Here is a 144,179-nt window from a genome sequence, read left to right as displayed (position 1 = left end):
CATCCTGACTGACATTATGTGTTCTTTCTGCTCCAGAGAGAGAACTGTATGAGGGAAGGAAAAAGATGGATGATTGCACATCTAATGCCGTAAAGGAGGGGAGGGTGTACTGAGATGGGGAAGAAAAAAATATAGATTAAGATTTTCTCCTCTTAAAAAAACAGATGTTTCTTCACCTGCGTGGTGTCTTCAAACATCTTTAATTTAGGTCAAAACACACAACTGGTAATTGATCTGATTGTGCGGGTGTGACTTTTGTGGATTGACTACTGCCTGGATATTTCTTTTCTAGGTTTAAAACATAGCTTAAAGGGATACTTCACCGATTTGAATGTGGCTTTGTATTGCTAGAATAGCAGTAGTATTTTTTTAGAAAATGTGCTTCCCTCCCTCAGTTTTTCACTGAGTTGTAAAAAAATCTGTTTTCCATTTTCAAAATGTGCCCTACTGTGATGCAAAACGCGTAATTTGACTCACAGTAGGGCACATTTGGATAAGGGAAAAACTGAGGGAGGGAAGCACATTTTCTAAAAAATACTACTGATATTCTAGCAATACAAAGCCACATTCAAATCGGTGAAGTATCCCTTTAATTCCATCATGTAGTAATAGTAGTTACAAAGCTAAGATGATTCAAACAGATTTCCTTAAATGTTATATTGGGATATCAAAAAGCTGGTTGATTGAGTGGTGGTGCAGTGTAAGCAGGTGTGTCTGAGTGCATGTGTGTGCAAAATGCATGCATTCACTACTACTTTTTTACTTCCTTATGGACTCTCGCAGAGGTGAATATGGGTATACAGTAAGCTCATGGGTAAATGCCTCAACGGGCTGGTTTCATTAAAGGGATCCTGATTTCCCTCAGTTTAATTATTCATCACAAATATCCACGAGTCCTCACTGTCTTAAGACTTCAGCTCAGACTCTGCGGAGGCAAGTGCTTCCCACTACCCTGAATATTTCAAATATTTGAATATGTTAAATTTACATGGAGTTAAGTTTGATTTGCTGGGGTGATTTGATCCATTTTAATGAACGTCTATAAATATCCCCCAGTAGAATATGTTTTGTGGTTGTGATCAGCATCATCAGGTTTTTTTGGAGAGTGTGCTCCTTCAGGCTGCAGGAGGCTTGTTGTGTACCCAATTTCTTTAGGTCTGTCTTTCTTTCTTTCTTTTTTGAATTGATTTTTTGAGCAGTGATTGGAACGGCAGTTCTTTTGACCATACTGAATCCCTAGAATCTGTTCATTAAAATGAGTTGTTCATTAAATAATTTCACCAAATCATTCAGTGCGTAGCAGGTACCCAGTGCCCTACTAAATCCATCATTCAGTTCATGCAGTTCATTCGTGCTGTATACACAGCGGCATTTTCAGCACAGTACGTGCACGTGTATCACAGTTCTTTGTGTGCAGTAGGTTCGCGAATCATGAGTGAGTGACGGCGCTAACGTGAATCAAGTCCTCGGCGACAGTTCTGTGTGCAGGCGAGTGAGCGACAGAGCGCTAATCACTCCCCTGTCCTGACTGATTCCCCTCTTTAACCTACGTCCCTCCTCGTCTACACACTGGCTGCGTTGTTCGTCGAAGATTCACCAGTTGAGTCACAGAACGATGTAGTTCCACTCCCGGCCGGCACGATCGCTGCTGAGCTCAACTGAAGTGAGAAAGGAACGACTGATTTCATGAAGTGAATCAATTCAGCTCGTTCGCTCAGAAGATCCGTTAGTTCGAACAACACAACACTATTTTCTAGAGCAGGCTAGCAAACTAAATATAGCAGCACAGAGGAATCAGCTGAAAGAAGAAGAAGAAACCCTTTGGTTGTTGTTTTCATTAATCTTGTCACTGCTGTTGTTGACAAATGCTGATGAAGCTGTGATGTGGATTAATAAATTAACCAACAACTTCTCAACACCTTGTGTCTCTGGACCACACAAACGGTGAGTCATCAGCAAACAAAGTGTCGCAGCATAGGGTTGCCTTGGACGACTGTCTGGTTTGTCCTTTTAATTGCTCATCCTCATCAGCTAAAGTCCCAGGGATGCGGCATCTGAAGCAGAGGTGTGGAATTGCATAGTGATTGATGGTTGCTTGTTGTAATTGTTGAATCCGTTATGGATTTGGTGTTTAATTGTGCTCCCAGTAGGTCAAGAGTGGAGTAGTTTGTGTGAGTGTCTATTGAATGCCTGGATAGGTGCTGTAGTGGCACTTATACGACGGTAGCTCAGTGGTAGAAGGAGTCGTCCTTCAACTCAAGGTTGTGGGTTTAATTCCTGGCTCGACTGTCTACATGCCAAAGTGTGTGGGCACTTAATCCCACGTTGCTCCTCACAGCTCTGCACATTGATGCGCTGTGTGGCCACCAAGACTAGAACAATGCTATATAAATACAAAACATTTACCATCATAGCTTATTTCTTCTTGATGTGTCTGGGAGGTAATTGTTTGTCTATAGTATTTTTGTTGTATTACCGGTCTTTGTGTTGAGAGTCTCTTCTCTCACTTAGTAGCTTCAATCCCTTTGTTGTAACTGTGGGGAGAGCCATATGGATTCATTGAAAGGGTTTAGTCACTTTGTGGTTGAGGAGGTCAGAGACCGTATAAAATCTCCTATGCAGTAGGATTAAAGAAAGTGCAAATGGCCAAGGGCCTAGTCAATGTTGGGAGGATGCCTGTGGGTGGGTCCTTGGTGTCTCATCATCCATAATCTGTCATGATAAACCAAATTGTAATCAACAAGGAGTCACTTCTAACATTTATTGTTGATGTGATTTATGGTGCCAGTGGAAATAAATCAGGATCAGATATCGTTTTGTGTTTGGGTCTGCTGTTTGAGTTTATAAAGGCAAACAGTGATTCAACAAGTCAGGAATCGAGACATCGCTCTGACTTGAGGGACAAGGTGGGGGAAGACGTGGAGGATACTGACTTAAATGATGCTTATTCTTTTTCCTTCATTGGAATGCAAGAAGTCTTGAGGCTAATGGACAAGAATGTACTGAATTCACCTCGACAGTCAGCTACTCAGCCATGTTTCTCACAGGACTCCACCCCTTTCTCTCCTCATGTCAGGTTACCATTCAGAGTTTATCATTACGTCACTGGCTCAATGCAATTCCCTGTAATGCTTTGTTACCCTTGACTAACAAAGCACAACCCACTCATAGACTGGTTCTCGGGATGTGTTTTGGAGTGGGGTCCAGAGTGTCTTTTGTCAGTATTTCCCCTGACTCTGAAGCCCAATCTTTGGACTTCCCTGACCTGTCCAAGGTCCCCAAGTAATATATCGATCTAAAATTGGTGTTCACTACCTCCACATAGACCCTGATGCCACATTTCTTTCGCTGTTTGTAGTCATTGCCTGCCTCCAAGACCAGAGCTATGGAGGTATACATTCAAAGCATGCATACATTCAAAGCGTGCATTGACTACACTGGCCTCATCATCAAAGTGAAAAATAGGTACCCCCTTCCTCTCATTTCGTCAGCTTTGGGATTATAACAGGGTGCCACGATCTTTACGGAGCTGGACTTGATTACCATTACAACAAATGACCTATAATACTCCTAGTGGACACTACGGGTACCTTGAAATGCGTTTTGGACTTTGTATCGCTCCCACTGATTTACAGACATTGGTGAATTTTGTGCTTAGAGACATGTTTAATCGTTTTATTTTAGTGTATCTTGATGATAATATTATTTAGAGAAAGAAGGAGCATGAAAGAGGCATTGACTCCACCAGAATCAGCTGTCCATCAAGGTGTTAAAGTGCAAGTTCCATCTGCCCACTGTCTCATTTCCTGGGGGTTATCTTCTCCCCGGGAGAGCTCAAGATGGATCCAGAAAAGATCAGTCCAGTTCTTAACTGGCCGGTCCCTACAGAACACAAGCAGCTGCAGGGATTTCTGGGATTTGAGCATTTCTACAGGAGGTTCATCAGAAGCTATAGCACTATCACTGCCCCTGTTTAATTTTTTTTTTACAATAAAAAGATGCACTCACTCACCCCTGAGATGTCTTGCACTTGGATCCTTCACTACAATTGTAAATGTACCTGTTTGCCCTCTATTGGGTTGTTCTTAATCTAAATGTTTTACCATGGCTTAACATCTCCGGGGTGGAATTGTCAGATCTTATTCTTAAAAACCAAACCCACCACCTTGCCACAAAAGCACAAACATAACTAGCAGGAGAAGTCAAAATGCTTGGAAGTGAAGCTAGTTTTAAGCACCCTGTGTGCTCCATCTTCACTGGGACACAGCGCCGCAACATCTGCGATGTTACTGCTGGTGGATCACTAATTTCCTCAGTGGCAAATTCTTAAGGACTTGCTGCAGAAGGACTGCTTTGTCAAGCAACAGCCTCATTTATATTTAAAAAAAGAAAAAGACATGCCTTAAAGGTGAAGTAAGTAGTTTATAGTGCCATCTAGAGGAGAGGCTGAAATTTACAACAAAGAACTGCTCCTCTGCTCACCCCCTCCCTTCCCTGAGCGCTACGGTATCCTTAGCCGGTCAAATGTCGTCCTCGTCGTCTTTCTCCGTGTCAGCAGATGAGGTTCGTGAGGCGAGGGATAGGGCGAGCTACCGCGGCCGTAGCAGACGAATCCGAGAGAGTGGAGGCGGGACTTCCGCTACAAGTAAAGCAACGCTTGATTTGTTCTCTCGCGTTTGTCTATACAGGCTCCGGTAGAAACATGGCGTCGTGGCAATGCAGTAGTGGCCCGCGACCATGTTATTTTACATGACTTCTTGAAACATTACGAAAATGAAACAAAGAATATTATACAGCGACTAGACAATGCAGGAGCACATAATATGTATACAAAAGTGGATTTTGGGTCATATAAAATCCACTTTTTTAGACTTAGGTGAGTTTAGAAATGCACCCAATTTGACTTTTCCTTTTATCCTGTCAGCCTTTAAATTCAGAACTGTGAGTCTTCTCAGACACACCTGCTCTATTTTCCCAACAGTAGTCGTAATCCTGTTAGTACGAGTTGATGCCGTTTCATCTGAAAATCTAGGAGATTTTACAGAACTGTCCTTGACACCTCTCCCTACCTCCCTGTCCTACTTTTATTATTAGGTATGTGTGTGTGTGTGTGTGTGGGTGTGGGTGTGCGTGGGCTTGACAGTTCATTTACCTCAAAGTTATAAATATCTTTGTGTGAAAGTTAAAGATGGTAACAGTAGTCACATCACTCACAGCATGCATGCAAACACTCACATGTTTGTGCTTCAATTCATTCCCTTTTCCCTTACCTCTTACATTAACCTTGACAAATAAGTGCTAACCCTAATCTTTACCCAAACCCTCAACTAAAACCAATTCTGACCCTGACCCTAAAAGCAGGGCTTAACCTCTCAAAAGCATGTAAGGACCAGCCAAAAATGTCCTTACTTTGCCAAAATATCCTCACTCCCTATGATTGATATGATTTTTGGTCCTCACAAAGCCACACACACATGCACACACACATGCGCACACCCCCCCCACACACACACACACCCCCCCCCACACACACACAGGTGGTCAGTGCAGAAATGATCTGCTTCTTTGCCCCTGAAGGCTCCACTGCAGAGCTGATTTAATTTGCATCCATCAAAGTGATTTTCTTTTCTGCTTCACCTTCACAACTCCTCCCCTCCCCCGCTCCGCCTGTCCTCCCTTTTCCCTTCTTTAACCTCCTTTCTGTCCTCTTATCTCACCGCTTCACTTTTTCCTCACCCTTCTCACATTGTCATGTGCTCCTTGCTCTTTGGCCCATCTCATTGTTCCTCATCTCTCTTTTCATTTCTCTGAATGTTTCCTTACAGATTGGATCCTGTATTTCCCCCTCCAGGTTCACAGCCAACTCATCTTGTAATGTTTCTCCATGAATGATCACTTTATGGCGGAGGGGAGACATGTGACATTGGCAACTCTACCCCTTTGGCAGGTCGATATAAGCTGTAAAGATGAAGGATGATGTGGTATGGAAGAAAAGAGGTGGGTGGCATTAAGAGTTTTGTGACCTGGAGCCTCTCACAGGCTTGACTCTGCTAAAAGAGCGTCTGTTGTAGCCTGATGATGGCTTTGTAAAAGATGATTATATGCATGCCAAATGGTTTAAAACGGGACACTTCAAAGGCAGATTTTACTTACATGCCAAAGCCCCTGCCTGCAGAGAAACAGTGAAGGGCAGAGCAGCAGAATTGTATATGTATTTACTAAGCAGAGTTTGCAGTTTATTCTCAGTCAGAACAGGTAGAATAAATATGGTTGTCTCTGCTTCAGTGGATTATTCAGTGTTTCACTGCTTTAAGGTAGAGCTTGAGAATTGCACACTGGTGTAAGACTGGTGAAGAGCACTGTAGCAGTGGCAATGTTGGCCCCTCTGCTCACAAATGAATTTACTAACACCTGGGGGAATAGAATAGCTGATTTTCTTTCTTTGAGGATAAGAATGTAAGGTTAGATTTGATTAATTTGGGTCATGGGTGGGGTGAAATATTAAAGGACTCATATTATACCCTATATTTCTCCAAGTTAACCTAGTTCCCTGGTGTCCTAATGAACATGTCTGTGACATGCTTTGGTCAAAATACCTTAAGGATGAAGCACCACAGCAGTTCAATCACCCTGCCAAAACAGCCCTGTTCAGAACGCTCTGTTTAGTAGTATCTCTTTAAAAAATAATAATTAAAAAAAAGTAAAACAAAACTTAAGGGACAGGAAATGCTCTTGCAGGCACATTGCCGTCATATATAACATGTATCCACTGGACAGATAAATCCTCTGAGGCTGTAAGTTTGTGTAGAACTCTGTGCTGCACTGTGGAGCCAAGAATAGAACTTTTCACAGACTTCTGGTTTTCAGATACCGTTGCCTTCACCAGCACTCTCGCGTGTTTTACGGACAAAGCGGAGCTCCGCGAGACAACAATTCTAAGAATCTAGCGCATTGTGACGTCCCAATGAGAGCGGAAGTCAACATCGTGTGTTTTATCTCCTGTACTTAGTCCCAAATATAAGGATTTCAATGATTAACAAGTTGATTTTGCATAATATGGGATCTTTAAATAAGTATTTATTAGTTTAGTTTAGAGCAGAGGTGTCAAACTGCTGGCCTGTGGGCCACATATGGCCCCCAATCGATTCCACGTGGCCCACCACCACCATCGAATAGAGACAGACTATAATACTAAATATATTTGTTATCAAAGTAATAAAACATTTGTTTCTAATTTTCACATTATTAAATGTATTACATTCAACATAAAATAACACACATATATGAGCTTGTTAGGTGTTTTAATTGCAGCTGTGCACATTATTTTGTTGATTTTAGTCTGTTTTTGCATCCTAAATATGTTATTATTGTGAACGATACGCTGTTCCATATAAAAACAAGCACTTTTACTTTGAAATTTAGTGAAATATCATCATGAATATGTTCATTTTAAGGTCAAATTGCCATTATTGCCCCCCCCCAGTTTTTTCCTCCAGTCCAGCCCCATCTTGACCAGACTAGACGCTCTTTGGGTTTGAGTTTGACACCCCTGGTTTAGAGTATTAGAAATTTAAAGAAAATGGTCAGAATACCTTAATGCTCCTATATTTTTTTGTTATTCTTATTTTTCTTTTAGTAATATTCAGAATAGACTCCCTCAAAACATTTGACCATCAGGCTGTTTTAAATGAAAGCAATTCAACAAGAAATTAATTCCTTGGACACAGAAAGGAAGAAAAAAAAAAATAGGGGACCAATTCACATGTTTGCTCAAGGTCAGTGGAGTGCACTCGTCTCCACTGTTATTCTCCAAGTCTGCTCTCTCTGGGCTTTCTGATTGGCTGGCTCTCTGCCAACATGTCACATGTGAATTATTGCTAACAAAGACAGATCACCTCAAACATCACACAGCGCACGTGTCTTTTCTCGTTACAGAATATACTGTATTGGTATTTCTGTAATTCTTCATTTGTCATTTGGACATTTTATGTGTTAAAATTACTTAATATTAATCTTTCTTTACATGTAAATTTTTCATTTTTGCTGTTGTGAGTAATCTGTGGTTAGGTGTTGGCACAAAAAGCACCTGGTTAGGTCCAGGGTTTTTGCTCATAGCATCACAACGGGATGTCCATAAAAACACAATTGTGTGAGATCAGCTACTGGAGCAATGTTCCTGCAAACTGTGCATTTAAATCAGAGCCTTTACTCTCGTTAAGCATTTTCAAATGGAGCTATTGTTAAATGCTAATGAAACATTTTCCCGATAAATAAGCGAAGTCACCTCACTAGCCACCATCGACTGTTCATATACACTCTCAGACGCCTAAATTGAACTTCACGCATGCTTGCACTAATACAAACCCCCACAGTTCGCATTGAGGTTTCCTCATTAAAAAGTAAATGAACTCGAGGTCAAGCATCGCAGAAGAACCATATGCTGTCACCACATGGCTGGACACGCTCTTTTTGGTAATGTCAGAGCAGGTGTTTCTAATCAGCTGTCGGATGCAAAACATCTGCTGGGAAATGATGAAGAATCTTCATCAGGCATCGACGATAATGATCGTCGTCACGAGTTGTAAGAAAGTCACTGATTCCAGGTTTTATGATGCAGTGTATTTTAAAAAATTTTATTCTGTCCTTAAAATAAAAATATTGCATGATACATGTTTGTAGTCAGTGTGAAACAAGTGAAACTTGTTGTTCACAGCTATGGGCTTTTACATCAAGGAGAAGGGAGGGCTTAAATGGGAACCTAGAGAGAGACTGATGTCGGTGTGCTCTTTGTTGAAATTACTTAAATGCCGGTGCCGGAATCATGGTAATTTAGACATCATCTACAACAGTTCACTGACTGTTTACACACACACACACACACACACACACACACACACACACACACACACACACACACACACACACACACACACACACACACACATTCTTGTACTTGCTGCATACTGAGGACCGGGTAAACGTGCTGACAGAGTGAGGACCAGCATTTCTACTTTATAAATCAACACAAAAAAACATTTCTGGACAGTAGGTGTCACCCCAAACCTATACACCCCTTGAGGTTCAGTAAAAAAAAAAAAAAAAAAAAAAAAAAAATTCAGACACACACAAACCACCACCACCATTCACACAAATTAACACCATCACCAAAAAAAGATTAACATCTTGTCAAATTAATTTCAACACTGAGAGCAATTTGTTCATAATATATCCGTCGTGCTGTCCAGAACAGATATTGTGATACAGTACATGTTATAATTTGGTTAGCAGAATTAATAATCAATAATTATTCTCACACTGAATGCTATAACCTTCAGGAGGGAGGGTTTATTGGATTAAAACATTAGTTTAATCCCCATTAAAGGGCTGTTTCACCCACTTTGTCAAATCAAGAGTAAACAGAAAGCAATTACGATGCTCCTGTGTTTGTGTAATTCACAATCTATGATCTATGAATTCCATTCAATTTGACACATTTATTTATTTGATTTTTACAGAGCTTTTACTGCATAAAACTTGTTATAATTGACAGAAACACAGTGAAGAGCAGTGTAGGGCGTTTATTTTCTTTGAAGGCAGTCACTTTGACTTCATCTTTTTTGTCAGTTTTATTATTATTATTTTTTTTTTCAATCCCAACTTCCTCTGTTGTTGTGGGAATGAGACATGTAGCTCAGATCCACTGTCGGATGATCAAATAAAACTTTTATGTTTGAAATTATGTTCTGGTGAATTAGCCCTTTGAAAATAAAACAATAAAACTACATATAAAATGGTCATGTATAACTTTTAAACATAAACTGTTACATTCAAACCATTGTCAAATGAGTGTTTTTCAGTTGCATTGTTTCAATCTAGTTTGATGGGATAGATACCACTCGCCCAAACCCGCCACATCACTGCCGCTCCCTCAGTCAGGTCTGTTGATAGTTCAAATGAAAGGCTTAGCAAACTAATCATGTTCAACAACAACTATAAAAGTTGCACACTGCAGCTTTAAGTTTGTATGTGTGTGACATGTAGTGTATAAATTGTCTGCTCTATTCTATTGCTCTTTTGATGGTTATTTTATTTGTACAAAACACAACTTAGGAACCTTCTCTTGTCCCATTACGGACATTTCCTGAACATTTCATCCAAATCCGTCCGTGACTTTTGTTGCTAACTAACAGACACACAAACAGCGGGGAAAACATAACCTCCTTAGCGGAGGTAATAATGTCATTCACATTCAAACAATTGCCAAATGAGTTCACACAATTCTGATTAGGTCGATCAGCTCCACATCACACTCTCTTTGCTTCTCAATATGGAGGTGTTTAGATCTCGTGTCACCCGCTGGCATTCCTGCGCTGCATATAGAAAGCAATTTGTTTGGTGTCAAGACGGATGAAGGCCACGGCAACTAGTGTCTTATAAAGTGAGATGGCTGAAAATCAAAGAAGTTCCCATGAAAAGTTACAGGTCGGTCAGCTGTTTGAAAGGATAAACACTTCTTTCCCCTGCCTGTCCTTGCACTGTAAGCACAAAACGCTTCCTCAGTCAGATCTGATACTATTGCTTTCAGATGAAGGACACTAATAATATCACAAGTGGATACAGATGTTACGTCATTTAAATTCTTGAAGACCAAACAAACAAAGATAAGGACATAGCAGTTATGCACCACAACTTTATGTTGGATATTTAAATCTTAATTTATACTGCGTAAAGTGATCTACGTCGGTTACGCAGAGCCCTCTGCGTAGACGGAGAGCCTGTCGGAGAGCCTCTGCGTCGTCTCCGACTGCACACAATATTTTTTGTGCAGTCGGAGTGTCCGTCACTCCGTCAAGGGACAATGGAGACGGCAAGAGCTGCGATTGGTCCTCAGGACAGGCCAAGCTAACGCTGCTTTGTGCCGGCCACAGTGCGCACCGAGCGTCCACAGAGGCGGAGCTGATCACCACCGACATCGTCGCTGCCAACCTTAAATTATATTCAAACTGTGTTCCGTGACACAGAAAAGTGAGAAACTGTTTCAACAACAACAGTCTTTCTCTCTAGGACGCCATTGCTCACTGTAGCCAAAAGCACAACAACCTTGCGTAGCGACCCCTACTCATCGGGCGGGGAATTGCAGTGCGTATCCGTCACCACGACGGAGAAGTATGAAGGCGTCTCTGTGGTTACGCAGTCGGATAACGTATTACGCAGTCGGAGAAGTATAATGTGGCCTTTAATGCCATTATGAGGCTGTGATTAGCCTAATTGTTGCCTTCCTGTTTGACGAGACATACTTTACAAGACAAAAGGCTGAGAAGCACAGCGTGTAAAAGGGAACAAAAATAACTTGTTTTAATAATCGTGCCATTATGATGTGACTCTGCCCAGCTTAGCAATGTGAGGAACTGAGGAGTCTTTAAAGCCTCAGATCAAAGGCTCACAATGTAATGACACCCAGTGGGAAAGGGATATTGCTCAGTACCAACTATCTTGTTCCTCTCTGACTCACTGCCTCATGACCTCCTCCTCACCTTTTTTTTTATAACGTGTTTTTCTGTCCTTCACTGTCCATTCATCATCACTTCATCTCTCAAAGCTTAAAATGAACTGTGATTTCTGTGATATTTCCGATATATCAGTGAATTTGTTTCATTTTCTTTATCACGTCTCTGCTCTCACCTTTGTATTCCCAAGATGTAAGCGGTGTGTATTTCCGGTGTAGAATTGGGTCAAATCCAAGACGCAAGACCTCAATCTTCAGCATCTTCTATCAGTCACTTACTCATTTGACATCTTTGCAATATATGCAGCACCACCACTGTCTCTGACTTCACCCACCACCCCCACCCCCACCACCACACACATACACACCCAACCCCCAACCCCATTTATCCCAGCACCCTCCATCTGTCCATCCATTTATCCAGCAATCCATCTTCTCCAATCCCTCGTGAAGCCGATTCCATTCACACCCTGAAAAAGAGAAATGCCTCTGTGAAGTGTGTGTGTTTAGGTGTGTGTAAAAGGTGTGAGATGGAAAAAAGTGAGTCAGACAGGAGTGTGGTGAAAAAGCCTGATCGAAACATTGTGCACCAAAATGTGTACTATTGACACAAAAATGACCACAGACTTAATATAACAATAGCCAACTCATATCTACTTCATTTTTTTTTACCACTGTGCAAAATGATCCAAGATATATCTTATATTGGTAATATCATCTGGTTTTGATAAAAAGACATAAACACCAAATCAATCCAAATAAATATTAGTATCACCTTTGAAAATGGTGTTGAAATGGGTTTCTGTGTACCCACTTAATAATGACATCATCTCCAGCAACAAACTACTACAGGTGTGTTTGTGTTTATGTTTATGTGTGTGTGTGTGTGTGTGTGTGTGTGTGTGTGTGTGTGTGTGTGTGTGTGTGTGTGTGTGTGTGTGTGTGTGTGTGTGTGTGTGGTTTGGCATCCCATCCACGTTCCCCAACACATACTCCCCTCTTCTCCATTAATTTGCTGTTGCTAAGATACCAGCCACACATCTTTCCTCCTCGACACACAACCAGTCTTTGTGTGTGTGTGTGTGTGTGTGTGTGTGTGTGTGTGTGTGTGTGTGTGTGTGTGTGTGTGTGTGTGTGTGTGTGTGTGTGTGTGTGTGTGTGTGCGTGTGCGTGTGTGCATGCGCGTGTGCGTGTTAAATCCTTGTTCCTGAATTCCCTGAGTGCATGCACACACTTCTGCGTACATCCCAACACCCATTCACCACAATAAAGGTCACAAATTGAGGATGAAGAAACGTGTTTCTGCAGCAGACTCATACCAGCCTCCTGATACTTTGAGACTAAGCAGCGTCAGACAAATAGTCAGACTGGCCTGGGAACAGCTCGCACATGTCAAACATTTGCATTCCACACCACTGTTGGCCATTGAAACAATTGTTTATGTGTTTGAGTGTCTCCAGTGCCTCAATAGAAATTTGTCCCATGGCGACTCTGCATTGATTCTACATTGTTATGGGATAGAGTTCTCAGCACATAACTGTTCTATTCTAAATCAAATGATAAAAGTGCAAATGGAGACGTACCAGTTGCCATACGAGTTAGATCATTTTTTAGTTGGAGGTGATCCAAGTCTGAAGAGTGTTTTTTTCTGTCAGGAAATTCTTGTTGTTATACTTCTCTTGCCCACAAGATGGTAATGTACAACCATGTCAAATAAGACTCATAATGGTTTCCTGCTGTGGTCGCTATTTGTAAAAACAATCCATCCATCTTCTGTCGCTGTGACAAACTCAAAGACAAAATGTCCAATTTACCTAATCCATTAATCTGCATGTCTTTGGACTGTGGGTGGAAACCGGAGAACCTGGAGAAAACCCACGCACAAACCCACCACGGGGAGAAAATGCAAACTCCATGCAGAAACCATGTGGCCTGTAAACACAATCCAATCCTCAAAGAAAATAGTGAAGAAGATACTCAAATAATCTGCCAGAAGTGATCAGAAGGGATTAACAACAGCCAAATAGACAATAGAAACAATGTCATTCAGTAGTACTGTTGTTAAGCCCTTCTGATAAACTTTTTGTGGACTATTTGAGTAGTATTTTACTCATCTTCGCTACTATTTTTTCCGAGATTGGATTGTGTTTACAAAATGTATGGAATTAGATTTGTGTCGATCTATCTATAAAGCAAGTTGTATCTGTGTTTTTGGATATGGATTGGGCATGGCCCGATGGTGTGCATCTTTGATTTTCACGTTTTTTGGAGTAATTTTAATTTTCGCTGATTTATCACGCCCCACCAGACAGGCAGCAGCTCATCAGCAGCAGCTGCGCTGTCAGGAGCGCGTAGGTGGGAGTGAAGAGGCTGTCCTCACGGTGGGTGAGACATTTTCACACGGTTAACGCAGAATATGTTGTTATACTAAAACAACGAAATCGGTGTCCATTCTACGGAGCCCGAGACATGAAATGGTCAAAAAAAATACAAATTTGTGGCCATGAAATAAGTACAACGTGCGCATGAAATACTATTTCGTGGCCATGAAGTAGTTATAATGTGCGCACAAACTAATATTAATATCATTCTTAGAGAGCTGGGTAAGCAAATGGAGCGCACCTTCTCTAGAAACACCAATAGCCTAAGAGATGTCTCTAAGGTGAGCGTCTTTTCTTATTCTGTTCTCATCAATATCTTGTTATACCAAATTTAGACAATTATTTAATTAGGCCTATGTTTCATACTTTGTTACAACGGGTAGCCTGGGTATCTGCTGTTTCCAAAGGTAAGGTAGCGAGGCTAATACGATTAGCATTAGCATAGCTAGCTGTTGTGACTGTCAGCCATGCTGGGATCTCTTTACAAGGCGTATTTGATTTGTGGTGTGGACATACTTTCTACGGGCACTGCACTATTATTTTCAAACAACACTTTTCACGAAGAAAGCAACACTTTTTCAGAAGCAAAAAAAATATTAGTTTAATCATTCAAAATATATTATTTTATTGTTTGAAAATACTGAAGTCCCCCAACACAAAAACAAAGTAGCCAAAGTAGAATTAATTAAACAATTCAATCTTGTCATACAGAGACAATTCAATCCATCACAATTGCAGGGCGTTTGCGTTTCTCATATATGGAACACCGGGGAGATTAAAATGTAATTAAACAAACATAATTGTTGTTCTCTCATTCACTAAGACACTTATTATTCTGAAATCAAAACAGTAATTAAAGGCTTATCCTTGATGTTGACCTTTAACCATATATGAAAAAAAGCTAAATATGCATGTGACAGGCATCACTACATATTTAACTGAAGGCATAGCAATGCACTTCCTTGTCAGCATGGACTCAAGGTCACCAGCTGCACAGACAACACTTAGAGCACCACACATGCCAACTATAAACTAATCTTTCTCACGCTCCTCAGAGCCATCTTGGACTTGCGACACCTTACGACAATTTTTGCCACAACATCCTCATAAGGGAACCCTTTTTGGCTCTAGCTAGAACCAAAAGGTTTTAAAGGGTTCTCTGGATCAAAATGGTTCTTACTGGAACCATTAGTGTTACCAAGAACCCTTGAAAAACCCTTTCTTCTCGAAAGGGTTTTTCAGAAGCAAATGGTTCCAGGTAGAACCTCAGCCCTTGCAGAAGGACCCTTTTGGAACCCTTATTTCTAAGAGTGTATATGCGTCAGTGATGGAACACGGGTGCAAAGAGAAGGTGGCCTTTTAAGGCACTATTTTGTGCAAAAACCTAAACGAAGGCATACCAAAATATAAAATGAATATGCAATTTAATTATTATAAAGAATAATATGAAGGGGTGAGAAAAATGTTGTGAGTTCTGTTTAGTTCTTCTGTTCAGTAATAAGAGTCCATGTTTGTGCTGTGTCCTAGTTTGAGGACACAGCACTAGCTCATTCTAGCTTCATTATTAGAGGTGGCGGCTAACTAGTTATTGTCTGAAGACAGCTGAGGTGTGTCATCTTCCTTACTCATTCGTAGCCTGATTTGTTTCTGTGTAGTAATTATAAATAACAAATGTAGCAAAGTGTATAGCACTTTTCACATAAAAATCACAAAGCGCTGTACAATAATAATTTAAAATACAACAATGAAAAAAATAAGAGATAAAATCAACCCTAAGTAAAAGCCCATCAAGAGTCCATACAACACAGGGACAAGGGGAGACTGCTGTATGGTGGCCGACAGGGGCAAACACACTGGTGCTGGATTAAACCTGTCAGTGTTCACTCCGCACTTTAGATGCACATACAATGGATCGACCGATATGTCGCAAAACTATTCAAAGTGAACATAATGATCCTTAGAATGCGCCAGCATGCTTTATCCCAGTTTGGAAACGGAGAGGACATTATTCAGGACCTGCACTATCCTGACATCTTCAACTTCCTGGTTAGCTTCCCTTCATCTTCTGACAGAGATTCACTGAACATTTACAAGAGAAGAATTCTATTTTTTTAAAGGGGAAACAATAATGTAATATTTTTCAGAATATAATCCTTCTGTAATGTAACGGAGAATACCGTTTAGTTGTGTGGGAACATAATTTTTTAGGAAACTGTGTGATCCAATGCCTTTGACATGTCAAAGGCATTGACAAATTTCAGGCCCCATAAACATTGCTGAACAAATGTTTATGCCCCATTAACATTGCTGCTGACTGACACACATACACGCACATGGTTAGGGTTAGGGTTAGGCTTCAAACACGAATGAAAGCTTCTGTTCTGAACACTTTGTTCTCCAAGTTCATGCCTCGTGGTGTCAGAATGTCAGTAATGATACGTCGTAGTTTTCATGCTTCATTGTGGTTTTGCCCAACCTACAGTACATTATGTATTGACATGTGGTTTTAACTCAAGGTGCTTCTGAGTCAAACACATATTTAGAGTGTGTTACTGGAGATGAATGTACTTTCAATGTCTAAACTCTGCTGTGTACAAACTATCTATCTGTAAAGCAAGTTGTATCTTTGTTTTTGGATATGGATTGGGCATGGCCCAATGGTGTGCATCTTTGATTTTCACGTTTTTTGGAGTAATTTTAATTTTCGCTGATTTATCACGCCCCACCAGACAGGCAGCAGCTCATCAGCAGCAGCTGCGCTGTCTGGAGCACGGAGGTGGGAGTGAAGAGGCTGTCCTCACGGTGGGTGAGACATGTTCACACGGTTAACGCAGAATATGTTGTTATACTGAAACAACGAATTTGGTGTCCATTCTACGGAGCCCCAGACATGACATGGTCAAAAAAAAATACAAATTTGTGGCCACGTAGAGAATATAATATGAGGACCCGAATGCAGACAGGACAGAGGCAGGGAAGTAAAATTATTATTTTATTAACTACCAGATGTTCACAAGCGACACAGGAAATGACCACACAAAGGTAAGCTAAAGTGAACGAATACAGCTGAGCCAGGATCCACAACAGCTCTCTCGTAGCAACACAGTCTGTCTTGTGTTCCAGGTGGAACGAACTCACTCAGGATGTAATGGAGGAGTAACGTATGTCCTAGAGAGTCTGTGGCGAAGCGGCTGCTTCGTGTGGAAATGGAGATGACGAGCAAGCTGGAGACACAACAGGAGGAAGCGATCCCGGAAGTATGGAATCCGCAGGAGAGTCGGTGTTGTTCTCAGCAGCAGGAGACGTGGAGACCTGAGAGGAAGGTTCAGGTAAGTACCAGGTTGGAGTCAAGGTTTCTACTAGCTAGGTAAGTATACGTCTTTACCAGCGGAGTGAAAACATGGATCTGACACCAGAGATGTGCGAAGCCCCGCCTTATAAGTCCGCTTGATCGCTGATCAGGAACAGCTGGGCAGGAGCTGCGCGGGTGGAGTCATCTCTGGTGTCATCTGAAGAACTGGTTCAACCACGTCCCCTGCTGAGAGAGAAAGCAAACACCAGGGAGCAGCAAAGGACAATACAAACTAAAACAGAAATGTGGAAAGTGGAATGGATCGTGACAGTGAGTGTCTTTTCTTATTCTGTTCTCATCAATATCTTGTTATACCAAATTTAGACAATTATTTAATTAGGCCTATGTTTCATACTTTGTTACAACGGGTAGCCTGGGTATCTGCTGTTTCCAAAGGTAAGGTAGCGAGGCTAATACGATTAGCATTAGCATAGCTAGCTGTTTTGTGACTGTCAGCCATGCTGGGATCTCTTTACAAGGCGTATTTGATTTGTGGTGTGGACATACTTCCTACGGGCACTGCACTATTATTTTCAAACAACACTTTTCACGAAGAAAGCAACACTTTTTCAGAAGCAAAAAAAATATTAGTTTAATCATTCAAAATGTATTATTTTATTGTTTGAAAATACTGAAGTCCCCCAACACAAAAACAAAGTAGCCAAAGTAGAATTAATTAACCCTTAAACGCGCCTTTAAAAAAGTTACGTTAACACACCTAGAGAACCAAATGGTGCGCATGAAAGCTATAAAAATAGTATACATACAATAGTATTTTTGCCTTTTTTTTCTTTTTTTAGGTTTTAGACCAACATCTCCTCTTTCCATCCATATCAAATATTAATATATATTTTTTATTTTTAACCCTTAAATTTCCAGGTTTATTCATGATGCCCCTTGATTTTATGATCTAAAAATCACAAAAAATTAATTATTTTCAATATACTTCATGGAAACTGGAATTTTTTTGTTTGGATTATTGCAGCCTGGTATATGTGAAAGATTAGCAGAAACATTTGTTTTTTTGCATTATAATTTTTTTGCAATGTCAGATGGCCTAAAATACTCACGTTAACACACCTAGCACACCAAATGGTGCTCATAAAGTGCACAGCTATAAAAATAGTATACATCTGTATTTTTTTTCATTTTAGATTTTAGACCAACATCTCTTCTTTGCATTCATATCAAATATTAATATATATTTTTTATTTTTAACCCTCAAATTGCCAGGTTTAGTCATGATGCACCTTATTTTAAGATCTAAAAAACACAAAAAATTAATTATTTTCAATAAAATTCATGCAAACTGGATTTTTTTTGTTTGGATTATTGCAGCCTGGTATATGTGAAAGATTAGCAGAAACATTTTTTTTTTTGCATTATTATTTTCTTTGTAATGTCAGATTGTCTCATAAAATCACGCTAACACACCCAGAGCACCAAATGGTGCTCATAAAGTACACAGCTATAACAAATGCATACATTTGTATTTTTTTTTTTATTTTTTTTTTTATTTTTTTTTAGGTTTTAGACCAACATCTGTTCTTTCTATACATATCAAATATTAATATATTTTTTATATTTTTTACCCTTAAATTGCCAGGTTTAGTCATGATGCACCTAATTTTATGAAAAAAAAGACAAAAAATTAAAATCTTTCTTTGGTATTATTGCAGCCAAGTATATGTGAAAGATTAGAAGAAAAAAAATTGCATTATTATTATTTTATAATGTTATATTTCATAAAATATTCAGTTAACACACCTATAGGACCAACGTGTGCTCATACAAATACAAGCTATACAAATTGTGTACATATGTATTTTTGTTTTTTTATTTTCTTATTTCTTAGACCAACATTAGACCTCATTATAGATAACAAATAAAAAAATGTTTTTGTTTTTTTTGTGCTGTAATGAAGAACTTCCATCCTTGGTATCCTCTGCTTTGCAGAGGTTATAATCAGAATGATCTGGGGCTTCTGGGCCTCTTTTTTTCCCGTTGCTGATCTCCGGCTCCCGGTGTTTGTTGCTGAGCAGGAGGACATTTTTGTCCTGCTTCGGAGTGTAGGACAGCAGGGTGTGAGTAAATGGAAAGATGGAGGAGCCTCGGGATCTGAGGGGGAAGCTCTGGTCAGTATTTACGCATTGTGCCAAAGATGGTGATCTTTGGTCGCAGCAGCTCCTCTACCAGCCCAAATGAGGAAAATAAATAATCAATAGTCACATTCACCCTCCCAGCCCCTCCGTCATGTCCAACACGACCCCCTCTGTCCTTGGTTTTGTTTCTGCAGCGCACCAGCTGACCAATAGATGCCAACAGAAGGAGTCCAAACTAAGCCCGCACGGTGGTGGTTATCGAGGTCCTTCCACTCGGGCACTGTCCTTCTCCCATGCAGTTTGATTCATTCCATGATAAGTTTTGTGATCTCCGTGGTGAAAAATAAATAAAAAGTGTCAATCAGCTCACTAACAATGGCCACGGCATAGCGGGGAGGTTCTGGAGTTAGTCCTGAGTCTGGAGGCTTGAACTGGAGCGTCAGGGTGTTTGTGGGTGCCCAGATCGCTCCGTTTTTGGATTTCCATAAAAGATCCGCTAGAGTCACCTCTTCCCCAAAGTCAGAAGAGTCAGTGGAGTTGGTGGGACACGGGAAAGCCCCCGGGAAGTACTCTTCATCGGCTGTGTCGGTGTCCAAAGCTGATGGAACGCATTGCGCTCCGTGCGCTCGTCTTCAATGACCATGTTTAGCGCCTCCGCGGTGCCGCTGTGATGCTTCATTGTGTGTGGTTTGACATGCAAAGTCCAGCTATGCTCCTTAGCTCTGCACAGACACCTCATCACCTGTATACCCGTGATCATTGCAGCGCGGCGCACAGGTGCACAGATCGGGGTTTGTTTTGGCTCTAATTTTTGCTGTACATTTCATGTGCTGGGAAATCGCCTGCGTTATGGATATTTCAAAAGCTGTGGGGACCCCACAATTTAGATGTCGGGGTGCTTTGGAGACTGTACTTTGTAGTGATGGAAATTCCGGCTCTTTTCAGAGAACCGGCTCTTTCGGCTCGGCTCACTAAAAAGAACCGGCTCTTTCGGCTCCCAATCGGCTCTTCAGGTTGTTTTATTGCTTTCATTAATTTATCAACAACAATATAAAATTATGCACAAAATTAATTACTAAGTAAAAAAAAACTTGCTTTTTATTCAAATATGTTTATTATATAAATATGCTTTTATTTATACACTCCACATAAAATGTAAAAAATAAATTATAAAATACAAAAACAACTATTTACAATTCAACTTTTAACTATTTAAATTTTCAACTTTTTCCTTTTAAAATGGTTTCCAAATGGTTCCTGGTGTCACTCATTTTCTTACTATGGTAGAGGTATCTACTATACCTTTTTTAATGTGTCGATGTTGTCTCTTCTTTCTCCCTCCTGCTCTGTTCGTGTGTTACTGCTGTGAGTGTAACTACCGCCCCTCCCCCCACTGCTCAGCGCAAACACAAGGCACACACGCATATTGACCAATCACGTGCGGTGCGAAGAGAAAAAAAGTGAGAGAGAGAGAGAGAGAGAGAGAGAGAGAGAGAGAGAGAGAGAGAGTGACAAAAAAAAACAAAAAAAACACGGCTCCCAAGAAAGAGCCGGCTCCCGTCGTTCACTTCAAAGAGCCGGCTCTAAGAGCCGTTTCATTCGCGACCGACCCATCACTAGTACTTTGAAGTTTTGGTGCTATGAAAGTTTGAATAAAAAAATTAACATGAAAGGAGGGCATGGAAAAGGTGCCACTTGAAAGCCACCTGCGCTTTTACGCATTGTGTCACACTGTAAATGCACTGTGCACGTTAAAGGCACGCGCACGCGCGCACATGTATGTGCACACGCGCACACTCACATGCCCACACACATGTACTCACACACCCACACAAAATTTCTGCCTCAGACCTTATGTGGAGAGAGGGGGGGCGGGGTTTAGTGGGAGTGCCCTCGATCAGTAAAAGCAGTTTCTTTCTTCATGTGCCAAAAAAAGAAAAATGACGTAATCTTGATGGAAATGTGTCAGAGCACACATTTAAAGCCTTTTGCTTCAAATGATGTGAAAAAATTAGATGATTCATGTTTTTTACAAAAATAGTGATTTGAACGGGTTTCAATGAGCACACTTTGGTGCAAAGGTGTGTTAACGTGAGTATTTTTGTCACAGTTGTTTAGAATGGACTAAAAAAAAAATTCACATTAACATTTTTTAAAGCACCCAAAAATACACAACCTAGCAAATTTTGAACAATATGCATGAAAAAATGAAAAAGATATGCTAAAAAGATAAAGTCAAAAACACAAAAAGGTGTCTAGGTGTGTTAAAGGGTTAAACAATTCACTCTCGTCCTACAGAGACAATTCAATCCATCACAATTGCAGGGCGTTTGCGTTTCTCATATATGGAACACCGGGGAGAAAATGCAATTAAACAAACATAATTGTTGTTCTCTCATTCACTAAGACACTTATTATTCTGAAATCAAAACAGTAATTAAAGGCTTATCCTTGATGTTGACCTTTAACCATATATGAAAGCCAATCTTTGTGGAAACAACTACGTATACGGTCCTCTGTGAGCAGCAGCTATCACTCTGTGTTCGTACCTTTCAATGCAAAATACAAAAAAAAGTGACAGGCATCACTACATATTTAACTGAAGGCATAGCAATGCACTTCCTTGTCAGCATGGACTCAAGGTCACCAGCTGCACAGACAACACTTAGAGCACCACACATGCCAACTATAAACTAATCTTTCTCACGCTCCTCAGAGCCATCTTGGACTTGCTTCCGAGCGGTTGTCTCCTGTTGACTCTCTCTTTGCAAAGAAATAAACCAGTGCTTCAGCAATCAACTTTTATTTCAATTTTATTTCTTCATCAGACACCTTACGACAATTTTTGCCACAACATCCTCATAAGGGAACCCTTTTTGGCTCTAGATAGAACCAAAAGGTTAAGGGTTCTCTGGATCAAAATGGTTCTTACTGGAACCATTAGTGTTACCAAGAACCCTTGAAAAACCCTTTCTTCTGGAAAGGGTTTTTCAGAAGCAAATGGTTCCAGGTAGAACCTCAGCCCTTGCAGAAGGACCCTTTTGGAACCCTTATTTCTAAGAGTGTATAATGCGTCAGTGATGGAACACAGGTGCAAAGAGAAGGTGGCCTTTTAAGGCACTATTTTGTGCAAAAACCTAAACGAAGGCATACCAAAATATAAATTGAATATGCAATTTAATTATTATAAAGAATAATATGAAGGGGTGAGAAAAATGTTGTGAGTTCTGTTTAGTTCTTTTGTTCAGTAATAAGAGTCCATGTTTGTGCTGTGTCCTAGTTTGAGGACACAGCACTAGCTCATTCTAGCTTTATTATTAGAGGTGGCAGCTAACTAGTTATTGTCTGAAGACAGCTGAGGTGTGTCATCTTCCTTACTCATTTGTAGCCTGATTTGTTTCTGTGTAGTAATTATAAATAACAAATGTAGCAGTGTGTATAGCACTTTTCACATAAAAATCACAAAGCGCTTTACAATAATAATTTAAAATACTACAACAATGAAAAAAATAAGAGATAAAATCAACCCTAAGTAAAAGCCTGTCAAGAGTCCATACAACACAGGGACAAGGGGAGACTGCTGTATGGTGGCCGACAGGGACAAACACACCGGTGCTGGATTAAACCTGTCAGTGTTCACTCCGCACTTTAGATGCACATACAATGATCGACCGATATGTCGCAAAACTATTCAAAGTGAACATAATGATCCTTAGAATGCCCCAGCATGCTTTATCCCAGTTTGGAACAGAGAGGACATTATTCAGGACCTGCACTATCCTGACATCTTCAACTTCCTGGTTAGCTTCCCTTCATCTACTGACAGAGATTCACTGAACATTTACAAGAATTCTATTTTTCTTTAGGGTAAACAATAATGTAATATTTTTTCAGAATATAATCCTTCTGTAATGTAACGGAGAATACAGTTTAGTTGTGTGGGAACATAATTTTTAGGAAACTGTGTGACAAATTTCAGGCCCCATAAACATTGCTGAACAAATGTTTATGCCCCATTAACATTGCTGCTGACTGACACACATACACGCACATGGTTAGGGTTAGGGTTAGGCTTCAAACACGAATGAAAGCTTCTGTTCTGAACACTTTGTTCTCCAAGTTCATGCCTCGTGGTGTCAGAATGTCAGTAATGATACGTCGTAGTTTTCATGCTTCATTGTGGTTTTGCCCAACCTACAGTACATTATGTATTGACATGTGGTTTTAACTCAAGGTGCTTCTGAGTCAAACACTTTTTAGAGTGTGTTACTGGAGATGAATGTACTTTCAATGTCTAAACTCTGCTGTGTACAAACTAATGCAGCAGTAAATCATCTCTGCCCTTAAATGCATGGAACACATTTTTGAATTAAAGGGTATCACCTTGTCACCTTTATACATTTATGGACAAACACATTGTCTATGGTCTGGTTTTCAGTTTTTGACAAAAATGTCACATTATTTAGTTCACTTCCATATCCATTCACAAATTCTTCTTTTGGCTTTTTTTTTAACTGACTGATGCCTGATTATGTAATATTTACTCCCATAACAATAGCTCCACCTCTATAAATAGGCTGTGTCATTAAGAAAAATACAGTATATTTAAGAAAAATGATAAAAAAGAAGATATGTTGTTGGTTTGACATTGCTTAACGGTTCATTTAAAAAAAAAAAAATGTTGCTTTAAAACACAATTGCATTGGAAATACTTCACTTTGCAGTCCAACACATTCATTTAATCTGTCTAATATTTATAGTAGAGATTTAGATTTTCCTTAAGTAAATTCCACACTAATGAGAACTAGAGAAGCTAAGCCAAAATATTCCAGTTTCCGCCAAAATCTGTTAATTACCTTATCTACAATCCAATGAAATCTGTCCTTTACATTTTGAATTATGCTAACAATCAGAAAAACATGTAGTCAAAAAATGTCATTCTTAGCAGAGGTAATAATATCACAAAAAGTATAATATTAAATAATAACTCTGGCAGGGAACATTTTGAGTTTTACACAAGGAACTGAATATGTCTCACACTGGATATATGCTATTTGATGGAATGTATTTCCTGGAAAATTTTTAATTGTATTTCAAATTATAATTTTTTTTCACAAACTCATGAGTTCCTCCTCATAGCCACACCTTGTAAGAGCAGCTTATATAATGAGGAGCTCAGCACCTGCTGCCACACTGCAGAAGACTCACGAAGCAACAGGTAAACTTCAAACTCTGTTCTCTGATTGAACGCTTCTTTGCACCTAATTTATTATTCAGTGACCAAAGACTGTTTATATTTCCCTGTGTTTTAAGATTTGAAGTTTACGACGATGACCACCATCATGGTTCCTGTTTTCTTCTCTCTTCTCTTCATGTTGACTGCCATCCCGCCAGTATGACTCTTTCACATTGGGAATATGGTTTTAAATATTGTCCTAAGAAAAGCGTTTGTGATCATTAACAAAAAGATGTGTTTTTGACTTTCAGGGTGCAACTAGAAGAATGAGAAATGAAAATCAGAACGGTTAGTTAAATCATCTCTAATAATCTAGTTTTACTGATATTAACATTGATATTGTTTATTGTTTTATTCACATATTATTCTGCTGTCCATTGTTTCTGATATGCTTTGTTTTCTGTTTACCTTCAGGTGAATCTGTGTATGAAGTCATCACAAAAGCCAATGAAAATGAACGTAAGACTGACGTTTCATATTGTCCAACTTCTATGGTTTAAAAAGAAAAATGTCTTGGTGATTGATAAAATAATATAATAATAAATAAATAATCAAATAATGATTTTAAATTGCATACATTTTCGCACGATGTTAAATTGTTTATTGTTTTAAATTGTTGATTTTTGAATGTATTGTGTTTTAACTTTAAATGATTTTAAATTGCATTAATTTCTGCTTGATTTTAAATTGTTTGATGTTTTAAATGGTTTTAATTTATATGATTGATTTTTTAATTGATTGTGTTTTAATTTCAAATGTATTTCCTGCCTGTAAAGCACTATGAATTGTCTTAAACTTGCCTTGGTACACATGAGGATGGCTGTTGAATTGTAAAATCAATCAACAGAACTTCAATAATTGAGGAAAACAAATTGGATAATTTCGATTTTCTGCTTTTCTTCCCAATATATAATTGTACATTTTAATCGTACATGCCACTGAATCTTGATATCTCATGCCACTCTTTGTCTCACATACTATTGAAAAATCAAATGTGTTACAGAATGTTAAGATAATTGATGATGAAATATAGGTTGGTTGGTAGCTCATTGGTTTTCAAAGACAAACAAAAACTGGTTTGAGTTTTCCAGGTATTATTTTTGAATAAGTGTCTGTGTTGTTATTTTTTAGTGTACCTGAGCCAAGGAGACATACAGGAGAAGGGACTCAGTAATGCAGACCCCTGCACAGCGACTGGATGTATGTGGCCTAAAGATCAGGATAACTTAGTCAATGTGCCCTACAAAATTGCCCGTCATTACAGTGAGTATTAAGTTAATCATCAAAAACATGCCTGTTTTGGGTGAATGTTTCTCAGCAGGGTGTCATTTGTCTCTGCAGCCCGTAACCAGAAAGTTCAAATCCAGGAGGTTTTGACTGGATTTGAGGCTACTACATGCATTCGCTTTGTCAAGCGCCACAAGCAAGATGACTACCTCCGCTTCTTCCGTGGATCTGGGTAGGAATCTATTTTGTTCTGACAAAAGTTCTGACAAAAAGTTGCACAATGTTTTCAGCTGCAGTGTGAATTGTGATTTTTGTGTGCAAAGTGCAAAATGTTTTACACTATAATATAAATATAACATTATATATACTGTACACCAGGGGTGTCCAAACTACGGCCCGCGGGCCAACTGCGGCCCGCGGTCCCGTTTTTATTGGCCCGCAGCAAATTCTGAAAATATAATTGAATATGGCCCACACAAGAAGCTTGAGCTCAGCTCTGTTGCACTTCTCAGTTTTAACACTAGATGGAGCCAGCCACGGAAACAGTGCTTCTCCACTAACAAAATTAAGCAAAGAAAAACCTTTACCGCCAGTCACCAGAAATGGCAGCACTGAAGAAACGCAAAATAGCAAGTGAGTGTAGAAGATTTCAAACACGGTGGGAAAATGAATATTTCTTCAAAGAAATCAACAGAAAGTGTGTCTGTTTGATTTGCAATGAAGATGTTGCTGTGATGAAAGAGTATAATGTCCGTCGGCACTATGAGACCAAACACCAGAACTACACATCGTACACCGGTGCCGAACGAACACAGAAAGTCAAGCAAATGGCAGCGAGCCTGCAAGCTCAACAACAGGTTTTTTTTCGTGCTAACAAAATACAAGAAAACGCCACAACAGCAAGCTATGAAGTCGCTAAACTTATTGCCCAGCACGGCAAACCGTTCTCAGACGGTGATTTCATAAAGCAGTGCCTCATCAAAGTCACAGAAATAATGTGCCCGGAAAAAGTTCAGAATTTCAACAACGTGAGCTTATCCAGAAATACAGTGCAGCGGAGAATCGAGGACCTGTCATCTAACTTGAAACTTCAGCTAAGAGACAAAGCTTGTGCTTTTGATTTTTACTCGATAGCATGCGATGAGAGCACAGATGCCACAGACACCGCACAGCTGTTAATTTTTTTGCGGGGAGTAGATAATAATTTTTGCTGTACGGAGGAGCTGCTGGATATGATGAGCCTAAAAGGCACAACGACGGGTAGAGATATTTTTGAAGCTGTGTCAGAGGCAGTTGTAAAGATGGGGCTTAAATGGGACAAGCTCTGTGGCGTAACAACGGATGGAGCTCCGGCCATGACGGGCGAGCGCAAAGGAATGGCATCGATGGTGTGCGCCAAGGTAAAAGAGAGCGGAGGTGAGGCTGTTAGGATGCACTGTATAATCCACCAAGAAGCACTGTGTGCCAAGACTGTCCAGCTGGGCGATGTGATGAACACTGTTGTAAAAACTGTCAACATAATTCGAGCTAGAGGACTGTACCACAGAGAATTTCAAGCTTTCCTATCTGATGTGGATGCTGAATACGGGGATGTACTCTATCACTCTGATGTGCGCTGGCTCAGCCGTGGCTCTGTGCTGCAGCGGTTTTATCCGCTGAGATCAGAAATCGACCAGTTTTTGAAAGAAAAGGGCCGACCTCTTCAGGAACTGAGTGACCCTTTGTGGCTGTCAGACCTGGCATTTTTAGTTGATCTTACTCATCATCTGAATACACTGAACAAGAACCTACAAGGCAAAGAACAGCTGGTGCCACACCTGTATGCGCACATGAAAGCCTTCTGTGTAAAGCTCCGCCTGTTTGAGACACAACTACGAAGCTTTAATGCTGCACACTTCCCTGCGCTGTCTGAAATCAAGTCTGCTTTTCCAAAGGCCAACCTTTCTGCTAAAAAGGAGAAATATGTGTCTGTGATTGCATCTCTCGTGACAGAATTCAACAAGCGTTTCCAAGATTTTTCTGTCATTGAAAAACAAACCAAGCTGTTCTCGACCCCCTTCCTGGTGGATGCAGAAGAAGTGGAAGAGAGTCTGCAGTTAGAACTGATCGAAATGCAATGTGATGATTCTCTGAAGAGTCAACATCAGCTTCTCTCCCTCCCTGACTTCTATCAGAGTTTGGATAATGCCAAGTTTCCTCTGATGAGACGCCACGCAAAAAGAATGATGAGCCTGTTTGGCTCAACATACATATGTGAACAAACATTTTCTCTGTTAAATCAGAACAAAAGCAGACTGAGAACCAGAATGACTGATAGCCATCTCTGTGAAGTCCTTCGTGTCTCAACCACCAAACTTTCTCCTGACATATCAGCCATCCTTCAATCCAAAGCACAGCATCACTGCTCCCACTGAGTGCAATGTTCTTCACGTTATAGGTGAGTCAGAAATACACACAGTATTCCCGTGTCAATATGTCACCTCTAGTGTGTGGCCCGGCCCTTTGTTTATTTTTCTGTATTTGGCCCTCACTAAAAAAACTTTGGACACCCCTGCTGTACACTGTTGATCAAACAAGTCACAAGTCCTCAATCTGGCGACTTAAGTCTGACTCGAGTCAGATGCTGGTATTGTAAACTGCCATGTGACAAAGTGTCCCTGTACAAACAAAATGAATTGAGCGGATTTTTGAATTTTTGAATTGTTATATATTTGTGTGTGTGTGTCAGGTGCTGGTCTTACGTGGGCCGTCGAGGAGGGAAACAGGACGTCTCCCTGCATGTAAATTGTTTGTCCACAGCCGTGGTGCAGCATGAAATCCTCCACGCTCTCGGTTTCCATCATGAGCATTCCCGCTCTGACAGGGATGACCATGTTAACATCCATTTAGAGAATGTTCAACCAGGTTAGCTCACTCTTCTGGTTTATGGGTTTTCATGTATGAGAGGGGATGCAAAGGCCTTTTAGGTCCAGTAACTTTGACATTTCTGACTCATAGCTTCATAAGTGTGTGGTGGTGGACGACACAACTGGCCAACATAGTTTGATTTAATTTATGAATCATTTTAAGAACATTTTTGAAACTTATTACAATAGATTTCTTATAAAATGTGTGTTTAAAAGTTGAACCTCACTCACCTGTTCTCATCTTTGCAGGAGCAGAAAACAACTTCGACATGAGGAACACTAATAACCAGGGAACTCCTTACGACTTTGACTCTGTCATGCAGTACGGAAAGTGAGTCTTTGTGATTGAAGGGATCTCTATGAATGAATTTTTTTTTATTGTTCATCAGTCTTAATTATGGTACTTGGGTGTCACTCATTTTTGAAATAAATACAATTATAGGCATTTGTTGTTTGTTATTCATACAAGATCAGTTGTTTTGTAAAGTCAAAGAGAGTTGGCCATCTAAGACTGAAAAAGACATGATTAACTACATTAGACCATTAACTGATGTTGTGTTCATCTTTTAGTAACGCCTTTTCCATAAATGGAGAGGCAACCATCACCGCCAAAGATGATCCTGACCTTGAATTTGGATATGCAGAAAAAATGAGTGTCAATGACATTGATCGCATCAACAAACTTTATTGTCGTAAGTGGAAAAAAAATACACTTTATTCTGTAAAGTTGGAAAGTCATAGTGTTAACATGTGTAAAGAGAAAACAATATTGTCTGGCTTCCATATATCAAGGTTCAGACACATAATAATAATCTGAAAATTGTTTAATCAGAATCTCTATTGTCCTCAAACAGATATGTGAAGACAGAAGAAACTGGCTGTCCTCCAGATATTTGATGTCAGAACGTCATGATTGCACCAACATCTCTGTTTTAATCAACTAATGGTTTATAATCAGTGACACTATATATGTACCTAACTCAGTGTCCAGTGGGGTTTTCTCCTGCTGAAGCACATGCTTGCTTAAGGTTTGATGTGGTTTTCAGAGATGGTCTTCTACATATAGTTCCTTGGTACATGTGGTTAAAAATGTGAAGACAGAAGAAACTGGCTGTCCTCCAGATATTTGATGTCAGAACGTCGTGATTGCACCAACATCTCTTTTGTTTGGGTTCAGGGCTAGCTGTAACATACTCGAATTAAACATTTTTATCAATAAAATCAACAGCAAAATTTTCTTTTTTTTTAATTTCCACCTAAAAGAGGCAGTAACATTATGGGTTTCATTCAACATTACCTTCTACTGCTTTATACTCCACATGAGGGTGGTGAAAGGCAGGTTCCTGACTTTCTTTTTATTTTCATTTTGGTTTAGCTTGACGCTCGCTCCATGTTCACAGAATGAATCTAAATCATTTTCTCGCTGCTTTTGTCAAAAACAAATTAAGACAATCATTAAAATCTTTACTGTGCTTGCTGCCAATTTTGCACATTGGGTTCTTCATTAGACTAGCATGATACCCGTGGTTCTCCGGGTTCTATGTCTGAGAATCATGTCCTCATTTTTAGCTTTATGCTGCTATACTGTATGTGATGACAGTTCCCACACATAAATTGTTACATACCTTTCAAAAGTTTGGGGTCACCTATACAATGTTTTGTGTGTTCCACTAAAAGTCACACTTGACAAGATGAAAAATAATGACTTATAAATAATAATAATAATAATAACACTGTTGCCCTTCAAACTTTGCTTTCATCAAAGAACCATCAACACTCTTTTCAGCTGTGATAACATCATTGCACAAGGGTTTTCAAGGGTTTTCTAATCATCCAATAGCCTTCTAACGCGATTAGCAAACATAATGTACCATTAGAACACTGGAAATGGGTATGTACATATTCCATCAAAGCGGACCTAGACCGGAAGTTCCAATTAACACTGTTTTTTAGTGTGTATCTGCATCATTACCTTGTTTAAGAAGCTCAAATTCAAAATACAGAGGTCTTTTGGGTTTTGTTTTCTCCGCCATTGGAGCTCTGACGTAACTGGCAACCCGTGGTTGCTCGTCAGCTGAGACTCTACTGACTGCAATGATGGTAGATGGCGGTAGGTGGCGCCACATGTCAAAACATGATTTCAAAACATAAACATGATTTGCGGTTTGCAAAAGATTTTTTTAATGCAAAAATTTTGTCAGTACTGTTGTTGTTGGTGAGTTCAGTTTGTTATATGAATATTATTCCTGAGTCTCTGTGAAATATTAGGAGGAATTTACGCCCAGTTGCTTTAGATTTATTATATAATGCACCTTTAATGCTATATTTATTGAAAAAACTGTTTTTCCTTCAAAAATAGAGTATATGTAAAATAGAGTATATGTATGCCCAGTTATTTACAAGTGCCTGACTACTCAGTCACAAACTCTCACCTTTCTGCAGTCAAATAACATCTTTTGATATTTATATCATTAAATTGTAGATAATGGTTTAAGGGTGACAATGTCATATTGGTACAAATAGGGCACTCATCCTTATACAGCAGCCTTAAAATTGTTGATAATTACATCTAATTACATTAGATTAGATCAGTGTTTTTCAACCTTTTTTGAGCCAAGGTACATCATGAGGCACACCACCAAACAAAAATGTTTAAAAAATGATACTCTGTAGCCTATATTAACAATATAGTCATTCTCATCAAAGCGTCTTGAATACTTATATCCATATTAGTTGCAGATAATTAATTATTTGTTTTCAAAAAAAGTTTTTAGACCAATTAGGTGAAATTTGATAATTTCCCACGGCACACCTGACGATCTCTCACGGCACACTAGTGTGCCATGGCACACTGGCTGAAAAACACTGGATTAGATGACATTATATTATTGGATCATCAGACTTACACAGGGGACATTTACTCTTTACAACAGCAAAAAGAGTCAGTGCCACGGTGGTGTACCACGTCCCGACGGCTTTGAACTGGGTGCTAGAGGACCATGGGAGGCAAATATGTGCACTGTTAGAATGTTCCTGTAAAAAAACTGTAAAAAACTGGGGTTGCCATTATGTTACTGTCACTGAAATTTACAGTTTTTCCCTGTAAATGAGAAATACACTGTAAACTGATATAATCTATTAAAAATATGATTGCACACAGTTAAAAACACTTTTGTTAAGAAAAACATGTTACGTGTCATTGACTTTAGGTTTCACAAATTCTCTGTTTGAACCTGGCCACAAGCACGGAAGGCAAACCATAATAAAATGAACCTAGTGATTTTTCAATCATGTGATTGAAATGTAAGAGAAAAAGCAGCTTCTATTTGCACTTTCTTTTATTTGAATGTAAAGATGACAAAACTTCACATGCTGAACAAATTGCTCGTTAAAAACAGCATTACTAACATACATATATTACATATATTAACAGTATAACGAACAGTGTTGGGGAGTAACGAATTACATGTAACGACGTTACGTAATTTAATTACAAAATTTACGTAATTGTAATCAGTTACATTACTGGGAGAAAATATGTAATTTAATTACAGTTGCTTTTGGAAATTTCAATGATTACAACTCAAGTTACATTTGAAAAAAAAATTGCCTTTATCAGTCGCGATTTATCAGTTTTTTCTTCCCCGTGGATTCATGTTTGTTTTTAGTTTTTTTCAAATCAACATCCTCCTTCCAAAACTGACGCTTGTGATTGGCTCTCTCTGGTCATGTGCCATTCGACTCAACCGACAAACCGTACAGCGGCAGTCAGACTCAGCAGCGATAATGTCGGCAGCGCACAAGATGTTCCTGGGCTGGAAATACAAAAAACACTTCATACAGACAGACCAGAACCTGGTCCCGACCAGTTTAATCATAACATCGGCTATAAAATCGCAGCTGTTTCACTATTTAACTCATTTACAGCTGGCGTCACCAAAGTCCAGTGGAGCCGGATCAGAACGGAGCATTTGAACGGAGGGAGAGATCGCGCTGATCCGCTGCTGTTTACTTTCTCTGTGAGCGTGTCCGCCTACAGATGTTCAGCTGAGGGGATACGCTGCTCAGCGTCAGGAGGTCATTTATTAGGCTATAGCCTATTTACCTTTATATACAGTCACCACTGAAAGAAGTTGTGCGCTCGCAGCAGGACAGATAATTTAACTTAATGTGGCCATGAATAAATGAATTGTTTCGCCTGTTATGTGTTAAATGCAAAATCTTGAGTAGGTCTACTCTGTTGTCTCACATTTAAAAAGGTCTTTGTACAGAGACAACATGAGATTTGCTTGTAGCTACAGCACCTAAAAAACCACCGTAACCTATTTTCATACACACACCCAGCCTCGCTTTCAATAAAACACACACTGGCATTTTATAATTGTGATCAGTGAAATATATGAAAACAATATAAAACGAAAGTTACGTATGTAACTACGGTTCTATGAATCCTGGATGACCGCCAGAGGCGGTGCTTTAGCACTGGATGTCTCCATCTTGCGCATGCGCAGGTCGAGTGTTTATACCAACAAAGTCACCCATGACCCCTGATGACGCCGGCTAGCCTATATCTTCCGGTGACATCAGAGGATCTGTTCCTGCAGAATCTTCTCGCGAAACCACGAGGATTCCGAGTGACAGAACGCTCTGGCGGTCATCCAGGATTCATAGAACCGTAGTTACATACGTAACTTTCGTTCTATTTCATCCTTACTGACCGCCAGAGGCGGTGCTTTAGCACTGGATGACCATAACAACAAAGTCACGAGGAATACCAGTACGTACCTCAGTGAGAGTAAAGGGTAGAGGCGGCACATTCACCCTATAGAATCTGGAGAGGGTAGCTGGTGATGCCCACCAGGGGCACGCCGCGCAGAGCCGCCCATGATGTAGTGACAGCCCTAGTAGAGTGGCACCTCCCCCGGATGGCAGGGGATAACCACCGTGTTTGTACACCTGAGTGATGATGTCCATAATTCTGTGTGAGAGTCACTGTTCGGAGGGAGCACGGCCTTATTAGTACGCCGTAGTAGAGAAACAGCTGTTCTGACCGTCTCAAGCTCGCGGTCAAAGTTATATAGACTCTTAAGGTCTGGACAGGGCACGGCCGTCATGACCTTTCCTCCCCTGCTGGGAGGATAAACTGTGCCAGGATTAAGGTTTGACGATGACAGAACCTGAGGTGGAAAAGCCCGTATTTGGCCACAGAGTGACCCCTGAGCCATCTGAGTCTGAGTTCGACCTCAGACATGAGTCCCTCACAGAGAGAGCATGTAGCTCCTCAGCACTCCTTACTAAGTGATGGTGAGGAGAAAGGCAGTCTTCAACTCAAGGGGGGGGGCAGCACCGGGGCAGACCCCAAGCCAGAATTCTCTGTACCCTTGGTAGTTGTAGCCTTGAGGCTTTCCTTTAAGGAAAAGGACACAAGTCTGTGGCACTCCACGGTGTTGTCATCAACTTGAGTGTGTCGAGAGGAAAAGCCCGCCACATAAGCCCTCCCGTCCGCCATTCGGGAGTGGCTGTAGGAACTACAGAATTGTTGTAGTTGTATAGTAGACGGGGCCCTCGCCCCCCTCGGAACACCAGGCAGACAGTTTACACCTGTTCACATACTGCATTTGGGTAGAAAGCTCCATAGTTTTCAGTGTGGTACATTGGGCTGTGTCTGAACACTCTGCCCGGAGGTCATGCCCTGCAGTGGCCGACCCAGAGCTGGAGGCAATGAGGGTCAGGATGCCAGACCTGGCCCCCTAACTGAGACAGGAGATCCAACCTGTCGGGGAGACGCCGCGATGAGCTGCAGCAGAGCCTGTGCAGCAGAGGAAAACATGTCATCCCTGGCCAGAAAAGGGGGCCACCAGTAGCAGGTTGTGGCCATGCTGGAGGACCCTCTGCAGTGTTTGAGGAATCAGTGGCTCTGTGGGAAGGCATAGATAAGAGCTTCTGGGCGATCGTGTGCGAGAGCATCCTCGCGGCTGAGAAGGGCTGGCCTTCTCTGTCAAGGAGAACCAGAGGGGGGCAGTGGGTCGTCGACTCCTCTGTGGCAAAGAGATCCCCCTCTGCCCTGCCGAAAAAACATCCCAGATATTAAATACCACCTCTACATCAGAGTGTGTGCAATTATGTCAGAGAGAGACGGTTGAGACATTGTCTGACCGTACTAGCACATGCCTCTACTGAAGGAACTGAAGAAAAAGCTGCAGTGCCATGTGCACTGCCCGTAGCTGTGAGGGATACATCTGTGTGACAGTCTCCCGAAGGGATGTAATGGCGCCCATGGGCGTGCCCTGAAGAAGAAACCATCTCACCCTCCGTGGGGCCAGAGCAGGCCGAGGAGGCAGGAGGCCAAGGAGGCAGCGTTGTGATGCCTAAGCTTCCTGTGCTGGTGCCACTTGGCATACAAGTGGAAAACTGTTCGGCCACCTCTGAAGGGGGCGTAGTGGCAGCGGGCCTAAGGGAGCCACAGTGGCAGCAGCTGTTAGCTTGCCTAAGAGGCGCATATACTGGGTGTAGCGCAAGCAGCGGCCCTTCTGAAGAGGAGAAGGAGGATGAGGATGTCGTCCACACACCGAAGTGATGGACAGGCCCTCATGGCAACAGCATCCGGAGTCACCCCCCTAGAAAAGTGTACTCTGAGAGGGAACCAGGCAGCTCATTGTGAAAATCACTCTGAGGATGTTCATGCCCCGCGACTGCAGGGGGAAGAGGGCTGCTGCCACACACCTGGCCAGCACCAGTGGTGAAGGGAGAGGCCGAACGGGAGCAGTGAGCACCCTGGACTGATAATGGCGGCCCTGAGAGCAGGCTGCAGAAAATGCCTGGTGCTATGGGGACGTGAAAGTATGCGTCCTTCAAGAATAAGAGGTAAACCATTCCCCTGTAAAAGCCAGTACGCAGAACCACTGCATTACTGAGCATGTGGAACTTCGTGAACTTCAGGAACCTGTTGTCCCCTCAAGTTGAGTGATAGGGCGGAGTCCATCGTCTTTCTTTTCCATGAGAAAGTAAGTTGAGTAGAACCCCATGGTGACAGGGTTTTTTTCTGCCGGGTCGCGTATAATGGTCATTTGACCAGGCTGTAGGTTGGGGGTGTCGGAACTGAAATTTGTACCTGTGGGGTTAAGGTGGAATCACCTAAGGGCCTGTGGTGAAAACAGTCCAGTAGCTGAGCTGCTGCTGGAAAAAAGAAGCTGATAATCAGCCACTGAATCTCCCCTGAGCTAGCCACTGGCGGCGAGTCAAAACAGTGGGGGAGCTGGGCTGGTTCACGCCTGAAGAGGCACTGGCGGGAGCCGGCAGCACCTTGGGGAACCACATTGGCCCCATTGTTGGTGAACTCGGTGGCTGAAGCCGCCACGGAGAGTACATCTTCCTCCGGTTCGACCGTGGCAGCGGGGAAGCGGAAAAACCTGCATCCACTGCACCGATCCCAGAACTGGACGGCTATGAAGAGGGTCTTCATCTAGTTTAACTCCTCAGTCAGCTGGTCCCCCCTGGAGGCCAGTTTAGACTCCTCGACCCTCTTCCCAGAGGGGGCGCCCACAGCCTCTGCAGCCGAGGTCGATTAGGCTGTGCTGGTGGCAGTCGCTGGGCTGGGGTCAGCTGGTCCGGTTCCGGAACATGACCCAGCAGGTGTTCCTCAGCCAGTCTGGCAACCCGCACTGCCCTGGGCATGAAGCTGCAGTTCATGCACGGATCCTCCGACAGCCCCTCCCTCAGGTGTTCGAGGCCAAGGCACGGAGGGCACCTATCATGACCGTCCTCCGGCTGCAGGGAGGCCATACAGGTCGCACAGGAGTGGTCACCAAGCATGGTGCCAGTCGGCAGCTGTAGAGTGGGAGAAGCAACAGATGCTGGGAGAGGGAGCGAGAACACTGCCTTCACCAACAGGTGTCGCACGGCCGTAGTTAGGGTAAGTGGTTCTTCACGCTAACTATGAGGCCAACGGCGTCCGCCTATGCTGGGAGCGGGAGCGAGAACACTGCCATCACCAGCAAAGGTCAGCTTGCTGCGCCAGTACAGACTGTCACCACCGAGCAGACACAGCTCGATGTGGCTGTTACTGACGGTAAGTAGTATACACCTGTGATGGGAGAGGGAGCGAGCACACTGCCTTCACCAACAGGTGTCACACAGCCGAATACAGTTAGGATTAGTGGTTCTTCACACTAACTATGAGGGCACCAGCATCCGCCTATGCTGGGAGCAGGAGCGAGAACACTGCCTTCACCGGCAAAGGCCAGCTTGCTGCGCCAATACAGACTGTCGCCACCGAGCAGACACAGCTCGAGATGTGGCTGTTACTGACGTTTAGTAGCATACACCTGTGATGGGAGAGGGAGCGAGCGCACTGCCTTCACCAACAGGTGTCGCACAGACAAATACAGTTAGCCTTAGTGGGCTCTTCACACTTCTGCTAACTGGAGGGCAACAGCACCTGCCTATGCTGGGAGTGGGAGCGAGAGCACTGCCTTCACCAGCAAAAGGTCGGCTTGCTGCGCCAAATACAACCATCCCGCCTAGCAACACAGCTCAAGATATGGCTGTTACTAGAGGTAGTAGTATACACCTGCGATGGGAAAGGGAGCGAACGCACTGCCTTCACAAACAGGTATCCAATGCAGTTAGCCTTAGTGGAACACGTCTGCTTACTACAGGGGACTAGAATGAAGAGTACAGCCAACGGTGTATCATCATCATCAACACAGTAAAAACCCAAAGCAAAAGCAGTACTCACTGTACAGTTACTCCCAGATAACTGTAGTACAGATGTCAGGAGAGGGAGCGAATACACTGGTTTCACTGACATATGTATAATGTACCGATTACACATACGCAAGGTCAAGCAAGCAGTGCTGACACTAGCGCCTGTAACTAAAATCACAAATGGCGGGAGAGAGAGAGCACACGCTGTCTTCACCGACACAGGAGAGTAAAAAAGAGAGACAGTACACACCGTACAGTTACTCATAGATACAGCAGAAGTACAAAGTTGGAAGAGGGAGCGAGTACGCTGGCTTCACAAACATACAACCACCACGAAAGGTGGGCCGGGTACAACCAGCTGTGTACCGATTACACAGCCTCTAGGTCAAGCTTCTACGGATATAGCAGAAATACAGATGTCAGGAGGGAGTGAGTACGCTGGCTTCACCGACATATGAAGCTACAACTGGAGGTGGGTACGAGCAGCGGTGTAGCGATTATGCAAACGCTAGGTCAAGCGAGCAATGTTGACCGCCAGCGCAACAACCCAATGTCGGGAGAGAGAGCGGACACGCCGTCTTTACCAACACATGAATGAAAAAACAAAGCGAGAAACGGTACACACTGTACAGTTACTCACGGATAACAGTAGTACAGATGTCAGGAGAGGGAGCGAGTACACTGGCTTCACTGACATGTATAATGTACAGATTATGCAGACACTAGATTAAGTAGCAGTGCTGACACTAGTGCCTGTAATTAAATCACAAATGTCGAAGAGAGAGCACACACGCTGTCTGCACCGACACATGACAGTAAAAAAGGAGAGAGGCAGTACACGTTGTACTGTTACTCATAGATACAGCATAAGTACGGGTGTCGGGGCTTCACCGACATACAACTACAACGAAAGGCGGGTACGACCAATTGTGTAGCGATTACACAGACTCTGTGTCTTAAAGCAATGCTGTCTTCATAACATGGAAAAGTACAGATAAAAAACGGTACAAGCTGTACAATTACTCACAGATATAGGAGAAGTACAGATGCACTTTCTTCACCAACATATGACCGCAACAAAGCGGGTACTATCAGCTGTGTACCGATTATACAGACGCTAGGTCGAGCAGGCAATGCTAACCGCTAGCGCCCGTAATTAACACACGGAAATGTCGGGAGAGAGCGCACAACGCCTTCACCGACTTAATTTTACAGAGAAGACATATTCTCAAAGGAGGCGAAAGACGCCTGGTATACTCAGCCAGTTGTAGCGTTGGCTGATCCAACTTCTATTACGGGGTGTTCACGGCGAACCGCGACGAACCTCCCGTCTCCGCTCGTCGCAGCCCTTGGAGGGCGAGCAGCTCGCAGCTCCGACAGATTGTCACAAGGCTACCAGCGACGGAGCGGCAATGAACGCTTTAATTAAGCTAGAGTTCGCTGACATGCGTCTACCTGCAAAGCGAGAAGATGAAAAGGAACAGATCCTCTGATGTCACCGGAAGATATAGGCTAGCCGGCGTCATCAGGGGTCATGGGTGACTTTGTTGGTATAAACACTCGACCTGCGCATGCGCAAGATGGAGACATCCAGTGCTAAAGCACCGCCTCTGGCGGTCAGTAAGGATGAAATAGAACAACAGTTGTTGTTGCTCTAAAGGTTCATATTTAAAAGCAGCTCAATGTAGAGCTGTCAGAAATTAAAATCAGCCTCTCTCCATTAAAACAACCTGCTCCTCTTGGCTGAAATCAGCCCATTGTCGCTCCATTTAGTGAGGAAGTGAGCCTCCTTCATTGTACAGGCCTAATGTCAGACTCATAACATATGGTTAAAAAAGAGTCTTTTATTATGTTGTTTTTATATAGTCTTAAGTACTGCTGAAAGGTTTATCACACTATAGGTCTTAAAATGTGAAAATGGTTAACAGTTGAGAGATTTCATTCAAAATTAAGAAAAGTAATCAAAATGTAATGTAATGTAATTTGTTACATTACTTTTAGAAAGTAATTGAAATAGTTACACTACTATTACATTTTCAACAGGGTAAATTGTAATTGTAACCAACTACATTTCCAAAGTAATCTTCCCAACACTGATTACGAACATATGCTGAATATTATGACTAAAGTCAGTTCACTGTCAAAGTGCATCAGGGCAAATGGATAATTTCCTGAAATTTAAAAAATTCATTAAAGCGGAACTCGACCGGAAGTTCCTATTAACGCTGTTTTTTTGGTGTGTATCTGCGTCATTACCTTGTTTATGAAGCCCTGAAGGTTCGAAACAAACAGTTCAGCCATTGCTGAGAACGCTGTGTTTATTGTAATCTCGGGGCTCAACGTGATCTCTTACGTAAACAGCGGTTCTCCTGAACAGCAGATCGTCCCGCTCCAAGCACTAGTCCGGGCACATCCGGTTGCGTACATTGAACCGCAGAAGAAGAATAACAGTGGAGGTCAGTTGTGGAGGTGTTTCACGCCCGTTGAGGGGGAGGTACTGTCACGAGCCACACTCAGGGTTTCCCCCAGTGCATTATAAGCCTGGCGGGCCGCTAGGCTTTACTTGCCCCCCCGCCAGGCTTTGCGTTGCTTGTTTATTTATTTAAAATAGATTTTTTTCTGAAGGTACGCCAGGTTCTTGTGGTCCGTCCACACTATGAATGGTTGGGCGGTTCCCTCCAACCAGTGACGCCACCCCTGAAGGGCGAGGACGACGGCCAGAAGCTCCTTATTCCCTACGTCGTAGTTCTTCTCGGCTGGAGAGAGACATCGGCTGAAGAAGGCGCAGGGGTGAAGCTTCTGGTAGCTGGAGTCACGTTGGGAGAGAACTGCCCCCACTCCAGCGCAGGATGCGTCGATCTCCACGATAAACTGGAGTTCAGGGTTTGGCTGAAGCAGGATAGGTGCCGTGGTGAACATCTCCTTCAGTTTGAGGAATGCCGCTTCAGGTGCCTCGGACTGGAGGAAAACCAGTTTAGGAGAGGGGAGTCTGGTTAGAGGTTCAGCTATGCGGCTATAGTTCTTAATGAAGCGGTGGTAAAAATTAGCAAACCTGAGGAAGCGTTGTAACTGCTTCCTTGTAGTTGGGGTTGGCCATTCCTTTACCGCAGCTATTTTGGAAGGATCGGGAGAGAGACGCTCCTGTTCCACCACAAATCCTAGGAAAGGGACCGAGGTGGCATGGAAAGCACACTTCTCGGCTTTAACAAATAGTCTATTCTCCAGTAGAAGTTGGAGCACCAGGCGGACATGCTGGACATGTTCCTCTTCGGTCTCGGAGAATATCAGAATGTCGTCTAGATAGACAAAGAGGAACTTTTCCAGCATGTCTCGCAGAATGTTGTTTACTAAATGCTGGAAAATGGCGGGGGCGTTGGGCGTGACCAAAGGGGTGTTAAATGCCGTCTTCCACTTGTCTCCTTCACGGATCCGGACGAGGTGGAAGGCGTTTCTTGGGTCTAACTTCGAAAAGATCCGTGCCTTACTTAGGGGACTTAATGCTGCATCCAGCAGGGGTAGGGCGTAGCGGTTTTTAACAGTGATATCATTTAGTCCCCGGTAGTCGATGCAAGGCCGCAGGGAGCCGTCCTTCTTCTGGACGAAGAAGAATCCAGCGCCAACGGGGGACGAAGAAGGACCAGCACTCCTGCGTGTGCTGGTGAGCTTAGGCTTTTGGGCGTCTGGGACAGGAGGCCATGTGGTGACCAGGTTCACCGCAGTATATGCAGGAGCCAGAACTGATCCTGCGTTGTCTCTCGGTGACATTAAGACGAGTCCTGCCCAGCTGCATCGGTTCTGGTTCGCGAGTGGATACAACGGGTGGAGTGGAAACGGGTGTGTGACGGTTTCGGGAGTGAATGGTGTCGACGGTGTGTGGAAGTGAGAGGCGACGTCTCTCTCGTCGCCTCTCTCTGACACGATAGTCTAACGGAATGGTTAACTCATTCTTCCCGTAATTCGTCACAGAGATTTCGCAAAAAGATAGCTTGGAGTGCGGTGTCGTTCCATCCGCTCTCGGCAGCAAGAATGCGGAAGTCGACGGAGAAATCAGCTATGGACGAGTTACCTTGTTTAAGGCTAATGAGACGGTTAGCGGTGTCGTTGACTTGAAAAGAATGGTCGAACACTCTACGTAATTCGTCAGCGAATTCGAGATAGGTAATAGGACGAGAATGAGAGTGACGAAACAAGGCTGCCGCACACTGAGCGGCTCGACCCGAAAGGAGGTTTATCGTAAAAGCTATTTTTGCGTGATCAGATGGGTAAGTAGCAGGCTGCAAGTCGAAAAACAAGTGAGCATTGGAAAAGGAAGCTCGAACACTTCTGTAACTCACCGGAAAAACGTTCGGTGGTAGGGACGAACGGCTCACGAGCCGACAGCGCAGAGGAAGAGACTGGTGGTGACGGAGTAGCGTGAGCAGGTGAGGAAGTAGGAGAAAGAGTAGGCCGCGAGGAGCTAACATTAGCTGCTAGGTCTTTTACGGAGTCAGCTATCTGTACCAAAAGCGACTCGTGTCGGCTAATCATTTCTCCATGTCCGTTTAATGCCTGCCTAATGAGCTCCCTGTCTGCCGGGTCCATTATGGTCAGTCCGTTATGTTACGTTTCTCTCTTATGGAGAGAAACGACTGAGTAGATCTAGAGGACCCGAATGCAGAGCAGGAGACAAGGAGGTAAGAAAAAACAGTATTTATTAGCCTAGTAGTATACAGAGACTAATGCGAACTGTGAACGAGAACGAGTGAGCGAAGAACACTGCAGCTGGGTGTTGGAGGAGCCGCCGCTCCTCAATGGAAAACAGTTCGTGTTGCGTTCCCGAAGGAACAGACTCACTCGGTCTTGATGGTGGCTTGGAAGGAGGCAGCACCTCGTGAAGGAGACGAGACGTGCAGCTGGAGCGCTGCTGAAGCACAGGTGGAGACAGCATCTCGCCAGAAGAAGACGAGACGTGCAGATGGGGCGTAGAGTAGCACAGCGGAGACATCGTCTCGGCAGGAGAAAGCGAGACGTGTAGTGGAGCGCCGCTGAAGCACAGGCGGAGACAGCATCTCGGCAGGAGAAGGTGAGACGAACCTGGGAGTCGAGCGGCAGTTCCACTGGAGACGAGGAGAGCCAGAGCGAGAAGACGGAAGGCGGAAGTGATCCCGGGAGATGGTGGAATCCACTGGAGCGTGAATCTCGAACGGCAGGAGACGCGGTGACCTGCGGGAGCGCAGGGTAAGTATCAAGGGAGTCAAGAGAGTTTCGAGTAGCAAGGTAAGTAGGTCTTTACAGCCTGAGTTGAAACAACGGACTGACACTGGTGAGAGGGCTGACTCCACCTTATGAGTCCTCCTGATCGCTGATGACGAGCAGGTGCGGGCGGAGTCGCAGGTGGACTCAATCACCATTGTCTTCTGGAAGTAGGTCAACCACGCCTCCTGCTGAGAGAGAGGAGAAACACAGAGCAGCAGGGAAAACAACAGAATGCAATGGAATGTGTATGGAGTGTGGATCGTGACAAAATGGATCATTTCCTGAATTTCAAAAATTCATTAAAATTATTCCTTTAAGGTACAATATGTAGTATTTATGGGTTTATATAACCCAAAATCCACTTTTTTATACATATTATGTGCTCCTGCATTGTCTAGTCGTTGTATAATAGTTTTTGTTTAATTTTCGTAGTGTTTCAAAAAGTCATGTAAAATAACATGGTCGCGGGCTGCTGTTGCATAGCCACTGTTAGCAGCGAGACACCGTGTTTCTACCGGAGCCTGTAAGGAAAAACGCGAGAGAACAAAACAAGCGTCTCTTTACTTGTAGCGGAAGTCCCGCCTCCTCTCTCTCCGCTTCGTCTGCTACGGCCGCGGTAGCTCGCCCTCTCCCTCACCTCACGAACCTCATCTGCTGACACGGAGAAAGACAACGAGGACGACATTTGACCAGCTGAGGATATCGTAGCGCTCAGGGAAGGGAGGGGGTGAGCAGAGCAGCAGGTCTTTGTTGTAAATTTCAGCCTCTCCTCTAGATGGCACTATAAACTACTTATTTCCCCTTTAAGAGGTTTGCAAATATTTTCAACGGCTCTTTGTTCAGGGCGATGCCGACTAAGGGCCTGATTTACTAAGATTCCAAATAGCTAGAGCTAAATTGCTTGCGCGAGCAGAAAGACTGCGCCCGCTACTGGATTACGTTTTGCGGGTGAACTACTAAGATTGCGGCCGCAATTGACTACAGGCGCAGAAGTGGTTAAGACCGCCCTATTTAAATGAGGATTTTGCGCGAGTCAAGAGTTGTCCACATGGAGAAAGAGCAGACTCAAAGGAAGCGCTGAATTAAATTTGAAGCCACTGAACAGAAAGTGACGTTCTGCGATGAGCAGATAACTGGGATCGAGGCATATATGACATATTGTTCCCCGGGTCCATAGGACCTTTTTATATTATTATTATCATTATTATTATTATAATCCTGCGTCGGTATTTTGGACAGCTCCATCATTACCTGACGTATCAAACAAAGAAAACTATGGACTATGGATGTTGCCGTAAAAAAAAACAAGAAGGTGCTGCGCTCTCCTCCTGACTCACCTGCAGCTCACTGACAGCTGCCAGGGAGCGAGTTCTGCCAACAGCCTTTGATCTGACGTCAGAGGCGACGGGACAATCGATATAGATTACATATCTATAGCTGATTCAGATAGTTACATTAAATAGTGATCAGTGATTGTGATTTTCTTATTGCATTTAAATGTGTCTGGAACTGGAAGGGTTAGAGTTAGGGTAACCTGCCTGTGAGGTTTTGTTGACGTGTGCGCACTGTGCCACCTGCGCTTCGCCGTGCACCGAGAGTAGACCAGGTTAGAGCTGGTCCCGTTAAGGTAAAGCGGGGTTCCCCGTTCCTCCGGTCTTAACCGGGGAACACGACCCCTCCTTGAACCACAATCTGCAGACCAAGGTAAGCCCATACCAGTAGAAACACGCATTTCTCCTCTGAATATCTATGTTTAATTAATTCAGAAATACCAAATAAGAAATGAATGTGCGTCATCTGTGAACGCGTAGTTGAACATGCTCTGGAAAAGCGTAATTTCCTGATTTACAAATATATATAACTATAAATAACCGCAGCCATGTGCGCGCCGCGCACCGCTGTGCCAGTTAAGACCTGCCGTTCAAACGTGCTAAATATAGACGCAAAAATAAACACCGCAATCAGTTTCAGGTTTGATAAATCACTTTGCGCGTGCTAAAATAACATATTTACATTTTCTCCTCCCATCACACGCAAAATAGCGTGTAAACGCCCCATATTGCATATGCATTAAGGCAAGAACGCTAAATGGGTTGCGGGTGCTATTTTGCCCGCCTGAGGGATGCGCTCCTCGTTGCGCCCTGTTAGTAGATCAGCATCAACGCTAATCTGCGTGTGCAATCCAGTTTGCACACGTTTTTGCACGCGCAAAGCTTTAGTAAATCAGGCCCTAAGATGGTCAATTTCAAGTCATTCTGAGATACTTTTTGTTTTCTTGAAGAAAGTCAGTTCACTGTCAAAGTGCATCAGGGCAAATGGATAATTTCCTGAATTCATTAGAATTATTCCTAAAGAGGTTTCCAAATATTTTCAACAGATCCTTGTTCAGGGCGATGCCGACTATTATGATGGTAAATTTCAAGTCATTCTGAGATACTGTTTGTTGTTGAGACTAAAGTCAGTTCACTGTCAAAGTGCATCAGGGCAAAAAAAATGAATATACAATTTAATTATTAAAAATAATAATATGAAGGGGTGGGAAAAATGTTGTGAATTCTGTTCAGTAATAACTCCAGTCCATGTTTGGGCTGTGTCCTAGTTTGAGAGGCTCTTTTCATTTTTTGCTCATTCTGGCTTTATTATTAGAGATGGCGGCTAACTATTTATTGTCTGAAGGTATTTATGTTTATGTTTGGGTGTGAGGAGGAAAATAAAATGGCAATTATTGATACTATTAAAGTGCATCATGTATAGAATCACATTGAATTTGAATCCAAGTACAAATTGGCATCCAAGGAAGCATGCCATTAAAAAGACATCATAGTGACTGATTTATTGAAGACAGCTGAGGACAATTATGTCATTATGTGTAGTAATTAAAGTATTCAGAGTTATTGTTTGTATTATTATTATTATTATTATTATTATTATTATTATCACCATGATGTCACTCTGATGAACTTTAAATAACAAATGTAGCAAAGTGTATTTATAGCTTTATATATAAATATATATATAAATATATAAATTCCTTCTGTACAGAAAGGAGAATACAGTTTAGTTGTGTGGGGACATCATCTTTAGGAAACTGTGTTGGCAAAGATCCAATGTCTTTGACATGTCAAGCAAATGTCAGGTGCACTCAACAGTAGCCCCATAAACAAGGGAAAGCAAAAACATTGCTGCTGACTGACACACATACCCATTATGGTTAGGGTTAGGCTTCAAACACAAATGAAAGCTTTTGTTCTGAACACTTTGTTCAGAACAAAGTTCATGCCTCGTGGTGTCACAATGTCAGTACATTATGTATTGACATGTGGTTTTAACTCAAGGTGCTTGTTAGTCAAACACGTATTTAGAGTGTGTTACTGGTGATGAATGTACTTTCAATGTCTAAACTCTGTTGTGTACAAACTAATGCAGCAGTAAATCATCTCTGCCCTGAAATTACCTCACAGGCTTCCCAGGCTGTGACATTAAGCCCATGAATGTTGAAGGGGAACTCATTTTTTAATTAAAGGGTATCACCTCAGTTTCACAAAAATGTCACATTATTTATTTCACTTATCTGATGTCTTAATTTAATTTCTTTTTGGGGAAGGACACAACATATGTTTTCTAGAATCTGCCCATCCCACTTGAATGTGAACAATAAGACTTTCAGTGCAAAATAACTCATCCATTCACACTCATTCTTCTTTTGCCTTTTTGACTGATGCCTTGATTATGCAATATTTACTCTCATAACAATAGCTTTACCTCCATAAAAAGGCTTTGCCATTAAGAAAAATATATTAAAAAATAGAAAAATTAGATAAGATATTTTGTTGTTTGACATTGCTTAACGGTTCATTTTAAACATGTTGCTTTAAAACACAATTGTGTTGGGAATACTTCACTTTGCAGTCCAACACATTCATATAATCTGTCTAATATTTATAAAGTATAGTATATAGATTTTCCTTAAGCAAATTCCACACTAATGAGAACTAGAGAAGCTAATCCAAGGTATTCCAGTTTCCACCAGATTCGGTTAATTTCCTCATTAAGCTATTCCAATTCCAATTTGATGGAATGTATTTCCTGGAAAATGTTTGTTTGGATTGTATTTCAAATTGTAAAAGTATTTCACAAACTCATGAGTTCCTCCTCATAGCCGCACCTTGTAAGAGCAGCTTATATAATGTGGAGCTCAGCACCTGCTGCCACACTGCAGAAGACTCACGAAGCAACAGGTAAACTTCAAACTCTGTTCTCTGATTGAACGCTTCTTTGCACCTAATTTATTATTCAGTGACCAAAGACTGTTTATATTTCCCTGTGTTTTAAGATTTGAAGTTTACGACGATGACCACCATCATGGTTCCTGTTTTCTTCTCTCTTCTCTTCATGTTGACTGCCATCCCGCCAGTATGACTCTTTCACATTGGGAATATGGTTTTAAATATTGTCCTAAGAAAATATTTTGTGATGATTAACAAAAAGATGTGTTTTTGACTTTCAGGGTGCGACTGAAAATAACCAGAACGGTTAGTTAAATCATCTCTAATAATCTAGGTTTTCCTGACATTGATATTGTTTATTGTAATATTCACGTATTATTCTGCTGTCCATTGTTTCTGATATGCTTTGTTTTCTGTTTACCTTCAGGTCAATCTGTGTATGAAATCATCACAAAAGCCAATGAAAATGAATGTAAGACTGACGTTTCATATTGTCCAACTTCTATGGTTTAAAAAGAAAAATGTCTTGGTGATTGATAAAATGATATAATAATAAATAAATAATGAAGTAATGATTTTAAATGGCATACATTTTCGCACGATGTTAAATTGTTTAATGTTTAAATTGTTTTAATTTCTATAATTGATTTTTGAATGTATTGTGTTTTAACTTTAAATGATTTTAAATTGCATTCATTTCTGCTTGATTTTAAATTGTTTGATGTTTTAAATGGTTTTAATTTATATGATTGATTTTTTACTTGATTGTGTTTTAATTTCAAATGTATTTCCTGCCTGTAAAGTACTATGAATTGTCTTAAACTTGTCTTGGTTCACATGAGGATGGCTGTTGAATTGTAAAATCAATCAACAGAACTTCAATAATTGAGGAAAACTAATTGGTTAATTTCGATTTTCTGCTTTTCTTCCCAATATATAATTGTACATTTTAATCGTACATGCCACTGAATCTTGATATCTCATGCCACTCTTTGTCTCACATACTATTGAAAAATCAAATGTGTTACAGAATGTTAAGATAATTGATGATGAAATATAGGTTGGTTGGTAGCTCATTGGTTTTCAAAGACAAACAAAAGCTGGTTTGAGTTTTCCAGTTATTATTGAATAATGTCTGTTGTTATTTTTTAGCGGACCTGAGCCAAGGAGACATACAGGAGAATAGACTCAGGAATGCAGACGCCTGCACAGCGACTGGATGCATGTGGCCTAAAGGAAGAAGAAAAGTCAAGGTGCCCTACACAATCTCCACTAAATACAGTGAGTATTAAGTTGATGATTAAAAACTTGCCTGTTTTGGGAGAATGTTTCTCAGCAGGGTGTCATTTGTCTCTGCAGCCACTGAAGAGATAAATACAATCGAGGAGGTTTTGACTGGATTCGAGGCTACTACATGCATTCGCTTTGTCAATCGCAGAAATCAAAACGACTTCCTCCACTTCTTCCCTGGATCTGGGTAGGAATCTATTTTGTAAAGGTGTGACAAAAAGTTGCAAAATGTTGTCAGCTGCAGTGTGAACTGTGATTTTTGTGTGCAAAATAATATAACTTTAAAATATTAATCACAGCAATGTCAGATTATAGTTCTGTTGGAGGTGTTTAAAATATTTTTCTTTTCTACAATTGTGAGGACATTGTGTGGGCTGCTGGTATTGTAAACTGCCATGTGACAAAGTGTCCCTGTACAAACAAAATGAATTCAACTGATTTTTGAATTCAATTGTTATATATTTTTGTGTGTGTGTCAGGTGCTCGTCTTACGTGGGCCGTCGAGGAGGGGAACAGGACGTCTCCCTGAATAAACATTGTTTGTACACAGCCGTGATGCAGCATGAAATCCTCCACGCTCTCGGTTTCCATCATGAGCATTCCCGCTCTGACAGGGATGACCATGTTAACATCCATTTAGAGAATGTTCAACCAGGTTAGCTCACTCTTCTGGTTTATGGGTTTTCATGTATGAGAGGGGATGCAAAGGCCTTTTAGGTCCAGTAACTTTGACATTTCTGACTCATAGCTTCATGGGTGTGTGGTGGTGGACGGCACAACTGGCCAACATAGTTTGATTTAATTTATGAATCATTTTAAGAACATTTTTAGCAATAGATTTCTTATAAAATGTGTGTTCAAAAGTTGAACCTCACTCACATTTTCACATCTGTGCAGAAAGAGAACCTAACTTCAATATTAAGAACACTAATAACCTGGAAACTCCCTACGACTTTGACTCTGTCATGCAGTACGACCAGTAAGTGTTTGTGATTGAATGGATCTCTATGAATGAATTTTTACAGCGTTTATTATTGTCTTAATTATGGTACTTGGGTGTCACTCATTTTTGAAATAAATAAATAAAATAATAGGCATTTGTTGTTTGTTATTCATACAAGATCAGTTGTTTTGTAAAGTCAAAGAGAGTTGGCCATCTAAGACTGAAAAAGACATGATTAACTACATTTGACCATTAACTGATGTTGTGTTCATCTTTTAGATACATGTTTTCCATGTATGGCGAGCCAACCATCACAGCCAAAGATGATTCTGTCTCTAGATTTGGATATGCAACAGAAATGAGTGTCAATGACATTGAGCGCATCAACAAACTTTATGAATGTTGTAAGTGGAAAAAAAAAATACACTTTATTCTGTAAAGTTGGAAAGTCATAGTGTTAACATGTGTAAAGAGAAAACAAATATTGTCTGGCTTCCATATATCAAGGTACAGACACAGAATTGTAATAATTGTTTAATCAGAATCTCAATTGTCTTGTCCTCAAACAGAAATGTGAAGACAGAAGAAACTGGCTGTCCTCCAGATGTCAGAACTTCATATGTGTACCTAACTACGTGTCAAGTGGGGATTTCTGCTGCTGAAGCACATTTGATGTTCAGTATGAATGTCAGCAGGTCGAGTAGATATTTGTGTTTGTTTGTAGTTGGGACGGTTTACCTAATAAGTAATCTTTTGTTTGGGTTCAGGGCTAGCTGTAACATACTCGTATTAAACATTTTTATCAATAAAATCAACAGCAAAATGTTCTTTTTTTTTTAAATATCCACCTAAAAGAGGCAGTAACATTATGGGTTTACTATTATGTATTATCTTCTACCGCTTTATACTCCAGGTTCCTGACTTTCTTTTTATTTTCATTTTGGTTTAGCTTGACGCTCGCTCCATGTTCACAGAATGAAGCTAAATTATTTGCTCGCTGCTTTTGTCAAAAACAAATTAAGACAATCATTAAAATCTTTACTGTGCTTGCTGCCAAATTTGCACATTGGGTTCTTCATTAGACTAGCATGATACCCGTGGTTCTCCGGGTTCTATGTCTGAGAATCATATCCTCATCTTTAGCTAAATGCTGCTATACTGTATGTGATGACAGTTCCCACACATAAATTGTTACATACCTTTCAAAAGTTTGGGGTCACCTATACAATTTTTTGTGTGTGTTCCTCTAAAAGTCACACTTTTATTCATCAAAAGAGTTGCAAAATGAATAGAAAATATAGTCAAGACATTGACAAGATGAGAAATAATGACTTTTATTAAAAATAATAATTTTGCCCTTCAAACTTTGCTTTCATCAAAGAACCAGCAAAACTGTTTTCAGCTGTGCTAACATCATTGCACAAGGGTTTTCTAATCATCCAATAGTCTTCTAACGGGATTAGCAAACATTAGTACCATTAGAACACTGGAAATGGGCCTCTATACACCTATGTACATATTCCATTAAAAAACAGACGTTTGCAGATGTGGTAAACATTAACAATTTATAGAGTGTATTTCTGATTCATTTAATGTTATATTCATTGGAAAAAACTGTTTGTTTTTTTCCAAAAATAAAATAGAGTATATGTATGCCCAGTTATTAACAAGTGCCCGACTACTCAGTCACAAACTCTCAACTTTCTGCGGTCAAATAACATCTTTTGATATTTAAATAATGAGATTGTGGATAATGGTTTAAGGGTGACAATGTCATCTTGGTACAAATAGGGCACTCACCCTTAAAATTGTTGATAATTACATCTAATTACATTAGATTAGATGACTTTATTATTGGATCATCAGACTTAATTTATACTGGGGACATTTACTTGATACAACAGTTAAAGGCACTTTTGTTAAGAAAAACATGTTACATGTCTGTTGTGGCCAATTTGGATCTGTGTGCTTGTGTGAGTGAATGTGGGTGTGTCAGTGGTGAAGCATTGGTTGTTATGGGTTACTTGCACACCTGTGAGCATGGGTTGGGTAATTAGTCACACAAAAGTTAGATAGGGGAGACACAGCTGAGGAGGTGGAGGGAATTAGGATCAGGAAAGCCACACAGTTTTTCAACCGTGTCTGTGTGTGCAGCAATTGAACCGTGTCTGTGTGTGCAGCAATTGAATTGTTTTGTGTCACAGTATTAGTACTTTTAGTCTTTTATACACAAGTCTGGTTTTAGGTCTTGTGGGATCCAGCTTTTGTTATTGACTTTAAAAGATTTGCAAGCTAATAAAAGTGTCAAACTCAAGCCAATGGAGGACATTATTGTTGTACACCATCACGCGTTGGAAATGGCTTCAAATTCCCTCAAGTGGCCTTTTGGTAGCAAGAATGCCACTACACTTTGTTGAAAAACTGAGCTTCTTGCTGCAGTCCACCATACTTCATGCCAGCTGATTCCAATCAAGTGGAGGCAAACGAAGAAAGCCTGAGCCATAACGCTGAAGAATCACGGTAGGACTGATTAAGAATTGTTAAGCCGTGTGGAAGAGAATGGCCTTCGCACAAATGGGATATAGGTAAATCCTGTTACAATTCAAAATAAAGCCTCTGGCCTTTAAATCAGTCAAAATGAATGAAGTGGCTGCAACTGTCAATCAAGGTGAAATGGAAAGTGAATGTGATAAAAGATCAACCAAGCTCACTATTAAAGCACTGGAAGCAAAAATAATATCACAACAAAAGGAAAGGAATCTCAGAATAAAGAAACTCCATAAATTATCAAAGGAAGTTCAGGAACTAATGACTGCACAGGAAAATGTGTCTGAGGTGCAAACAAAGCGTGAAGTGTTCTTAAAGCTGTGTGTGGAAACCAAAGAGTTGCATCAATCATTGAAATCAATATTACCTGAGGATGAAATGTTAAAGCAAGAAGAATGGTATAAAACCCGAATGCAAAGCAATAAAGAAATAATGCACAAAATTGAAGAGTGGTTGCTTGATAAAAAGGAGCAAGATGATGATGATGATGATGATGAAAATGACAATGATGCTGCTGCTGTAACAAATGTGCTTAATGACAATGCTGCTGGTTCTGTGGTCAATGATGATATTGCTCCTGGTAACAGCGTTTCTAATGTTGGTCGTAAAACGTGCTCATCAACTGGCCGCTCTAGCCACCAGTCTTCAACTTCCTCTGCATGTTTAAAGGCAGAGGCTGAAAGGGCTGCTCTTCTTGCAATGGCAGCTGGCCTCAAAGAAAAACATGAACTGGAAGCCCAGGAGGAGCAAATCAGAAGGAAAAAGGAGCTTCTGGAACTGCAAAGTAAAATCGCTGCTAATACTGCAAAGGTTGCTGTGCTGAAGGACAGAGGATCTGATGGTCGGAGCTCAAGAGCCCATTCAGATGGCATGAATTCGTATCTGAAAAGATCGAAACTTGAATCATTTCTCAGACCCTTTGCCATAGAATTTGTTCCACAAACTTTAAAGCAACAGTTTCATCGTTCACCACTAGGAGGGAGTAAAGCTGCAGTGCCAATGGAAGCACAGCTCAAATATTCAAATCAACAGTTTCATCATTCACCACTAGGAGGGAGTAAGGCTGCAATGCCAATGGAGGCACAGCTCAGGTATTCAAACCATCAGTCTCATCATTCACCTCTAGGAGGGAGCAAAGCTGATGTATCAATGGGTACACGACCCAAGGATCATTTTGTACATGGTGAACAAAGGTCTTATGTTCTGAATCCAAACTCAAGCATGCCTCAAGGATTTCAGGAAACGTGTCATGTGCATCACACACAGGAACCCACCATGCAATGTACACAGGAATCAAATCAACGCACTAACCTAATGCATACTGATGTGGATCAAGGCAATCTGTTAACCATCATGCAACGGCAAAATGATATTACAGCTCTTCTGATACAGCAACAGTCCTCACTGTCACTCCCTCCACGAGATATACCAACTTTTGATGGAGACCCACTTGAGTACAGTGCATTTATAAGAGCTTTTCAGCACGGAGTAGAAGCAAAGGCTGCTAGCAGTATAGACTGCCTGTATTTCCTAGAACAATATAAAAAAGGACAACCAAGAGAACTGGTTAAGAGCTGTCAACATATGCCACCCGACAGGGGATATTTAAGAGCAAAAGAACTTTTACAAGAACGCTTCGGAAATGAGCAAAAAATAGCGAGTGCATACATGGAGAAAGCGCTGGGATGGCCACCAGTAAAGTCAGAGGACATCAAGGCTTTGCAAGCTTTTTCATTGTTTCTCCGTGTCTGCTGTAATGCTATGGAGGATGTCAGTTATATGTCTGAGATGAACATGCCATCCAACATGCGTGCCATTATCATCAGGCTACCTTATAAACTGAGGGAAAAATGGAGAAACACTGCTTATGAGTTGCAGGAGAAGCATCACCGTCAAGCAAGATTCAGTGATATTGTCAAATTCATGGAGAGACAAGTGTCTATTGTTTCTAATCCACTTTTTGGAAACATTCAGGACGCAGCAATTTCATCACCAAATCATAACGTTGGAAACAAAGTCTCACAGGCTCGAATCAAAGAAAAAGGAAGTAGTTTTGCAACTCAAGTGGCAGCTGTCAATTCTACAACTGTGGCTCAAATGCAAAATGGGAGAAACTTACCTGATAACACAACAAAGGTGTCTTGTCTGCTGTGTGAAGAGGGTCACACATTGGAGTTGTGTCCCAAAATGGAAAAGAAGTTGCATCGAGAGAAAATCGACTTCTTCAGAGAGAAAAGTGTTTGTTTTGGGTGTTTAAATATTGGACACATGAGCAAAGACTGTCATAGGCGTCTGTCTTGCAAATTGTGCAACCTGAAGCATCCTACCATCCTCCACATTTATTCAAAGAAAAATATCAACTCAGAGGACACACAGCAGGAGACAATGGAGAAAAGTCACGTAGTTTCTCCCAAGACATGCGGCCATATAGGGGCCGGAGCACAGGATTGTGTCTTGGCAATCGTACCTGTACAGATCAAGACAGACAAAGGCAGTAAGATACTAAGCACGTATGCATTTTTAGATCCTGGCAGCACAGCCACTTTCTGCTCTGAGCGACTCATGAGGGAGCTAAAGGTCAAAGGAAGGAGTGCCAACTTTTTCTTGAAAACAATGAATCAAGAAAAGTTTGTTGACAGTCACATCATCTCAGGACTGGAGATAGCAGCATTTAACAGTAACACTTTCTTTAAATTACCTGATGTGTACACACAGTGCAAGATGCCTGTGACCCGTGATAACATTCCACGGCAGAAAGAGTTAAGTGCTTGGTCTCACCTCAACTCTGTTGAAATTCCCGTCATTGATGCTGATGTGGAACTGCTAATCGGAACCAATGTTCCAAAGGTAATGGAACCATGGGAGGTGGTACACAGCAATGGTAAAGGACCATATGCTATCAAAACCCTATTGGGCTGGGTTATTACTGGACCACTAAAAGAGAGCCTCATCGAATTTGACAAAGAAAAGGAAGAGGTGGAGAGAAAGTGTACAGTGTTGCAGAGTAAGAAGGACAAAGTCAGCCAAACCACTGACACCGATAAAGAAGTAAAGCGAAAGATTGCACATGTCGCAACACTGGAGAAACAGGTTGAAGTGCGATACAAGGAAGAGCTGCTGCAGAGTTTCAAAGAGCAGGCAGCACAGTCTGCTTCCAAGGTGTGTGAGCTCCAGTCATCTCTGTCAGCGCGTAGAGACGAGTGGACCTCGTACATGCAGCAAACTGAAGGTGTGAAGAGGAACTATGAGAGTCAGCTGCAAAAGAACATTGACAAGGTGTCTTCTCTGCAGGAGAAGCTCCACTGCACAATTCTGGTTTGTCAGAGATCCAGTGAGGAGAACATGCAGCTTCAGCTTTCTCTCCAGCAGCACCAGACCATGCTGAGTGAGAGCACTGCCCGCATCTCTGAACTAGAGGACGGTCAGAGTGAGCTACAGAGACAGGTGTCAAGTCTGGAGCAGGAGCTGGAACAAGCATGGGCCTCTCTGCTGGACGAGGTGAGGAGCAGAGAGCAAGACGCTCTGGAGAGAGACAAGACTCTGCAGGAGATAAACCAGCAGAACAGTCAACTGTCTGAAACTGTCACCCATATAACAACAGACATGGTGAAGTTTCACGAGGAGCTTGTGTCTAGAGACGGAGCTGCAGTGTCTGAAGAGGGATGTCTTCACTCAAACACAGGAGCGACAACAGTGGATACAGGACAAGAGAAGCTTTGTTGCAGGAGATGTTCTCGTGGCGGACTCGACTGCTCCTCGTGGGTCTTGGCTGTTAGGGAGGATACTACAGACTTTTCCTGCCATACGAGGGCTCGTACGGTCTGTTAAAGTTCAGACCAAATACAGCGTATTGGAGCGACCAATTATGAAGATTTGTCTTCTGCTTGAAGCCGATGAAATACCCTTGTAAACTCACGTCGTACCTTGGCGTGAAATGTGACTCTATGGACATGTGAACATAACCAACTCGGATTTAAAAAAAAAAAAGGTGTTATTGCAACTTGTAGTAGTTGTTCTATTGTGTTGAATTGTTATGTTTTTATACAGTAACAATTAGGGGCCGGTGTGTTGTGGCCAATTTGGATCTGTGTGCTTGTGTGAGTGAATGTGGGTGTGTCAGTGGTGAAGCATTGGTTGTTATGGGTTACTTGCACACCTGTGAGCATGGGTTGGGTAATTAGTCACACAAAAGTTAGATAGGGGAGACACAGCTGAGGAGGTGGAGGGAATTAGGATCAGCCACACAGTTTTTCAACCGTGTCTGTGTGTGCAGCAATTGAACCGTGTCTGTGTGTGCAGCAATTGAATTGTTTTGTGTCACAGTATTAGTACTTTTAGTCTTTTATACACAAGTCTGGTTTTAGGTCTTGTGGGATCCAGCTTTTGTTATTGACTTTAAAAGATTTGCAAGCTAATAAAAGTGTCAAACTCAAGCCAATGGAGGACATTATTGTTGTACACCATCACGCGTTGGAAATGGCTTCAAATTCCCTCAAGTGGCCTTTTGGTAGCAAGAATGCCACTACAATGTCATTGACTTTAGGTTTCACAAAATCTCTGTTTGAACCTGGCCACAAGCACAGAAGGCAAACCATAATAAAATTAACCTAGTGATTTTTCAATCATGTGATTAAAATGCAAGAGAAAAAGCAGCTTCTTATTGTACTTTACTTTTATTTGAATGTAAAGATGAGATCTAAAAACTTCATATGCTGAACAAATTGCATGTTAAAAACAGTATTACGAACATACATATATTACATATATTAACAGTATTACGAACATATGCTGAATATTATGATGGGAAATTTCAAGTCATTCTGAGATACTTTTTGTTTTTTTGAAGAAAGTCAGTTCATTGTCAAAGTGCATCAGGGCAAATGGATCATTTTCATTCAGTAATACAAATTAAAAGTAAATTACATAGACGGTAAAATGTTTACACAAACTATCATAAAGTTTAAAACTTGTGTTGTTTGACTACTTTGAAAATTTAGCTAGCTGCTAACCAAAATCATTCTCGCATGTGCATGTGCGGTAATCATCAATGCAAACAAAACTAATTGAATCAAACAATAATATTATATGTAATATGAATCAATAAAATAAAGTTGCTACTCACCAAATAATCAGTAAGCTGGAGATGGATCAGGAATGGCAGGTAAACAGCTTCACATCTGCAGCTCAGACGATGCTCTTCCCAGAATGCCAACAATAATGCATGATACTGTTGAAAGTGCTGTAAAATAGGAATATATATATATGTGAGTTCTGTTAAAAAAAACAACAACAGTAAATGAGCTTTCAAATACTGTTGAAATTCTGCCGTAAATGTACTAAAATTATTTACAGTGTGTAGCTATTTCCTATCTGGACTCTTGCCAGAGATCTTATTTGCAGTGAAAGCCTCATGTGTCGAATATCACATGGTGCATCGTTCTGAACTGGCACGCCATGCTATACACGCAGAGATACTCTTCGAGGAACAGTAGAAACAGAAAGAGAGTGAGAGAGAGTCTCTGCATCTCAAAGCAGAGTGCGATCGTCGTTGAGAAAAGAGAGAATATAAGAGAGACCAAACTATGGCAGAAATATTCCTTCAGAGAGACAGACATATGTCAGACATGTTCCTCTGTTTACCACAGAAAGAGGAGCCCTCCAAGAAGGGGGGTTAACAAGGCTGACCTAAAGACTGTGAAAGAGAGCAATACAACCCACTTCAATATTACACCAACAAGTATGACACCTGCTTTGCATGTGGAGGGAAAGGGCACTGGGACAAAGGAACAGAGGCGGTGCGAGAGGGGTACGGAGAAGGGGTGACCATCGTCACAGCTACAGCGCGTTTGGCTGCATGGGGTGGACGGCGGAGAGGGAGGCCTGGTGGATGACGTGACAGCAGAAACATCGGAGACAGGTCATGCACACACGCGATCGCACGCTCATGCAAAGAAGAGAAAAAAGCTTGCTACAGATACTGATGCATACACTGATACAACAAGCCATTGATAATTTAGTTGCTAAAACTCCACCTGGCCTGGGCATCTATGCGCCGTTGAAATGACGGTGATGATAATTCATGTAAACATTAATTTCTGTTGTCCCCTAACTGCCCTGTCAATCTCCTGGGCAGAGATTTTATGTGTCAGCTTCATCTCTCTCATTTCAATGCCAGAGGGCATCGAAGTTCATCCTATCTCAGACGTGAGTTTCACAATGTGTCAACAAGTGTGTGAGCCTCTATATGAGTATGTGTGTTACGGCTGCGGCCGTATTTGTGTGTAAGTTCAGTAGTTTTGTTCTCCTTGTTATATTTATTGCATTCCAACATTGTTGTGCTAGAGAGTGAGACCTCTTTCTTTTCCGAGGATCTTGGGCAGGTGCCCAAGCGAGATTAAATCGATCACTCATTCATTCCTATCATTAGAGGAAGCAAATGCCATTCCTGCATTGAAAGAAGTCCCCCCTTCCAGAGGTGGGGGGCAGAGCGGCGGAAGGCTCTGGCCCCTAAGATGGTCAGACGGGCAGGAGGCGCAATGAGGCTGATAGATGAGCCAGATCTGAGTGTCCGGGAAGGGGTGTTGATGTGAAGGAGGTCAGAGAGGTATGGGAGAGAGAGGTTATGGATGGCCTTGAAGGTGAGAAGCAGAATTTTGAAATTGATGCAGAATTTAACCGGAAGCCAGTGAAGCTGTTGCAGAACAGGTGTGATGTGATTGATAGATGGGATCCTGGTGATGATACGGGGGGGAGCGGCAGAGTTCTGAACCAATTAGAGTTTATAGATGGACTTGTGGGGAAGACCAATAAGAAGGGAGTTACAATAGTCAAGGCGGGATTTGACCAGGGAGTGGACCAGGATAGCAGTGGAGTCGGGAGTAAGGGATGGGCGGAGACGGTTGATGCTGCGGAGATGGTAATAGGCTGACCGAGTGGTGTTATTGATGTGGGTCTGGAATGAGAGAGTGCCGTCAAGGACGACACCCAGACTCTTAACCTGTAGGGAGGGGGAAACAGAGGAGTTATCGATGGGGATGGTGAAATTTGGAGTGTTGGCGAGAGTGGATTTGGAACCTATGAGGAGAACTTCGGTTTTGTCACTGTTGAGTTTCAGGAAATTGGAAGAGAACCAGGTTTTGATTTCTTGTAGACAGTTACAGAGGGAGGAGGGCGGGAAGGTGGAGGTGGGTTTGGAAGAAAGGTAGAGCTGGGTGTCGTCCGCATTACAGTGGAAGTGGATATTGAATTTGCGGAAGATCTGACCAAGGGGGAGGAGATAGATAATGAACAGGATGGGGCCAAGTACAGAGCCTTGGGGAACACCAGAGGAGAGTGGAGATGGTTGGGATGTGAAGGTTTTCAACTGGATGAACTGGGTGCGGCCAGAGAGATAAGATTTAAACCACTCCAGGGGTGTGTCAGAGATGCCAATAGATGCTCGTCTGTCGAGGAGGGTGGTATGAGAGATTGTGTTGAAGGCTGCACTCAGATCGAGGAGGATGAGGATGGATAATAGTCCGGAGTCAGCTGCCAACAGTAGGTCATTTGTCATTTTAAGGAGGGCTGTTTCTGTGCTGTGACGTGGGCGGAATCCAGACTGGAACTGTTCATAAAGGTTATTGTTATGGAGATGTGCATGTATCTGTGAAGCCACTGCTTTCTCCAGAATCTTGGAGAGAAATGGTGGGTTGGAGATCGGTCGCAGGTTGTTGAAGTCCCTGGGGTCTAAACCGGGTTTCTTAAGTATAGGTGTAACAGCAGCAGATTTAAGAGTGGTTGTCAATTCAGGGTCAGTGCATGTCTGATTAGGGTGTGTGGATAAAGCAGTTAACACCTCAGGGTCATCTACGTTTTCTGCCATGACATGTTCCATATACAGGAGCGAAGCCATGGTTGTCGGAATAGAACCACAGAACCAGAATAAGGAGAATTTAACAAACTTGGTTCGTACATGTTGTGTGCGAGTGGTGTCATATGCATTTTCGCACACCCATATGTTGGCAGATCCAGCAATTTGTCATCTCCAAGGTTTTAGCCTGCAGGAGAGATAAGGCACATGCAGTGTTATCATGACACTGTGCTAAAGCAATTCCAGCTTCCACATGAGGTGGGTCAGCAGGTAAAAATTAATCTATCAGTCTGGGCTTGTGTCAGTCGAGTTTGAATTGTCAACAGCATATTTTTCAAAACCACACTATTGGAAATATAATTATCAGTGACAGAATTGTTAAGCAAACCAGAGTTCTTCTCATACCACACAGTCGTCGCAAAGGATGCCATGTCAGCGCTGTGGTCAGGACTCCATCGGTGAAGCAACGTAGGATACACTGTGTGTGTGGGTGTAACTCATCAGTGTGTGTATTCTCTTACTTATGTCAGTGTGAGCAGCGTTGACGTATATTCACTCTGTGTTATTCAATGCTGCTGACAGTACCCCTTTTAGGGCTTGATGGGGGCTGTTGTGCAGTGCAATGTGATGCATGCAAGGGTGTTAGTTGATCTTCTTGCAGTGTGTGCCATGGATCCAGGTAGCTCTTTCCACTATCTTCACTGCTGTATGTGTAGTGAGCAATACCTGGAATGGTCCTTGCCATCGTTTCTGTTTCCAATGCTTTCGTTGAAGTTCTCTGATGATTCCTGATTCACATCCTGGGAACCAAGGTCACCAGCTGCACAGATAACACTTAAAGCACCACACACGCCAACTATGAACTATAGAATCTTTCTCACGCTCCTCAGAGTCATCATTGACTTGCCTCTGAGCTGGTGTCCATCTTGACTCTCTCTTTGCAAATAAATAAAGCAATGTTTCAGCAATCAACTTTTGTTGTGTAGTTTCGTCAGGCTTCCTTCTTCTTGAGAACACCAGGTGATGAGATGATGATGTAGAATGAGACTCCGTGACACAAGACTTCACCAAACAAAGAGATCTTTATTATCTAACGAGTCAAGTGTCAATTCCAAGCACTGCAGTTGCTTGGGAGCGCTTCAGCCGAATTCTCCAGAAGCACTGCCCAACAGTCGGCAAGACTATACATCTTATAGGAAATTTGGCAATCCTACTATACATCACCTCCTGCCCTTATAAGGTCTTCTATCTTTAGTCACACATAGTTGCCCCTTTACGGCATAAACAAAACACATGTTAACCTTTGCATCCCTGTGCTGGCTAACTGAAGCCCATACATGGCAATGTCCAGTCAGTCCTGCAGACCTCCCTTGTAACCATGTGCACCTAGCCTCCCCTCCATCCTGAGGAACCTTGTAGCCATGTGGTGCGTAAGCACCAGGACTCCTCACATCCTGGGGAGCCTTGTGCTCCTTGGTGTGGCGGAATGGTCCTTGAGCATTTGAGGTGTAATTTCGCTGTGTTAATTTCTTCATCTAAGACACTTCAGTTGCAACTTAATTTCTTCATCAGACACCTTACGACAATTTTTGCCACAACATACATAATTCCGTATGTGTATAGTTCCATGATTTGTGATCTGTGGCATATTGACAAGTGACAAAAGTCCACATTTTGGTGTGCCCTTTTATTGACCAGACCATAAGGAGTGTCTGTGTACTGGTCACGCATATTGACCACCACTCTGCCATGCTCCATGACTCTTGTGAGTTGAAATAGTCAATCTGAGATTGTAATCAATAGGAGTGGCCAAGTGACACTGGACTGGTTTGAGCAAAACAAATCATTCCACAAACAAATGCATCAAGAATCTGAGCAAATGTCATGACATTCTATTTTTGTTCGCCATTTCAAGTTTGTGCGTTTATATTTTTGCCATTTTACCAAGGATCAAGAGGATCAAGAGGATCAAGAGCGTTCACAACCTTTACCAGATACATACAACAGACAAGATAGTGCAGTCAAAGTATTAATTAAGTGTAAAGGAAAATGCAGAATTGTATGTGTTTCTTTAGATGTGTTGCAAAATGCATCTTACAATACTTTCTTACACAAAACAGTCCAATTGTCTGATTTGTGAAGTTTAACCTGCAGTTAAACCCTGATCGATACAAACATCAACAATGTTAGCAAACAAGCTAACGAACGTTGCCTCAAATGACTGCTGTCTGCTGCACAGAAATCCTCATTGAAAATGCATTTTTTAACATGAGAGTCAATAGGAGAATTATTGGGCGATTCTCCACGTCAATGAAATCGTCCCAAAAGAGGCGTGACCATAAAACATGACTTGAATCTGGCCATTCTGATTGGACAATGAGAGTCTAGAACACTGATAATAACTTTGCTGGCAGAGACGGTGAAAGGAATATTAGTACTAAGGATCTTTGGAATTGTTAGAAAAAAAAAAATCTTTCTCCTCTTAGTTGGTAGGGCATCGCCCAAATTGTCCCTATGCACTGTCCACCCAAGCTATGGGGCCAGACCGATTAGTTCTTTCAAATAAATTAAAAGATCTTTCTGTGCTGACTACAGCCTGTGTAATTGAGGTAGGTAAAATGGCAGGTGCAGTAATTCAGGTGTGATGAGATAAAAGCATGTTAGCTTAAATGAATGACTGAACGAAAACACCTGCTTCTAGAAAGGTGTCAAACACAAAGGACAAGCTTGCTAATCCGCTGTAATTTCTCTGCCTGTCAATCTCCCTTTCAGACTTGACGCTCCATCTGCAGAGCACAGACTATGGCAGCTTCCTGGCAAATGAGGCGTCTCCTCTCACAGTTACTGTTATTGATGACAAGCTCAAGGAGAAGATGGTGGTGGTGGAACATGTGGAGACAGTCATATGAGAAGTGTAGAGAAGACCAGAAAGAATTGGACTGTGAAACAGTGAGACGGTGGTGAGGTGTGCGGTTGGAAAGACAGATGGGTTCATTCCAACCTCAACCCTTTCTTGTTTGCAATGGTGATGGACAGGTTGACCAATGAGGTCAGAATGGAGTCTCTGTGGACTGTAAAATGTTGTTTGCAGATGATATTGTAATCAGTTCATTTCAGATTCATTATGGTGGTGTAAGATAGATTTCCTCCATTTTGTGCTGTGCCCTCTCAGGCTTACCTCAAAGGCTTTCTATAAATTGTCTCACACTGGATATATGCAATTTGATGGAATGTATTTCCTGGAAAATGATGTTTGTTTGAATTGTAGTTCAAATTGTAAAAGTATTTCACAAACTCATGAGTTCCTCCTCATAGCCACACCTTGTAAGAGCAGCTTATATAATGAGGAGCTCAGCACCTGCTGCCACACTGCAGCAGACTCACGAAGCAACAGGTAAACTTCAAACTCTGTTCTCTGATTGAACGCTTCTTTGCACCTAATTTATTATTCAGTGACCAAAGACTGTTTATATTTCCCTGTGTTTTAAGATTTGAAGTTTACGACGATGACCACCATCATGGTTCCTGTTTTCTTCTCTCTTCTCTTCATGTTGACTGCCATCCCGCCAGTATGACTCTTTCACATTGGGAATATGGTTTTAAATATTGTCCTAAGAAAATCTTTTGTGATTATTAACAAAAAGATGTGTTTTTGACTTTCAGGGTGCAACTGAAAATAACCAGAACGGTTAGTTAAATCATCTCTAATAATCTAGGTTTTCCTGATATTAACATTGAAATTGTTTATTGTAATATTCACACATTATTCTGCTGTCCATTGTTTCTGATATGCTTTGTTTTCTGTTTACCTTCAGGTCAATCTGTGTATGATATCATCACAAAAGCCAATGAAAATGAACGTAAGACTGACGTTTCATATTGTCCAACTTCTATGGTTTAAAAAGAAAAATGTCTTGGTACACATGAGGATGGCTGTTGAATTGTAAAATCAATCAACAGAACTTCAATAATTGAGGAAAACAAATTGGATAATTTAGATTTTCTGCTTTTCTTCCCAATATATAATTGTACATTTTAATCGTACATGCCACTGAATCTTGATATCTCATGCCACTCTTTGTCTCACATACTATTGAAAAATCAAATGTGCTACAGAATGTTAAGATAATTGATGATGAAATATAGGTTGGTTGGTAGCTCATTGGTTTTCAAAGACAAACAAAAGCTGGTTTGAGTTTTCCAGGTATTATTATTGAATAATGTCTGTTGTTATTTTTTAGCGGACCTGAGCCAAGGAGACATACAGGAGAATGGACTCAGTAATGCAGACCCCTGCACAGCGACTGGATGCATGTGGCCTAAAGATCAGGATAACTTAGTCAAGGTGCCCTACAAAATCGGCCGTCATTACAGTGAGTATTAAGTTAATCATCAAAAACATGCCTGTTTTGGGTGAATGTTTCTCAGCAGGGTGTCATTTGTCTCTGCAGCCCGTAACCAGAAAGTTCAAATCCAGGAGGTTTTGACTGGATTTGAGGCTACTACATGCATTCGCTTTGTCAAGCGCCGCAAGCAAGATGACTACCTCCACTTCTTCCGTGGATCTGGGTAGGAATCTATTTTGTTCTGACAAAAGTTCTGACAAAAAGTTGCACAATGTTGTCAGCTGCAGTGTGAATTGTGATTTTTGTGTGCAAAGTGCAAAATCTTTTACACTATAATATAAATATAACATTATATATACTGTACACTGTTGATCAAACAAGTCACAAGTCCTCAATCTGGCGACTTAAGTCTGACTCGAGTCAGATGCTGGTATTGTAAACTGCCATGTGACAAAGTGTCCCTGTACAAACAAAATGAATTGAGCGGATTTTTGAATTTTTGAATTGTTATATATTTGTGTGTGTGTGTCAGGTGCTGGTCTTACGTGGGCCGTCGAGGAGGGAAACAGGACGTCTCCCTGCATGTAAATTGTTTGTACACAGCCGTGGTGCAGCATGAAATCCTCCACGCTCTCGGTTTCCATCATGAGCATTCCCGCTCTGACAGGGATGACCATGTTAACATCCATTTAGAGAATGTTCAACCAGGTTAGCTCACTCTTCTGGTTTATGGGTTTTCATGTATGAGAGGGGATGCAAAGGCCTTTTAGGTCCAGTAACTTTGACATTTCTGACTCATAGCTTCATGGGTGTGTGGTGGTGGACGACACAACTGGCCAACATAGTTTGATTTAATTTATGAATCATTTTAAGAACATTTTTGAAACTTATTACAATAGATTTCTTATAAAATGTGTGTTTAAAAGTTGAACCTCACTCACCTGTTCTCATCTTTGCAGGAGCAGAAAACAACTTCGACATGAGGAACACTAATAACCAGGGAACTCCTTACGACTTTGACTCTGTCATGCAGTACGGAAAGTGAGTCTTTGTGATTGAAGGGATCTCTATGAATGAATTTTTTTTTATTGTTCATCAGTCTTAATTATGGTACTTGGGTGTCACTCATTTTTGAAATAAATACAATTATAGGCATTTGTTGTTTGTTATTCATACAAGATCAGTTGTTTTGTAAAGTCAAAGAGAGTTGGCCATCTAAGACTGAAAAAGACATGATTAACTACATTAGACCATTAACTGATGTTGTGTTAATCTTTTAGTAACGCCTTTTCCATAAATGGAGAGGCAACCATCACCGCCAAAGATGATCCTGACCTTGAATTTGGATATGCAGAAAAAATGAGTGTCAATGACATTGATCGCATCAACAAACTTTATTGTCGTAAGTGGAAAAAAAATACACTTTATTCTGTAAAGTTGGAAAGTCATAGTGTTAACATGTGTAAAGAGAAAACAAACATTGTCTGGCTTCCATATATCAAGGTTCAGACACAGAATTGTAATAATTGTTTAATCAGAATCTCTATTGTCCTCAAACAGAAATGTGAAGACAGAAGAAACTGGCTGTCCTCCAGATATTTGATGTCAGAACGTCATGATTGCACCAACATCTCTGTTTTAATCAACTAATGGTTTATAATCAGTGACACTATATATGTACCTAACTCAGTGTCCAGTGGGGTTTTCTGCTGCTGTAGCACATTTGTTTAAGGTTTGAGGTGGTTTTCAGAGATGGTCTTCTACATATAGTTCCTTGGTACAAGTGGTTATTTCATAGTTGCAGTTATGCTTCTATCATTTTTGAATCAATGCTATTTTAAAACATGTCATTTTTCCCCCCAGAAAATTGGTTCTGAGTGGATATTTTTTCTTTTTTGTCCTTTATCTATAAACCCTAGTGACGATGCACATGCAAATCAGCATTTTCTTAAATAGTCAGACTGTTTTGCACTAATAACCATGCCACGTTCAAAGTCACCTTTCTTTCCCAATTTGATGTTCAGTATGAATGTCATCAGGTTCTTTTGTTTGGGTCCGGTCTCGCTTATACTCGAATTAAAAACATTTATGAATAAAATCAACAACAAAATGTGTTTTTTTTAATTCCCACCTAAAAGAGGCAGTAACATTATGGGTTTCATTCAACATTATCTTCTACTGCTTTGTACTCTGGTGGAGGGCACGTTCCTGACTATCTTTTTATTTTAATTTTGTTTAGCTTGATATAAAGCTCCATGTTCACAGAATTAATCTAATGGCAAGGTTAACATTAAATCATTTGCTTTTGCAAAAACAAATATGCACATTGGGTTCTTCATTAGACTGCATTCATTCAATCATTAATTCACTTTTGTATTTGTTTATTTATTTATTTCTGTATTATTTATTGATTGGTTGATTATTCATTTATTTTTCATCCTCCATAATAACAGGACTTGTCTTTCTCATGGGAACACAATGGGACAACAAAAGTCCCCACAACCTAAATTATTACATGTTAAAGTGAAGACATGTTGTATGGTTAGGTTGAGGTTAGACTTCAGCCAGTTGTTGTTATGGTTAAGGATAGAGTAATAGTAGCCCCCAGGAAATGAATGTAGGCTGCATCCTCCAGGTGTGCACTCTGGTATGGAGGGTGCAGCCTTGACTATCGGGAAGTGTGTGTATGTGTGTAAGCATATGACTGATCAGATGACGGTCACGTGGTTTAGTCAGCTGATTGCTAACGTCAGTCTGACTCCCGAACGTCTTTTGCTGCAGAGACAGAACCGACGGTCGGACAGGATGCCTTTCTCTGAGCTGTATTTCAATGTCGATAACGGTTACCTGGAGGGGCTGGTTAGAGGTTTTAAAGCTGGAATACTTTCTCAAGCGGATTATTTAAACCTCGTTCAGTGCGAGACCCTGGAAGGTGAGAAAACACACCGTAGCTAACGGCTAACATGTTAGCTCGCCGTCGTAACTAATCCCACTAGTTTTACATTGCGTTCGTAAGACTCGTTAGTATTACGTTCTTTTTCTTACTTCATCTATACATTCATTGTTTTACTCGTACTTGTGTTTTTGTATCGTGGTTTTTGTAAGGTAAATAATATTAATAGGCACAGTAGTCGCTACCTATCTCGAATATTGCTAGCCCAAGCTAGCTAGTTGAGTGCTGTGACGTTTATTGATCAATGATGGGTCATTCTTAAGAGGAAATGAAAGTACAATGAGGAAGAAAATTCACACTGAAAGTGGTAGTGTCTAGCTTTAGCTTTATTTAAGCACCGAATTTACTGTGATTAAGATTAGTTGGTAACAGAGCAATATAACCGATCGGTTCACACATCTGCTATCTCCTCCCCATTCTTCACATTGAGTCTTCACAGCACCTTAACAACACATACATGCATACAAATGTGTGCGTATATACATGTGTGTATATATATACATATACGTACATATATGTATATATATAAGCACATACAAAGCACAAAGAGAATTGGGTCGATGTCCCAATATTTATGGACCTGACTGTATGTCAATACAAATATGCCGATAGTATTCTGCATCCCCACTCTACTTTAAAGTGCTTCACAAATAAAAACACAAGTGCAACCATGTTACAAGAAAAGCACACATAAATAGAAACACAATAATAATATTAAAACTTCAAAAGCTTGGTTCCACTTTGTTTTCAGCCAAGAACCTGGAACCATTAAAAGGCCTCTGTTACAGAATGTCCAGGTTTGAATAGGATTATACTGAGATAAAAGATTGCTAATAATCTGTGGGGCCAGACCGATTAGTTGTTTCTAAGAAATTAAAAGAACTTTCTGTGCTAACTACAGCCTGTGTAATTGAGGTAGGTAAAAAGGTGTGATGAGATAAAAGCATGTAAGCATAAATGAATGACTGAACTAAAACACCTGCTTGTTGAACGCGGTCACAAACACAAATTAAAAACCTTCTAATCCGCTGTAATTTCTCTGCCTGTCAATCTCCCTTTCAGATCTGAAGCTCCATCTGCAGAGCACAGACTATGGCAGCTTCCTGGCCAATGAGGCGTCTCCTCTCACAGTTTCTGTTATTGATGACAAGCTCAAGGAGAAGATGGTGGTGGAGTTTCGCCACATGAGGAACCAGTCATATGAGCCACTGGCCAGTTTTATGGACTTCATCACGTACGCAAAAAGATGTTGGATTTAAATAATTTATGTAACTGTAATATATCTGACAAATGTTATATTTTGTAATCAAAGACACAAAAAACTGAATGTTAAGATGCTTAAGATCCATTAATATCCTTGCCTTTCACCTCCAACCAGCATTGGTGGGAATGCAAGACAACATTTCTTTCTGGACAATGCCATGATGTTTACTTTTCTTCGACGATTACCATAGCTGTTAGCATTTAATGTTTGTTGCAAACCTGCTTTTTATAACTTGGAACGCAAACACCTTTTTATTTTATCTAGGAAGCTAGGAAGAGGATGAAGCGTGGAAATGCAGTGACATACCTGTGGAGGTATGGAGAAGTCTAGGAGAGGACTTTTTGACCAGATTGTTTAACAAATTCTTAGAGAGTGTGAAAATGACTGAGGAATGGAGAAAAAGTGTGGTAGTACAGATTTCCAAGAACAAGGGTGATATGTCGAACTGTAGTAATTACAGAGGTGTTAAGTTGATCAGCCACACAATGAAGACATGGGAAATAGTTGTTGAAGCTTGGTTAAGGAAAGGAGTGAAGATCAGCGAGCAGCAGTACTACAGAGGGTGCTGGTGAAGAAGTATAGATTATGGCAGCTTCCTGGCTAGAGAAAGCTTATGATCAGGTTCCAAGAGAGGAACTGGGTTGTATGAAGATGTGCAGGACATGTATGAGGACAGTGAGACGGCGCGAGGTGTGCGGTTGGAATGACAGATGGGTTCATTCCAACCTGAGCCCTTTCCTGTTTGCAATGGTGATGGACAGGTTGACCAATGAGATCAGGCAGGAGTCTCTGTGTACAGAGGCAAAATGACATAATGTGTGTCCTTGTCCAAAATATGACTGTATTTTCCTGGTCTCTTCTGTATGTGATATCAGGTACAGCTACATGATTGACAACGTCATCCTGCTGATTACGGGCACTCTGCACCAGCGGGCCATCTCTGAGCTGGTGCCTAAGTGTCACCCACTTGGTAGCTTTGAGCAGATGGAGGCGGTCAACATTGCCCAGACCCCTGCTGAACTGTACAATGCTATCCTGGTGGACACACCCCTGGGTATGTAATGTAAATTCATGAGAAACCTAAAGAAAAAATGCAGTGTCACATGTTGAACATGAGATGGCACTAAAGCTCAAAAACCTACTTTATGTTTAATGTACTGAACTGTATTTACAGCTGCATTCTTCCAGGACTGTATATCTGAACAGGACTTGGACGAGATGAACATTGAAATAATTCGTAATACACTTTATAAGGTAAAACATATTGTAGTCACAGTAGACTTATACAATAATAAACATAATATTTTATTTACTGATTTGTCTTGTAAAGAGTTTTTGAAGCATTTGAGAGGCACTACATTTTAATTGTTATTTATATTCATATATAAATAAATATTTATTTGTTGCTGTCGATGTGCATGGATTTCCTTCATTTTGTGCCGTGTCCTCTCAGGCTTACCTTGAGGCTTTCTATAAGTTCTGCTCCAACCTTGGAGGAACCACGGCAGACACCATGTGTCCTATCCTGGAGGTGAGTCTCTGCTTCATTTACAGACAGAATGTTAACAAACATGCTCCTTAAATGTATTCTTTGTACATAAAGTAGTTGATTGGGTCTTGATGGCAATTAGATAAAAGCATCTGCATGAAAAATTTCACGTTAATCAATCAATCAAACTTTATTTACAGAGCACTTTTCATACAATAAAAATGTAGCACATGGTGCTTCAAATAGAATCACTCCCAATCCCCCGTCCCTTCTTCCCTTACTCCCCGTCAGTGGTAGTACATGTGATCACATACAACGGGTAATAATAAAATGGTAGATATGGTTTGACTTGGTTTAGTGCAGCACTCGCATGACTTACTGTCTCTGCTGCAGTTCGAAGCTGACAGGAGAGCCTTCATCATCACCATCAACTCATTCGGCACAGAGCTGTCCAAAGAAGACCGTGCTAAGCTTTTCCCCCACTGTGGCAAGCTTTACCCAGAAGGACTTGCTCAACTGGCCCGAGCAGACGACTACGAGCAGGTCAAGGCTGTCGCAGATTTTTATCCTGTAAGTCCAAAAACCTTTGGTCTGTAGACTTCTGTTGAGCATTTAAATAGAAACTATAGCACCTGAAAAATGATGAGCCTGTCTTTTAGTTTATACAGAAAAAGTGATACAGATAACTGAACTTGTTTGCCCATCTCCTCAGGAGTACAAGCTGCTGTTTGAAGGCGCCGGCAGTAACCCTGGGGACAAAACACTGGAGGACCGCTTCTTTGAGCACGAGGTGAAGCATTATCAGACACATACCTTACACACAAAAAAGAACAGGGATTCTGAAAGGTCTTAAACGGTGTACAAACGAATAATCGTTCCCATCTGAATTTTAAGCATTTAAAGGTTGTGAATAAGTTCAGGGAGATCTTTATCACGTGGGCTATACAGTGCTTCTATGAAAAGAAATACTGTAGCATCTGTGCAATACAGTATTGGGTGTGTGTTTGAATTAGAGCCACTTTTGTTACGGACTATGATGAAAGATACGAAGGGTACAATAGCCAATATGTTTGGACTGGATATTAAATAGACATTTTAATGAATAAGACTTCTTAGATGAGTCCCTTGGTGTTTATTGGGGCTCTTGGTGTTAAAAAAAATGTCTACATCTTCTGATTGCAGAGATCACACCTCCCATTTTCCCCACTTCTCTTATTTATATGTTTTGTCCATGATATTTATTGTCTCTGATGATGCCCACAAGTTTGGTTTCATGCACACATCATTTAATCTCAGGTTTAACTTTGGATTTTTACTGATAGTGTGGTTAGAGCCAAGTACCAGACTTTAGTCTTTGATATTTTCAGAATATAGAATATATTTTTACCCATTCAACTACTGATCACAACTCGGCATTTAGAACCGTATCCAACGTATTAGTTGTGAAAGAGTGACCGAGTTTGGGCTTAGCTGCCCCCACTGTAGAAAACTGCCTATGTGCCTATAGCACACTTTATAGACCTGTGTTTCAGCTTTATAGGCAAGTTAATGGTTGAATATATATTTGATTGGTATTAAAAACATTCTTGATTAAAACTAAATGTTATGTATTGAATATTTGTTGCATTCTTAAGAGCATTTCATGATTTATGTTAAGTCAAAAATTGTTTCTATAAATTCACAAATAATCCATATACTACATATTCCTTTGGAACACCTTTCCGGGCAACTATGCTCTGTGACATTTCCTACTTTCATCTGACATCCTCAAGCTTCTTCAGCTGCTGTTAGTGGAGGTAGTGCAGTTGCACCACCTTCCATAAGGGAGTAGGAAAGGAACAAACACAGATTCTCTACTCTTTGTGCCAGTTCAGCTGAGAAAACAAGGCATAATTATTCGATTGCGAGTGGTGTTCATCACGTGTAAAGCCTAGTTCAGATTAAAAAAAAAAAAACAACAACATGAGACCGTCTCCAATTAACAACAACGGCAGATATATCACTCGCCGAAACACAAATGGGCATATGTTGTTAACTGTAAGCATCACAAATAACATGGCTTTAACACAAGAAAACGTCACAACATGTAGGACTATGTCGGTAGAAGAAATATACAAATGAGGGTCAATTAATACAGACAACGGAGCAGTTTATCACGCGTCCCAATATCATCCCCTCACCACTGTTATCTGTGAACGCATTGAGTGTCAATACACCATTGATTAACAGTAAGCTAAAGACTACAGATTATCAAGAGTGCACTGGCCTTTTCTGCAAGATGGATAAACAGATGTCTTTCTTTTTGGCATGAGAAGTCTGAGGTGTGGCGTGAGAGCGTGTGAATGCAGTCGAAAGAGCGTCTCACGCTCAATGCGTGAGATTGAGCAGACCTGTGGATGCGCTGTTGGGTGTGGAGATTCCGATGTGGTGCCACTTGAACATTAAATTATTTAGGTGTGTGCTTGTCATTATAGGTTAAGTAGTACTCTTTTTTTTCTCTTCCTTGTGCAGGTGAAGTTGAACAAGCTGGCCTTCCTCAACCAGTTCCACTTCAGTGTTTTCTACGCCTATGTCAAGTTAAAGGAGCAGGAGTGTAGGAACATTGTCTGGATCGCCGAGTGCATTGCCCAACGGCATCGCGCCAAGATTGACAACTACATTCCTATTTTTTAAGTCCACTTTTCCTCCCTGTCACCGTTCTCTTCTTCCCACGTCATTTCTTTAAACCTTCAGTGATAGTGATTGCATTTACTTGTGAAAGATTGTGATGGTTAGATGGTGCATTTTCCCTGGTCTTCACTCATACTGTAGGTGTAAATTGGTTCTTTAAGAGAAAACGTGTATCGGCAACCTAAACTGAAAGTTGTTTAATGTGAAGAAATTCAAACATGTCTGGTCAGGCTGAGATGTGTTGTGCTCATTTGAATATGGTCACAAGGTAGAGTGGGCAACTCATTTGACTTTCAAAACACTTACTTTTGACTGTCAAAAATGTGTTTTGACCGCACGTCTTGTTTGCCTGCCACATCGGCTTGTATTACAAACCAGACGATTAGAGTTTTTCTCCTCAGGATTTAGGCATATGAAATAGCTGATTTTGAAGTATGCTTAAATCAGCAAAAACAACCTTACATCCTGTGACCATCAGCCTTTCCTGCTTTAAATGTACATGAAAACATTCCTCTACTTGGTGTCTGTCACAACCGTGTTCTCTATAACCTGTACTTATTTCTGTTTTAGTGCTAGGCTTTGTCAGCATGTCATTAGAGTGGTCTTACCTGAAAACTAACAAGTTCAATGTGTGAGTTATTAGATATTACAAACACAGCAAGAGAACAGAGGCTCTTGGTCCTCACTGTCCATGTTATCGTGTGGCGTTTCTGTAAATGAAAATAATATAATGAGTATATGACGGACTCCGTGTTTAAAGAATTAAAGATATTTAAAGATGACTATATAATGTGTTTAAGCTGTATGAAAGGTTGATTTGTCGCTATTTTGATTGGTTTCTTGTGAAATGTGTTAAAAAAAAATTAAAAAGACTGAACTGCACCAATGCAGTGCTGGACAAATGAAAAAGGCTCATCGTTCTTGTATATTCTGATGTAGAAAATATCAGGAAATGAAGTTTAACTTGGAATTGGCAAAAGCAACAAACGTATGTATATATGTGTATATGCATACATATATATGTATGTGTGTGTGTATATATATATATATATATACATATACATATATATTAAAATGATCTGGCACAAACCTCTCCCTGCAAAGAGTGTGTGACACAGGCTGATGTGTCTCTAGGTTTAATTAAATGTAATCAGACTGTTGGGCTCCAGCTGCTGCATCAGGAGCCCCACAGCCTCATCAAAAACAACCTGTGCGTCTCCTCAGAGCTGCTGTGAAACTGAGCAAACCAAAGCATCAAATAAATCCAGGTATGACTTTGCAGCTCAAAACCAAAGCTCAGCTCTTTGACCTGCACTGCTCTGTCGGCCTGACAGACTGGGACATGGACAAGGAGCTGAAACTGGCAACTACAACTGACCAATTTTTCCATGGTGACTATTTTTTTCCCCTTATTCTCTGTTGCTTCTTTGTAAACACCACAAGAACTCTTGGGGGGAACTAGTTTGAAGGTTATGTATCAAGGACTGCTATCACTTAAAGCTTTCATCAGGTTTGCTTTGTTCTCTGATAATCACTGACTGTCACAATGCAATCCGTCCTATTTACCAATTGTTATTATCATTTCCTTTGTTTCCTTGTTGCACCCGTTTCCTTATTTCAAATTGTGCATGCAGAAATGTTTTTGTGTTGCAGATACACGCGATACTCATGAAGCCAAAACCTGCATGCACACTAGGTGGTTGTCATTTTAAATGGATCCCATCAGTGTTTGGTTAACACTATGTGCTGTGTTTCATTGTGGAGGTTTGGGCTCAGACAAATGTCAAGGTTTTCTTATTCTCAGTAGGAGTGAATGAAGGGTGACACCGCAGACCCAAATGCGTGCTCGGATACTTGTGGCATTTTCCGTTTCACCGTTTGTCTCTGATGACAGATGACAAATTGAACGAGCAGTATGTTATCCAGAGGCCGTCTGCAAGAGCTTCCAGAAGGAAAGACGAGTTCATTTGGTATGATAAAACGTCAGGTAAGATCAGAGGTCTCTTTGGTGCAACCTCCTTATTCTTGTGCAATGCAAGTGTCATTCGTGCCATGCAGTGTTTAAAGGCAGATCATTGTAAAACGGGTTCAATGTTCTATTTCTGTGTCGTACATTTTTCTCTTTAGTGTTTGTTGAGTAACTTAATTTTGCAGCCACAAAGTTAATATTACGTCAACAATCATGTGCATCCTCGATCTCGATCTTTATCCATCAGACACCTTTGTGAAGCCGAACCTGTGGCTGTTGGTGAATCCCGACATTGCCTGCCCAATCCAGTGTGAACCGAGTGCAGAGGTTCTGCAGACTCCCCGTGAACCTATAGATGAGATCCAAATGCCTCTGCTGAAGCCTGCTGAGAACCAACAACATCCACCTTCTTCAGGGCAGCGCCGCATGTTTGGCCCCCATCGTGTTTCCGTTCAGGAGACACTGCTGCATCCCGTCTCCTCCAACACCAAGTGCTTGGTACACTGCAGCAAACACACTGTCCTGTATACATTTAAAACATTCATATTTTGTGTAACCAGTGTTCTCCTGCATCTACTGTAAGTCACGTGGTTGATGGAAATTTGACTCAATTGGCTCTATGTACATAATTATGAAAGGGGACGTATTCATTCAATCTGCTTTGGCAGATGCGCTTCTCACAAAAAGTTAGGGATGTTTGGCTTTTGGATTCAATTTCAGAATGCACCTAAAATGCACTATAACCTTCACAGGTTAACTTTTGAATGCACAGGTCCAATTGTTCAATGTTCTATTACTTTATTAATAACATGCTGTTCTCTAACAAGGTGATTAACTGCAGAAATCACAAAAACTGTCTGATGCAGTGGTTCAAATGTTATTCTGGTTCAATGGCAAGTTGCATTTGAACAGTCCTCTCCATCATGATGTTCAAATGTTGACATCATGAGGCCAAGACGACACTTTAAAATTGATCAAGTTATTGAGACACTGAGATTTTTTCTTGTGGTATTATTGCCACCACTGTTGTTAGTCTCTTGTTTGAGATAAATAAATGACCATTGCATCCTTCTACTTAAATGCCCTGCTTTCATGGTAGAATATTACTCTAGCATGAAATTTTCATAGGGATATTCTCTATGAAAGGGGACGTATTCATTCACTTTGCTTTTGTACATAAATGTACTAATCAGACAGTGAAAGGTAACGACCTTGTATGTATTTCTATTACTTGATCATTATTTTTATTGCCTTTTCTGTAGCGCATATTCCTCTGAAACAAATGCTTTTTGTGGATGTGATGATGAAGTCCTCCATATATTTGTACTTGGAAATGTAATCAGAATAACGTATTCTGATTGCGGTTCAGTTGGCTCGGAATTGCAACTTCACCACTTGATGCCACTAAATCACAAAACATAGTCTTTTTTTGACTAAATGTCAGATGTTTAATCCTGTTGGATTAAAAAAATAAAATAGTAAGGATGATAATGAAAAAATGAACTGGTCATCAATGCGGTGATTCAAACTGTGTTGTGTTTTCAAGATGAACAAGGAGGACGTATCCTGTCGACCAGCCAAGAATAGACGCAAGGGGAGGACGACCAAAGCCAGGGTGAGGACTGTCGAAAAGTCTTATTTATTCTCTGGTAAAGTTTTGCATGAAGTCATAAATGTATGCTAATGTTAGAGCCGTTTGAGTTATTGAGTTATTGAGTTTTTTAGTTCCTCACCACTTTTTTGCGCTCGTGTAACATTTGGATCCAACTTCACAGTAACGACCTGCTGTCAGCAGCACTGTCAAACAGATCAAACCTGTGACCAGATTTATTAAGAAATATCAACATTTTCCAAGAGACCACATCTCAAGTGGAGCTTAAGGCTGCCATCTACATGTTTCTGTTCATGCTCTGGAAATGTAAGTAAATTATTGATGGGCTTTTAATAGTTTTTCAAAATTGTAACTTTTTATTACAGGAGAGTAAGAACCTGAAGCCAGGATGCTGGCCTCGTCCACCGGTGAATTATTGCATCCTCATTGCCTTGGCGCTTAAGAGCAGCCACACGGGGAGCCTCAAAGTCCAACAGATTTACAACTTCACCAGGTCATAAAGCGAATGTTTGGTTGAGTGCGGCCAACAGTTTTATGTTACAGTAAAATGCCCAGTCCCATTTTGATTGATTACACAAAAGATGGCACCTAATTGGGCATTTTTGCAAGTGCTGGAAGGCAAAACATTGCTATTTAGTGGGGCCTGTGTATAACTTTTTTTTAACTTTATGTTGCATTTTGCCAACCGCGGTTTGTTTTGTTGACTTGAGCATCCCCATGTTCCCTTATATTCCCGTCTGTCCTTTCCCAGAGAGCACTTCCCCTTCTTTCAGACGGCTCCAGACGGCTGGAAGAACACCATTCGACACAACTTGTGCTTTAGCAACAGCTTCTGCAAAACCTGCAACCAACTGTGCAGAGATGGAAAGAGGAAGTCGTGTTTTTGGCACCTGACGATGGATGGCCATCGCCGGCTAAAAGACGAGATCCGTGCACTGACCGGAGACTCCTTGAAACAGCTGGAGAGGAGCATGTCACACCCAGGTGAGATGGGAGTAAACTATTCATGGTATGAGGTTGAGGACGCCACAATCCCCTTTGGACGACTGTACGTTGTGAATCAAATTGTTTGTCGTTGTAAGTGACATGTAGTATTGAACTATAATGATTCTTTTATTTCTCGGTTTCAGATATAATTTGGAGTTTACTTGCATTGTGACAGCAGCTGTAAATGCAGCAGTTTGAATCGGTGCATAATAAAGCTCACGATACATTAATGTTTTCATGCTTCTTGCATCGCATTCTTTTGAATAAGTACAGCTTGATAATTACTTTAGAGCTGCAACAAATAATTATTTTAATCAATTATTCTGTCAATTATTTTCTCGATTAATCACTTGGTCCATAAAATGTTTAAAAACGTCAGTTTTAAAGCGGGCCTAGACCAGAAGTTCCAATTAACGCTGTTTTTTTTTTTGGTGTGTATCTGCGCCATTACCTCGCTTATGAAGCCCTGAAGGTTTGAAACGCTGTGTTGTATTGTAATCTCGGGCTCAACGAGATCTCTGAAAAAACATGTTCTGGTTACGTAAATAGCATTTCAACTGAAAAGTGGATCCTCTTGGTCCCGGCACATCCAGTTGCGTACATTGAACCGCAGAAGAAGAATAACGTCCGTTGTGGAGGTGTTTCACGAGCGACAGTGTCTTCTGACTCTGGGTCTGACTCCGGGTCAAAGGTCATCGGGGAGTCGTGAGAAAGCTATTTTTAATGAGTAGCAGTGCATCCACTGATCCAGAGGGAGAGATTTCAGTCTGAAACACTGCGGCTGACGAGAGCTCCAGTGAGGAGAGATTTCTATCGGCTCTTTGCGGCAATTAGGAGGTTTTTGACCATAAAAACAAGTTAATGTATGTAAGTAGACCTCCATAACTCACATATGTGTGCCATAGGACCACTCTAGGTTTGCTTTAATGATTTATTTGATATGTGGAGCAAAGAAACGAAGAATATATTCACATTTAAGAAGCTAAAACAACCCGAAATCTTGTTTTAATCATGAAAAAAGCTTCAAATCGATTATCATAATAGTTGAGGATTAATTTAGTAATCGATTAATTGTTTATATATTTATATATGATATATTTAATTGTGTTGAAGCTGAGCTAGCAAGGTCATTTGGACATAAGTTCTGCCAACATGGCCGCTGTCTGCCAGGTACATATAGACAGGTTTTTTGAATTTTTTGAGTTATGGTCATTTAGATACTAATATCTGCATAATATTTATTATTTGCTAAGTTAATCTCACAGTTAAACTTTAGGTTTGACTAAGAAGTCGTAAAGTGTTTGATATACATCAGCATGTACCTGGTCCCCTGTCTCTCTTGGGCATAATATCATTGTTTCGAGTCTGTAGGTAAATCTGTTCCCTATTTGCCAACAGTCAAATTCTGAACACATGGCGACAGTCAGCTGTTTGTTGACTTGAAGAGTTTTTGCTTATCAAATGACTGCACTCTTAAAGGAAATGACTTGAAACTGGAGGCTCTATGAGCAGAGGTGTTTCTTACGGAGGACATTGTCGCACACACGGCGAATAAGGAAGAGGTAATGACGAGCTGTTTTTTCCTAGTAATCCCAAAATATGGATTTGCGAAGATATTACTGTTGAGATATTGACTGTTAAGTCTCACACACGATGGCACAGCATAAATACTAATGTTCCTTCTGTACCACAGTGCTGTGGTGATGATGAAGAGCATCATCTTAGGAACCTTTCTCCTCTTCGTCCTCTGTGGTGCTGTGTCTGGCCTGGGATCAGTTGTACAAAAAGGTTATTCTTACATAACTGAGCATTACAGCTGGTCGGGAGCTCAGCAGTACTGCAGGTGCGGCTTTCTCTTGACTCGACTTGTTATTTTTTAGCACATATTATTGCATTCTGTAATGCACTGTATTGTGAATGATCAGGAGTATTTATGTTTATGCCTGGAATGCTGCAAGGATCTGAGTAGATGCAAGTTATGTGTAGGTCAAAATGGTTGAAAAACAAACCACTTTTCCCTTACTTGGAAGATGTGAAGGACGATCCATAAGGAGATGGGGGGGGATAACTAGAGCTGCATTTAATTAGGTGTGAACTGACAATTTCAGTCTTCATTTTTACTGTATATATAATTGAAGTTATTTTCTGTTGTTTTTAAGAGTGATTGAGTGAGTAAACATGTCATTTTTTTTAAATTGTAGAAAAAGGAGACATTGCCAACCTACAAGCAAATGCCCTAAGTTAAAAATGCCTGTCATTGTTTTATGTGATTTTTGTCTTAATCTCTCCGTCTGTGACACATCATTGTGCAAATGAAAATTCTGATTATTTTTCTTCAAACAGTACATCTCATGTCAATGGACACTTGGCCATAATATATACACAGTCCGATGCAGACGATCTGAATTTGGCGAACTACAAAGCATGGCTTGGTCTGCGAAAACCACCAGGTGACGATGATTTCAGTTGGTCTCACTCACCTCATACCTCATATCGCCGCTGGCCAAACTCTCAGTCAGCAGCGGACCGAAGCAGTGATTACTGTGTTGTTTCCTACTACAGCTCTCTCTGGTAAAGTAAAACCTTTCCTGAAGAAAGAATATTTATTAGTGCATGCCTTTTTTTTTTATTTCTGTGATGTGTGTATCTTTTATTTCCTTTAAAAATAAAAGTTTAAGTTCCTATTAAATCTTTGAATGTGGATTTGCATATTGTGCCGACATGAAGAGCCTCAGTGGCTGAGAGTTAGCTTTAACTGTAGGTAATTATGCTTAGATTTGGTAGGATTGGTATGGAGATTTTATGGATGTGTGTATTTGGTCTGGATTCTTCTCATTGGTTTCACTGGACATCAGTGATGTCAAGGCAGGTCATTTATTGATGAGAGGAATTTTATTTGTATTTCTCCTTTTATTTCAATAGAAAGTCACATTGCGATTGAGAACTATAGCAAGGAAGGCATTGATTAGTAAGTTCATCCATATAAATCATCAAAAGAAACAGAAGAGTTGCTATAGCCTCCCTATTAAATCTGTTCATATCAGAAAACACACATTTCGACTTAAACTTTCCTGCAATAAGATTTTTCTGAAATGTGTGGAAAAAATGGCATTGTTATTCCTCCTTGTTCACTGCCATATGGAATGTCTTTCCTTTTCCTTTCTCTGATGTGCATAAAGAGTGCAACCTCAAAATAAGTTAATAATATAAAATACAAGCAGAGCATACACATATGCACCAGTTATGTTTTGAATAATAACAGCACTCCAAATTGTGAAAACCTATTGCATTACAAATCATGATATTGTTGATATAGCAGTGATACGAATAAGAAGGTGCACAAAAGGACCACTGTCATAATTGTTTTAATTTATATTTATTTGATAGTTATTTAAAAGGGACAGCATGTTAATGAACATTGTTATACACTCAACACAGAAATACAGTATGTTGTTTTAAGTCCATACACAGACAATACAGAATTATTTAAAAAAAGAAAAACACACAGAAAATACTCGCAAAATACAGAAATACATACATTTTATTAAGGTGCAGATCACAAAGGTGCTGTGGCAGTAACCGAGGCAGTGTTTACGTTATACATATATATATATATATAAATATATATATAAAAATATGATAATCTTAAGCAAAAATATCACCATATTGCCACTATATCTCAAAATCCCTCATATCATATCATAGGTACCCCATACCAACAGATTTAAGGGGTTTTGATACCTTAAAATCAGGAACCATACCACATCTAGTGGTCTGGTAAAAGTAATGTTTGTCCTACAACATACAGTCAAATGGCCAAACTGGATGAATGTGTCAAATTCCTCCAATGTAATTTTTTATTTTTTTTTCATATATTCTTTTAAAGGTTTTATAGGAGACTCTGTGACACACGCGCCTTCTTCATCTGTTGTCAATGCCACAACAACCCTGCACGCTACTTTGTATCTCAGTCGAAGACATGGACCGAGGCCTTAGACTACTGCAAAAATGTATACCACAATATGCCATCTTTCGCCGACCTCGGTGACCTTGACAATGCTTTTCAACTACAGGATTTTCCAGTCTGGACTGGACTGTACAGACATGGTAAAAGCAAGATAGCACAACATACACTCTTAGAAATAAAAGTGCTAAGTAGAACCATATAAGGTTCTTCGGCTTGTCCTCATAGGAGAACCCTTTTTGGCTCCAGGTACAACCTTTTCATAAAGGTTCCACCTGGAACCCTTTTGGAGGGTTTCCTGAATAAACACATTTATTCAGGAAAGGGTTTTTCAAGGGTTCTTGTTAACACTAATGGTTCCAGTAAGAATTTTTTCCCTAAGAAAGGGTTTTTCAGAAGCAAATGGTTCCACTTAGAACCTCAGCCCTTGTAGAAGAACCCTTTTGGAACACTTATATAGTGTACTGGCTACTCCTACTCATGTTCTATACGAATGTTTGAGTTTTTTTTTTTTTTTTTTTTTTAAAGACAAATCTAGGTCACTTTTCTCGAGTGTGTGTGGCACTCAAAGATAATAATTGTTTTGCATACTGCAGGCTGCACTATGCAGTCACGACACACTTAAATTAATTACTTAAAAATGTGTTTCTTGGTGGCTGGACTGACCGACCATCACACAGCACCATATACTTTTCTTCTTTAATTGATGGAGAAAAGATTTTTAGGTCTGGGCGTATGGTTCAAAAGTACTTTACTTAATCTCTAAATGAATCATGGCTTTGTTGTGGGATTATACACAGTACATGGTTGGATGACACGATTTTTCTGTCAAAAGGCAAACAGACACACCTTTGACATCTGCCCTGCAGGGGGATCATGGAAGTGGATCAAAGGGTCGTCAGAGTACAGAAATTGGTCAAACAATGAGCCTCAGGACAACGGAAACTGCGTCTCTATCTCCTCTCTGGGTAAGCGGATGTCGGTCCAAGATTGCTCGGCCCACTTTCCCTTCGTCTGCTTTCACGATAACCTGGTCTTGGTGAAGGAGAACAAGACCTGGGAGGAGGCGCTGGAACACTGTCGTACCCTTGGCAGTCATCGCGACCTGGTCAGCGTGCAGCCTGGAAGTGACCAAGACTACATCATGAGAAGGGTCATGGAGGCTGACACTGAGAAGGTGGGTCAATCATCAGCCACATGGCTTTGTTTTCAGGGAAGAGAAAAAAAATTGATGGAATAATCTGGTCATTTAGTATATTCAGGTAGTCAGCTGACCTCCTGAATGTAGACCTGACCAACTGCAGCATCCCCATTTTTTTTTTTTGGCCAGACAGTGTATTTTACATAAAATAACCAAATGTATGGATCTTGCAGAGCAGGACATCATCAACAACAAGGCAATCAGAGAGGGCAGACTTCACCCCATTCATGCAACAAGCATCTGGCGGCCTCTGTTGGTCATATTGGCAAGTGCAAGTGTGGAAGCACAAACAAACAGGCAGACAGACACACACACACACAGAGCCACTAAAAACAATACTTCACTCCCACTCTGTGGAGGTGAAGAGTGGTAATTTTCACCGTATTTGTGTGAAAAAATATTATGTAGGGCCATTATGTGGAGTCATTGTTGCCTCACAGCAAGACGGTCACCAGTTTGCATCCCGGTTCAATGGAGGGGCTTTACTCCCACAGGGCCAAAAACACCCAGATTGAGACCTGTCCAGGGTCTTCACTGCTCCCCCGTGACCCTCAAGTGGAGAATAAAGTGGTAGAAAATGCATACAGGATACCTTATTGTATTTATGACTAATTTAATGTGACTACCACAGTAACTGGATAGCCATTTCTCCATTGAACATTTGCTTTTCCTGTTCTGGGTTGGGCTGTCACTACTACTACTACTAGTCAAACTGGCCTGCTCGAAAACCCTGGTCATTACCTACGTCAAAGCTCAAAATAAGCTTTGGCTACAGTTGTACAATGGATGCAGAAAATACAAAAAGAAACTCAAAGGAGTGACCTTTATTTTCAACTGTTACACCACAGTGTTGCCTGATCTACCTTTTTTCCCTCCCCCATGCACTCTTAGTAATAAGGGTTCCGAAGGGGTCCTTCTACAAGAGCCGATGTTCTACCTGGAACCATTTGCTTCTGAAAAACCCTTTCCTGAATAAAGGGTTTAAAAGGGTTCTTGGTGGAACCCTCATAAAAAGGTTCTACCTGGAGCCAAAAAGGGTTCTCCTATGAGGGCAAGCCGAAGAACCTTATATGGTTCTACTCAGCACTTTCATTTCTAAGAGTGTGCATCAACAACTTTGTTGCTCAGGTGCCTGCTTCATTGTTGTCTATGCCACTGCACATGCTTATCAGCATCTCAAGTGATCAAGGTGATCTTAAGTCACCTTAATGCCATGAAAAGTTTAGCTTTTTTAAATCTATGTGTGTTATAATAGTGGGTTTTTTTTACCTCCACATTCCCCAGAGGTTCATTGGTTGTTTTCTCTTCACAGGTGTGGACAGGCCTTCGTTTCTTGGCTGGTCAGTGGCTGTGGGTGAACCAGGCAGACATGTTATACTCTGACCTGCCTGTCTGCCCCGTCGATTGGCAGCACTGCGGAGCATTGTCTAAAGATGACGGAGAGCATATAGAGATCAGAGAATGTTCAGAGAGGAGGAACTTCCTCTGTTATAATTGACCATCATCACTACCAGACTGTACTGCATCTACATTACAAGTCATTTTAGGGCAATTGGAAAATACTAGATGTGATTATCTCGGTACAGTCTGGATACAAGACTCATAGGTGGATGGATAGATCATGAAATAAAACCGTTGTTTCTCCTACTCTCAGCAGCAATGCCTTTGCAAGTGCAGTACTGCGAGATACACACCAGGTGGCAGATGTTTCTGTCTGTCACACTGGAAACCTCCTCCCACACCACCCTGACTGTTATGCACAAACTAATGATCTGCATCCATCCAGACAACATGGGGGGGCTTCCAATCCTGTGGTCTCTGGGAATATTATAATAATAAAAAAGCCATGGATTTGTTATTGTCCTAATTCTACACCGAAGTGTGAGTTTGAGTCGGAGGAGATTTTTTGGAGGAGATGTTTTATAGGCTCAGGATGGATCTGATGTAACTGAAATCTGATTCTTCCACTTACAGTATGTGCCATTTGTTTCATTGACTTATTTTAACTCAAAACTTTTTAAACAATTCCCTCCTTAACACATATGAGAAAGGTTAAGGAGAAACTGAAATGCATTAGAAGTTAAGTGGAAAATGTACTAAGTAGCAGAATTGGCTGACTCATTCTCACCATTGCCTTTGGAAAAAGTTGATGTCACAGTTTTGTGGATGTAAACACCATTCAAACGCTTTGATGCACAAGAGCTATTCACCTACTCCTTTTTTTTCCCAGTTCCCTCTAGAACCCCACCATGCACACTTCTTACCCTGGTCCTGGGTTACACAGTCACTCAGGTATTTAAAAAAAAAAAAAAATTTACTGGGGGAAATCATGAGCATATGAACTCACCAGGTTGTCTTTGTCTGAAACAAATGACTGCATCAGGAAGGAGGAAAAAATGACTCAAGAGAAATGTCTTTAGCAGAGATCGAGATGATTTGACATAAACCATGCAAGCACAGGACTCACCAATTTAAATTGGTGTTCTTTTTTTGTACAGTATACTAACCTACACATTATAAGATGCTATTCAGATGACCTTCTTATGCCTTTTTCCCCCCTAAATAAATGTCACACTGAAAGAACTATTTCCAAGCAGTGTATACCACCACCATTCAAGCATCTCCCTGCTTTGCCGCTGAAGGCTCTTTGTTGACGTCACTCACCTTGAATCCATTCTGTCTTTCCTGCAACATGGTGCTGTCTTTATGAGACAGCTGGCAGTGTTTATTTATTGTAGTGAGAGAGAGTGACCTGCGGGGGTGGGAGCGAGTGGAGACCGGAGCTGAAGCCCTCAAGTCAAAACACACACTGAAGTTCCTCAAATTGTCCGGTAAACTTGTTAAACAGTTGCTCGTCTGTCAACCCAACGGTGGTTTGAAAAAGGAGTGAAAACAACCAGCAGATGTAGGTTCGTTCCAGGTGACGCAAACAGAGCAGCAGACATTTAGATAATGCCAGGAACTTCAAAAGCCTGAAAGTCTGTGTTGTCAATTAATATCTGCACCTTCACAACAACTACATTATAGCAAGCAATTCATTGGAATGTTTGACAATGCTTAAAGGTGCATTAATTAATTAAGCAACTGGCCATTAATTCCTCCTAATATGTCACAGAGACACAGGAATCATGTTCATATAACAAACTGAACTCACCAACAACAACAGTACAGACAAAATATTTGCATTAAAAAAAATCTTTTGCAGACTGCAAATCATGTTTATGTTTTGAAATCATGTTTTGGCATGTGGCGCCACCTACCGCCATCTACCGATCATTGCAATCAGTAGAGTCTCAGCTGCCGAGCAACCACGGGTTACCAGTTGCGTCTGATGGCTACAATGGCGGAGAAAACGAAACCTAAAAGACCTCTGTATTTTGAATTTGAGTGTAGTAACCGTTTTTGGTCACATTCTTACATATGGCGTCTTTAAGCATAAAATACATGATACATCAGGCCACTCTCTCCTTCCATTATTCCTCACAAATAAAACAAAAGAAAAAAATACATGGAATCTTGTTTTGCAGCACTCATTCACATTCTCATGCCAAATTTGATCAGTTGAAATGCACCTTTAACTTTGTGATGTCACTGCAGTATAACGCTGATATCAGTGAGCTACAATAAAGTACAGAAGCGCTTATAGATTTCCTTTTGAAAGTCATACACAAACGACAATCACTGAATCTTGTTATGTGCAGATGAAACGGGGAGTTAATGAGTAAATGCAACTTTGCATCTGTCAATTGCTAAGACTCAATAAGTGTCTGTTTGAGTCCAAATGATGTGATGATGTGTCGATTCAGCATGTCAATACATTACAATTTAACTGTGACTATCATTTGACACAAAACTGAACGTAAACCATGGAGTGTGTTTTTTTGTTTTGTTTTGTTTTCGATGAAACTTAGGACTTAAAACTCCTCCTCCTTTGGGGGAAATACTGCGGCGAGTGAAGTGTTGGAGTGGTGTCACAATCTGTTTCATACCGGGCCGTGTCGACAGTCTGACTGTGTTAAGTGCAGTGGAAGTGTTGCTATGGAGACCCCAATTGTGGAGTGTTTGCGAGTGTTTCACTATCCCACAGGATCTTAGGGAGAGGGTTGGCTGAGCAAGCTGTGTGTGTGTGTGTGTGTGTGTGTGTGTGTGTGTGTGTGTGTGTGTGTGTGTGTGTGTGTGTGTGTGTGTGTGTGTGTGTGTGTGTGTGTGTGTGTGTGTGTGTGTGTGTGTGTGTGTGTGTGTGTGTGTGTGTGTGTGTGTGTAAATCAGTGTTGGCTGGGAATGCCTGGGTGACCTAATGCACATCTGTGTGTTCTGGACTCATTGATGGAGAAAAGTTTTAAAGAGAAACGCTTCGCTCGTGTGTTTTGAGGGTGTTGTGTGCAGGACCTGAGCCTTTTATCGTACGTCTAAATTATGTCTGAACGAAACAAACAAACAAACAAACAACAAAAAGCAGACCTGGAGGTATTGTGACCCCCGAGCTCTGACAGCGGTTGCCTCAGTGTGGACGGAGCAGAGCAGATCAGCTTGTCGCCTCCAGCAGCTGCTCCTGTTCTAATCTGCCATATCTTATTCATAACCTCATGCACAGTAACACGATCCAACACTCTTCAGCTTTGTTGTCAGGCTGCTACTCGTATCTGAGCGTAATGCAGCGTCAAAACAAAGACAATTGCTTCTTCTGCTTCTGCTAATTTCAACTCAGTTTTTTTTTTTTTTTTTGGCTGTGTTTATATAAAGTTTTTATGCAAGTATAATTTATTTTAGCAAATATGAGTAAGAAAGTCAGCAGGAATTGATTTGTTGTGTAAAATAATCATTCAGACATTCTTTTAAAAATGACATGCATATTCAGTGCTTTGTAAATGTCTTAAGTTAGATGTATCTAGTTATTTAAGTTAGAGTTATCCAGACTGTCCCTCATTTTTGCATTGTGAAACAAAACCAGAACTATGATGAACTTTTTGTCAGAGTCAAAATGCTGTGACCCCCTTAAAGACCATTGTAGCATCAGGAAGTGAGTTTCGGCTCATGTGAAGACACTTTAATCCCCAGTTCAGTTCTGGTATTTACATCCATCCTGAGAGCTCAATACAATAATATATTTAAATACAACTGTTCACACGTGGAATTAAAAGGCGACCAGAACGCATCTCCTGTTACCTCCTGTTATGTGATCGAATCTGTAGATAGAGTAGAATTACAGTGGCAGGTTCCCCCACGGTGTTTGGAACAGTTTACCTTGTGCAGATGAGGGTGGTCGCATCAAATGTTTATTGGATGTTTTTCCTGTTTATCATTGAAATCACTATTAGAATCATTTTTTAAATCCATTTTTATGCCTGTCATTTTTTCACAGCGATGGATTTTGTTTTTGTGTCACACGTGTAGCCGACTGTTCCAACTTAGGGGTTAAGATTTTCTCTCTTATGCACACACATGCATGCACACACCAATGTATGTATTATATACATTACGGTGACTTAATGAATTGGACACATGTGCATGTGTTTTATTGAACTCGACAGAGAAAAAAAAGATCTAACCACATACTTGCGACTTCTTGTATTCACACATGTACATGCATATAATATTGTTGCGGATCCACTGTTATGATATCACTTCACTTTCCCCCTTGGGAGAGTCACATGACCCCAGTTGAGAGGGAGGAAGGAGGAGGTGTGAGTGGGGGGGGTGTCAAAATACTTCAATGAAAACCACATGGAGGGAGGAGAAAGCTGGGACTAAGAGGGAGGGAGGCTGAGCTGCAGAGACAAGAAGAAGACAGCAATTGTAGAAAAGCTAGAAGTCCAGAACCAGACCCACATCCAGGAGTAGGATCAGAACCACATATACAAGAACCAGGACCAGAGGCCTGGACCTGAGTGGAGGAGCAGCACAGTCCACCATGTCAGAGTCCATCAGAAGGAGGAGTTCCAGCAGACAGCTCCTGCAGAACCTCATCAGGTGAGACACATTCAGTGCATCAGGTGAGACACATTCACTGCATCACAGGTTTTATTATACATCCCTCATTTGAATATTTGTAGGATAAAAATATATATTTTTTCACTTGTTCACTTTAGAAAGTGAAGTTGGAATCAAATTGGAAACGTGAAACATGTTTCTTGCTTTATGGCATTCAGTGGCTGCTACTTTATGAGGGTCCCTGTGTGACACTGTTCATAATACAAGAATCAAGCAGGTCAGGTCAGATTTGAACCAGATAACCAGATCTAATTTAAGAAAATGTTGTTGTTTTGCAAACATGTTGCTTCAGCTCTACATACTTTTGTCAACTGAATATTTGAGGAGAAAAAAAAAGGAATGCCAAACAGTGGGGGGCCATAACATACCCTGCATGTGCACTGTATACACTCTTAGAAAAAAGGGTCCTTCTATAAGGGCTGGGGTTCTACCTGGAACCATTTGCTTCTGAAAAACCCTTTCTTAAAGAAAAGGTTTTAAAAGGGTTCTTGGTGGAACCATTATAAAAAGGTTCTACCTGGAGCTAAAAAGGGTTCTCCTATGAGGACAAGCCGAAGAACCTTATATGGTTCTACTTAGCACTTTTTTTTCTAAGATTGTACAACCCAGTGAGGTAATGCAGACTGTTTTCCATTATCACGATGATTAATTCATAATGATGTATTTAATCTGTCAGCCATGTGACTACAAATAATTGATTAATAGAAATATGCTGCAGACAGCGGCTGCAACGCGTAATAATGCATTATTGTATGATACAGTGTGACATCAACATCTGGACTTTTAGAATATGAATATGAAATCATATGTATTTTTTTTTATTTCTACAAGCTTTAGTTCTAAAAATCCAATAGGATGCAAAGATATGTAAGTAAATCAGAAATCAGAAATAACTGTGGTGCCACACTAATCTGTCAGTTTCCAAATAATACAAAGATTCTTATTGTCTAATTGTTTGTAACCGCTCTCCTAAATCTCTAATATTTATATTTACTATGACGAGTGATGCTGACCTCTTGGCCAGGTCACCCTTGGAAATGAAATTTTGATCTCAGTGGGTTCTACCTTGTAATATAAGTTAAATAATATCAAATAAAATAAATTCTTACATTGAGAAAACAGCTAAAGACCACTTTCAAACTTCCCACATGTGGTACTGTGGTATATTCCACCCTTTCCTTTGTATTGGAAATACAGTATAAGTTCAACCACCTGATATTAAACAGTTGTTCTCTTACCAGTTATCGGCCTGTTTTGCTCTGTTTATCAGCTCTAAGGCTGACGAGTCTGAACTTCTACTTTTGTTTTTCACATTTTCAACTTTCCTACTTAACTACAGCTGCTTATTGTCATTGAGGTTGACATTTCCTGCCTTTCTTCATAGGAACTTTTCTTTGTGACGTCAGAGAAAAATGAGACTGAGCTCTGCTTTCAATGGCCTCTTTTATAGCTGCAGCCTCCTTAATGGCCATGACATCATCTGGCCAAGTCCTAGACACCCTCATGGCCCACTATGGACACACACATGCACACACACACACACACACTCACAAAGAAAATATCATTCCCCAGACCTCCATTGCCTCATTGTGCAAATGACGGAAAAAGTGATGTGCATCAGAGACATTGCCTCTATAATTTGCTCAAATTCACATTATTGCTCCACAGCATTTCACTTACGGCTGTGGAGCAATAATATGAATCTGAGCAACAATGCGGTTCAAATTTACATTCAAATTTAGAAAGACCAGTGCAGAAAAGTCAGCGTGAACTTTTTCTGCATTAAACCAGTGATGCCATCTTTTCCTGACACACTGTCCTTTTTACATTCAAGGATGGGCCAAACAGTTGGTGTAGTGGTTAGCACGCTTGCTTTTTCAGCAAGAAGACCCGGGTTTGAGCCCCAGTTGGAATAAGGGCCTTTCTGCATGTAGTTTACATGTTCTGCATGGGGATTAGGTAGATTTGACACTCTACATTGACAATATGTGTGAGAGTAATTGTTGTTTGTCTCTTAGTGTCCCTGTGATGGACTGGTCACCTGTCCATGGTGTACCCCACCTATTGCCCTATGTCAGCTAAGATTGGACTCCCCGTGACCCTCCTGTGGAGGATAAAGTGGTAGAAAATGGATGTTGATATGTAACGGATTCAGTCAGGTTTTGGTAAAAAACATTCTACTGAAACTGCTTTGATCAGAGTTTCCAGTGACATCATGATGGCAGCCGACTGGTGGAAACGTAGTTCTTGTTTTATTGGACATTTCTGCTGCTTTTGATATTGTCGATCAGATCTGATCCACAGAGTTAAAGAGCTAGGGTTAACTGGTTTTGTCTTAAATTGATTTGAATCCTGAAACAACTTTTAATCTTCTCTGAAACAGAACATCTGACATGTGGAGTCCCACAGGGCTCAGTTTTAGGGCCTATTCTGTTTTATTGTATATAGTTCCTCTGGGACAGATAATAAGTCAGTTTCAGAATGTTTCTTATCACCTACTGTATATGCTGATGATATTCAGCTGTACAGCTCCTTCAAGCACTCTGAGTTACTTTCTCCAGCTCAGGGTTACAAAACAAAGACCTTAGTTGATTTGATCCCTCTTATAAGTCAACACATGGGTTGCCTTGGCTCATCCAGTCCAGGCTTTGGAATTTGGGTGTTGTTTTGATTCATCAATGTCCCTCGTCCATCAAACAAAAAACTGATTGGAAACTGCCTTTTTTCAGCTGAGGAACTTTTCCAAGCTGAGAACCTTCATGTAAACCATAATTAGAGATGATAATTCACACTTTTATTTCTTCCCACTTACACTACTGCAGCAGCCTTTTTACGTGTCTAAGCCAGAAACTGCCTCCAGGTTGTACAGAATTCTGCTTAGTTCGTTCTGACTTTTAGAGCACTAAATGGTCAAGCCTCTGGTTACAGTTCTGATCTGCTACAAGTGTATAAACCTGCACGTTCTCTCAGATCTTAAAATCAAAGCTTAAGACCCTGATGTTCACACAGGCTTTAAGTTAGGTGTGGGTTTTACTACAATCTGTTTTCATGTCTTTTTATGTCTGTGCTTGTAGCTGTGTGTTGTATTTGTTTTGCATTATGTACCTTACTTTTTACTGTTTTTACTGCGAAGCACTTTGTAAATTCCTTTTGTGAGAAGCGCTATATAAATAAACTTTACTTACTTACTTACTCAATTCACTCACAATTCTAACTAACTTGCATACCAAACCTTCCAAACTTGTATCTTCTCTCTATTTCATGGAAGAGCTCTTTTGTATTAAGTTTCATTCACTGTCATCTTTTATAACTACAAAAATAGTTTTTATAGACTGTATGTCTGTTGACAATATTTATTGAGTAATAATAAAATAAGATATCCCGAAAACTAGCCAAATTTCGATAAAATTATGCTAGAAAAAAAATTCTGATCTTTGAACATTCAAGTATACTAGTGGCTGACAGTTACAACAGCTAGCTACGCTAATGCTAATCGAAAATGAAAACATTCGCGTTGTGCCTAATGAGGTTGCACAGTGTTTGTATTATCTTAATTACCCACGCTAATACTAATCGTAGCCTCGCTCGCTAACTTACCTTTGGAAACAGGTTCGCCAAGTTAGCAAAGTATAATGCACATATCACAAAACATGATAGAGAATATCATTTGTGTCGTCTGCCATGAACTGTGATCCCTCCCTTTGTCTCCTGTGTGAAACATGAATGTGGAAACACTCCAGTCACTGGAGGACTGACAACCATTGTAACTCACGCAGAAATATATTCCTACCCACAGCTTAACTGAGAAAATAAACCAGTAGTTTATGAATTTCCAGGAGGAACAATGACTCATTTCATTGTGATTTCATTACAGCCCGAGACACAGTTTGAGATTAAAAAGTGTATTTTTAACACCGCGAAATGTTAATTCAAATCCACATCTCAAATGTCAACAAATGATGTTATATGAATAAATAACTAAAGGAATACTGGAACTTGTCAGGACTACAGGAGGACAACAACAGCACTAAATCATGGGATGTATTAAAGTGTTTCTGGTTTTGGACGGTAGATTGACATCAGATCATACCAAGACACATGAATTCAGAAAGTATTCAGGCGGTTTTTTTCCTTGTTGCATTTCAGATAGCAATGATGAGGCCCAGACATTCAAACATGTTGAGTCTGACTCAAAGAGGTCACACATCAAATCGATTCACAGCAAATTACAAAGACTGATCCTGGCCAACTCGGATCCCGCTGTGTCTCTTGTGACGATGATCTTATGTAGGTCAGTTTCCCACATAATAATGACTCAGCATGTTTGACTCACAGCATCCATGGCCACTTTAAACAAAGGGGGTTTGGAAATATGTTCAGTGTATTTTATGTATTCTTTTAATGAAAACCAACAAGCTTAAAGCTGTGGACTGTCTCTTTCACATGGTGCTGCTGCGATGATGTGATCATCTCGAAATGAAAAAGCTGCACATTTTTCGGGCTGGGTAACTGAGCAGAACAGGGTGAGAACTCTAAGCAAAGGATTTGCTTTTATTACCAAACGCAGATAATATCTTCTTTCTATCGATTTTAGTTGTTTGCTTTGTCAAATTAAAAATAAATGACATTTTTCTTATTGAATTTTCGTTAGAGAAACACAAATGTCATACTCAAAACATCCACTTGGACAGTAAATATGACATTTTGTAAAAAGAAACCTTCATTCTGAGCATATTGGGGATTATTTACAAATATCTCAGCAGACATGAAAATAGGTAATTGTTGAGTTCTGGCAATAAGTTCTGGCATCACAGCTCTGTTCTCCTGAGCTCCTTCCATCTGAAGAGCACAGACAGATTCATTTGTTGTTTGTGTGACAAATGACTCATGGAAAATCATGTTCATCACTGAGCCTCTGCTGATAACTCTCTCTTTTAGAATCTTTCCTTCTTTTAAAAGATTTTTAGGAAGCTGAAGTAGTGATCTGTCCAAAAAGGGTTCTCCTAAGAGGACAAGCAGAAGAACCTTATATGGTACTTTTATTTCTAAGAGTGTACTACAACTTTAATATGTTAACAATTTGGTTGTTATCCATCCATCCATGTTCTACCACTTTATCCAGATTCCTCCCACAGTCCAAAGACATGCAAGTTTATCCTCCACACGACCCCCATGTGGAGGATAAACCTGCCTGTCTTTGCACTGTGGGAGGAAACTGGAGAACCTGGAGAAAACCCACGCACACATGGAGAGAACATGCTCAAAGCTGATATATGTGTGCCTATAGATGTGCTTTCTCTTCTCTGTAGGTTTGTCAAACCTGAAGTTTGAGCAAAAAACAGTCTTTTGTTTTGCTATAATGTCCCTGAGTTCCCAGAACGTACTAATTGACTCAAACAATACCGCTAAGACTAGTTAAAAATCCTTTTAAATGACATAACTCTTTGGAAAAGTTGTTTGTTCGACAACAGTTCCACAGAGGTGCACAGCCAATCAGAATTGTTCTCACGAATCCAGTTTCCTGACCAGATTTGCAGTAATTTACTCTGCCACTAATTTACCCACTTTTCTTCTTGGATAAACCTTGTGCGTGACCTTGTTTAACATCTAGAGAAACTGAAATGATCCAGACCTTATCGCATCATCAACAGCTCTCGATAGCCAGGTTTCATCTGGTGAAAAACTTAAAACCAGAGGAGTGGAAGCATTTTTGAGCATGTGTTTGTAGGATGGGTGTCGGATGGTCAGGAGCCAACATACTTCATTGTGTATGTGAAGCATCTGGGGAAAAAGAAAAAACAAGACATCTTCTTGATTATCAAGCTTTTTTTCTGTTCACAGTAGAACATTCCAACAGAGAAGCACAAGTTAGACGTGTGAAGAAGATGGTTTTCATAATGTATTTAACAATAGACACTGCATGTAGTTTTCTAACCTTAAAGATACTAAAGCAGGGGTCTGCAACCTGCGGCTCTAGAGCCTCATGTGGCTCTTCAGCCCCTCGGTAGTGGCTCCTTCTCGCTTTGAAGAAAAAAAACTTTTCATGTTTTTCACACTTTTTTGTCAAGTTAAAGGCGTAAATAATAATGTTTTAGATATTTTGTCCATCACATCCAATTGGAAAACCTCCCCTGAAAGCTATTAAAGTAATGCATACATGAAGAAATTCACATTTGGAGGCCTGTCCATGCTTAGATCCATATACTTAGGCCAGGCATATTTTCTCATACATAAACTACATAAAATTGTACATAAAATTATATCTCAAAGTCATTTTTCTACACTTTAGAGGTTTGGTATCAACGTGCGACAAACTGTAGTTCTTTGAATATAGTACATGTGTAAAAACAACAACTTTACATGTTATTTTATCTTCATTTTAAGGATGAAATATATAATATATAATAGGGACAAAAATGGCTCTTTTCATTCTAAAGGTTGCAGAACCCTGTACTAAAGGGTAAAAACTGGAACAGACCCTGGGGTTAGAACATAACCCTAACCCTAAACCTCCATCAGTTGATCTTAGTTGTCAGACAGGCACATGTACCAGCTCAATAGTTAGATATAAATAGGAGAACAAATACAGGCAGTGAAGGGAAGCAAGAGCAGGAATAATGTGACACTTTAGTGTGAAGACCTAAGATATGTATTGACACGTTTAGGCTGCAAGGACATGGGTAATGAGTACCTGACAGTGTGTTGTTGTTTTTGCTGACTGCAGTTTGACGGCCCAGCGGAGCCAGGAGGATGCTGAAGAGGTGGAGCGAGAACGAAGGAGGAGAGCCAGGGAGAAGGAGCGAGAGGAGGGGAGCCCTCCCGGCCCGGCGGCGACAACTCATCACGACAACCTCACACACAGTGTGGAGTGAGTGTGATTATCTACAAGCTGGTTGTGATGTGTCCGTAGATTCCCTGCAGCCTCGTGTCACAGTGATACAGGTGACGAAGAGTTTTTAAATCTGGACAGCAAACTCATAGGTCTGCAACTGCATAGGTCAAAACAGTTCATAGGCTGACACATGGCATCACTTTCTAATAACTGTCAGGCACAGACAGTCCAGCCCAAATGGACAATAATGTTAAAGTACAGATTCAGTGGTAAAACACATGAATATAACTTAAATTATGCGATTTAATTATTATGATAACACATCATGGGTGTGCCCTCAACAAGTCATTTAAATTTTGTGCAGGAGGTCAGCTCGACCTTGAGATTTGACCAGTGAGTCCAACTTTTTTTTCTCCTTTGGAGGGATTCCCTCGAGGTGTTCCTGAAATGTTACATTCACATTTTCTTTTTAAGTTTAACTGTGATCACCAAAATCTAATCAGTTCAGTACAAATTTGACAATTTTCTTTATCCTGCACTCCTGACTGCAAGCCAACAGGTTTCCCATCTGTATAAATGAAAGTGAATTGAAGCGAATGAAGTGAAATGTTCTTAAGATTCATAAGACTTGTACAAATGGATGGACGGACAATGAGAAAAGATAATGCTTTCATCCATGAGATATCACCAGTTCAGAGGCATAAATGTGTTCCCTTTAAATTTTATGGAATAGCAATAGTCTTCTACTTTAAAACTGCAGTGCATAACTTAGTGATTTTGCTTGCTGTTGTTCATGTTTTTATTCTTAACAATACCACATTTTTCATCTGGAAACATGGGCCCTGTCAGGCAATACTATCAGACCTCACTGGTAGTATTCGCTAACCATGAGGGAGCATCTTATGTGTTTTATGCTAACTTCTCGGTGTGGTAATATCACATTACGTCATGAGATCTAAACACTGCTACCATGAGAAAAACTTAAACGTGGATCCGAGAGGCTTAATCAGCAGTGTGTGAAATAATTTGACAATGGTTTGAATGTAACAGACATTATGCACTACTGTTTTGAATCCATTTTTGGTATGGATTAAGTTAATAAGCACTTTCACAAGTCTGTTAAATCTAACTCACCTCACTCTTGCAGTAAAACTTGGTTTGTTTTAATGTTGGGCTGATGCATGTGGTGCCTTTGTGTTGCATTAGTTTGCATTAAGATGGCTTATGCTGCAGCACTGCTGGTACATGGAAAAACACTTACTATTGTCCAGTGATGCTGCAGGTGAATGAGCTGAGAAAGCTGCTGCTGCATCAGTTTCTGGTTGTTTGAATGTCTCACAGGGAAACACTGCCATCAACCTGAGACAGCAGACTGCTGAGCTGACTCATTCACTGTCGGGAAACATGCATCACTCATCAATTACTGCCCTGCTCAGTTGTTCAGTCAATCACTGGTTTCACTGACTGAATATTTATATAAATAACTAATTAAAAGACAGTGGTAGAAACTCAGAGCACGTCATTACAAAATTATTTGATAACCTTCCTCTCTTCAGCCACAGTCAACAGTTGATATTTGAGACCATTATGGAGTCCAGGGTGTGTTCTATGTACCAGAAGTGTTTTTTTGTGGCAGGCTTAAAGATTCATGCTGATTCAAGAAATCCATCTTCTTCTCTCCTACCCCGTGTTTCAAAAGTTATTTGCGATTCCTTATAATTTATATATTATATAAGTATAAATGAGCATCTAGTATTTAGTATGTGTAAAGATGAGTTCATGTATGAATAGCAAACAAAGATAGACTTTCAGAATGCCTATGGAGGAAACATCGGCCTTGTTGTTCAGATGAGACTCACTCTGCAGATCTGAGTTTACCTGAAACAGAACAGGAGGCAGCAGTGTGCGACTCTGTTTGATGTTTCCATGGTTACATCCTCTGTAAACACTCTGTCCTGTTTGAGACCACTGGGTGACAGTGACCACTTTTGGTTACTTGGATTTAATTCAACTAATATCATATTTCCCCTTTACTACTGACTGACATTTAAGACATCAAACACAATTCAGACCCTCTTATTTTAAATTTGCTTTTAACCCTTTGACCTAAGCCTCAAAATGTGTCCTGTGAGTATTAAGTGCTTTTGCCAATTTTTTCCAGAATAACTTTCAATATCTGGCATTTATTTACAATTTTACTGGATGTTAAAATAGTGTATTAACAATTTAAAATGAAGAAAAAGAAAAAAGTTTTATTTAGAAAAAAACAAACTGTAGTTGTACATGAACACCAGATTGTGTGTATTTTATAATTAAGATAATATTTGTTTGAGTTTTTGTCTGAATGTCCAAAAAAGTTTTTTCCAACTCTCTGTTGACAAAGATGCTGATTCTCCGACTTCCTGCAACTGCGCGAGTGAAATGACCGTAATAATCACACATGGACTTTGACGTGCAACTTCTCAGCTTTCAGAAACCGTTGGAATTTTTCCGTAAGCACAAACCGTCACATAATTACGGTAATGCAAATTGCACTTGCGCAAACTTGTCCTCTGTGATACGCTCGGTGTTAAAGGGTTAAAGGAGGCATATGTAAGGTTGTTACATCTTCTGTAACTACCTTGGTTCTACTGACCTTAGCATGCTAACAAGTCGTCTCATCATATCTTGTCAATGTTGTCTCATAAACACAACACGAGCTATGTTTACATGTGCAAATTGTCCTTCCATCCAATTAAAATCATTCTTATTACAAATGGCAACTCCTCGGTTTAAATAAACATAACAAATAAGCAATCAGCATCACATTTTGACATGTGTAGAGTCGTCCAGTTGTCCAGAATTATAAGAAGGCGCTTCACTTCCACCTCTGTTGTGAACAGACTGGTTCTCCTCTGCTCGTCTCATTCTACGCACCATTGGCTTCATTTCCGTCCTCCCTCGCTCCCGTCTGTGACTTTCATTTGTGTATTTGTTGAGGGTTTGATAAACAACAACAACCGCAGACCTACATCGTGTTCTTTAAACGATACTTAGAATTAGTTTATGTTAAAATAAAAACCATACATGTTATGTATATAGTGGTTTTAAAGGGTGCTCAGAAACACTGCATCATATTAAAAGGTCATAAAATTTAACACACGCAACAAAATACACACACTGTTCTTCGTAATGACGCAACAGGCTCAGCTCAGATCATGCTGGTCCTGCGTTTGATTAACAGTGAGAAGGCAGGAGGACGTTAACATCAATCCAAGCACATTTAATTTAGTGGCCTACAATCATAAGAAAACTATGTCATTCTAGACTAGTTTCTTTGCTCCAACCAAATGTCTATATCAACACTGGAAAACATCAACTTTACATAGGGCAAACACATGATAATCCAAACCAGGAAGTTATGATTTGAACCACAAGTTCATTTGAGCATCCATCCATTCTCTAGGCAATGGAACATATCGGACCAGAGTGTTTGGACTAGCATGAAGTATTTGGCTTTTATTCTGATTATTTGTGTCCCTGAATCTGAAGCTCTTGGCAATCAACATCTAATCTCTTGCTGGAAACACATGGTGGAGAAAAAAAACCCCTAACATATAGAAGCTTTAAATATTAGACATGAATGTTTTTTAAGCTATTAATGAGAAAACCACAAGTACATACCGACATATGGTCTTCATTTCCTCTGTTCTGTGTCACGCAGAAGCACAACAAAGTAGTTAAAAGTTTTTTTTATGCATCTCCTGCGATCCAGATATTCAGCGAGACTAGGATTTATCCTGACTCAGTTTTGACAGCAATTCAAGCCAGAAAGGGCGTTTAATCAGTCCTCTCCACTTGCACTTCAGGTCGGACAGCGATCTGAAGCCCAGCTACAGCTTGGTTCTGGAGGAGGACGAGGGCTTTGGTGACTGGAGCCACAGGTTGGAGAACCGTAGTGAACGGGAGGTGCAGGACATCTGCAGGGCCAGGAAACAGTCGCCCCCGGCAGCACAGTTGATACCAGGGCCGAAGGAGGAGAAACAGCAGGAGGCGACAAAGGAGGCGCAGGAGCCAGAGAGAAGCAATGGATCACGTGAAGCTTCAACAATGGCTCTGGAGAAGGTACGAACAGCAATCAATGATGCAGCTAATAACCATGGCATGCAAGCATTTACACATTTTGCATCCAGTTAACTTTCCTAACCTGCAACACACTCATACATTAGAGAATGTCAGTTGTGTTCTGCGTATCTATTTAGCATTTTAAACTGAAACTATTTGAAAACAAGACTTTCCAAACTCTGATCTTTGAACCCAGCACAAATCACAGTAACACTTTCTTTTACAATCCCCTGATTACCAGGTATTTACCTGGTAAATTCATGGTAACAAAAAGTGTTACTAGGTAATTACCAAGGGTAATAAGAAAGTAAATACAGTGAAACCGTTGCCAATATACTGGGTAATGCACGGTAATGTACTCGGTAAGTAAAGTAAAACTGTACTGTAAAAGAAAGCCAAGCTTGTTTCCATGTAATGACCATGTTCTTACACACATAGTTTGGGTTAGGGTTAGGTTACCCCTTGGGTAAATAGCTAGTAATTAGGGGACTGTAGGTGCCTGCTTATTACCAGTTTATAACCCAATAATACACTAAAATTTACCATATAGATACCAGGTGAATACCCAGCATTTAGGCCATAGTTTCGCTGTACATACCTTCTTATTAACAGCAGTAATTTCCCAATAAAACACTATAATTTACTATATAGTTACCAGGTAAATGGCCAGTATTTTGGCAACAGTTTCACTGTATTTACTTTCTTATTACCATTGGTAATTACCATGTAACACTCTTGTGTTACCATGAATTTACCAGGTAAATACATGGTAATTAGGGGACTGTAAAAGAAAGCGTTACCCAAATCACTTAAAGTGTTTCTGTTTTCATCAACATAATTCACCTGCGTTGCTTTTGGTTTATTTTAGCCGTCAGACGGCAAAAAGGACATAAAGACGTCGTTCAGCTCGTCAGTTTTTCTGCCACAGGACGTCAGACTGCAACAAACCACCGGACATCCAGCAGACAGGGCGTCGTACCTGGCCGCAGGAACAATGAGGTCACTGTGTTTTATCTCTGTGATTAAGTGTCGTCTTGGTCCAGTGTTTCGCTGCATGTGTTTACCCTTTGATCAAACTAGACACTGAACAGTAATATTTTGGTCTCGATTAACAACTTTTTCAACTGATTTTCATCCACAGTGGATGGGCCTGCAGGGAGGAGCAGGAAGAGCGGGAGGAAGAAGCGGTGCAGGCCTCTTTGAAAACAGAGAGGTCTGCAGAAACCTCACACGACCACAGCGTTGATGACCCTGCAGAGGAAGAACAGAGGGAAGAGCTCCACCACATTGGACAGCAAAGGCACAGGGAGGGGGGTGAGGAGGAGGAGGAGGAGGTGAGAGAAAAAGAAGAACACAACATACCAGACAAGGTTGGTTCACTAATAGTTATTATTATTAGTGCACTTCTTCTTACCGGTACCTGTATTCTTTATTTGTTTGGTTTCATCCATCATCTCAGTCCACACCACAGTCGATGCTTGAAACTAACATCTAAACTGTCCTGAAAATTGCTGTAGGCATCCATGGTCATTGAAGGATGAAACATCAAGGTCAAAATATGCCCTTGAGCATCACTTTTTTCAGCCTATTTTGGACTAGGTCTTAATATTCACCAGAGGTTAATTTGTAATTTATTTTGTCTAGATTATATTCTCTCCAGCCCAACACAACATAGTTTATTCATGTCAGAAAGAACATTAAATCTCCATTAAATATAATGTGCACATTAATTTTCCCCAGAGTAGAGATGTTTTTTTTTTTTTAACACTCCCTGTCCATGTGTTTAGTGCAGTATTCTCAGGCTTAAGTGGTGCTTCTTGTGCAGAGGATTTCTCATTATCCATAAAGCCAAATGTCATAAAATGTGTTAAGAAACTTCAGACTGTGAAGCTGATTAACGCTTTTCATACACACACTCTTTTCATGAGGTATGAGCTCACCTGACATTTTAAATCCTTTTAATCACTCGTGCAACGTTTTTTTGTGAAAGTATAAAAATAACTTCAAATTGTCGACTTGTCAAGTTTAACTTGCTTTGTTTTTTACATATTTTGTTTTACTGACTTGGAATCTTCTACTTACTACCAATGCTACTATACTATCAGTGGAATTATGTGGAACCACAGGCAGGATGCACATTAAGAAGAAGAAGAAAAAACAGAATTGTAAAATCATTGCTTTATGGTTCTACTACTATGGTTGAAAACACCACAGGGTGTATTCAATGTCAACTGCTGAGTTGTGTTCAGCTATATATAATAGTGGAGTGTTTGTCTTGATATTTATACGATGCAGCAGTGTGCTGACTTCACTCAAAACATGTCACTGCTGTATGGAAAATGTGATTAAACGCACACATGCTTGATTAGAAAACCCACAGTTGATGGACTCTGGCTTCAAATGTGAATGTAATAAAGGGAGCTAATGCTGCTTTGGCTCTCACAGGATATGTTGTCACACATTTACCACTTATAGCAGCAGCAGTTATTAGATTTTCACCAATTAAGTAACACGTACACTGTTTTTGTTTTTGTTATTAGGTCATTTCTACTGTGCAAGTACTTTGGATCCAAAACTCAGTCTCGCTAGTTCATTTAAATTAACTGGAGGATATAAATGACCCTTTGGTGACATTTTGTTGACCTGTGTGTTGGTGTGTGTTTCTAGGGCTCAGTGAAGAGAACAGAAAGGAAGAGTGAGGAGGTGGACGGAAGTTCTGCCGTTTCTCTTTGCAGCAGTGACGGCGAGGAGGCGTTAAACTGCTATGGGCCCATGAGCCCGACATTCAAGGTAAAGCATAAAACCATTAAAAAAATGGATGGTAGCAAATGGTTATAACTAATTTTGATGAATGATAGGTCTAAATCTAAAAAATAGATTTTTCTTTCCCGAATCCATAACCAATGGTGACTCTAGCAGCGATGACTGGCAGCTTCTATGTCACAGTGCATTGACAGTTATACTATAGACAGTCATCTTTTTTGTTTTATTTACCGATGAAACACAGATAGGAAAATAGCAGACACAGTTTCCCAAGGTTGAATAGTTTCTATTAACATAGGTTTACTGAAAACAAAAAAAGTCAATTTAATAAAAGGAAACTGAATTATTCATTTAGGCAACAACAAAAGAGCAAAGATGTATCTCTCTCACACACACTTGCAGGTTTACACACCTATTGTTCAACAAAGATAATAGATTTTACATTTAGATGTCAGTTGTTGTTGTTTTAACCATTTGTCTACACTCATGTTCTCAGACAAGCAGTGATAAGAGATTAATTGTACACTTATGTGCGGATTTAGTTGTGTTTAAAGTTGTGAATGAATGTAACAAGTAATGTAGTTTGATTACTTTTGCTGTTCATGTAGTGGAGTAACAGACCAGTCAGTAAATCTATATTTTGTGTAGTTTAGGTTTTAGAGAAGCCATGCTTTGAATAAAGAAAAGAGTCACTGTAGAATGTGAAGTGGTAAATCTGTTTTCCATGAACATGTGATGATATACAGTATTATCGACATGCTGTCTTCTGTGCTGTCATTTACATGTTCCCTGCTTTTCCACCAGAAACTCCTCATACAGTTTTACCCAGTAAGTGCCTTCTTACCTATTGTGATGTTGTACTTATTACAGTTATTTAGATCTGCTTTGTCATGCTCTCCTCATTCACTCACCACACTCTTTACAGGATGAAATCAACTCCAGAGTCTCACCAGATGGTAAATGCATGGTGAGTGTGAAAAAAAAATTCAGGCTGCAGTTTGATTTCTCAGCTGGATCACGGCCACGTGACCTCTGGGTCTGAGCCTCTGTTTGAAGTTTCTGTTGGTTTTACTCATTTGAGCAAAGGACACAAAAAGAGCATCGGGAGAAAAAGTTCAACAGAAGTCAAAACAACAAAGACGGCAAAGAGAATCAAAGCAAATGTAAAGTGACTCGACCATGAACTACATCCCCAGAACATTTCATCAAAGTCCATCGTTTACTTTTTGAATGATGCTGCTTCAAAACATACAAACTACAGAGACTCAAAACATCTACACAGAGACCGAATCAACAGCTCTTTCTAACTTAGTTCATTTCCAGATTTTAGTGAGTCATTCAAACTCTCAAATGCAGTGAAAAAAAAATACTTTTATTGGCTTCAACTCGCAGCTTTCTGTCAGTTTCTCAACAATCCACTATATCTTATAGGTTATATAAGTTATATGTGAGTAATGAGGATCATTTCCGTGAGTTCTAACCGTTGTCTGTCTTCATTCTTCCTTCAGATCATAGAGAGAGCTGAGTCTCTGAAGAGAAGGTGAGTGACTAACTTTGGCGGCTGGTGATTAAAAAAAAAAAGTTGGGGGTGGACAGTAAAATACAGTAAAACAATTCTGCAGAAAATGATCTCCCACCCTACCTTTAAATAAAGCATACCTTGTTATATTCAAACTATCTTCCCTTGGTTCGGTAATATGTTGAAACACCTGCATTCTTTCAGTGTGAGCGGTTAAACATTTATCCATTTCTTCTGAAGCACCAGCATAAAGAAGACGCTGCCAACTGTTTCTGTTTCCAAGATTGACAAGAAACTGGAGCAGTACACACATGCTATCGAGGTAAAACCACATGGAGTTACCCTCTGCTATGATGGGGAATTATTTTTACCCAAATCAGTAAGCAGTATTTATTGAAACAGTTCGTCCACAAAATGTTACTAGTTTGTGAGTGGTCTCTGGCTCTTCCTGAAACCATCATCCTAAACTGATTTCCCACGGAGCTCAGTATTTACTGCTGAACTTCTGCGAGTATAATCCTCACAGTTGTCACTGTCATGGTGTTCAGTGTAAACTCGCTGAGTCATGTGTCCTTTTTTCGCAGCTCTCCTCAAAGGAAGGCAGGATGGGTGGTCAGGCTCTGACAGACGTGATAAGTCCTCCCGAACCTGTTGCCGCTAAGAAGAACCTGTTTGAGGCCGGCGAAGCCTGGAACCAAAGCGCCATCTCAGTCGCAGCATCTAAGGTTAAAACTGGGCAAGGGAGCACATTTGTGATATCCTCCTTAAAAGTTTAAAGGGGACATAATTATTAAGAAAAATCGACTTTTTAATTATTTTAATCCTTATATTTGGGACTCTGGAGGTCCTATGAGTAGGCAAAGTGTGAAAAAGATGACTCAATCATGTTTTTGTGGTCCTCCTCAGTCTAAGTACAGGAGAGAAAACACGCAATGTTGACTTCCTCACTCATTTCTTTGTCACAATGAGACATTCCTGGAATTGTTGTCTCGCGGAGCTCTGCTTTGTCCCTAAAAACACGAGATTGCAGGCGAGGGCAATAGTATCTGGAAGAGCGGAAGTCTGTGAAGTGTTCTATTCTTGTCTGCACAGTGCAGCACAGAGTTCTACACAAACTTCCAGCCTCAGAGAATTTACGTGTCCAGTGGATGCATTTTATATATGACGGAAATGTGCCGGCTAGAGTCTGCAAATGATGGCTTTTCCAAATGCTAACTGCTGTTAGCTGCTGGAGCCTCAGTGACGCTGACATAGTTTCCCGTGTCTCATTTGCATTTAAAGAGACAGGCACGGTGAGGCACAGGCAGAGTGATTGAACTGCTGTGGTGCTTCATCCTTAAGGTATTCTGACCAAAGCATGTCACAGACATGTTCAATAGGACACCAGGGAACTAGGTTCACTTGGAGAAATAGAGTATATGTCTCCTTTTAGTTCACCACACACACACACACACACACACACACACACACACACACACACACACACACACACACACACACCAGGTCAGATGTGTTTTTACCTTGCTGTGAGATAACTGATATCTGATGGTCATTGCTGAGGCACAATGTCAACACGTCTGTCTCAGCAGGACACAGATGGTTTAAAAGTGGGAGTGGCCGATCTCATAATCATAAAACCTGATTATTTTACTTGTGTCACTTTCTTGCTTTAGCTGCTTTATTTGGTATTTCTATTAATTCCCTTTGTCCTTTTTTTCTTCTTCTTCGCTTTGTTTTGAACATATCTGATAATCTCTCTTTTAATTTTTTTCCCTCATTGTCTATTGAAATGTTGATTCTTTTCAGCCAACATCATTTTTCTGTCTCACAACCACACCCAACCTCCTCATGCAGTGGTCATCCTAGTTCACTTCAGACTGTCGGTCTAACGGTCAGCACACGCCTGCCTCCATGAGGAAGCAGCAGCTTATTACAGCAAGTTCACCTGGTGAACAGCAGTAATGACAGTTTTGCATATGTTTTATTTGCAGGAAATAAAATCAGGAGGCGTTTTGAACAAGAAAAATCTATGGGAGAGTCTTGGTGACATATTATCTCCTGGAAGAGATGGAAAGGTGTGCATTCGCACCAAAATGTGTGGATTTGTTGTGGTGACCCTGTATTATTCCATTTATTTAGATAGTAAGCAAGCAAAACGGAGTCATAATGATGAAAATACTTTTTGAAGATGTTGACAGACAAAGTAAAAACCCCAAGGAAAACCCAATTTTTCAGCTATTTTACAACTTATTTCTGTATAAATGTTATAACCAGTGAACCAATGAAGACATAGCCTCATTTGGATTAGCTTTCTCAGCCATTAAATATACTTACACATATTTTTACCTCTTACATCCCTTTAAGACGATCAATCAAAAACATCTCCTGTTTTCTAAACTAAAATTAATGATACAATGGATATTTCTGCTCTCTTATTTATTTGAGGAAGACCTATATAGCAAAAGCTATGTGGGGAAAATTTAAAATATTGTCTTACCCAAAGTAAACATGTTTCAGATCATTCACACGGATGCTGTTTATAAAACTGTAAAATATTTCACCTTACATATTGGTGAAAACTTGATAAAATTGTGTTCTGCTTAATTGAATTACAGGAGAGCTCCCCTGGTAAAGGTTACAAGTTTATGGTGACTGGTCACGGCAAGTATGAGAAGGTCGACAACGGCAGCGTTAAAGACCCGAGCTGTCATTCTGGTAAGGAAGTCCCTCAAAACCTCATTAATAACTTTATTATTTTGCATGTCCTAACTGTATATAGGAAAAATCCCAGTGATGACCACATAGATCCAGATGTGATTGCCTTTTAGCCTTTATGTTTCACACAAAGAATTGTGACAAGAGACAAACAGGAGAATCAAACACGAACCAATGTTCACGTTTAGCTTTATGCATTTGTTTAATCACACAGTAAATAAAATACAATATAGTTTTACCATCAATGTAATAAATGGGGCCATAGCATATAGGGGTGAACTTCCCCTCACTTAAAGAAATTCCACACCGTGATGGTAATCTTGTGGAATATAGCACATTTGGATATGCATTATAGAGACAAAATGGCAGCAGTAAATTACTCCAAATCCATAAAATACCATGCACCACATACAGGAAACTATCTACCTTCTTTATTCAGATGTCACTCAATTTCCTTTAGGTCTGTCCTGATCATCATTCTTCACCATCTTCACTTGTACATCCCATTTCAGTAATAGTATCCATGGCCTGGATGAGCCATCAAAAAGCAGGGAAATACCTCTAACATCATGAAACAGTGGAGAGTTTTCACATGATTAATCCACTGAACAACATGGTGCCACCACAAGGAAAGTCAGAGGATCGCAAAAGTTTGCAACCTGTATTCAGCAACCTCTAACAGCAATGAATACATTCAAATCCCTGTTAAGATTTCTGCCTGGCATAACCATAACCATGGCACAGTGTCAGATACTGCAACACCCATACTGACAACAGGAGATGGTGTAGAAGCCAAACTGATCCCAGTACACAACTTTGCTCGCCTCCACAATTATAGCCCTGCCCAAACGTTTAGACCACACATGTCAAACTCAAGGCCCGGGGGCCAGATGTGAACCGCCACGTCATGATTAATTGGTCTTAAAAATCTGTGTTACAATAGGTCTATGCTGCTTTAAGGCGTGCGTTGACCATAAACTACATTTCCCACAATGCATGGCAATTGCGTTACCTGCAAAGTGACGGCATCACCATCGCTGTTACATCTATAATGCATCATATTTGTAACTTGAATAAGTAATAAATACAGAAAGTTATTTAGCAATATGTTACAGAGTAGTTACCTTTAGTTTACATATTATTTGGTTACATTTAGTTACATTTATTCTGTATGACAGTTACATCTGGCCCTTTGAGGGTAACCATTATGCTGTGGCGGCCCTCAGTGAAAACGAGCTTGACACCCCTGTTCTAGACAGATCCCCAAATATGTCCATCCATACATCACTTACTGCAACTTAAATCTGTTCTCACTAAACTTTTCTCCTTCGTTCTTCCAGTTTCTTTCTTTCAAAACCAACCTGCCCTGTTATTCCAGGAATGTAAAAGCCCTATTTATTACACAGATTACAACTGCCTGCCAGCGGTGTACACTAAAAGCCCCACTTTGATTAGAAAAAAATAGAAAAAGGTAGAGCATGACAAATTAAAATTTCATCTATCGAATAATCTACATTTCATGCATCCAACACTACATCTCTGAGACCCTCTAGAAATTAAAAATACAACCAAGTAGTGTTGCAATATTACTTGCTAATTTGATTTCCATAAACGTGCGAAGACAGCACCCCTGTATTAGCTGTTGCAATATTTTTGAATATGGTTAAAGCTTCATTATTTATACACTAACATATACATGATCAATGACCTAAACTAAAACCCATAAGAAGATACTGTATTCATTTATTTTGATGAATTTTGTTCAGTCAAATTAATTTGCTTTGAAAAGGGATCTTATTTTAATTGGCTGAGATCACTAGAATTTCCTATCTCACGATGAATTACCCAACATTAAAATAATCCACGACTCCAAATTGGGCTTTTACATCATCTCAAATTACATGTCGGTTTTGTTTCTTGAACCAAATCCTCTGGCAGTTCTGTTGAAGTCTTTTTGTTCTTCCTCCTGGGATTTGCGTTTTATCAGCCCCTTTTCAAACACAGCTGCTATCTTATTCAGTGGCTTCTCTGCTGCCTCTTTAAGCTTCCTGGCATCAAAACGGGGACTGTAGAGTAAAATAGGCAGACGATTGACAAAAGTGGGAACTTCTGCCTGATTTTCTTTCGATGCCTTTTTCTCATTTGACTCTTTCTTTTTGGTGTTGATCTGTTGCATTATTCGTTCTTTGGTGGAGAACATCTGAAAGAGGAGAGCATCCCACATTTTCATCGCTCTGGGAGCATCTTTGTCTGAAAGCACTTCCCGATTGGCAGATTGATCTACTGAAGTCCTATCACTACCATCTTGACCCATTTTCTCATTGCTGCCACTCTCATCAACCGTAGATTTGGCCTCTTGCACTGGAAACATAGGTTCATCTGGCTCAACAACCATGTGTTTTTTGAGCCGTGTCCATCCACTTAGCTTACCCTTCAGGCCTTTTGGCTTCTGGGCAGCCTTTGGCTCAGTTGCTGAAGAGGAGATCTCTGCCACAGCGACCTTCTTGTCAGCAGTTGAAGATACAGGTGATGTCGCTGACTTCATGGAGGGTTCGGCTGCTGGGGCTTTCATCTGTGCAGTCGCGGCTTTGGTCTTCTGAATGTCCTTGTCTTTGTGTCCAGCTTTTTGCTGAGATGACGGTGATGTTCCTCTGTTTGGGGTTGGAGCTTTGACTGAGACTGAGGCCTGAGGCAGAGAGGCAGGATTGGCAGAGTCAATCACAGTAGCTTTAACTACGGATGGTTTCATGACAGTATCTGTTGCTGGCTTTGCAGGGGAACTGTTGTGTATGAGTAGCCCTGTGGAGGCCTGAACATTACTAGTCTGTGAGCTAATCTGGGCTTTATTGGAGGTAGACTTTGAAGAATCATAGTTAACAACTGATGGTTTTGTTTCTACAATGGTAGATGAAGGTCTTGATTCTACTTGCTTAGTGGAAAGTTGTGCTTTTGGAGTAGGTTTACTAGGTAAAACAGTATCATCAGAGTGGGTGGGAGCAATAGCTTCAAATTCCAATGAAGGCAGTTCTTCTTTACTGGAAACTGATGCTATGATTGACTTTAAGACTTGTGTTTGGGAATGTTCTTTTACCTCAGGGACTGAAGTGCCGATGGGCTGTTTTGTTTCTACTTTTGAGATATTCTCTGTGAATGACTTTGCACAGGACTCAATAGTATTTGTAGAGTTATTATTTTGAAGAGGCATAACTGGAGGTGTTTTCTGGTCTTTCATAATGACTGGTGTGGCTTTTGTTTCTGTACTAGAACTTAAAGAGACTGGAGTTTGAGAGCCCTGTAATATGGTCGGAGTATAGGTCCGTATAGGTGTAGTACTTGTAGATGTATTATTTTGAAGAGGTGTAACTAGAGGGGGTTTCTGGTCTTTCATAATGGCTGATATGACTTTTGTTTCTGTGCTAGTACTTAAAGAGACTGGAGTTTGAGAGCCCTGTAATATGGTTGGAGTATAAGTCCGTATAGGTTTAGTGCGCACTCTTGGCTCTGGTAGAGGGGAAGCTCTTGTTTTAGTCAAAGATTTTGTTTCTTTAGCAGAACTATGTTGGGCTATGTTTGTAGTATTACAGTTAAATAAAGCAGGGTGTGACAGAGCGTGAGTATTTACAATATGAGTGTTCATTTCTATACAATTCTTTGCTTCTGTGACAGATTGCCATAGCTGTTTCATTGCAGTCTCAGAGCTCACTAGATTAGCAGAAGTTTGAACATTATCTTCATATAGCTTAATATGACCTGGAATTGTAATGGTCTGCAGTTCTACGCTGACATCAGATATGTTAGCTGTAATATGATCAGTAGAATTGGAAGTTGTTGACTTGGTACTGGATGTAACAGGGTGTTTAATGGGCCGGGCGACAGGGGATTTTCTTTTCGAAGCCATGTTATTTGTAATTTGAGGGGAAGATGGCTCTGCTGATCTTTGCTCAGCAAGTGTGGTGACAACATGCTTGCCATCTGCTTTTGAGTTCATAAAGGCTCCAGTTTGCTCAGCAGAGCCAGGAACACATTTTTCATCAATAGGTTTTTTTGTTGTGGATCGTCGCTCTGATTTTAGCAGAGGGCTTTTTGCAGCATGTAGAATGGTCGGACAATACTGCACAGACTGTTTACTGACCTGCACAGTATTAAGTGCTGGTTTACAGGTCATTGACTGATTTGTTATAATTGGCAGAGCAGCTTCATTTTGAGGTTTTTTGGTTTTATTGCCCAAATTAGGTTTCATGGACAGAGTAGTTTCTGCAGCAGGCCCGTTATGAACACCATGTATACCTCCTGGTTGGCCTGAGAAGAGTTTATCAGATGGTTTTGTCTCACTACCAGCTGTGGTCAGTGCTACATTTCCTTTAAGAAGATTAGAAGCTTGATTTGAACTGAACTTTTCATTGGAAGGTTGTAGATTATTGTCTGTGTCTGCTGATGAGCTGCTACATCTGTTAGAATTACTATTAACATGAGTCAGTGGGAGTTTGGCATCTTTAATTGTTTGGCTAGACAGATTTGCATCTTTAGTAGAGATATTAAGAGTGGTTTCAATGTTTTGTGACATTTCTTCTAAAGTTTTGGATTTGTTTGTGTAGAAACGTGCTCCTTGAACAACTTTATCTTGGCCACTTGATTCCATGCTATTCTGTGTCTTCACAATTAAATGATCACTAACTTTGTTTGTCCTTTGGGATTGCTTTGCTGGCATATCTAATAAGCCTGTATCTAAAGGGGTTTGAATGTCTGAAATAATATTGGTTGCAGTGATGGACAGGACAGGGAGTTTGGTTTCTATAGCTGGTTTACCTAATGAGGTACCATTAACTGCAGATTTCAAAGAGAGCCCTGCTCCAGTAAAACTGTTGTTGTTTTCTACTGTTTGACATAGACTGTAACTTTGAGTTTCTTCAGTGAGCTGTTTGGTGCTTTTATCGTCTGCAGATACTGTGCAGATACTGGACTGTGCAGAGAATACAGAGGCTGTAACCTGCTTGTGTGACAACCAGGGTTCTGTGTTAGGAGCTACTGGTTCTTTAAACTGCTGGGTCGCAGTTTGTATTTTGTCAAGCATATAGTCAGTATAATTTGCCATGTAAGACAACCTGCTACCTTTGTTTTTCCTGGGTATAATATCATTGTTTCCCATTTTGCATTGCTCAGTAACCTCTTCCTTTTGTTTAAGTAAGACAGTATCCATAGACACTTTACTGGGCAATGGTGTGGCTTGTTGTATTCCTACCATGGGTGCTTTATTTAGAATGGCACCCCCTGAGAGTTCAATCTCTTGAACACCCACGTTTTTATGATCAGGGTTGGCAGTGAGTTGAACAGTAAATCCACTGGTTGTTGCTGGACTGATGCCATTAGCAGTTTGATAAGATCTGACCGGTGGATTCTCTATTAGTCCTGACTGGTGTTTTGCATTTGTAATTGTGTTTTCTTTTGTTTTTATGAGTGTTTTCTCAAGATTCTCCTTGGCATCTTTCCCTTTTGCACTACGCTCTATCTCAGCATTTAAGTCTACTTTCAGTAAGGATGATGAAGAACTCAACATACCTCTGCTATCAGTCAGGCATAGTGTTGTATATTGTGCTGCACTTTGTGCGTGTACCTCACCTGCTTTAGGTAATGGTGAGGCTTTTGGTGTGGATGCTTCATTTGTGGATTGTTGAATTATTTTCTGTGCCGAGCCAAGAGGAAACTCAGGTTTTATTGCATCCATGTTAGATGTTTTCAGTGTTTGATTTCCGGTGCTGTGAACGTCCGGGTGACTTTCCTCAAACACATCTTTGCTGCATGTGACGATCATGTCAGCTGGATGCTGTGACGCCTCTGGAGATGACAGAGATTGCAAACTGTGTGCAGAAGAAACGTCCAATGACGAGGGAAGATCCTGATGTCCAGTGAGCGGTTTTCTCACATCACACTCAGGGTTGTTTGAACCATCTACAGCTACTTCTGTCTGTGATTTGTTTAATGAGGTTTCATTAACCCTGCACGCTGCTGGGCTGTGATATGATGCTATATTCCTAATCCCGCCATAGGCCACATACTCTGATGGAGTAAGGCCATAATATGTTGATCGTGATTTTTGCTTTGAGGTGGCTAAGGTCATTTGAGTTTCCAATAGCGACGTTAAGGATTTGCGTGCTCCGAACACAGGAGGAGAATAAGCAGAAGACATGGGGCTTGGACTAGTTGCAGTTTGCATTGAAATCATTGTCGTTGGTGTGAGATTGTTTGATAGCGTCAAAAATGTTGGGACTTTTGGTAGAGATGAAGCCTCACTTTCTGCAACTGTTTTTGGTTTGCTATTGACAGGTTCCATCAGTGTTTGTTGGAGCCCAGCTGATTCAGGTGCAGTGATACTCGATGCTAAATTCACTTGGTGGTGCAGTTCAGGATTGGCAACGATAACATTTATTGTGCTCCTTCCGTTTTGTTGAATCATTCTCTCTTCGGAATTGTTGGACCGTTTGATGTTTGATGTTATTTGAAAATCATAATTTCCCTTCAGTCCCTCTGTGGCAACAGGAGGTTTACTTATACTGCTAGTTTGAAAGGCTAAATTAAGCTGTGATGTTCCATAACGCGTAGCAGGGACCTGTACATCTTGGGAGCAGTTGAAAGCAGGACTTGCAGTGAATAAAAGTGGGTTCGGTTTTGATATTTCAAAAATAGGTGTGGACACCGATGGTCTCCAAGAGGGGGTTTTAGGTCTTCCACTGTGGGTCTTTGATACAGGCATTTTCTGATCAGTTTTCATTACTGACACAGCCACTTTGTCTCTGTATAGGGTAGATAACAATGCTCCATGGTTGGTTGGGTTTAAATGTGTTAGGTCCTCCATGGAGGGAGGTTTCGAAATCTCATAAAACGTTGCTTTAGATGTATAAATCCTGCTTTGTGGTGTGTCCGATTTGGACTCTTTCAATGCTTCAACAAGCGATATCTTTGACGCAGTTATTTCAGGGGGACTTTGGGTTGGAACAAAGTTGCCATTAATGGAAGATCTGGTAATTGAAGATGTCATCTGGCTCTGAGAGCTGTCCTTTGAAACGGGGTTTGTCTCCCTCTGGCTGGGAACAAAAGGCTGTGCCTGGGTGTTTGAACGTGATAGCAGCACTGGAACAGGAGGTAGGTTTGTAACTTGAGAAGGTGCCGGGCCTGGGCCACAGTTGGGGGTGGCTGGGGCTAGGGTCAGACTGTGAGTTGATATTTTAGGGCTGGACTGCAACACAGTGACTGGAGAGACTATTGTGGTGGACCCATGGGAATTTATTGTCATGTTTAAATGTAATGGAACAATTTGTGCAGGGACCTGCTCGGATGACGATGGGGGTGGTGAAGCCGAAGGTGGCATCATGAAAGGAGACGCGTCATCGAATAAAAACGAGGAGCACTCGTATAGAGGAGCCACCTGCTCTTCAGAAACCCTGATCAGACTTGGGTGTGACTTGGGGGGGAAACTACCAGTTTGGCCAAGGGGGGTGCTCTGAGGCTGGGGAAATGCAGATGCAGAGTGATTATCAAGCGAGTTGAAGGGAAAATTCGATAGTGAGGAGTCTGCCATGTAGACAGAATCTGGTGTCTTTGGTGGACTCGACTGGTCACTGTGCTCAAGGTCTGTGCTCGCTTCATTGACAGGCGACAAACAGGTGCGGAAAGGGACGGGAGTCTGAGAGAGACTGCCTTTTTTCTTGGCTCTCTTCTTCTTAATTTTTTGAAGTTTTGCATTGTCTTTGCCTGGTTTTGGCAGTAAGGGCGGAGGGTACTGCTGGGAAAAGTCAGGCTCCAGCCCGTTACTGTAGCTGACATCCATCAGCATTTCAAACTCCTGTAAAAAAAGATGAGACATTTTAGTCTATTGTTTCACACAGTATGACAAAACACACATGTACACCTGCAAATACAAAACAATCAAATTAATCTTCAAAAGAGTCTGTCACCATATGTATTCTTGATAAAGGGACAATCACGTCCAATGTTATGTAAAATGTTTCACACGAAAAGAGAAAATCAGGGACACGATACAACATAAACTCTCATGAAGATTATACTCATCTTCTTGCTAAAGTTGAGGATAAAGCATGTTTGCTTTTATGGTTCACTACAAAATTATTAAGATTTCAGAGTTGGGATTTAATGACATGCTGTTTACATTATGTGCTGTTTGTCAATCACCTGGAAGCTAGGAATGATATGAACATAAATCACACAGTCATAATGCGAAATTTAGTGTGATATTTTAAATCTCTTCTTACTTTTATCATTTTTTTTTATTATTATTTCTAGTGGGGTTTTTTGTTGTTTGATATTCTATTTTCACGTTTTGGCAATTTTTCAACTCTGTTTTTGCTATATAAATGAAATGATTACTATTAGCATTATTGTGTATGACCAGTATGAATGTAAATGTTAATTGTTCCTCTTTTCTTTTCCCTTTACAGGTACAGAGTTCTTTGAGGATTTGTAAAACAAATTCTGGATTATCAAAGAGAAAAATCCTTGGTACTGCACAACTGTCAGCCACTATCACGTCACCATTCTCTCAATGTAAGCTCTAGGTTAGAAATCCGCTGAAATTGTAATGAAATGACAAAATTCATTTGAGCCTGTTATCATTTAAAAAATGCATTTACAAGTGAGTGTCTTCTGTGTTTATAATGGATCAGTGTTCTTGTTCTTTTATCCTGTGAATAATATCTCAAACTACTACTATTACACAGTAGTAGAATACATTTGATTACAATGAAATAAAATCAGTCAAAGTAATTCCTGGAGTTTGTCTGCTTAGTATTTAGCTTTTGGATGATTTAGACCCATTGTCATCTACTGTGATCCCTGTGTAGTTTACTCAGCTGTGGACCAACTGTACTGATTTAACCCGGACTAGTCTGCAGCTGACTTTAGAGAATGACGGCAGGTTTTTCAAAACTCTTAATTGTGTTCTGAAGAAGCTGCATGGCTACACGAAGTGTCACTCTTAGAAATAGAAAGGTATGTAAAGCTGTTGCTTATGGCAAGGCTACTTAGAAATGATGGCAAACTACTTATGGAAATAGTCTCTCAAGGAGACAGTCATATTTAAAACTAACCTGGCATTAAATAAAAGTAAACTCAAAGGGAGATTAATGGCGCATACTGTGCACATGGGTGATGAGAGTCGGAGAAGCGTTAGCGTATAAGTAGTGTTGTTATATAAGATCTTAGAAATGTCAGCAATGTCAGTTGGTCTGTGATGTTACAGGTATGTAAAATAGAGTTCAAAGGTCAGAAGCATAAGTAACTGATAATTAATATAACACACCGTACACCCTGTGCTTCCAGTTATATTAAGACAAGGTGTCAGAGCTGCACAGAAAAATCTGCTGTTATCAAAACCTGCACTGTATTTTTAGAATAATTTATAAATAACTCTTCATGATATGTAGCTGCTTGGTTGTAATGTATTGTAGAATTGATTCATTTCTGTCTGAGGTCTGTATTCAGACAGAAAGAAATTATTTTTGGGTGACACTAAGGGCAAAAGGGCCACTGTCTAATTTTAGATGCAGGGAAATATGAGCGAACATATTGACACCGAGCACCTGCTGCCTGCTGTCCTGCACTCATTCAGTACAAACAGCCTGACTGTGAGCTTGAGCTTTGTGTTTCAGAGCAATAACTATCTAGAAGTTTATGTTTATGCCACTTTACTTTGAAATGAAGCAGATTAATAAAAGCTAACGGGTTGCCATTTCTGACGTGAACGTTTAATGTGTAGAAGACCCAGCCAGACTTGAAATGCAGATATACAGAGGTGTTTGTGTGTTTTTGAGCACAAACACAAATCCCTGTTTTCAAAGTGACTCTTGCAGTGACAGTGACAAGACAGCCAGATGACACATTAGATGTCCCCCCTTTTAAGGCCCTGGGGTTGGATGACGGGGAGGCTTCCACTGGAGGAACTCAAAAGAGGAAAGTATAAGATTAGATTTGTGATTAAACTGTGCCATGACCTCAACCGAGCTACCTTTAGGTTCTCCATTGAACAACACGATGGACAAGCTCTTCATTAACCAGCAGGCGTCTACAGAATCAGATCAACACCTACATAAAGTGGAGACAGAGCCTTGTGTTTGGCTGGTCAGGCTGAAATTGGTCAGTGTGAAAGAAATAATACACACAATTCATATGTTTAAAGTTGATTTAAAAAAGGTATGATCAGTGTGCTCTTGTGCAGGTTGTCATTTGCTGACTCATGCTCACATTTTCGCGGCACAGCATTGTGCAGAGACATACAACATGGTGATGACTGCATTGCAAGCTCTTCCTGTAATCGATATCATGTCCGATATGCATCATGCATTTAAGATATCAGATCGTGCATGTTCCGCTATCCAATACTAAGCATCGTTTGCAGGTTAGCGCCGGTCTGATGTGTCAGGAACACACTGCAGCACCATCAGCTTGGTCAAGCAACAGACACTGAGTTTGACTGGTTTACCTTCGGCGAGCGGCTGTTGTGACAAACTGCTCTCTGCTTGTTAATCCCAGCTCAGAGTGCGACAGGGCCGTCTCATCCTGAAGTGAACTAGAGCCTTAGGGAGTGAGCCGCAGTGCCTGTGACCACTCCAAAAATAAATTTGTTGCCTTCACTGAGTATTGCAGGGGCAGATGGGGGTTTCCAGGCCACCTGAGACGGCTGAGGTGCAGCCCCTACAGGCGGCTTGCAGCCACCTCCACCTGAGGGAAGGAGGACACACTTGTAGAGCCACAGGAGAGCATCCAGTATGATTGCAGGACGTGAGCCATTCACCTCATAAAACTCTACCATTACTACCTCAGCAATGCTCTTGCTAGACAAACTAGACAAAAGATGTCTGCTCACATATGCACAAAGAAACAGTACAGTCAGGGGAGATGAGTGAATGAAAATAATAATTTGTAGTTTCTACAGAGTTTGGAGTTTGAACACTCGGTGGAGTTATCCATGGCAAGGACATCTGCCTCTGAATAGTGACTAGGAAACCCACCAGAAGTCTAGACTCAGATGTAGGTGGTGCTTGGTGAAATGACATGACCGCAGAAGATTGGAGAATGGTGGATTAGACAGCAGAGTGAGAGAACCAAGACATAAAGAGACAACATGTTTAAAAAGACAAAAATAAGACTAGGGCCCACGGTTGGTGTAGTGGTTAGCTCTCTCGCCTTTTCAGCAAGAAGACCTGGGTTCCCTGGGTTGGCCTCGAGCCCTGGTTGGAACAAGGGCCTTTCTGCAAGGAGTTTGTATGTTCTCCCCATGTGTGCATGTGTTTTCTCCTGGTTCTCCGGCTTCCTCCCACAGTCCAAAAACATGCAGATTTGGGGATTGGGTGAATTGGTCATTCTAAATTGACCGTAGATGTGAGAGTGTGAGTTAATTGTTGTTTGTCTCTGGGTGTGGCCCTGCGATGGACTGCCAAGCTTTCGGGGCTGTACTCCGTATTGCCCTATGTCAGCTGAGATAGGCACAGCATGCCCTGTGACCCTCTGGTGGAGGCTAAAGTGGTAGATGATGGATGGATGGATGGTATTAAGACGATTGGCTAATAAGTTTGGAAGTGGACCTAGAAATATGGATAGAGCACTGGTTAGCCCACAGGGCAATAGGCTACTTATTTTATTTACATGTAACTGTGTAGGTGAGGATGTATTTGATTACAAAACTTCAAAAACCTGACTCTCTGAACTCATACAGTATGGGTCCACTCCATTCAAATACTTAGTTTAAACATGGCTGTTGTAAAGCAAGAAACTGATTTGTACATGAGTACATTTGTAGATTATTTTATTTTATATTTCCCTCAATGCTTGCAGAGAACTTTGTAGTGATTTTACAGCCTGGGACTGTAAGTTTTTCCGATAAGGCTGCACTGCAGGTATACAGTACGTTTTTATATGAAAACCTGAGAGGCAAAACCAGGGACAAAAATACATTATTCACTACTCATTACTGCAAACACCTGGTAATTAATTTTTAAAAATTAATTAATTAGAGACACCATGGTGAATCCCTCTGTTGCCTCTACTTATGTGAAACCTCCCAGAGGCTTCATGTGTTCAGAGAAATGACTGTAATTCTGCCTAAAGCTATGAACCAAGACCAAATTATACCCACTGCTTATCCATTCATCTTACTTCTGCTGCCCAATTTGAGACCTGGGGCCAGTTTTTCCCCCATTGGTTTATTGGCTCATGTTTGCAAACCCTGGAGCCGCTAATCATAATTAATTCATTTAATTCATTCATCGTCGACTGCTTTATCCTCCTCACGAGGGTCGCCGGGTCACACTGGTGCCAATCCCAGCTGACATAAGGGTTAAAGGCGGAGAAAGGCGGACCCTGCGATGGATAGTCCATATTCATAGTCCTATTAATATTCCATTATTGTGTGACTCTGTAGTGTACTTACTCTGGGTGTAAATGACCAGTTGATGATGTGGCTGCCAAACACACACACACACACACGCACACACGGACACACACTCTTTCGTCCATTGTCTGGATGCCAAGCCTCCCCCCAACCACCCCACCGCTAGCCTTCTATCACTGTAAATTTAGAAACAGAATCTTCTCAGCTGCTCCTTTCCAAAACCTGAGCCCTCCTCTTCCATCCACAGTATTTCATCCATCTCCTTCTCCAGGGTCATCGCTGACCTCCCCCCCCATCGCCCCCACCTCACCTACCCTCCCACCCCCGCTTTCCTCACCTTTTCCACACATAAACATACAGTATGGTACACATACACACACACACCTCGCTGTCATCGCGCAGCCAATAAGGGCCTGATGAGCTCAAGTATCAGTATAACACAAGGACTTATTCTCTGAGCAGAGCTTGCAAACTACAGACCTTCGTTTTCATCGTTGGAGGAGCTTCTCTTTCCCTCTAAGGTAAGCTGGCTATAGACACTACCTACTATTGGTCATCAAAACTAAACAAGAAAATAGACTCTGACTATTTCGTTCTCTATTTGAAGTCAAAATATGTGTTTTTTGTTTGTTTGTTAGTTGATTTTATTGTTGATTTGCTGCAGGAGGAGAGAATAATCCTCAGGTGTTGTGTCACACAGAGAAAGCACAGATTGACTGTCCTCTAACATTGCTGAAGCAATGTGTAAAATAGACGACACACATGTTCTGCTGCATGTCAGACATGTGTAGTTTATGTTTGTGATGCTTGACACTCAGTTCAAGAGCTGGAGTCCAGTTTCGTCAGCACAGATTGATGAACAGATGAGTGAAAATGTAAGATTTGGTGTAATTGCCCCAGGGGGTTTATGAGAGGTTTATACATTTTCTACACTTTTCAAGAAAATAGGCCATTATTTAACATGATGAATACATCGCTTTGAACATAAGGAGGAACTAACTTAATGCATAAATGATAAAATAGTGTATGATCAGAAGTGGACTTCATATGATGCTGTGAACGGTGACAGCTGCTATTTTTCATCAGTTTAATTTAGATTTTGACTGTTTTACCTGCCATAACAAAGAAACAAAAAGAAAGAAAAAAACACAATTGCTGCACTGACAATGCAGGATGGGATTCAGGCATGGTGTGCTCGTGGCTTAGAAAGGCTCACAGATCAGCAGCTGACAATGTGCACCACAGACAAATGACTATTATATGAAGTGCTTATCATTGTCGTAAAAGAAGATTCCTCATATTCTAAAAAAATGTGATTCTTTTTAACGTGTGAATATGTGGATCCTTGTCAGATTCAGCTCAGGTTGTGCTTCCATCTCTTTTTCTTCCATCTACATCTCAAGCCCCCGAGACATAAAAGATTCTTAATAGACTATAAAAAGGCATGGCAACTGTGATAATTAAATTCCTGATCTTTTTTTTGTGTTGGACGCAGAGTACTCATCCTCAATCTATCATTATACGTTGGGTCTTTTTTTTGTCTCCCCGTTGGTATTTAAATCTAAATCTTGATTGGCTCAGGATGAGATTTTCCTCTGCAGTGTCACCTGTCCCATCGGTCTGACACTTTCAGCACAGAGTTTTGGTTTCAGAAAGACTCAGAAACACTTCTCAGCATTCGATGTTCTCATACAGAAGAAATGAAGTGGCAGGCCACTAAATATACGGCGCGCTGAAGTGTCGGCATGTACTGAGCGACTGCCGGACACACAGAGAGAGGTGCGACAGCAGGCCCTTGTAAGTTGATCAAAGAGCTCGTTTGTTGGACGTGGATGCCGATTGGCTGCTCGAGTACAGAGGATCCTCCTGCTGGACCGAGCTGAGGGATTAAAGCAGCTATTTGGACACTGTTCCTCAGCTGATGGGTTGAAATATGAGTCAGAACTAATCCTTCAAGTCCCCTGCAGCTGTGGTCACCGCAAAGTGTGAAGGAGTCATCCAAAGGCACTTTATATATATGCATATATATATACTGTATATACATCTAATATACTTTCAAAACATACAGGAGATACAGCCAAAAACTCAGCTTTGACTTGGCTGGTGGTGATGGTGGACCTTCACCAGGCTCATCCGAGAGCAATATTCACCATACCAGACATTTATACTTTTTTATTTGTGAAAGCTGGTGTTGAAGCGAGAAACACAGCTGGAGTATCAGCTCAAATCACGCAAAGGCTCTTGACCATCTGTAGTATGTTGAAATGAATTTGCTTTTGCTCTGTGGTCTTCCATAAGCTTGATATATGTTCAGATTCTCACTAAACCCCTGTGTTATTCAACAATCCTGCAGGCTGATATGCACACCCTGGACTCAGACTTTAGATTAACTTGGGTTATGAGCCTGGATCAACTTTACATAGCTCAGCGTAGCTTGGCACAAAGTCGGGATACGTGTTGCTGTATAATATGTCCTGAATTAAATGTTTTTTAAGTACGGTATTTATGAGCAGCTCAGTGGAAAGGGAGCTTGGCTTATAACCCCATTGATCGGGTTGTGTCAGGTAGGTTTATCCAGCATAAAGAAAATTTGCCCAATCATATATGTGGATCACTAGCAGATGATCCATTGTGGCGAGCCCGAAAGGTGAAACCAAAAGATAGAAATAACAATAATAATAATCTACTACTGCTTATGTGATACAGCATTTCATTGAGGTAAGGATGTTTTGTATGAAAAAAGGCAGTTCATTTTCATTACTAATGATGGCAGTCATGATTACACAAAGTGACACCTTTGTTTTGTCCAAACCACCAACCGACCATAATCCATAATCAAGCAATTGTTCCAGCTGTATTTTCTAATTTCTTGTATGTAGATTGGAAAAAATATTGATAATATTGCTTTTTAACAGAACATTTTCAGAAAGAAAGGTTTGCACAGAAGTGTATTCACTGTTTGATGAAAACAAAGTGTAACAGGAGCAGCAGGAGTGTGGAATCTCAGCAGCAGAACAGGACAGAAATGTCTCTGAAGGGATCAAACGTTTAACCTTTTCATATCGGCCGAGTCGCTCGTGCGGCTACTTCAATTCCGTGAACTCACGGGGTCGTTTGTTGTGTTTGCCCTCAGGTGTGAAGCCTGCGTTCACCATGTCTGACACTGAGGACGTGTAAGTGATGGCCAACAACGCTCGACAAATACTGGAACGATTCAAAACATTCATTATTAAAATGTTCTTTTTCTTTTTCTGTATTTCAGGGATCAGCTTGAGGGTAAGTGATAACCGTTCAGACACATTTGTTTTTTTGTTATTGGGCCCCTTAAACTTTGTAGCCGTCACATATTTTTTAGGCTATTTTTTTATATCTTTGTCATCACTCTGTGTCTCGTTGGTGTCGTGTTGTTCACCCACGTGTTTGTCTTTTCTATTGTCTTTTTTGTCCCTCTGTTGTTGTTCTGTGTCTCTATTTGTGTGTTTCTTTGTTTTTTTGTATCTGATATTCCATCAGTTGGGCAGACTCTGTAGACACCTTTTCTTCCAATGCTTAAAATAAAATGAATGAAGTTTATAAAGCATTGTTTGTTTGTTTGTTTGTTTGTTTGTTGTGTATCCCCTGTGTGTTTTCAGAATAATTCACCATCAATGCCATTGTCTTGCACAATGAAAATAAAGACTCTCTCTATAGTAACTGAATTTGAAAAGACAAATGAAGCTCCGCTCTTTCTATATGTTGTGTCACCCCACAGTGGTGATTTCCATAAATGCAGCACCTCAATTTTCTTTTTAAACATGTCTCAAGCTCATAGACATGAGGTTATTTTTCTCATTCTTACACATAGTGAAACTAAATAACACAATGTCATATTTGTTTCTGTTTCCTCTTTCCCAAATTGAAGAGGAGGAAGGTAAAGACGACAGGATCAGTTAAACATTTAAGACCTTTTTCTTTTTTTTTTACCGCACTAATTTGTCCGCTGCCTGGTTTCACCTTTAATTTGAAGTATTTGACACTAACACCCGCACAGATATTTTGGATTTTTCCAAATATCTACCACTCTCCTCAAGGGTTTTACCATTCAGATATGAGCGATAATTTTTTTTCTTCTCGCAAAAACACATATTTTGTTTTCCTCTGCGCTCTAAAACTAACCCAGCTCCTGCCGTCAGTCAAACACTTCCGAATTAAAGGTGACTTTTCCTGTTTGAGATTGAGGTTTAAAATCACGTGGTTAAGAAAAAAAATGTGATCAAGCCTCTCACGGGTTTATTTGACATTTCTTTTCTTTTGACTGTGACATGTTTACATGGTTATCTGTGAATGTCACATCGGTCCCAATCTGTCATTGACCTCGTTCACACAACAGCCGTATTTTTAACAGTCGAGATGGAAACTATCTGGAGGGTGTAATCGGGACATCGGCAGTTGTTAGAAGTGCAGCGATTAAGCCTGGAATGTTGACAAAGAGACCAGTGAGTTTCAAAGCTTTCCATTTTGTAAGACTAGAGTAGGTATATCTGCTTATATTTGTAAGAAATATACACAGTATAATTGTATAGCGAGCGAGTAACAGAGGCTATATCAAGACAAGATGTCACACCTTTGAGTTTACTTATAATTGTTTTTTATCCAAAAAATACAGTAAATGTGTTTTTTTGTATTTTGAATTTAAATGTATGTGAACTGTTTTTCTTTTGATGAAATCCATGCAGAAGGTCAGATATGAAGTGTCTAAAAAAATTATGTATAATTGATCTTTTATTGATGTTTTGGTAACACTTTGGATTAGGGAACACATATTCACCATTAACTAGGTGCAAGTAGCATACTAGCCCTTTATTAGTAATCATTGAACACGTATTAACACCTTATTTTACCACAAATTAAGATTTTTCCTACATAAGGTGTTAATATGTGCTTTTACTATTAAAGGCTAGTATGCGACTTATATGCATGCTAGTAAGCACCTAGTTAATGGTGAATATGTGTTCCCTAATCTAAATTGTCACCAATGTTTTTTTTATATTTTGATAAATATAGCATATTTAGCTAAATAAAACTAGCAAATATAGTTTTATTTATTATCAGACAGACTAGCTGTCATTTGAATTATGTCGCCATAATATGGTGAAAGAATGAGTTCTCCAGTATCTTTTGTTAATGTAAAAAAATATCAACACAAAACCAGCTGGTTTTCAGGTGTACAGTTCAATATGGCTTCTGTGTGAAAGGTCGACTGACTTTGTCATCATCATCATCATCATCATCAACTGTTTTCTTTCCTCTGTTCTTCAGCAGCACTTTTCCTCACTCCATCATCCATCCTCTCTCTCTGTCACTAAAGTAATCTCTCTCACTCTTGGTTTCTAATGGCTCTGTAATGTGTCTGTGGTCTTCGTTAACGGCCTTCTCCGACACACTCCCTCTCCCTGGCGGTTCGGTGCGTGCTGCGTGCCCATAGCCCAGGAGGAGGTTGTAGAAGTAGAAGTAGCCCCTGAGGCGGAGGCCCAGGTAGAAGCAGAGCCAGAGGTAGAGCCTGAACCTGAACCTGAACCAGAACCAGAGCCGGAGCAGGAGGTTCTTGACGAGGAAGGTATGTGGCACGGGCAGTGCATTTTACCCTTCTCCACGCAGGACATCCAGCACTCAGTTCTAGGATAGTTGTGTCCTATGTGCTGTAAAACTTATCCTGCTCTATAAGTCAAAGTCTTGAGTCTTATATGACAATTAAACTGCTTTCCTTGTTTTAGTTAGTCCTCTACATTCACTGCAAATGTGTATAGAACCAAGTAAAATGTTTAGATAATTTATTAAGAGGCATTGGACTCAACTATGAGGATAGTATGCCAGTGTTGCCAAGAAGTTCATTTTATGAATGGTGTAGCAGAGTCTGATGCCAAATGTTATAGCTCAATATTCTGAAACTTAAATTAAGGTGGAGTTTTCACGATTTGAAGCCACTTTGTGTAGAATTTAATGCTACATTTATTTTTTTGCAGATAAAACTGTCTGTAAATAAGACACAGGTCCAATGGATGTGTTCTTTTAGGAAGAAACTTATCATATTTTAGTAATTTACTTAAAATTATGTTACAATTTAAAGGCCCAGTGTGTAACTGGACTTGGCCATGGGCAGGAAAGGGAACTTGGCTTGTGACCTAGAGGGTTGCCAGTTACCAAACCCCCATTGGCAGGGGCTGCTCGCTGCTCCTAATTCTAGGAAGCCTTCTAGTAGAGGATGGGTTAAATGCAGAGAAGGAATTCCCCCTGTGGGACTGTAAGAACAATTGACATCTAATAGGACCACTTACCCCTCTTGTTCATGAGCATCAGGGAACTATAGTGGCCTTCAAGGAAAGCAAGGCCTTTGCTTACATAACAAAGGCTTATTCTAAGGTTCAGAAAACCAATAGTACTTTTGTAGTATTTTCAGTTTCCTAAATGTAACGTGCAAGACCTTAAAGACCAAATAAATTATTTAAAAAAAGAGCAGAAAGTAGAAAATATAATTACACAGTAAAGCAGCTTCTATTTCACTTTTTCCACTGGAGTCACCCCCTCTTTATAACTGTCTAGTAAATCAAGAACATGCACACCAGATAATTTAGATAGCCTAAAACAAAATCTTAACTTTAGAGAAAACATATAGACTATATACTGTATATGCCACGAGCTACCTTCAAATCCGAAGATTTCATTCATGCCAGTGCCATTAGTTTTGCTTACATGCGACTGCAATTAGTATTGTAGTCGCATGTAAGCGCACACACCAGCAGCATCAGTTTTAAGACATCGCCCTATTCCCGAACATCACCACACAGTACTTTTGTCTAATATGCTTCACGCATCACTGTGGCACAACAGGGCCACTTTTGGTGTCTTTGGGCTTCTCAAACAAACCCCTGAACCACCACAGTGATCATTTTTTGTTTTCCAGTGTCAGATGTGTGTTTTAAATATGAGCTGTGCGTTCATCATTTGAAAGCGAGAAGGATAATAATGAGCTGCTTTTACATGAATCAACTGTCCCATCTCATCCGTGGCCTTCTATCCATTTTGTCATAATGTCCTCTGTTTGCATTTTGGCAAACTCAAGGATGATGGGTAATTTCAGTCATGTAAAAGCCACTTCTCCTCACCTCCCTTTTTTTTTTTCTCTCTCCCCATGTTTAGCATCTTTCTTTCTGTGTGTAGACATAGAGTGAGACTGGCGAAAGCGCTGTAAAAGCATTTACATGTGGGTGTTGTGGTGGAATGCGGTCATCTTCACTATTCATGTTTGCAATAGAAAAGTTTGTTTTTATTGATTTCTGCAAAGACGGAGCCGCTGCACAAGTCTCGGGCTTTAATGGTACGTGTGCAGAACTGTCGCTGACACTGCTTCAAGGCTGTTTTATAAAGGGTGAATCTGAGTCATTGTAGGCCACCACAAATTGGTGGCCTCCCTAAGTCAAAGTCAAGTCAACAAATCAATAAAAACCTCCTGATCTTTATTGATAAATTGTTTTTGACCAAATATAGATGTCATTTGTGTGCGTTTTATTCATTTAAAGTCAGCTATAATCAAACCTGACAGTGAAAAGCGTTGCCTTGTAGATTTAATGCATAAATTATAATAATAATGGGACTTGTGCAGTGGCTGCCTGTATTTCTACAATAAAAGCACAAACACCCCAATCTTGTAAATGTGCTTCATGAGCTGAACCGGCTGCCCAGTCCGATCTCTAATGATCTCTGTTCTGCTCTTGCTTTCTACGCTTGCTGCATGCAGAGGCCTATGACGAGGAAGGTATGTTGATTTTGAATTCTTCTTCTTTCTACGTCTGATTTCCTTGTCACTTACGGAGTCCTTCGCACAATTCACACACGAATAATTAGAACTGTTAATGGTTTTTTTTTGTTTCACCGATTTACCTGGAGGGAACAATGAGCAGACTGTATCGCTTTAGTCGCTTTAGAAGAAGTGAGGAAGTGGATTCAGAAATGCTGAGTCATGGTTACAGATCCCTCTCTCACTTCTGCTTCTTCTCTTTCTTGCATGAATGTGTCCTGCCAGAGGAGGGAGATCAAGATGGTACTTTGTATTTCCTGCTGAGTCGCTGTTGCTTTGCCTGAGTTTTCCTTCCATTTTTTTTTGTCTGTTTTGCTTATTGTATTTTTAAGAGATTAATCTTCTATAAAGACATGAAGAGCTAATCACGAACTCCTGATTTTTTCACAACAAAAATAAAACATTATTAACAATAATTGCATACATTGTGAAATTGTTCCTATTACATAGGTTATGTTGTGATTTATGACACGGAATATTGATCCTAATTATAAATGTATTTTGATTATATTGGTTTGATTTGCAAACTAATGCTCAAACAAATTAACAAGTGAAGAAGTAAGGTAACCTTATTTTTCAGTGGCCTCATTAATGTGTTGTAACCCTCACTTCAGAGAAAATGCACCATAATAAAGAAACTCAGCGATGCTTTAAATAGAGCTTTAAAACTTACTCTTCCTCAACAAATGGAGTGGATGAGAAATTCTGTGTCAGCTAAATTAAACACGGTGTAGTCTATCTATTAGTCATCTTTGCTTACATTGCTTGTAAATAAGACATACAAATCTACTTGTAGCACACTATATAACTGAAATATGATCATTTTAACGTGGCCACACATTGCTATACATGCTGTGATATCATCACTAGCTGCTAATGCTAAATCAATCAGCCTGTATTAGGTTGGGTTAATGTTTATTTGCAATCTAGCAAAGTATTACTGTGTATTTTCAGCACTTGAAAATGAGGCACATACACAGTAATCAGGCCACTGTTTTTGCACACTTACATTACAATCCTTTGGAGGTGTGGACCAACTTGCAGCCCTCATCTTGTCCACATGGATATTTTTTTCCCCTGATTAACCAGCAGCTCTTTACTCTTCACATCTTCCCGTGTTTATTTATCTAACTGTCTGATGTCCCTTTTGCCTCCCTAATGTTGTTTTGTTGCTGTAAAACCAGAAGAGAAGCCGAAGTTCAAGTGAGTATATATTGTGTATTTCCTGTGGATGATACATGGTTCATATATGTGTGATACTTTTCACTTAAATGCGTATATTATGTCTTTCAACAGACCTTCTGCTCCAAAGATCCCCGATGGCGAGAAAGTGGACTTTGACGTAATATGACTTTTGTTGAACGATACTGTATCTATGAATAGAGTAGAATAGAATAGTCATTTTACCAATTTGAGGTAAAACAATCCAGAATATTATTTCAAAGCTATGAGAGGTCAATACGTATTCAACACTTAGAAGTTGAGCTATATTTTCTGCAAAAAAAAAACTATTGTCTGCTAACTAATCCAAAATGAAAACATTAACGTTGTGCCTAATGAAGTTGCACAGTGTTTGTATTATGTAAGCCCTACGCTAATGCTAATTGTAGCCTCGATAGCTTACCTTTGGAAACAGTAGTATTAGCATGCTAATGCAAAATAAATATGTACTTACGTATTGGTGAATGGACACCTCGTCGTTTCAATATAACACCATTGTCTGCGGTAAACCGTGTGAAAATGTCTCACCCACAGTGAGGGCAGCCTCTTCACTCCCACCTCCCCGTTCCAGACAGCGCAGCTGCTGCTGCTGATGAGCCGCTGCCTGCTTGGTGTAGCGTGATAAATCAGCGAAAATTCAAAAAATAAATAAATCAAGGATGCACACCATCGGGCCATGCTCAACCCATATTCAAAGTCTAAGGGTGATCTGACTAACACTCAGCTAGATATACCTGTCACAGACACACAGACAGTCACACAGACGCAACTTGCTTTCTAGATCGATAAGACCAGGATTTCTATCCTTAAAAAGAAGTACAGTAAATTAAGTACAACATAACCATAATATGGTTATGTTGTACTTAATATAATGTACTACATAATATAACCATGAAAGAGTGTAGTGTATTCTGTCAACAGCGACCTGCAACCGACAAACCAGACAACTTTCTGTTGAAAACATTGTTAAGAGAGCTTGAAAACACTCTTAGAAACAGATTTCCCCTATTAGCTTCAAACTCTAATTTTGACATTTGTACACGACATTGCTGCAGAAAGAGCAGTCTCTCTCCAGGCACCTCATGTTTTTTTGTCTGTCCACTAATAAAGGACATCCAGAAGAAACGTCAAAACAAAGACCTGGTCGAGCTGCAGTCGCTGATCGACGCTCACTTTGAGTGCAGGAAGAAAGAGGAGGAGGAACTCATCGCTCTTAAAGAACGAATTGTGAGATTTCACCTATGGGGAACGCAACAGTCCTCGTAAAAATAAATGTCAACTACTAAAACGCCAGCTACATTTCCACATAGATGGACATCTTTGCATTCTGTCTTCTGAATAGGAAAAGCGTCGAGCTGAGCGAGCTGAACAGCAGAGGGTCCGTGCTGAGAAAGATAAAGAGCGGCAGGCCAGACGGGAGGTATGCATGATTGCCAACATGATTTTCTCAGAGATGTGGTTCATTTAAAGGTGCATTTTGTCTGAAAGAATTAGTCCCAGGAAGTTGGGACTTTACTGGGAACTATGAGTGACTCCACTGCAAGTACCAGGGTCTAAATGGAAGTACCTGGCAGATTTGTTTTGGCCTCAATAAAGTCCCCACTCAGGGGGTCATACTTCTGGTTCAGGAGCCTTGGAGCTTACAGCACTGAAAATACCTGATTTTGTTTTTTTTCGAGACTTCTGTGTTTTTTTTTATTCTAGATTTTCTGCTGATATACTCTCAAATATTGATCTTTTATACTGATATTGTTTTGATCATTTCAAATTTACAGGCTGAGCGACAGAGGAAAGAGGACGCTGACACCCACAGGAGGGCTGAGGATGACGCCAAGAAGAAGATCGCACTAAGCAACATGGGATCAGGCTATAGCAGCCACCTGCAGAGGGTTGGCTTTTTACTCCTTTCTATTTGTTATTCCTTATTTTATTTATGTATTATTTTTTTATATAACTTGACCTTAAAGTGTCAACCTATTTTTTTTTTCTAGATTGATCAGAAGAGGGGCAAGAAACAGACTGAAAGAGAAAAGAAGAAGAAGGTTCTGGCAGAAAGATGCAAACCTCTGAGCGTTGATGATGATTTCCCTGAGGACAAACTGAGGTAATCCACAGTCATAGACAACGACAAGAATGTTCAAGGTTTTTCAGTGACATTTTCACCTCTGCTGACTCCTCTGTGATCTCTTTTTTTAAACCGTAGCAGCTTTTTCGATGGTATAGTATGTTCCTTCATAAGTTTGTTCATCACGTCTCTGGTTCCTGCTTTGCGTTTGTCAGGGAAAAGGCGAAGGAGCTGTGGGAGTGGCTGCATGACCTGGAGGCGATTAAATATGACCACTGTGAGAAGCTCAAGAGACAGAGATATGAGGTCAGTCACAGACGAGAAAATTCTGTCTGCTCATCTTATCTTCCCTTATCTTTCCCGACACTACTGTGTTATATTAAAGGTGCATTATGTAATAAATCTAAAGCAAACTGGCCATAAAATCCTCCTAATATGTCACAGAGACTCAGGAATAATGTTCATATAACAAACTGAACTCACCAACAACAACAGTACAGCAAAAATATTTGCATTAAAAAAAACTTTTGCGGACCGCAAATCATGTTCATGTTTTGAAATCATGTTTTGGCATGTGGCGCCACCTACCGCCGTCTACCAATCATTGCATTCAGTAGAGTCTCAGCTGCAGAGCAACCACGGGTTGCCAGTTACGTCTGAGCTACTTTGAATTTGAGTGTAGTAACCGTTTTTGGCCACATTCTTACATATGGCGCCTTTAATATAATGTTACTGTTAAGCACTTAAAATTACCTAGATTTGTGTCTGTTTTGTGTGTATTACGCAAAAATGTCAACACAACAGTTTCAGGCAGAGATGTCAGGTTTGGAATTGCCAGTATTTAAATACTCACTGATGTTTTTTAGGTGAAAAATGTTGCACTTTACCGTAAATATGCACATGTACTTCTCTTTCAGGTCGTTTCTCTCAGGAACCGAATTGACGAGCTGCAGAAACAGTAAGTACAGAAACCAACTGCATCTGAAACCATCTTTTTTTGTCTTAATTCATCCAAAAGTGTAAACCCCTTGATCACAGAATTCTAATGTATTTATTGATGCAGTTTGTCCCACAATGTGTGAATATTCTAGGATGTTTAGAATGTCACCACTCAGATATAACTCTGTTTTTTGTGTGTGTGTGTTTTTTCTTTTTTTTTTGCACCTTGCAGCAGCAAGAAGGGAGCTGCCTCACGTCGCAGGAAGTGAGCGGCGTGTCAATAGGTGACGTGTTCCCTCTGCTAAAGCAGCGCTTCAAACACTGCCACAGCTCCACGGGCTGGAGCGGACATCTTAACGACGGTGTCTGCTGAAGTCAAAAACTGTTTCTAATTTATCTCCAACTAAAAGAATTTCAATGTGACAAAATGTTGTCAAGTGTTTGTGTCAAAAAAAAAACCCTAAAAGGTTTTATTGGTTCCTAAAATAAAATGATTCATCCTCCAACCTTCATTGACCAAGTTTGTATTCATCAATCGTGTTTATTTTATTATTATTAATAGATATTGTAAATTAAGCCACTGACAAATTTTTCTAAAAATTATTCCTAACACATTTTTATGAGAAGGGAAACAATCCAATAATAGCAGCTTTTGCGTTTACTATAAAATGATGTGTTTCATCCTCTCAATCAAGTCTATAGTGCACTGTATAATATTTATTACCACACTTTTGTATGCCTAACTTAATTTTCAGTTTATTTGGCATAAAGTATACTATAATGACATTTTATTTTTCTTAATTTAGAGGTGTTTGTTTGCCCTTCTTATGACATGTGTGTACAATACTGGATATAGCATTATTGTGTCATGCTATGACGTTTTTTATAGCCTATATAATTACATTTTAATGTCATTTACTTTACTCTATAGCATTTTTCATACACTACACTATCACATTATTATGTCCCATCATACTATGATGTTTTTAACGCCACACATTTGCATGACTGTGTTTTAATGCCGTACAATACAGCTATGCATCTATACTAGTATACACCTTAGTCTACTGTGACATTTCAATGCCTTTCTATTATGTGACATTTCTGTTTTTTCATAGATTTTACGTTCTAGTAAAACAAAGGGAATAACAGGTATAACACATAGTTCCTGTGTTTGTGTCAGCGATAAAACAAACGTGACAGTGAAGCAAAGATCTCTTCACACAGCTCTATTTTTTTTTTAACTAAATTTGTTTAACGAAAACAACAGTGCAATCTTTATCCTGTGAAACACAATCCAGCTTAGTTAGATGGACCAATAATTGATCATCATGTAATCTAAATGACACTATAAATAGCATTGCGTGATTGGGCTATATTCACACATACTGTAGCTCACTGACACCTTGAATGTGTGAAGGTGAGATACTGTACCACTGTAAATATCCATTTTTAAAATGCTAATCGTGTTGAAACAGTTCAGACAATAATATAGAAAAATTACTAAATAAATTTACAAAAATGTGCTGACATCTTCTGTCACTGTTACTCCCATATTGTCTTTATCCCCCCACTGCTCATTTTTGTCAATGGGCTCATTGTAGAGAGAAAAAAACTCCAATAATTCAAAAAACAAAGCATTTAACTCTACATTCACCTATAATAGAGACTATATTAACTATGTTAAAGATAAAAGCCTGGGAAATATTAGACTCACAATATAAATATGTCTTTATTAAAGTGTTATTCAGTGATAAATAATATGAACATATGGCACAACAATCCATCCATGTGTGTGTGTGTGTACTTTGGACAAGCAACTCTTATTTTACCGATGAACAACATCACAATATGGTCCTTTATCATTAGTTCACTGCAGCAGAAATCACTACAGTCTGGTTACACACAGTATGTTGATACAGAATATTGTTCTTCTGCAGCCGCCTTCAGGTGAAAACACCACCAAGCACCAGTCTGAAGACTCCGTCCTGAAGTGTATGAGAGTAAACTCTCCCAAAATAAAATCAGGAAGTTCAAAAATGTTGAAGGAATAGTTTTTTTTTAGATATATATATGGAGAGAATATGTCTTTCAGCAGAAGCAGAGTCGTGGGCTCCTGTGGTTCAGAGTGGCTCGTACATACTGTTGGGTTCAGCAGAAGGCCTGGAGACAGCAGGGCTGTGAGGAGGTGATCCAGGGCCTTGGGGAACCACGCTGTCTCCTGGAGGAACCACAGCCCGGTCTGTGCTGATCCGCTCGACAATACTGGACAAACACGCCAAACTAGAAATGAGGCTGCGTTTGGTGTTTCTGGGACCTGCAAGAGAAATATAAACAGGAAACATTGGTTTTTGCTTTTCAACAAAACAACAACAGTTGCTAATACTGAGCTGAGGCAGGGCTGAGAAAGTCATCATGAAACTGACCGTCTGGTGTTTGGCCGCAGTAGGAACTGTCGCCACTTTCTCTTTTGGCCGAACATGCGGACGTGAAATCCATCTGAAACCACAGATCAACCAGTTAATAAACCAAATGTAATGTATTGATTAGAACACACTGATGCAGTTTAATGAAGCAGACTTTTCAAACAGTATATTAAGAGTATGTGATTGTCCTGCTGAGTGTGATGTGACTTCCAGGCTGTAAAAATTATTTCAGGTGAGCTTTTAATGTAAGACATGCAAATACTACATTTTAGCATGTTATTTACAAAGATAAAGTGAGCTACTGTGAAAGAATTTCATGGAAAAAATAATTGTTTATTAATTAATTAATAGTAATTTCCAAAATATCAGGTGAAAAAATTGCAAAAAATATGTAATCAATGAATAAGGGGCTGTCCACACGGAAACTTTTTGGTCAAATTTTGGAAGACATACTATACTTTGAATTTTTTTCACGACGACATAGTATAGTATGACGTTTTTCCGAAAATTCTGGACCAAAATTTTTTTTTCAAAAAAATTGTCCGATTTTGGACGAAATAGTGTAGTATGAAATTTTGGTTGATGGCATAGTATAGTATGACGTTTTGGTCACAGTTTGGACTAAAAACAAATTTTCTAAAAAATTATCCGATTTTGGACGACATAGTATAGTATGACGTTTTTGTCACATTTTGGACGACATAGCATAGTATGACATTTTTGTCAAATTGTGGACAAAATTTTATTTTTTTAAGAAAATGGTCAGATTTCAGACGAAATAGTGTAGTATGACATTTTGGTCAACGACATAGTATAGTATGACGTTTTGGTCACATTTTGGACTAAAACATATTGTTCAAAAAAATTGTCCGATTTTGGAGGACATAGTATAGTATGACGTTTTTGTCGAATTCTGGACAAAAACATTTTTTTCAAAAAGATTGTCCGATTTTGGACGAAACAGTGTAGTATGACATTTTGGTTGATGGCATAGTATAGTATGACATTTTGGTCACAGTTTGGACTAAAAACTAATTTTCAAAAAAATTATCCGATTTTGGACGACATAGTATAGTATGACGTTTTTGTCAAATTCTGGACCAAAATTGTTTTTTCAATAAAATTGTCCGATTTTGGACGAAATAGTGTAGTATGACATTTTGGTTGATGGCATAGTATAGTATGACGTTTTGGTCACAGTTTGGACTAAAAACACATTTTCTAAAAAATTATCCGATTTTGGACGACATAGTATAGTATGACGTTTTTGTCACATTTTGGACGACATAGCATAGTATGACATTTTTGTCAAATTGTGGACAAAATTTTATTTTTTTAAGAAAATGGTCAGATTTCAGACGAAATAGTGTAGTATGACGTTTTGGTCAACGACATAGTATAGTATGACGTTTTGGTCACATTTTGGACTAAAACATATTGTTCAAAAAAAATTTCAGATTTTGGAGGACATAGTATAGTATGACGTTTTTGTCGAATTCTGGACAAAAACATTTCTTTCAAAAAAATTGTCCGATTTTGGACGAAACAGTGTAGTATGACATTTTGGTTGATGGCATAGTATAGTATGACGTTTTGGTCACAGTTTGGACTAAAAACTAATTTTCAAAAAAAATATCAGATTTTGGACGACATAGTATAGTATGACGTTTTTCTCAAATTCTGGACCAAAATTTTTTTTTCGAAAAAATTGTCCGATTTTGGACGAAATAGTGTAGCATGACATTTTGGTTGATGGCATAGTATAGTTTGACGTTTTGGTCACAGTTTGGACTAAAAACAAATTTTCAAAAAAATTATCAGATTTTGGACGACATAGTATATAGTATGACGTTTTTGTCAAATTCTGGACCAAAATTGTTTTTTCAAAAAAATGGTCAGATTTTGGACGAAACAGTGTAGTATGACATTTTGGTTGATGGCATAGTATAGTATGACATTTTGGTCACAGTTTGGACTAAAAACAAATTTTCCAAAAAATTATCCGATTTTGGACGACATAGTATAGTATGACGTTTTGGTCAAATTCTGGACCAAAATTGTTTTTTTTTAAAAATGGTCAGATTTTGGACGAAATAGTGTAGTATGACATTTTGGTTGATGGCATAGTATAGTATGACGTTTTGGTCACAGTTTGGACTAAAAACAAATTTTCAAAAAAATTATCCGATTTTGGACGACATAGTATAGTATGACGTTTTTGTCATATTCTGGACCAAAAAATTTTTTTCAAAAAAATTGTCAGATTTTGGACGAAATAGTGTAGTATGACATTTTGGTTGATGGCATATAGTATAGTATGACGTTTTGGTCACAGTTTGGACTAAAAACTAATTTTCAAAAGAAATATCCGATTTTGGACGACATAGTATAGTATGACGTTTTTCTCAAATTCTGGACCAAAATTTTTTTTTCAAAAAAATTGTCCGATTTTGGACGAAATAGTGTAGTATGACATTTTGGTTGATGGCATAGTATAGTTTGACGTTTTGGTCACAGTTTGGACTAAAAACAAATTTTCAAAAAAATTATCAGATTTTGGACGACATAGTATAGTATGACGTTTTGGTCAAATTCTGGACCAAAATTGTTTTTTCAAAAAAATGGTCAGATTTTGGACGAAATAGTGTAGTATGACATTTTGGTTGATGGCATAGTATAGTATGACGTCTTGGTCACAGTTTGGACTAAAAACAAATTTTCAAAAAAATTATCCGATTTTGGATGACATAGTATATACAGTAGTATGACGTTTTTGTCAAATTCTGAACCAAATTTTTTTTTTTCCAAAAAAGGTTTCAGATTTTGGAATTAATAGTGTAGTATGACATTTTGGTCGACAACATAGTATAGTATGACTTTTGGTCAAATTTTGGACGACATAGTAAAGTATGACTTTTTTGTCGAATTCTGGACAAAACATTTTTTTTCAAAAAAGTGGTCAGATTTTAGACGAATTAGTGTAGTTTCATATTGTTTACATATTAAAGTATGACGTTTTGGTCACATTTTGGACTAAAAACTAATTTTCAAAATAATTATCTGATTTTGGATGACATAGCATAGTATGACACTTTTGTCAAATTCTGCACAAATTTTTTATTTTTTTTAAAAATGGTCGGATTTCAGACGAAATAGTGTAGTATGACGTTTTGGTCAACGACATAGTTATAGTATGACGTTTTGGTCACATTTTGGACTAAAACAATTATTTCAAAAAAATTGTCTGATTTTGGAGGACATATAGGATGACACTTATGTCCAATTCTGGAGCAAAATCTTTTTTTTTAATGGTCAGATTTTGGACGAAATAGTGTATTATAAAATTTTGGTTGAAGACAGTATATTATGACGTATTGGTCACATTTTTGACTAAAACAAATTTTAAAAAAAAAATTCCGATTTTGGACGACATAGTTTAGCATGACGTTTTGGTCAAATTATGGACCAAATTTTTTTCAAAGAAATGGTCAGATTTTGGATGAAATAGTGTCGTATGACATTTTGGTAGATGACATAGTATAGTATGACACGTTGTTTTGTCAAATGACATACTATACTATGATGTTTTTATCAAAATTTGGACCAAAATTGTTTTTTGTCAAATTTTGAACGACATACTATACTATGAATTTTTGTCAAATTTTGGACCACATACTATAGTATAACTTTTTGGTAAAATCTTAATAAAACATTTTTTTTTACTTTTTTTTGTCAAATTTTGGACGACATACTCAAGTATTACTTTTTTGTCATGTCATGTGACTTGAGTCCACACCTCTGGTAACAAATTCTACAATGTAGCTAAGGGTCATCTTAAGCTTCTACCATTTTAAATGTCCATCTTAAAGATTCCATTCATGAAAACTACACACTGTGGCCAGAAATAAATACCCCAAACATGTTCCCACATAAACTCCTCAGCTGTTCCTGGACTCACCATGCCATCGGAGCAGTTGGAGCCGGGGCTGGAAGCAGCTGAGTCACCGCTGTAGGGTTCCAGTGGTGGGTAGAAGCTGTCGTCCCGGCCAGTTCTCAGCAGTGCCTGCAGAGACTCGATGTAGCTGATTGCATTGCGCAGGATTTCCACTTTAGGCAGCCGCTGGTTTGGGCTGGTGGCTGTGCAGCGTTTCAGGGTCTCGAAGGCGTCGTTCACTTTGCCAAGCCGGCGCCGTTCTCTCATCGTTGCTGCTTTTCTTCTGTCTTCATTTGTTGTCTTTCTTTTGCAGGCCTTGCAGGCCCACAGCAGGCAGTGTCCCGTCTGGTGGAGGCCCTCAGGGGCCCTCACATGCTCATCCTCGGGCACGTGGTGATGGTGCTGATGGTGATGAAGAGGGTCGTCTGGCTTCAGGAGGCCGGCGTGCAACAGGCGAGCATCCAGGTCGTCAAAAAAGTTCAGATCATTGGTGTTGAAGCCGGGGTCTTCATAAAGGTCATCAGATGAGGAGAGAGGGAATGGAAGGTCAGACAGATCCATTGTCCACTGAAGAGGATTCTGTGACAGAGAGAGACGCGCAAAAAAAAAGTTCCTCCGAAAATCCCCCGGAGAACTGAAAATCAGAAAATCTCTGCCAGATAAGTATTCGTCTACCTGGAAAGTGTAAACTTATCAAGAGCACAGGGAAGAGACGGCGCTCTCTATTACAGTAACAGTCAGCTGACCTGTTTTAAAAAAACTGAAACAGTCTGCAGAGAAGTGACAGTACATTTAAAGGGACAGTCTGTGTTACTTCATCTCCCTTGGCTTTGGTTTGTCCTTATAAAGGAGTCAGTGTGTAGGCGGGGCTGCAGCGTAAGTGGCCAACGGGCTGGGAGGTGTGTGTGTGTGTGTGTGTGTGTGTGTGTGTGTGTGTGTGTGTGTGTGTGTGTGTGTGTGTGTGTGTGTGTGTGTGTGTGTGTGTGTGTGTGTGTGTGTGTGTGTGCGCGCGCAGGGAGTGATGAGATGACTGAGGTGAAACTAAGCAACAAAAAGTAAAAAGTAAAAAGTTCAACACATCATTTAAACTAGATTTTCAGATTCTAACACAAATAGCTGGATCATAAGGATTTATGATTAAATGTATTAAATTAAATTTAATACATTTAATTGACCAAATCAGCTTAATCATAGACAACATTTGAATTGCAGTTCACTCCAACTTAATACAGTTTTCTTCGTTTGAGCTGTTGATGATCCAAAGCCAATGTTAAATGTTATTAATGACCACTTGATAGCATTTTGTTTGCGGTTAAATGTATGCAATGATAACATATAGTAATTGCAGTAAAACAGAAGAACTTATAAACAAGGTTTATTTATTGAATATTTATATTTATTCATTCATTTTTATTGCTGTTTCTGTTTCTGTTTAATTTGCGCCAAGTGTCTTTGTCGTTGCTCTTTGTACAGTATGTGAACATTAATGTACTTTTTTTTTTTTTTTTTTTTTAATACAGTTTCAGTTCTGTGAAAAGTTGAAATCCCTGTGACTGCTGAGTGCTTCAGTCTGCCGTCCTGCTGAGGAGGTCACCATGTCACAAAGTCATCAGGTTCCCTGGTCTGAAGTGTGTGGACTTTAGGGTTTTAGGGTCATCACTGGACAACAGTTTAAGACAATCTGTCCAAACAGGTGAAACGATCCCAGCTCGCACATTAAGTGATTCTCATTTGTTTTTGAAGGGCTTGCCTGTTTATTTTATCTCTGTTATATTTCTGTCGTGATTGTAGCCTCAGTTACTTTCACATGTACTACAGTGTTTGTTTAATTAACTTTTCCAGATTGCTTTACAGGAAAGAAAATGTCACTAATCATTAATGACATGTTTAAATGAAATGACTAAAGTGAGTTTAGTGCTCAAACTCATGATCTAATTTATCACAGAATTTTAACTTTACCTTAAATAGAAAATAATATTTTTTTTTATTCCATGAACACTATTGTTTCACTGTTAAATAGGAAGACACTAATCAGTTGTGCTGTTTTGTTGTATAACACCAGTGGAAATGTTGGTGTTTATCAACAGCGCTTTTACTTTGGCGGTCTTTGTTTGCCACGATTTTTGTGTTTATTTGTTGACTTGTTGAAATGTGAGATTTTTCACAGCTTGGTGGGCATAAAGCGGGGCAGAACGGCTCACATCGCCGACTCTTCGCAGCTTAATGGGACGGCACTGTGTTAAATTTAGCAGCTCATGAAATCTAAGACAAGTGCCCTTCTTATTTTGGCACATGCACCACCACCTCTAACCCTCAGCTCTCACACTACAACTATTGGGGCGCATTGAAAAGAACCAATGGAACATGAAACTGATATGAAGAGAAGATATCACTCTTAGTCATGATTAATTGTGCTATGTTACATAAAGAGCACAGCTTCAATCATTTAAAGTTGTTTTAACAGCTAGTTAATGGTGCCCTAATAGCGTTTTATGATGTTGTCTTCATAGTTTTTCCATTCATGTCTGAATGCGGGAAATATATAGAGTACTGTGCAAAAGTTTCAGGCATCATTGGAATTTGGAATGAAGTGATTCGACTTAAAGCTGCTCTTATATATTAGCGAGCTGTCAGTGAGTTTAACTCATGCAACATGTATGTAATGCTCAAGCATGTCTTGAATAAACCTGGTGTAATAGAGGACGTTTTTTACAGCAGCTGTTTCTTTAAATTAAATAGTAGGACAAACACAGGATTTACCAGTAACATTAATTAAGGTTCCACTCCAGTATTAACAGAGCTGTGTTATTGTTCAAGTGTCAGGGTAGATCACGCTAAATACTTGACACCTGTAGAAGATGTTGGGTTTTCTTTGTTTCTTAAAAAAATAAAAAAATAAAATAAAAAAACTGCATACATATTTTCCGGATGTGCTCCAGTAAAGTGAAATAGAAATAATTATGTTCTATTGTTTCTATAGCATTGCTAAAGACTTCTGAACGGTACTGTGTATATATATATACGTATATATATGAAAAAAGATCACTAATATATGTATATATATATATATTAGTGATCTTTTTTCATGTTAGGAGCATGGCAAACACACAGAGATAAACAACCATTCACTCTCCCACTCACACCAATGGTCCATTTAGTGTCCACGCACACGTGCTGCTTCTCCACCACGTGGCCCTTATCTGTTTTATTTCATGAAATCTGTCACTCAATATTTCTTTCATCAAGTATTTATTACTACAGCAAGTTTCAGATATTGAAACTATTACAATGAAAGATATTGAAATAATGAAATTATAGAAATACAAGCAGCAGAGCAAGTATTAGCATTATCCATAGACATGACACCTCTCCATAAACACAGTCGACTAACTTCCTGGCCGTAATCTCATCGAATGATTCGTTCTCACATATTCCTGTGTTTTTGAAAAAAATAAATAAATAAATAAACAAATACTCATCAACAGTGATGAAATTTTCTGTATTTTTGTGAAATTATCAGACAGACAGATTCTCACTGACTCACTACTCCATGTTCGGATGCTTTCCCGTCTATTTATTCACGCTGCCCTGTTGAACGTCGTCACCGCTCCTCCCTCATTTCTCAAAAATCTCGATCACAACCCGATCATGAGTTGTGATTCATGAGAAAAAAAACCCGCACACTCCTCCGCCGCCTCTTACACTAACACTTGAATCAGCCATTTACCGACTTCAGACAGGCCTTTGTGAGGTTAAACGGTTTATTGTGTGGATGTCTAAAATAAGGACATCTATATTCTTCAAACATCACCAATGAATTATCTTTAAAAGCTTTTGATTAAATACAGTATGATACTGATTATCAATTGTGCACTGAGAAGCAAGCGGAGGTATTAGAATCACAGGGTTAAACACAAGTTTCTGCCTTAGATATCACTTCCTGCTGCCTGCATTTGTCATATAATCAAGCTGTTTTTTTTTCTGTTTCAGTGTGACTAAAGCTCTTAATCTTATTTCCTGTGTTACAGCAAAGGTTTCACATTTCATAAGGACTCTTGTAGCCCACCATGGACTGATGCCAGGTCAGTTTATGAGGAAAGGTTTTTTTTAATAGCCATTTAAAGTTGTCACCAAGGGGGGGTAAAAAAAAATATGTCTGCTGTTTTTTGTCTGGTAGGTGTGATTAAAATATGGTGATCTCATTAGTGTCTCATGATAAGATTTAACAAATCAATGAATCATGTAGATGATAAACCCTTACAGGCACCTCAGCAAGTACAGAAAACCGTATTTGAACTATAGCTAAACGCTTGACTCGAGTCAGAGATTTAATGTACTGTTTGCTGCCATGTTTCCTTTAAGTCTGTCCTTGCTGCTGTTGTTTGTCAATTACGCAAAAGCAAACAAACAGTAAATCCTCTGGTCCCCGTCACCTGTCATCGACATCATCATCAAAGCGCAAACGAGGAAACCATGAAACTGATCAGCTGTGAGAAGCCGGACACGTTGGGACACGCAGGACAGGACAGGACAGGACAGGACAGGACAGGACAGGACAGGACAGGACAGGACAGGACAGGGCCGTCACTGGACCTGGATGTGGATTCCAGATGGATCAGGGCTCAGAGGGTGTCCACAAACACAAACACACCAAGCACCACTCCTCTGTTTAATGACTCGTGTCCATGACTTTTGCTTGTAGCTGTCCAGCAGCCTCACTACAAGTTAAAAACTGACCTCAAAGGTCTTTCAAATCATGTATTTTTCTGTTTCATCTACTACTGCCCTATAATATTTCTTAGATTTATGCACCACAGTCTCTTCAAATTCAGGTATAGAGCTGGTCTTAGAGGACTTTTTACACTTGCAGAATAAATGCAGTGCATCATTTTCCTGACATTTGCTCATACACTTTGCAGCAGCAGCAGCAGCAGCGATTAAATGAGATACATAGCTTAGAAAACATAGCTTGGAACACACTATCATTAGATATCAGGGAAGCCAGCTCACTAGATATTTTTTAAAAGAAGACTTAAAACCTAACGTTTTACTTTTATTCCACCCTGTGTTGTGTTTTATTTGCATTTTTTAGTTTATTTTAAAGTCAAATCAGAGTTGCTCTTCACTGTAAAAAGAAAAAGTTGAGAAAACTCAAAATTTCAAGGCAACTTGCTGCAATCAATGTATGAGTTTACAGCAAAACGAAAGATCTCGAGTTTTTAAAAAGTTCCCTCAACTAATATTACTTTGTTAGATAAACTTGTAAGTTAGAGTTGTGCCAACTCAAAATTCAGAATGTATTTTCTTAATTTATTTTTTAAATTATCTGAACAAGATCAGTTAGCCAAACTGTTTGAAAACGGGATTTTGAGTTGGCACAACTCTCACTTACAAGTTAGAGTTAGTTTAAAAAGTTGGAACTTTTGAAAAAAAACTTGAGATCTTTTGTCTGGCTGTAAACTCAAAAATTAATTGCAGTCAGTTGCCTTGAAATTTTTATTTTTCTCAACGTTTTCTTTTTACGGTGTTGACTGTAGCCTTTTCCTATTGTATCCTATTGTATTCCTCCCTGTGTTGTATTTTACTGTTTTATTTGCATCTTTTGTTTTATTCAAAGTTAAAACTTTTGCTTTTTGACTTAAGCCTTTTTATTTCCAACTTGTGTCGCGTTTTATTGTTGTATTTTGCCTTTTATTGTGAAGCTCTTTGAGCTGCAATCTTGTATGAAATGTGCTATACAAAAACAGTTTATTATTAACATTATTATTATTATTATTATTATTATTATTATTATTATTATTATTAATAAAATTTAGAGCTGATGACCTCTGTTTCCACAATCCTGATTGTCACAGTGCAACACCAGAGGAAATATGATTGAAACAAAAGAAAAACACAAAGATTATACATTTTTAAAAATAGGGTAAAAGATGCTTCATTAGATACAGAGTCAACAAGAAAAAGTATCTTTCAAACAGTGCAAAGTTAAGCACAATGTCCAGACACAGACACATCTGCTGTGTGTCTCAGTGGAGGTGGACAGGTGTACGGCTGAGACTGTCACCCCTCACTCTGACTTACTACTTCCTATCACGTGACATAGGTGGTTGACCTCTAGTCACACTGTGATGGCCGTGACTAATGGCTGTAATGGGATGTAAACAGCTGTATGGGAGCAAGCTGGTTATCCCATAATGGGACAGTTACACTTGCTTCTCTGAGTGACATACAGTGCTTAACAAATGCATGATGTCAGACATGTCAGTCAGCAGCAGCATGTCGACAATGCAAATCACATGCCTGTTTAATGCACTACAGCCATAAACAGGCATGTATAGAGATTATTCCTGTTACATTAACCAGGTCCATTAAATCAGGGCTCTCAAACTCAAATGACCTGGGGCCCCCTGAGCGTCTCGTCCAGTCAACTGAAAAAAAAGCAACTGTTCAGTTTGGGGGGGGGGGGGTCAACAGGAGCTTAATATTATAGAATATACCATGTTCATTATTTTATTATCTCTTGTGTGAACTTCTTTGTCTTCACGTGTCATCCTTCTTTTAGATGTTGCCAAATTCCCGACTAAAAACATGAGGCGATCTGGTCTTTTCAAATCACTTTTAAAGACCCACCTCTTCTCCTTGACCTTCACCTCACTTCTATACCATTTTATTATTCTGTTACTGTATCTCACTAGTTTACTACTTTTTTAATTGATTTTATGTTTTATATTTTATGTTGTTGTGTACTTTGGTCAACCTTGGTTGTTTTTAAATGTGCTCTAAATAAAGTTGATTCAAATTTTATATCTTTTATCTATTATTGTGGCCCACTGTTTTAAAGTGCTTTTACGAAATAAAGTTGGATTCGTTTTTCAAAATAAAAGTGTTGGTTTTGATACGCAACAATATTGTGTTGACAGTAAAAAAAATATCAATGTTTATGATGCAAAATTAATGTTACAAAAAAAAACACATCAGAAATGACTCTTTTGACTCATTATGACTTAATATCATTTGCAGGGCTGCATGAAATCGATGGAGCGCGGCAAGCTTGAGATCTCTGCTTTAAATGCTGTAGGTGTAACGTAAATGCTGTGTGACCTTAAATACACTGTGGCTGCAGCACAGTCATTGTAGCTTGACTGTAAATATCCAGTAGCTACAGTAGAGTGTGAGAGCAGGTCAACACACAGCAGCAGCAGCTGAACTCTGGCTCTGATCACTCATGTGTGACTCATCACCTCGGCCAAATGTTCTACAAAACACTGTTTCTGAAAATCCTCCTCTCTCTCTCTCTCTGTTATGAAACAGGTCTATGAGATGTGAATTACCAGAAGTGGTGAGAAAAACACAGATATATTATTGTTGTTGAGCTGCTGTGAGTCAGATACAGACACACAACCATTTAGCACGTCTGTGATTATCAGCAGAATATTACTTCAGTCTTTAAACAGCATCACTGCAGATGAGAGAAGAGT

General features: G+C 40.2%; 6 protein-coding genes across 11 annotated transcripts; 4 read left to right on the top strand and 2 right to left on the bottom strand.

The window, feature by feature from the left end:
* Positions 1-63,012: 63,012 nt before the first annotated feature.
* Positions 63,013-65,420, top strand: LOC310936894 (hatching enzyme 1.2-like; the record flags this gene model as incomplete). Its single annotated transcript, XM_083901053.1, has 9 exons — positions 63,013-63,075; positions 63,170-63,194; positions 63,322-63,366; positions 63,748-63,879; positions 63,958-64,075; positions 64,385-64,560; positions 64,812-64,893; positions 65,133-65,254; positions 65,413-65,420. The coding sequence occupies 9 exons, from the start codon at positions 63,013-63,015 to the stop codon at positions 65,418-65,420; spliced, it is 771 nt and encodes a 256-aa protein (XP_083757179.1).
* A 1,205-nt stretch (positions 65,421-66,625) lies between these two features.
* On the top strand, positions 66,626-73,124 carry LOC310936431 (V-type proton ATPase subunit d 1). The gene is made up of 8 exons (XM_083900494.1): positions 66,626-66,784; positions 67,868-68,039; positions 68,945-69,123; positions 69,244-69,323; positions 69,523-69,600; positions 69,952-70,128; positions 70,271-70,348; positions 72,070-73,124. Exons 1-8 carry the CDS (start codon positions 66,658-66,660, stop codon positions 72,229-72,231), a joined length of 1,053 nt encoding a protein of 350 aa, XP_083756620.1. The 5' UTR covers positions 66,626-66,657; the 3' UTR covers positions 72,232-73,124.
* Positions 73,125-73,498: 374 nt separating this feature from the next.
* LOC310936893 (forkhead box protein N5-like) lies at positions 73,499-83,459 on the top strand (the record flags this gene model as incomplete). Its single annotated transcript, XM_083901052.1, has 8 exons — positions 73,499-73,619; positions 74,123-74,215; positions 74,445-74,695; positions 75,744-75,812; positions 76,175-76,302; positions 76,561-76,793; positions 81,630-81,937; positions 83,274-83,459. The coding sequence occupies 8 exons, from the start codon at positions 73,499-73,501 to the stop codon at positions 83,457-83,459; spliced, it is 1,389 nt and encodes a 462-aa protein (XP_083757178.1).
* Positions 83,460-87,760: 4,301 nt separating this feature from the next.
* LOC310936757 (troponin T, fast skeletal muscle isoforms-like) lies at positions 87,761-130,851 on the top strand. Of its 5 annotated transcripts, XM_083900891.1 has the most exons (16): positions 115,806-116,028; positions 118,745-118,803; positions 121,416-121,455; positions 121,545-121,558; positions 123,747-123,878; positions 126,057-126,074; positions 126,342-126,359; positions 127,301-127,319; positions 127,413-127,458; positions 128,448-128,564; positions 128,680-128,757; positions 129,113-129,226; positions 129,329-129,441; positions 129,618-129,708; positions 130,320-130,360; positions 130,574-130,851. In XM_083900891.1, exons 3-16 carry the CDS (start codon positions 121,436-121,438, stop codon positions 130,608-130,610), a joined length of 858 nt encoding a protein of 285 aa, XP_083757017.1. In that variant the 5' UTR covers positions 115,806-116,028; positions 118,745-118,803; positions 121,416-121,435; the 3' UTR covers positions 130,611-130,851. The 5 variants fall into 5 exon arrangements, 3 of the variants coding, with proteins under 3 accessions (XP_083757017.1, XP_083757018.1, XP_083757019.1); XR_014593012.1 differs by lacking the exons at positions 121,416-121,455; positions 121,545-121,558; positions 123,747-123,878; ... (9 more) ...; positions 130,320-130,360; positions 130,574-130,851 and adding exons at positions 87,761-87,931; positions 94,677-94,820; positions 98,633-98,888; ... (8 more) ...; positions 105,162-105,245; positions 105,786-105,885 and having other exon boundaries at positions 114,336-116,028; XM_083900892.1 differs by lacking the exon at positions 118,745-118,803.
* Positions 106,058-116,493, bottom strand: LOC310936756 (uncharacterized protein). Of its 2 annotated transcripts, XM_083900890.1 has the most exons (3): positions 116,375-116,493; positions 111,502-113,722; positions 106,058-108,571 (listed from the first exon to the last, which is right to left on the bottom strand). In XM_083900890.1, the coding sequence occupies exons 2-3, from the start codon at positions 111,541-111,543 to the stop codon at positions 107,783-107,785; spliced, it is 831 nt and encodes a 276-aa protein (XP_083757016.1). In that variant the 5' UTR covers positions 111,544-113,722; positions 116,375-116,493; the 3' UTR covers positions 106,058-107,782. The 2 variants fall into 2 exon arrangements, with proteins under 2 accessions (XP_083757016.1, XP_083757015.1); XM_083900889.1 differs by having other exon boundaries at positions 106,058-113,722.
* Positions 130,852-132,068: 1,217 nt separating the features above from the next.
* On the bottom strand, positions 132,069-137,492 carry LOC310936605 (myoblast determination protein 1 homolog 1-like). Its single transcript, XM_083900683.1, has 3 exons — positions 136,726-137,492; positions 132,768-132,840; positions 132,069-132,658 (listed from the first exon to the last, which is right to left on the bottom strand). The coding sequence occupies exons 1-3, from the start codon at positions 137,260-137,262 to the stop codon at positions 132,465-132,467; spliced, it is 804 nt and encodes a 267-aa protein (XP_083756809.1). The 5' UTR covers positions 137,263-137,492; the 3' UTR covers positions 132,069-132,464.
* Between the last annotated feature and the right edge of the window lie 6,687 nt (positions 137,493-144,179).

This window comes from Microchirus variegatus (assembly GCF_963457635.1).
Source record: "Microchirus variegatus genome assembly, chromosome: 14".
In the NCBI taxonomy this organism is placed as follows: Eukaryota; Metazoa; Chordata; class Actinopteri; order Pleuronectiformes; family Soleidae; genus Microchirus; species Microchirus variegatus.
This window is presented reverse-complemented; position numbering and strand designations above follow the sequence as displayed.

Coding starts and splice junctions, on each gene's coding strand:
- LOC310936757 (XM_083900892.1), top strand. CDS start 121,436: ATGTCTGACACTGAGGACGT. Junction 127,459..128,447: donor GCGAGAAAGTGGACTTTGAC/GTAATATGACTT, acceptor CCACTAATAAAG/GACATCCAGAAGAAACGTCA. Junction 128,565..128,679: donor TCGCTCTTAAAGAACGAATT/GTGAGATTTCAC, acceptor TCTTCTGAATAG/GAAAAGCGTCGAGCTGAGCG.
- LOC310936431 (XM_083900494.1), top strand. CDS start 66,658: ATGCCTTTCTCTGAGCTGTATTTCAATGTCGATAACGGTTACCTGGAG. Junction 68,040..68,944: donor AGTTTTATGGACTTCATCAC/GTACGCAAAAAG, acceptor ATGTGATATCAG/GTACAGCTACATGATTGACA. Junction 70,349..72,069: donor ACCGCTTCTTTGAGCACGAG/GTGAAGCATTAT, acceptor TTCCTTGTGCAG/GTGAAGTTGAACAAGCTGGC.
- LOC310936756 (XM_083900889.1), bottom strand. CDS start 113,713: ATGCTGATGGATGTCAGCTACAGTAACGGGCTGGAGCCTGACTTTTCC.
- LOC310936605 (XM_083900683.1), bottom strand. CDS start 137,262: ATGGATCTGTCTGACCTTCCATTCCCTCTCTCCTCATCTGATGACCTT. Junction 132,841..136,725: donor CCAACTGCTCCGATGGCATG/GTGAGTCCAGGA, acceptor CTGTGGTTTCAG/ATGGATTTCACGTCCGCATG. Junction 132,659..132,767: donor CTGCGGCCAAACACCAGACG/GTCAGTTTCATG, acceptor TTTCTCTTGCAG/GTCCCAGAAACACCAAACGC.